Here is a 126,268-nt window from a genome sequence, read left to right as displayed (position 1 = left end):
GCTGTCGCGGAGATGACGTAGACGGCTCTGCGACCGCAGCTCCAGCCAAAGCGACACCGGGACCCTTCCCTGTTAACCGGCAGGACCCACTCTTTATTAGGCGTGCCATTAAACCCCGAAATCCCGGCCAATCAGTCCCCAAGATCAAAGAGTGGGTAAGGCGAGGATTAACCGCCGCCTTCACTATCGATTTCTCCCCTCTGAAATGTATGTGGAGCGACACCAACGGGTAGCTGTGAATATCCCCGTGCACACACACAACACCTTCACCCCTTGTGCTCCCCCCAATGCCTCGTCTTGCACCAGGCTTTGGCGGATCGAGGTCTGATTGCAACCTGAATCCACCAACGCCTGATATGTAGCCCCTTGTACACTTACCGGTATGCGATATGCTCCGGCCCGATCAAGGGCAGCCTCTGGCGCGTCGGGGATCCGCACCACCGCCCCCACCTCCATCGCTGCACACTGTTGCTGCAGGTGGCCCGGATCCCCGCAGCGCCAGCAAACCGGCCCGGGCCTTCCCTCTGCAGCTGTGTTCTGGGGCTCACTCACCTGAGGGGGGGGGAGAGACAGACACAGAAGGGAGAAACGGGAGGGCACCACGGGTGCGGCGGGCCGGCTGGGGTGGAGCCGGCCCCCGCCTCCGCGGTGGGGGAATGGGGCGAGGACGGGACACGGGAGGAGGGGGGGGAGAAAGAGAGAGAGAAGAGGAGAAAGAAGATGCTGTCGTCCGCTGTCCTGCTGCCGGAACAGCCGCCAGATGATCCTCCGCCAGTCCCACGGCCTGATCCAGCGACACCAGGCGGTGGCACTGGACCCACTCCGCGGTTCCAGCTGGTAAGCGGGCGATGAACTGTTCCAGCGCCACCTGGTCGATGATTCCTTCGGCGTCACGATCTTCGGCCCTCAGCCACCGCCAGCAGGCGTCCCGGAGCTGCTGGCCGAACGCGAACGGGCTGCCGACTTCCTCCATCCGCAGCGCGTGGAAGCGCTGGCGCTGCTGCTCCGGCGTGCGCCCCACGCGCTGGAGGACAGCCCGGCGAAGGTCGGCGTAGGCCAGCCTGCGATCGGCGGGGAGCTGTAGTGCGGCCAGCTGCGCCTCTCCCGTGAGGAGGGGGAGGAGGCGCGCCGCGCGCTGCTCCATCGGCCACCCCGAGGCTTCGGCGACCTGCTCGAACAATGTGATGAAAGCCTCGGGGTCGTCCTGCGGGCCCATCTTGGTCACGGTGAGGGGAGACGGGCCCGCGGCCGGGGTGCTGGTGGACCCCGCCGACGCGAGGAGACGCCGGAACACCTCTCGATCTTCCTGCTGGGCCAGCACCAGGGCTTCGAAGCGGCGCTCCTGCTCCTTTCGGAGCGTGACAAGTGCCTGGTGCTGGCTCTGCTGAGCCGTGGCGAGGGCGTGGACCAAGTCCGCGAACGGGGAGGATTCCATGGGGCTGCTGTGTTGGTGCTCCACCTTGTCCCGGGTTTCAGCACCACTGTAGCGTGTATAGAGTGTGGGTGGAGCACAGAGGACGGCAGGACAGCGTTTGGAGGCAGACAAGGTGATTTATTTTTATAACTTTTCAGTCTAATAATCCTATTCATATTCTCTCACACACACACACTCGTCTGGTCCCGGGTTGCGCTCCCTCTCCTCTCTCTCTGCCTCCTTAAATAGGGAGCGGTTACTGGGAAAAAACACACACAAACAGGTTAATTATCCTCAGGTGTCGCGATTCTGCCACTCACCTTCCCCGGCTCCACCCTCCTGTCACAGACCGGCACTTGACCACGCCCCCGCTGCCACAATATGTTATTGTATTCTAATTAAATTTAAGGTACTACTAGCGCTCTTTTTGCCATCCAAACTGGTCTTACTGCAAGAGGATAGTGATGCCCACAGCAGAGGTTTTTATATTTTCCTCATTTAAATAAGATTTGGTTCAGATGATCACCTAATCAGTACGGTACCTCATTAAGTAAAATGAGGCGTTTGTGTTGGAATTCCAGGATAGACACTGGAATGAAATGGCTGCCGTACATAGAGATGTTGGTTTAAGAAAAAAAAATGATGTGGTATCTTAATTTTTTTCCAGAGCTCTTTGTGTGTGTGTGTGTGTGTGTGTGAGAAGTCACTGAATACATGCCCTTTTTATTAATGGATGTTAAAATGTGTTTTTGAGGAGCGTTCTAAAATGGACTAGACACACATTTTTCTTTGATTGCTGTATTTCAGAAGACACATTTAACTTTTAACCTTTATCTTAAGTGGATCTTTTAATTGCACCAAAATATAAATATTCAACAGAATGTCAAACTGGATTATGGGCAAGCTTGCATCAAGACATGCAGTGAAACAACAAACTACAAAGTTTTGTTCTAACTAGAACATTATTTGTTTTCAAGGCAGCAATAATACTGTAATACTGCGAGTTATATTTGATTGAGCACAAAAAAAAATTGAGTCATTACATCCATGGCAATAAATAAGTGTGCTTCCATAAGAGTTGATGAAAGTGGGTTCCATTTGGAGTCACAGATATCTCTTCATATATAAATGAGTTAAAACCTGTTGAAACAGGTTACATTGCATATCTCTGTGTGCTGTACTTTTGTAATCAATAGAAATTTTATTAGGCGGCATGGTGGTGTAGTGGTTAGCGCTGTCGCCTCACAGCAAGAAGGTCCTGGGTTCGAGCCCCGGGGCCGGCGAGGGCCTTTCTGTGTGGAGTTTGCATGTTCTCCCCGTGTCCGCGTGGGTTTCCTCCGGGTGCTCCGGTTTCCCCCACAGTCCAAAGACATGCAGGTTAGGTTAACTGGTGACTCTAAATTGACCGTAGGTGTGAATGTGAATGGTTGTCTGTGTCTATGTGTCAGCCCTGTGATGACCTGGCGACTTGTCCAGGGTGTACCCTGCCTTTCGCCCGTAGTCAGCTGGGATAGGCTCCAGCTTGCCTGCGACCCTGTAGAAGGATAAAGCGGCTAGAGATGAGAAATTTTATTATGATTAAAATAAACTGTGATCTAATCCAGTGTCTCCTCTTGTAATTTTTTTACCTTGCGCAATACCTGAAAAATTCAGTTGAAATCAAGCCATTTGAGGCGAATTGGTCCGCCTCTGAAAAAAAATTTGCATTTGGATTTCCCAGGAAACATTGATTTTCGTGACATCACGTGCGGGACGCCTCCCTCTGAATCCTACATCAGCGCTGGTTTGTTTATGAGAAAATGACCTGGTGGTTTTCTGCAAATTTCTTCAACGTTATCGCGTAATTATTAAAATGGTTAACAGATGTATCGTAGGAGGGTGTAGCAACACCGATCTTGATGGGATTAGTACTCATCGTTTCCCAAAAGACCGGACAATGAGAGAGAAATGGGAGCGCTTGGTCTACACTGGCTGTGCACTGAAACCGTGCAAAGCTCGCGCAGCCTGCTGGTGCTTCCGCAGGTAACGTCATGAATCTGGCTCCAGACTCCATTGGGATTTTTCCAGACGCGTTTTGTTATTTAATGTTTTTCTGCTGTAGACAGATGGCCGGCGGCACGGTGGTGTAGTGGTTAGCGCTGTCGCCTCACAGCAAGAAGGTCCTGGGTTTGAGCCCCGGGGCCGGCGAGGGCCTTTCTGTGTGGAGTTTGCATGTTCTCCCCATGTCCGCGTGGGTTTCCTCCGGGTGCTCCGGTTTCCCCCACAGTCCAAAGACATGCAGGTTAGGTTAACTGGTGACTCTAAATTGACCGTAGGTGTGAATGTGAGTGTGAATGGTTGTCTGTGTCTATGTGTCAGCCCTGTGATGACCTGGCGACTTGTCCAGGGTGTACCCCGCCTTTCACCCGTAGTCAGCTGGGATAGGCTCCAGCTTGCCTGCGACCCTGTAGAAGGATAAAGCGGCTTGAGATAATGAGATGAGACAGATGGCCTTGTGCAAAATTACCCTTCTGGATGAGTGTGTAAAGGGACATTCTTTCATATAAAAAAAACCCACTAAATTGGTCCAGAATATGCACTTTAACACATTTGAAAGCCACTAAGATATAATGTGGACCCAAAATCCAATTTAATTCAAAACAAGAACTAATTTAAGATTCAATGTACTTTTATATTGAATAAAGGACACTGAATTGCAGATCTTTTTTGACCAGCTTCCCTCATTTTAGTCATTACTGATCTTTATTTCAAGTATTTGAAATAAATACTTGAAATAAAGTATACGCGATAACGTTGAAGAAATTTGCAGATACTTTATTACAGTAGCTCATGAGGATTTTTTCTTTATGAACCGTTAATTAAAACTGACTTCATATTTAAGAAGCTGATTTTTGAAACATGTTTGTTTAACAACTAACTACTGTATGTTTATTTAATAGTTATATCTATGTGCAGCAGATAGGTGGAGACACACAACCCATGCAACTGGCAACTTCACTCACCGTGGTGTGGTTGTGCACCTTGATCTCAGCTCAGTCTTTGACACAATCTCTCATAATTCTCCTCAAGAGTTTAGCATCCATTGGAATCATTGGCGGCACCCCTCTTACTTGGTTTAAACCATGTCTTTCTAGTCACCCTCCGTTTGTCCAACAAAAGAATTTCCGATCACAGTCCTGCCCAGTTATTAGCAGTGCTCCACAGGACTCTGTCTTCTGGTCCTATTTATTATTTACCTTCTGCCTTTTGGCCATATTTTCAGGATATTTGGTATTTCCATTCATCCACCCTCTTCACTCCCTGATTCAAAGTCCTTCCTGCACCATTCAATGGCTCGTTTGGCAGCACTGATCTCCGTTTCATAGCCCTTGGCCTCTCGCCTATACATAGCTAGGGTTACAGTGGGGGGCTAGTCCTCTGGTAACCGTGAGAGTTTGACTCCCCACTTACATCTGTAGTGTAGCGTGCCTTGCCAGATGGCAGTGGGCACCATTTTTATGATGGTCTTTGGGATGACCCAACCGTGAGTAGAACTCGCGATCTCCTGATCGAGAGGCGGACACGCTAACTACTAGGCCACTCCCTGATTGCGTACTGGAAATTAAATCTTGATTGTCCTGTAACCTTTTCAAACTTAATATTAATAAAAATGAGGTTCTCCTTATAGATACTAAAAGTACTCTGGCCAAATTGACTGTTTATCTCTGACTATTGACAATAACATAGCTCCTCCATCTCCCCAGGTTAAGAGTCTGGGTGTCATCCTTGACATATCGGTAATATTACTCTGTCTGCATATTTATATTTACAATGGTGCTTGAAAGTTTGTGAACCCTTTAGAATTTTCTATATTTCTGCATAAATATGACCTAAAACATCATCAGATTTTCACACAAATCCTAAAAGTAGATAAAGAGAACCCAGTTAAACAAATGAGACAAAAATATTATACTTGGTCATTTATTTATTGAGGAAAATGATCCAATATTACATATCTGTGAGTGGCAAAAGTATGTGAACATTTGCTTTCAGTATCTGGTGTGACCCCCTTGTGTAGCAATAATTGCAACTAAATGTTTCCGGTAACTGTTGATCAGTCCTGCACACCGGCTTGGAGGAATTTTAGCCCGTTCCTCCGTACAGAACAGCTTCAACTCTGGGATGTTGGTGGGTTTCCTCACATGAACTGCTCGCTTCAGGTCCTTCCACAACATTTCCATTGGATTAAGGTCAGGACTTTGACTTGGCCATTCCAAAACAAACTTTATTCTTCTTTAACCATTCTTTGGTAGAACGACTTGTGTGCTTCAGGTCGTTGTCTTGCTGCATGACCCACCTTCTCTTGAGATTCAGTTCACGGACAGATGGACATCAATGATGGCAAGCCGTTCAGGCCCAGATGCAGCAAAACAGGCCCAAACCACAATGCTACCAACACCATGCTTCACAGATGGGATAAGGTTCTTATGCTGGAATGTAGTGTTTTCCTTTCTCCAAACATAATGCTTCTCATTTAAACCAAAAAGTTCTATTTTGATCTCATCTGTCCACAAAACATTTTTCCAATAGCCTTCTGGCTTGTCCATGTGATCTTTGACAAACTGCAGATGAGCAGCAATGTTCCTTTTGAAGAGCAGTGGCTTTCTCCTTGCAACCCTGCCATGCACACCATTGTTATTCAGTGTTCTCCTGATGGTGGCCTCATGAACATTAATATTATCCAATGTGAGAGAGGCCTTCAGTTGCTTCGAAGTTACCCTGGGTTCTTTTGTGACCTCGCTGACATAAAAAGGGTTTGTTTACAGCCCTCATTGTAATCATCTGTGAGTGGTAAAAGTATGTGAACCTTTGCTTTCAGTATCTGGTGTGACATCCCCGTGCAGCAATAACTGCAACTAAATGTTTCCAGAAACTGTTGATCAGTACTGCACATCGGCTTGGAGGAATTGTAGCCCATTCCTCTGTACAGAACAGCTTCAACTCTGGTATGTTGGTGGGTTTCCTCACATGAACTGCTCACTTCAGGTCCTTTCACAACATTTCGATTGGATTAAGGTCAGGACTTTGACTTGGCCATTCCAAAACATGAACTTTTTATTCTTCTTTAACCATTCTTTGGTAGAATGACTTGTGTGCTTAGGGTCGTTATCTTGCTGCATGACCCACCTTCTCTTGAGATTCAGTTCATGGACAGATGTCCTGACATATTCCTTTAGAATTTGCTGGTATAATTCAGAATTCATTGTTCCATCAATGATGGCAAGCCGTCCTGGCCCAGATGCAGCAAAACAGGCCCAAACCATGATACTACCACTACATGTTTCACAGATGGGATAAGGTTCTTATGCTGGAATGCAGTGTTTTTCTTTCTCCAAACATAACACTTCTCATTTAAACCAAAACGTTCTATTTTGGTCTCATCCGTCCACAAAACATTTTTTTCCAATAGCCTTCTGGCTTGTCCACGTGATCTTTAGCAAACTGCAGACGAGCAGCAATGTTCTTTTTGGAGAGCAGTGGCTTTCTCCTTGCAACCCTGCCATGCACACCATTGCTGTTCAGTGTTCTCCTGATGGTGGCCTCATGAACATTAGCCAATGTGAGAGAGGCCTTCAGTTGCTTAGAAGTTACCCTGGGGTCCTTTGTGACCTTGCTGACTATTACATGCCATGCTCTTGGAGTGATCTTTGTTGGTCGGCCACTTCTAGGGAGGGTAGCAATGGTCTTGAATTTCCTCCATTTGTACACAATCTGTCTGACTGTGGATCGGTGGAGTCCAAACTCTTTAAAGATAGTTTTGTAACTTTTTTCAGCCTGATGAGCATCAACAATGCTTTTTCTGAGGTCCTCAGAAATCTCCTTTGTTCATGCCATGATACGCTTCCACAAACATATGTTGTGAAGATCAGACTTTGATAGATCCCTGTTCTTTAAATAAAACAGGGTGCCCACTCACACATGATTGTCATCCCATTGATTGAAAACACCTGATTCTAATTTCACCTTCAAATTAACTGCTAATCCTAGGGGTTCACATACTTTTGCCACTCACAGATATGTAATATTGGATCATTTTCCTCAATAAATAAATGACCAAGTATGATATTTTCGTCTCATTTATTTAACTGGGTTCTCTTTATCTACTTTTAGAACTTGTGTGAAAATCTGATGATGTTTTAGGTAATATTGATGCAGAAATATAGACAATTCTAAAGGGTTCACAAACTTTCAAGCACCACCGTACATCATGTGACATACAGGCCTTTGTAAGCACATTAAATGTTTATATTCATGACAGCACAAGTATGGCATTCATGGAAGGGTGATGAGGAAAAAGCCCTTTCTTTCCAAAAATAATATGGCAGCACGAGTTGCATTTTAACAAAGTGCAAAAGTTCTAGAACAATATCCTTCGGACTGATGAGACCAGTGCCAAGTTTGGCGAAAACCAAACTTAGCATATCACCACAAACACCTTGTAGCAACTGTCAAACAGGGTGGTAGAAGGGTGATGATTTGGGCTTCCAGCCACTGGATCAGGGAAACTTGCAGTCATTGAGAAAATGGCAAATTCCACTTTATACCAGAATATCCTTCAGACAAATGTGAGGCCATCTGTCCAGCCGCTGAAACTACAGCATCTTGATATGGTATGGTAACATCTCTGCAGCAGATTAGAAGACACTGCAAAGAGTAATAAAGACTGCACAAAAAAATCAACAAGCAGCCGCCTGCTCTTGAGGACATATACACATCCCGCTGCCTGCAGGAAACATACTGCATCCTAAGGGACTCATCCCACCCCGCCCATCAGCTGTTCCCTCAGGCAAATGTTACAGATCATGCACCACAAGATTCAAAAATAGTTTCTATCCCAAATCTATCACCACACTGAACTTTGCTCTGAAGTCTCACACACAATATAATCAATAACATGTCAGTCTACCCATCCATCCATCCATTATCTGTAGCCGCTTATCCTGTTCTACAGGGTCGCAGGCAAGCTGAAGCCCATCCCAGCTGACCATGGGCGAGAGGCAGGGCACACCCTGGACAAGTCGCCAGGTTATTGCAGGGCTGACGCAGAGACACACAACCATTCACATGCTCATTCACATCTATGGTCAATTTAGAGTCACCAATTAACCTAACCTGCATGTCTTTGGACTGTGGGGAAAACCGGAGCACCTGGAGGAAACCCACGCAGACACGGGGAGAACATGCAAACTCCACACAGAAAGGCCCTTGCCGGCCGCTGGGCTTGAACCCAGGACCTTCTTGCTGTGAGGCGACAGCGCTAACCAGCGCTAACCAAATGCAATATCCTTCACAAGTGCTCAGTTTCACTTTCCTCAAGCATATGTCGAGTTATGTGAATGCCTGTACATTTGTAAATGTTTCATGTTTATAGATTTTGTCTTTATGTCTGTAAATTTGGAAACTCTAATGTCTGTACATCTTTCATGTTTGTAAAGTTTGAATCTGTTTATGTAAATCTGTAATCTTTTATGTATATATCTGAGGACTTGATAGACTTCAAATCATGACAAACATCAATGAACTGAAGCAAGGTTGTCAAAACGAGTGGGTCAAAATTTCTCCAAAACAATATGAGAGACTGCTAAACTCTGACAGAAAACATTTACTTCAAGTTACTTGTGCGAAAGGTAGTTCTACAAGTTACTGAATTATCAGGTGTACTTATTTTTTTCCCACCCAGTTTGTGAATGTCAATTTACCTCCATTCATCCATCCACCCATTATCTATACCGTGTATCCATCAGGGTAACAGGGGAAGCTGGAGCCAATCCCAGCTGATTTCAGGCGAGAGGCGGGGTTCACCCCAGGCAGGTTGACAACCTATCACAGGGTTACAGAGACAAACAATCATTCACACTCGCATTCACACTCATGGGCAATTTTAGAGTAGCCAATTGACCAACTCCACATCTCTTTGGACCATGGGCGTAGCGGACGCGGGGGACATGTCCCCCACACTTCCCGTATTTGTGCCCTCTGTACCCCGCACTTTTTTACAGCCATTACAACCACTCAATTCATTTTTAACATGTGGAAACGTGTTTTTCCGAGCCACCTCTAAATGCATCATGAGCAGGCGGCAAACAAACCCCGCTGTTGTGTGTGATCAGAGATGCTTTATAAAATATTATACGAGTATAATATGGTGTGATTCAGATCTGGGCAGTGCTTCTGTATGTTCAGCAAACCAGCCAAGAGGCTAAAGACTTTAGACAGTTTTTTTTTTCCAAACAAAGCATGTAAGTTGAGTAATGCTGTTGAACGTAGTAGATAATGTTTAGCTAAAAGATGACAAATAGATGTCAAATTAGTTAGTTAAGCTAGCTAGCTAACTTAGAGGCGGTAGTAACTAGTTACACTTACTCCGTTACATTTATTTGAGTAACGGAGTAAATGTAACTAGTTACTACCATCTCTAAGTTAGCTAGCTAGCTTAACTAACTAAATTGAGAGTGAGACAGGGTGAGAGAGGAGACAGTGGACCAGAGGCCAACAGGGATGATTATGCAGGGTCACAGGTGAGAAGAGAATATAGCTAGCTATGTCACTACTACTATTCTTAATTCTATTTATACATTTTACTTTATAGATTTATAGATTTTGACTTTAGATTTTGATAGTATATCATTTTAAAGAACTAAAGTCGGTTACCTGGTGCTGTGCTGTTTGTGGTTATGTGGTTCTTTAGCTGCTAAGGAGAGGTGCAATTGAATGTGAGAGGATGATAAATCACTCAATAGACCTCTGAACAATTTGTCCCCCTCACTTCTAAATTGATGGCTACGCCCCTGCTTTGGACTGTGGGAGGAAACTGGAGCACCCAGAAGAAGCTCATGCAGACATGGGAAGAACATGCAAACTCCACACAGAAAGGCACCAATCGGCCAGCAGTTTCGAAGCCCGAACCTTCTTGCTGTGAGGCAACAGTGATAATCACTGCAACACCAAGCTCCACCTTGTTAATTTACTTTTTGGAACCCCCCCCCGAGGACCACACAATTGTTACCTGAGGACCACACAATTGTTATTGGGGCCATGACAAAGGAAACATAGAACTGAAGGAGGATGTGCTTTCTTTTTCACATGTATGTCTTTATCATGAGAAGTTCCTTTCTTTCTCCATACTCTTCTCTTCCCATCATTCTGGAACAAGCTGATCTTTGTCTGTATGATCTTTGGATGTTATTCCAGAACAGTCTTTTTTTTTTCTCACTTAGATTTTTATTTTTTGCAAACGAATCTAGTCTTCCTGCTTTTGAGGCTAACCAGTGGTTTACATCTTGTGGTGAAGCCCCTGTATTTGCTGTGTTGAAATCTCCTCGATTGTTGACTTTGACACTGATACGCATACCTCCTGTGTAAAACGGTATGGGAAGATTTGCAAATCATGGAAACCCTATATTTCATTGAAAATAGTACAAAGACAATATATCAAATGTTGAAACTGAGAAATTTTATTGTTTGCTGAAAAATATGTGCTCATTTTGAATTTGATGTCAGCAACACGTTTCAGAAAAGTTGGACAGAGGCAACAAAAGACTGAAAAAGTTGTATAATGCAAAAAAAAAAAAAAACCCTCCAAACTAATTTGGTTACTTGGCAACAGCTCAGTAACATGATTAGGTATAAAAAGAGCATCCCAGAGAGGCGGAGTCTCTCAGAAGTAAAGATGGCGAGGGGTTCACCGCTCTGTGAAAGACTGCGTGGGCAAACAGTGCAACAATTTAAGAATAACGTTCCTCAATGTAAAATTGCAAAGAATTTGGGGCTTGCATCATAGCCCATATCGGAGAACGTCAATATGAAAAGGTTGCCTGAGAATAAGAATGTCTGGTGTGAACATATGAAAACATGGGAACATTGCCAATAAGGAAATTGATTTTCCTTGGAAGACTTGTGGCATTTCATGAAAAAGGGTTTTTCCGGACGTATGCGGGAGTATGCTGTGATGATAAAGATTATATAGATTGTTTAGATTTTTTTTATAGCCTAGCCCACATTGGAAAACGTCAAGAATGAAAAGGATGTGTGGGAATAGGACTGTGTGGTGTGCAGGGGCAGTGGAGCAAAAAGGAGGTATGCAGCATAGCGAGGCATGGAGGTGCACTACCGGTACTTTTTAAGATCTTATCTCAGTCATCAGCCATCTACACATGTATATCCAATGTATTTTTGATTTGTTTTTCAGGTTGGTTGGTTATATTTTATTTTTGTTGACATATTTTTATTCATATAAAGAAAGCTCTTTCAAAAATACAGCATATTCTTTTAAAGAGCTACACTGCTGTCTACATTCTCAGGGCTTAGAAAGGTGTAGGGGAGTTTCAGGCTCTTGTTGCGCTCCTTGATGCGACTTGACAACTTCTCCAGGGCCTCCTTAAATTCTTTAATATGCTTGCATGGAACCTCTTCATCAAACAGATCTTCTGGGAAATTTCCAAGAGGATACTGCAGAGAGTGATAAGAAAATAAGATGCTGATATGATGAACATGTTTAGAATTAGGCAACATGACACCTGTGAGGGTGAAGATGGCAAACAATGCCACCACAGGTGTAAGTCGTCCATATGTCATCGTCTGTGATATTTAGGCTATAACTGGGATGCATGCACACACGTGTGTGCTTGCGTGTGTGTGTGTTCCATTGATTAAACCTCCATCACATGCCATCATGACTCAAAGCAGGAAGTTATGGCATCCAAAAAAATTGGGGAAAATATAGTATGTATGACTTTGAACTGAACAAATGTTACATCGTTCAACATTGCTTATCCCACCTTTAATGCTGTATTTTTCCCCAAATCTGTTAAATATAAAGGTGGTCTTTAAACATGACTGTCAATGGGCAGCGCATACTCACGTTATCTGTTGACTTTGTGCTTAGCAATTTCAGAACAGCCATTCCATTGACCGTTGTGCTGACATTGGGCAGTGTCTCCATGATGGTTTCCTTAGTGGTCTGGCCTTTCTCTTTGGGTGGGGGCTTTCGGAGTGCAGTGGGAAAGTTGGGCATCCAGCCACCGTAGTCAAACTGGGGAAATATGACAAAAGAGTATCTTTCTATCTATAAATGGAAGGAACGTCTATCTGTGTGTTTGTTCCAAGCAACTCTCGAACCATTTGCACATGTCTTGCTAATGGCACGAGTGAGTACAGTGCCAAGTTTGGTGTTCTTTGGACAACAAATACAGTTATCGTCACAGTTTTTTCTGACCGATTAGGCACAACGTTTGGCTATTTTTGCAAAACTCTACACACAAATCACAAAACCTTTCACCCAATTAGCAAAACATCATAAATTACTTGCAAAAGCACTTTTTGCACTCTTTTTGCTGTTCACACTCTTTTCAAAATGGTATTTTTGTACACAACAGTACACACAACCCATAACATTATTAAGCACACAAAGCACCAACTGCACACTGACAGTCAAAATGGAAAACACATTTGGATTTTGCTTACTCTGTGTGCAGTGCATGTCAGTTTTCAGTATCTTATAACTTTGTAATACATGTAGCTTAGTATTTTTTTTTTTTACAGTTTTCGTAGAGATTTTGATATTTGATCTCAACCTTTTCTACACTTTTTCACTTCATGGTCCTTGTCCCTTTCTACCTTATTTCTTCACCTCTTCCACTTCTCTAATTCTTATACCTCTTTCACTCTCCATCCAATATTGTCCAAAATTGTAATCCAGACAAATCCTTACCTGTCTTTTTTGCAGTACTAAAGGTCTGAATGTTGAATGAAGTAATTATCAAAAAGTGCTTTGGCATGTGTCAGTGTAGGAAGGTAATTCTCAGAATGGTCTGAGTAGAAGAGACAGAAGTGTATGTTTTTTGTAAGTGTGCTATAAAATTGCAAAATGAGTCTTATGCAGTGAGTTGTGTTTACAGTTTTGCAATAAGTGTGTTGTGTTTTACAGTTTAGCAAAAGTTGAGTTACAAAATTTCAAATTGAGTGTAAAGAGCTGATTGGGCTTTTAGTTTGGCAAACTTTGTTAATAGATTGGCTACAAGTGTTAATAGTTTCAGAAATCATACCAAAAGAATCACTGTTAGTGTTTAAGCATTCAGAAAAAAAAAAACTGTAAAAGAAGCACTTCTGCCGCTCTATCTGCTGCAGCCACTCCCCCTCTCACATACATTCTCCCAGTGCAGTGCATCAGTGTGCCAGCCATCGACGACTCCTGTGCTCAGTAGCTCATCATGTGTCAAACACACCTCTTACCGTTCAAAGGAATTACCATCTCACCTCAACATTGTAGCCTATAGTTTGAATTTCACAGATCTTGCAACAACATGCCAACACACGTGAGTAAAAAATACATTATGTTAAAAATAACTTGCAGCACAAACACGGCTGTTGCCTATGAGGTAACCTGGTACTGTAATAGACCAGCTCCTCGTAATACACTTTGTTTCGTACAGAGGGTCTGGACATTCAGGTATTGAGAAACGATTGCTTGCTGGCGGTGTTTATGTTTAAAAAGATTGGATCAGCCTTTGACTGATAGCCTGCCTTAACTGATAGCATTCCTGCTCTGCATTTACAACTCCTCCCTCTGTTCGCTGAATGGTCAAGTTAAAATGCCTCCTGAGACAACGAGCTCAAAGTTAAAATGCCTCCTGAGACAACGAGCTCAATGGGATCAAATCCAGATTAGCACTGTAGGGAGATGATAGTCAAGCGGAAGTGTGTAGGAAGGCATGGCCGGCTACCTATGAGGCATTAAATAATGCATGAAATAATTTTGCAATAGAACAACACAGGTATGCAGTGTGTCTTCAAACAGCACAGCACATTTGTTACCTGCAACCCAAACACGCGATTTCAACTCACACTAACTTCATTGAGACCGTCTTTGTAGCCGATCTTCAATAAACAAGTGGCGGTATGGTTTTCTTTTTTTAGCATTCTTTCAAAACATGGGGCAAATTGATTGACTCACAGATAGTTTTAAATATTACCTGTCCATTGTTGACAGCAGCATGTTGGGCAGATACCGTGAAGATCACCATGGTAATGAACTTGATGAGGGCACGCACTGTCTGAAAAGACTTAGGCATTCCTGAGAAATAAAGACATGCATATGAAACAAGTTCCTGTAAGATAAAGATGTGTTAATTCATGTAAAACATCAGGCCACAGTACTTACAGTGCTTTGTTTGTAAGCGGTCATTACATTTATTTTATTTAAGTTTAGCTTTGACTACAATTCATCATGAAGCTGTTTCTTCCCATGTTGCAATTGTCAGGATCCTCTGTTGACTGTTTTTGTATTTCGTGTTTTTCTCCTTGTCTTGTAGTTTAGTGCGTTTGTTTTGCCCTGTCTGTTTGTCTTATGTCACTTCCTGTTTTGATTGAGTCATTTCCTGTGTCTGCCATGTGCTCTTTGTTTATACCAGTCATGTGCTTATCCACTGTGTCCATGTCTCTGCCCCTCACCTGTGCCTTGTTTGATCATTACCTTGTTTCATCCTCACCTGTGTCTTGTTAACCTTGTTAGTCTTGTTAATTCGTATGTATTTAAACCCAGTCTTGTGTGCTGCTCCTTGCAGGATTATTTTGTCAGTTTTGTCTATGTGGCTTGTCTTGTTCGAGTCAGAGCCTTGTGCCTATGTTTTGTCTTTGCTGCTGTTCGGCTAATCATTGTTTCTAGTTGAATCTATTTCAAATGTAATTCCTGGATTGTCTGAGAAGTCTCCAGTGGTTCTGCATTAAAACTAAGTTTGCTCCTTGCTCTGAGTCTGCGCTTGGGTTCAACCCTGTCCTCGTGGCCACGGCCGAGACAGCAATTGCGTAAATCTTTTTATACCATTCTCTTAAAATCACAGTGCCACGTGATAGAAAATATATAAGACAGCCAACCGCTAATTTGCATGCTAACGTCGGTGTGTAAATAAATTTAAAATACAGTGGTGCTTGAAAGTTTGTGAACCCTTTAGAATTTTCTATATTTCTGCATAAATATGACCTAAAACATCATCAGATTTTCACACAAGTCCTTAAAGTAGATAAAGAGAACACAGTTTAAAAAATGAGACAAAAATATTATACTTGGTCATTTATTTATTGAGGAAAATTATCCAATATTACATATATGTGAGTTGCAAAAGTATGTGAACCTTTGCTTTCAGTATCTGGTGTGACCCCCTTGTGCAGCAATAACTGCAACTAAGCATTTCCGGTAACTGTTGATCAGTCCTGCACACTGGCTTGGAGGAATTTTAGCCCATTCCTCTGTACAGAACAGCTTCAACTCTGGGATGTTGGTGGGTTTCCTCACATGAACTGCTCGCTTCAGGTCCTTCCACAACATTTCGATTGGATCAAGGTCAGGACTTTGACTTGGCCATTCCAAAACATTAACTTTACTCTTCTTTAACCATTCTTTGGTAGAACGACTTGTGTGCTTAGGGTCACTGTCTTGCTGCATGACCCACCTTCTCTTGAGATTCAGTTCATGGACAGATGTCCTGACATTTTCCTTTAGAATTCGCTGGTATAATTCAGAATTCATTGTTCCATCAATGATGACAAGCCGTCCTGGCCCAGATGCAGCAAAACATGCCCAAACCATGATACTCCCACCACCATGTTTCACAGATGGGATAAGGTTCTTATGCTGGAATGCAGTGTTTTCCTTTCTCCAAACATAACACTTCTCATTTAAACCAAAAAGTTCTATTTTGGTTTCATCCATCCACAAAACATTTTTCCAATAGCCTTCTGGCTTGTCCACGTGATCTTTAGCAAACTGCAGATGAGCAGCAATGTTCTTTTTGGAGAGCAGTGGCTTTCTCCTTGCAACCCTGCCATGCACACCATTGTTGTTCAGTGTTCTCCTGATGGTGGACTCATGAACATTAACATCAGCCAATGTAAGAGAGGCCTTCAGGTGCTTAGAAGTTACCCTGGGGTCCTTTGCGACCTTGCCAACTATTATACGCTTTGCTCTTGGAGTGATCTTTGTTGGTCAACCACTCCTGGAGAGGGTAACAATGGTCTTGAATTTCCTCTATTTGTACACAGTCTGTCTGACTGTGGATTGGTGGAGTCCAAACTCTTTAGAGATGGTTTTGTAACCTTTTCCAGCCCGATGAGCATCAACAACACTTTTTCTGAGGTCCTCAGAAATCTCCTTTGTTCGTGCCATGATACACTTCCACAAACATGTGTTGTGAAGATCAGACTTTGATAGATCCCTGTTCTTTAAATAAAACAGGGTGCCCGCTCACACCTGCTTGTCATCCCATTGATTGAAAACACCTGACTCTAATTTCACCTTCAAATTAACTGCTAATCCTAGAGGTTCACATACTTTTGCCACTCGCAGATATGTAATATTGGATCATTTTCCTCAATAAATAAATGACCAAGTGTAATATTTTTGTCTCATTTTTTTTTAACTGTGTTCTCTTTATCTACTTTTAGGACTTGTGTGAAAATCTGATGTTTTAGGTCATATTTATGCAGAAATATAGACATTTCTCAAGGATTCACAAACTTTCAAGCACCACTGTAAATACATACATACAGACAGACTGACTGATTGGCAGAAAGAACCAGTGTTTTTGACATTACATGTATTACTGTTCTGTTGCCATTTTTAAGTAATTTCTTATAGGCCTTTAAAGGACACTATTTCTGTGTATACCTGTGTTGCTTCTTTCCAGGAAACCCTTGGTGAAAATCTCACTGATCCAGTTCTGCAGTTCTGTGTCCTTCTTCACGTCCTCATCAGATTTGTAGTAATGTTGCAAGACTCCTGCAACATACCTACAAATGTCCATGTCTTAATGCAGTGTATAAAATGTGAAATAAAGTGAATAAAATCTCTGTCTCTCTCTCTGTGTATTACAGTAAGCAGCAGTGTTCTGATTGGTAAACATACTTGTTGATGATGTTCCACAGTTGCATCCCATCGTCTCTGTAGTGGTAGTTGGGGACGTTCTTCAGGCCTCTCTCAGAGATGTTCTCAGGCAGACACAGGGAGCTGTAGGTCAGGGCTTTTGTTGCCCGCTTCAGTAAACTAACCAAGGCATCACCACCAATGCCTGAATACTAAGATTAAACAAATTACAAATTTTTGGACATAGTGCTAGTTGCCATTTCAAAAGTCACTGAATTACTTCTCCAGTCACTGTGTATAAACTTATTAGGGATTATAGGGGAGAGTAACTCTTGTTACTTCTGTCTGCTTGCTTTGTTCATCTGGTATGTTATTGTTAGCTTTACAGGTAATAAGGGAAATACTCCAAATACAAATTACAATATGAAGAATTTCAAAGAAATCAGTTTTTCATAGAGCTATCAAAATCTGATTCCTTTGAAATTCTTCACAAAAATGCACAATAGTAACAACAACAATCAAGTGGTTTCATTTTGTGCCTTTCAAGATATCCAAGGTTTGACTGAGTTGGAGGAAGGGGTTTAGAGACCAAAGGCCTTGGTGAAAAGGTGTGCTTTTAGGTGTGTTATGCACAGGCCCAAAAAGGGCGATAACAGATGGAGAGGGGTAGCTTGCTCCACAGAGGGCACCAACATGGAAGCTCTCTCCCAATTTGGTGTGAGGGATGGTCAAATGGTCCTAATTGGAGGACCACAGGGGACTGTAGGTGAGAGGAGATTAGAAAGTTATTGAGATGGTGTAAATGATTTGTAGAGGAGCAGGACTTTGTAAGAAAGGTATAATTATCTTTCATAGCCTCATTCTCAGACAGGAATACTTTGCAGTTCTTATGTAGGAATACAGTACTTTTGACATGGAAACGGCATTAGGTTACAACTGCATTATATTGCTGTGATGCCTGCTCAGTAGCAGACTCAGCTTGGCCTCTTAAGGAAGCACCCCCACTGTCCACTTCAGAAAGCAAATCAAGACTTATGCTGTTTCCATACACATAAGTATGCTTGGGTGTAAATAGCATTGTATGCTACAGACACCCGGGTGCTTGTCTCTGCTATTCTATGCTATGTACACCTGGGTGTAAATAGCCACATTTACTATGCCGACCGTGACCGAGTGCAAACAGCATTTTTGACTATATACACCTGGGTGCAAATAGCATAGTATTACTGTATGTGCATTACTCTCAAAAAAGAATAATTGCAGTTCAAGATAATGAATGATAGTATTTAGAAATATAAATCAATATCAAACATCATTGCCATTGTATGTATGAGTTATACCTCTGCTATCTCCCTGCATGGAAACACACTGTATGTCATTCCTATTCAATAATTTAAGAAAAATATAAATCCTACTGATTCTGTAATAATTGCAGAAACATTTTTATGTGGGTCTATACCACTGTAATGACTCCATCGTCGGAAATCAGCCGGTCTCGTGCCAAGATGTTGATCTGGAGTGTGTAGCGAGTGTGGGGAATGAGGAGCTAAAAAAACAGAAAAGCAAACAAATATGTATAAAAAACATAACACATTTTGATACTAATGCCACTAGCAGGCAACCAAAGTCTCAAAAGTAATCATAAGAGGTGAATATTTTAGGCTGCGAATCAAACATGTTTGTCTTAGACACAAATCTGTTTTGGCTTTGCTGAAATGTAGGCCTAGTTCTCATTTTTGGCATTTCAACATTTCTGTTTAGATGGGAAGACATTGCAAGAAAAAAAATGTGACCACATTTTTCATTTGACCAAAGACTAGCAAATCCAAATGCACGTTACTCAATTTGTATAAGCTGTAAGAAGACATACTATAGAGCTCAGGAAGTGGTCGGGTGTTCCGTTTGTTTGGACACCATACTGTGAGGCCGGCTTACACCCTTGCCATTGAGAGTACAGAGAAAACGGTGGTTTGTTATTGGCCTCATTTTCATAACACGGAGCAAATTAACATCGGAAAATGGGGAAGTGGTCACAAGCCCTTTCCCCTCTACACTGTTGATGGCAAGAAATGGTGTTTGTGGCTACTTTCAGTACTTCACATCGTGTGTCACATCACAGCGTCACATCACAAAATGGCGGCAATTTTAGGTGGAGTGAGGTCAAGCGCCGGAGCTCTATAAATTATAATAACTACAGTGATGCAGCTTGAATAAAGCAGAGGGCTGTTTTAGTGATTGCTGTAGGATAGAGACTAAAGGACAAAAGGTAGACTAATAGCCAGTTTGAAAGTGTTAAAGGTACGTCTACCCATTTGTATGTCCCACAGCTGGGGACATGGATTATATACTGTATATACTGGGAAATTTATTTATTTATTTATTTATTTAGTTAGTTAGTTGTTCTAACCAACTCAGGAACAACAATTTTAATGTGGAACCCATAACCAGAAATGTTAAAACACTATTTCTGTTCAGAATGAGCCAATTGGCAAATGTTGGAAAAATTGGCAAAAAATTCTGCCTTCAATTTTCTTTCTTTTAACATCCCTGGATGTCTGACAACTCAAATCATGCATGTTAGTCTAAATACCTTGAAGAGTGGGTGTACAGATGGGAGGTGTCGCAGGGTTGCCACGGTGAACACCTCGGCCAGCAGGTGAGTTCTGAGCAGGTGGAAGTCCACCTCGTGCACGCTAAAGTCTGCGGCCCGCACAAAGATCTTAGCCAGCAGCCAGTCATGCTTGGAGTCGGTGGGCAGGAAGATGGGGTTGTCCGGTCCAGGGGTCTGCATTAACTGTGGAAAATAATAAACACGTAAAAAGTGCAATGACACAGGGATCTGGGGTGCTTCTCTGATGAGGAGGCTAGCGGCTCACAATTATTGTGTGAAATTACCCACAAAACAGCCTAAAGTTCAAGTGGTTAAAATGATAGCTAATATTTTATGGAGTTGTTACCTGAATGGCGATGGGCAGCATCTTTCCATGATGATTGCAGTGCAGCAGCACCAGTGGAGCTGTGAGGTACTGCTGTTCATTGTCCACCACGTTTCCTATTAGTTTGTCCAGCATCTTGTAGTCGCACAGGAAGATGTTCCCTTTCTGGATGGTTGAAGGCAAACAAGTAATCAACTAATTAAGCAACACCTGCATGACAAATGTGATGTTTTGCCTTGATGTAATAAAGTGATGTACTGTTTTTCACTAGCCATCCAACACATGCACCAAAAACACATACCTTCATTTCGTGCTCCAAGGTGTTTCCATACAAGGAGTCTTTGACCATCTCCTTAGTAACAGGGAAGTTGTCTGGCAGCTTTGAGCATTGCTGGATCACCATGGGGTTGAGGCCATTCAGGAACTGGTAGGCAAAGAACTCATCCTCGTCCCAGTGATCTTTAACATATTCTGCAAAGCATAACTATGTCAGGACATATGCGAGGTATAGGCCTGTAGGTTTTGTTTGTTTGTTTCACTGCAGTAATTCATAACAGCTCTGTTTAAGAGAGAATACTCAAGGTTTCGCTTCTGAATCCACAAATGATTGGCTCCAGTTGGCTGATGCTTTCCCATGATTTTCTACAGTCAGCTAATCCTGTTATCTTAAGTTTAAGTAACCTAAACACACAGAATTGATACACAGTCCATTAATAATACAACTTAAATTAATTTATGTAGATCTCCACAATTAATTTAGCTTGAGGGATAGGATAAATCATGTAAAACAATGTTGTAAATATGGGTCATTCCATGTCAAATCTCTGAATGCTCCCGCTCAACAAATCTCAGATTTGCAGTAAGGGTTAGATGATTAATCGACATGTGACACGCGTCAATGACATGTCGATGGAGGTCACTGACATACGGAAGTGGCAAGTCAATGATCAGTGGCATTCGGAAGAAGATTAATCGACATGTGGCTTGTGCCAGTGGCATGTCGACAAAAAGTGGCATCTGCTGCGATCCACTAATCAGCGGACAGCATCCCTGTACCATACGGTGCTGTTTGAAAGGTAAGCCAATTGTAAATATAGCGAATTCTGGTTTATATATTGTGCTTTGCCGAAGTATGATAGTTTAGGCTAATGTTATTCAGATAGGATATTACATTTAACAAAATGATCTAACATTGCAGTACGTCTCCTTCAGTTTGGAATGAAATCCCCTCACGTAACGTTAACGTTAGACTAGGAGTAGGCTACTGACAGTCTTTAGTAGCTTTTTAAAATGGATCACTGCTTTCAACTGTACGTTTTGCTTGAGATAAGGGAGTCTGTGTTCGCTAGGTAAGTAGCCTAAGTAACATTCGTTTTGACGCTTAATAGTTGGATTAATGTTATGCAGTGCTCGTAAGAATGACCAATATCGTACGTATGACCCATGTTTTCAGCGCAGTAGCCTAAGGCTAGCCTAGGCTACTGTTAGCTTGTTTTTTCAATTAATCATCTAACCCCCTCTCCAGATTTGGCTGAAAAAATTCCAGAAGGTTCACACACTTCCCAATAGGAAAAGTCCCAAATTTTAGCTCCCAACTCCTAATAGTTTTGGCATAAAAAATATTTTTGCAACTAACCTTGGACCAGTTTTGATGAGAGTTTTCTGGGGAGCCACTTAGAGATAGCTTTATCTCGAAAAGTATTTAAACTAGGTCTTTAAAAATTTAAAGGGTTAAAATCTGCCACCAGTACTTGTAGAATATGGACTTTTACACTTGTGTATTTGGTTTACACAATTTTAATGATTCAGGCCTAATTGCAAAGAAGGTCACATGCACCTCGAAAACCAACGACGACAGTGCCACTGCTTGATTAGCTCATCCTATAATGTTTAAGTTACATTCGTTTATGGGAATAGAGGGCTTATTGAAGAGGTTTGCTTGATATGTGCCTTTATTGGTACCACTCGTATCAACGCCTTTATAAATGAATAGCTTATATTAAAAAAGTGAAAACTACATAAATGATCTGTTCCAAGAAGAGGGGGAACTCTGTACCCCACGTCAAATGCCCACTACACCCATGATCGATACCAACAGTAATGTCTTCACTTTCTATTTTTGAGACATAATTTCTCACAGCACTGCTGCAGTTCCCTAGCCTGATGCACGAAACGCTTTCACATTGTGTCACTTTGTGCAAAGCGTCTGGAACCTATCCATTGGGATACGTGCTTCCTAGTGGGCAGATACTTTTTGCTTTAACCAATCGCTACTGCTTGGTTGTGACGTATGTTATGCGCTGGAATGCACCGCTTGAGTTCAACGTCATCGCTTTCAGCCCTCCCTCTGTTCGCCAGAGTCGGTGAAAACCTAAGCCTTTGGATAGATCCCTGACGCAGAGGTGTGGCTAAATGTGAAATTGAGCGGAAGCACTAGGCGACGCTAGCCTGGCTAGCATTACATTTACATGTATGCATTTAGCAGATGCTTTTATCCAAAGCGACTTACAAAAGGAGGATTAACAATCAAGCTACAACACAACTAAACACAAGTAAATACCTTACTAGGAGTGCGATTTGCTAACAAGAAATTGACAGGAGTTGAAAGTCCAAGAGTGTGATCTTGTACTGTAAGTGCATAGTTAGTGCATTCCAGGTAGTTGGAGGTTCTAGGACAAGAGGTACTTTTGGAAGAGCTGGGTCTTCAAGAATTTCTTGAAGGTGGAGAGAGTGTCTGTTGTTCTAGTCGTACTTGGAAGGACATTCCACCAGTGTGGAACAATAGATGAGAATAGCCTGGATTGACCTGTGCGAGGTGTTGGGCGTGCTAAACAACGATCCTTGGAGGAGCGGAGTGACTGGAGGTTAGCATATGGCTTTATGAGGGTATTAAGGTAGATTGGAGCAGATCCATCAATCACCCTGTAGGCCAACATTAGTGATTTGAATTTGATGCGAGCAGTTGGGGGTAGCCAGTGGAGCTCCATGAACAGCGGTGAGACATGTGCTCTTTTTGGCTGGTTGAAAACCAGGCGCGCAGCAGCATTCTGGATCATCTGTAGCGGTTTCACAGCACAGGCTGGAAGACCTGTTAGGAGGGCATTGCAATAGTCAAGGCGAGAAATAACCAAGGTCTGAACCAGGAGCTGGGTTGCATGTTGGGTTAGGTACGGCCTGATTTTCCTTATGTTGAATACAGAAAAGCGGCACGACCTGGCAACAGCAGCAACGTGATCAGCGAAGGTCAGTTGGTCATCAATCATTACACCCAGGTTTCTTGCAACCTTGGTGGGAGCAACAGACAGGGAGTCTATCTTAATGCTGATGTTGTGATGTATGGCTTGCTTGGCTGGGAGGACCAGCAGTTCAGTTTTGGAGAGGTTCAGTTGGAGGTGGTGTTCTTTCATCCATGCAGATATGTCAGAAAGACAGTCAGAGATCCGTGTTGACACTGTGGAATTGCCAGGAGGAAAGGACAGATAGAGCTGGGTGTTGTCTGCATAGCAGTGATAGGAGAAGCCATGCGAGTGGATGACTGGACCCAACGACGTGGTATACATGGCAAAGAGGAGGGGCCCCAGCACCGAGCCTTGGGGCACCCCTGTGGTGAGGTGTTGTCATGCAGACGTTTGCCCTAGCCATGACACATTGAACGATCGTCCAGTGAGATAGGATTCAAACCAGGTCTATACTAGTAGCGCAAGATAATGATGATTTAGCTGGCGAAACATGGCAAGTGGTGAGAGGAAAGATGAAAATTCACCTAGAGCTACAACAGGCAAGCCTACTAGTTTTTACCTATGGAGCTCCCCCTAGAGTCGCCAATTAGCAACAACGGCGTAAATTCTCACGGAGTATTGAAATGGCCCTTTTGGCTAAATGGTGCCCTCTCTGGCAACCACAATTGAACTGAATGGCTTTGTGCTATTTGACATCACTTGTAGGCTTCGTTCTAATTCACCCATCTTTTAGTGGCTATTTTTAAGTTCAAGATTTCCTCATGAAGGAGGGCACAACCATGACTCATGTTCATGATAGCTCTTTGGCCATGCACAACTTCTCCTAGTTCATCAAAGCCAAGGCAAAAATGGTTTTCCATTCTACGTCTCCTTTAACCATCAAAGTTACTATGAAGCTGATAAGTTTAACAGCGCCAAATGTTGCCTGGTCCACCTTGGATTCCATCCCCTCGTTCAATGAAAATTTATTCACATTTTCAAAATTTATTTTAGGCCTACATTTACATACCATGGTCAATGATGATTTTGACTATAAATATAACAACAAATTGAACTGAATTGAATATAAGATCACAATACATTTAATTTATACATTAATTCTGTGGTTCCACAATTCCAACAGTTTTGTGAGACTTTGCAAACAATGCCATGGAAAAAAAATCACTTCAGACTTACTGCTTTCCAGCCGTTAAGCCAAATTCTGTCTCCTTCGTGTAAGAGAACCGAAGTTCAGCTGGCAGAGCACGGGCAGAGTCAAAACTGATAATGCGGGGGATGCCCTGTGCGTACACATGCCATCTGTGGGAAGAATATGCAGACAGATTAAAGGGTATTTTAAGATACCGGTATAGATAAAGGATGTCATTTTTGTTCAGGCAACTGGCAATATGTATAAAGTCCCAGCGGCGTTGACAACCCACACAAACCTAAATATCTCCTGTCGATTTTCTAGCTGTCTCCTTCTTTCTTGATGGGTTGCTGGGTTGCTATCCTGGAACTTGAGCAAAGCTGAGATGGAAATGTACAAAGGACAACATTCAATGAAAAGTTCGATAATCTTGTTTTTTGTTTTGGTAATGTGACCTAAATCTTTTTATTATCAACAAAGAAAAACATATTATTATTATTATTATTATTATTATTACAGTATAAAGCAAAACTGTGCATTGATTTGTTGGCCAGAAATTCATCTGCAGTATGCAAAAAAGTGTGTGTGTGTCTGTGTTTGTGTGTACAAAATAATACTGTACATTTGCAAGAAAATATTGCTGGTCAATTTTCAAGTACACTAGTAAATGTGATGTGCAGCCACTAAGTCTATGCTTTACCTTTAGCTGGTCTTAAAACGAGCTTCTCGTTACAGCCCAACCAACGGTAACATGGAAACAAAATCTCATCCCCTTCAGGCGTTGTAATCAAGATCTTATCACAAAACCACTCGTTCTCAACACCCAAAAATGGCTTGGAGTAGAGTTTCACAAGTATGAGCTCCCCCAGAGATGCTTCACACTTTATCTTCATTATCCGTTCCTGTAAAGATATAAATGGTTTTTTGGGGAGGAGATTCTGTGTGTACTTACAGTATTTTTAGTTTTAAAAGAGGTGTGATGTGATTGTGTGACATGATCTCCACTCTGCCTGTCTGGTACACACTGTAAACCCCGACACGTTTGATGGACATAATGTTTAAGTGGAAACTTATTGCCACTAACATTTCAGTTTTTCAATTTAAAAATTTATGTACATTTTCCCCAAAATAAATACCTTTCAGACCAATTCAAATGTTTTGATTGTTACCTTAAAAGTTTTGAGTGTTCCCTACTCCCATGATCTTTTGCAATACACTGAAGCCATAAAAATGCAACTTTTAGCAATTGTGCTACTTTTTCATGTTTTTTACAATACTCATTCCACTGATATATCAACTTAATAAGGACATGTGCCCCTCTGTTGAGTTAAAACCACAATTTATAAACTGGATTCTCACCATAAGTAAGTAACAACTAATTTTGAATCAACTCAAAACATTTAAGTTCAAATAACTTAAATTGTAGCACAATAGAAAGGAGCTGATATCATAACCCATAATCCTTTGCTAAATTATATAGTGGCTAAACATCATGTAAAACCCTGTCCGGCTGAGTCAGGAAAAGGCTAAATGCACTGTTGCAATGAATAATGTATATTATAGTATTGTTTACAGTGTTAGTTTTGCAATTTTCCCACGTGATATACAACCCCGGGCGGCATGGTGGTGTTAGTTGTTAGCGTTATCACCTCACAGCAAGAAGGTCCGGGTTCGAGCCCCGTGGCCGGCGAGGGCCTTTCTGTGTGGAGTTTACATGTTCTCCACGTGTCCGCGTGGGTTTCCTCCGGGTGCTCCGGTTTTCCCCACAGTCCAAAGACATGCAGGTTAGGTTAACTGGTGACTCTAAATTGACCGTAGGTGTGAATGTGAGTGTGAATGGTTGTCTGTGTCTATGTGTCAGCCCTGTGATGACCTGGCGACTTGTCCAGGGTGTACCCCGCCTTTCGCCCGTAGTCAGCTGGGATAGGCTCCAGCTTGCCTGCGACCCTGTAGAACAGGATAAAGCGGCTACAGATAATGAGATGAGATGAGATGAGATATACAACCCCAATTCCAAAAAAGTTGGGACAAAGTACAAATTGTAAATAAAAATGGAATGCAATAATTTACAAATCTCAAAAACTGATATTGTATTCACAGTAGAACATAGACAACATATCAAATGTCGAAAGTGAGACATTTTGAAATTTCATGCCAAATATTGGCTCATTTGAAATTTCATGACAGCAACACATCTCAAAAAAGTTGGGATGGGGCAATAAGAGGCTGGAAAAGTTAAAGGTACAAAAAAGGAACAGCTGGAGAACCAAATCGCAGGGAAGGTAAGTGGCAGAATCACTGCACCTGATGTGAATTAACCTGTGTTTGTGTGTCTCCCCCAGTGACCGTGCCCTTTAAAAGGAGGGAGAGAGAGAGCAGAGAAAGGGAGCGCTCCCCAACCTGGACACTTGTGTGCATGCCTGTCTGACTGGGAGAGTGTTAAAGGGAAAGCTAAAATAAAGTTTTTGTTTCTGGCCTGCCGTTCTTCAATACCTTCAACAATCGTTACAGTGGTGCTGAAACCTGGGAGGGAGTACAGAAGAGAACAGCCCCATGGAGTCCTCCCCCTTCAAGGACCTGGTCCATGCCCTCGCCACGGCCCAACAGAGCCAGCACCAGGCACTGGTCGCCCTCCGGAAGGAGCAGGAACAACGGTTCGAAGCCCTGGTGCTGGCGCAGCAGGAAAATCGCCAGACATTCCGGCACCTCCTCGTGTCGGGGGGGTCCACCACCACCGCCGCGGACCCTCCCCACCTCACCCTAATGAAGTTGGGTCTGCAGGATGACCCCAAAGCCTTCCTCACTCTTTTTGAGCAGGTAGCAGAGGCGTGGGGTTGGCCGGTGGAACAGTGCGCGGCGCGCCTCCTCCCCCTGCCAACGGGCGAGGTGCAGCTAGTCACGCTACAACTCCCCGCCGACAGCCGGCTGGTCTACACCGACTTCCACAGAGCCGTCCTCCAACGTATGGGGCGCACCCCGGAGCAGCAATGGCAGCGCTTCCGCGTGCTGTGCCTGTAGGAGGTCGGCTGGCCGTTCGTGTTTGACCAGCAACTCCGGGACGCCTGCCGGCGGTGGCTGAGGGCTGACAACCGCGACGCCGAGGGAATTGTCAACCTGGTGGCGCTGGAGCAATTCATTGCCCGACTTCTGGAAGGAACAACGGAGTGGGTCCAGTGCCATCGCCCGGCGTCGCTGGATTAGGCCATTGTGCTGGCAGAGAACCATATGGCAGCTGTTCCGACGGCAGGACAGCGTGTCTCCTCTTCTCCCCTCTTTTCTCTCTCTCTCTCTTATTGACCTGCACGCCAAACTCCACACACTCTCGCACCTGACCCAGGAGAATTTGCGGCAGGCCCAAGAACATCAAGTCCGTCTGTACGACAGGGGTACGTGCCTTAGGGAATTCACACCGGGAGATAAAGTACTCGTGGTGTTGCCCACGTCGAGCTCCAAATTGATCACCAGGTGGCAAGGAACCTTTGAGGTCACATGGCGAGTCGGGGACGTCGACTATGAGGTGAGGCGAATGGACAGGGGCGGGGCATTACAGATTTACCACCTCAATCTGTTAAAACTTTGGAATGAGGAGGACCCCGTGGCGTTGGTGTCGGTGGTTCCAGAGAAGGTGGAGCTGGGGCCGGAGGCTCAAAAGGGAAAACTGACATCGCCCACCGCTCCGGTCCCCTGTGGAGACCACCTCTCTCCGACCCAACTCACGGAGGTCGCCAAGTTGCAGACAGAATTTTCTGATGTGTTCTCACCCCTGCCCGGCCGCACCCATCTCATAGAACACCACACTGAGATGCCCCCGGGGGTAGTAGTGCGCAGCCGCCCTTACAGACTGCCTGAACACACAAAAAATGGTTCGGGAAGAACTCGAGGCCATGCTTGAAATGGGCATCATTGAGGAGTCCCACAGTGACTGGAGCAGCCCGGTGGTCTTGGTTCCCAAGGCCGATGGGTCAGTCCGGTTCCGTGTGGACTATAGAAAAGTCAACGCAGTGTCTAAATTCGATGCATACCCGATGCCTCGTATTGACGAGTTGCTCGATCGACTAGGCACGGCTCGTTTTTATTCAACACTGGATTTGACAAAAGGATATTGGCAGATCCCCTTGACTCCACTATCCCGAGAGAAAATGGCCTTTTCCACACCGTTTGGCTTACACCATTTCGTCACACTTCCTTTTGGGCTGTTTGGGGCACCCGCTACATTCTAGTGGCTTATGCATAGGGTCCTCTGCCCCCACACCACCTACGTGGCCGCATACTTGGACAATATAATTATTTATAGTAATGACTGGCCGCGGCACTTAGACCACCTAAGGGCCGTCCTTAGGTCGCTGAGGCGAGCGGGTCTCACAGCCAACCCAAAGAAGTGTGCAATTGGGCGGGTGGAAGTACGGTATCTGGGGTTCCACTTGGGCAATGGGCAGGTGCGTCCCCAAATCAATAATACAGCAGCGATTGCGGCCTGCCCGAGGCCCAAGACCAAAAAGGGGGTGAGACAGTTCCTGGGGCTGGTTGGCGACTATCATAGGTTTATACCTAATTATTTGGACGTCACCAGCCCGCTGACTGATCTCACTAAAAAGGGGCACCAGATCCAGTCCAGTGGACGGAGCAATGCCAGCGGGCTTTCTCTGAGGTAAAGGCTGCACTGTGTGGGGGGCCACTGTTACACTCCCCTGACTTTTCTCTCCCCTTTGTTTTGTAGACGGACACGTCGGACAGAGGGCTGTGGGCTGTTCTGTCCCAGGAGGTGGAGGGGGAGGACCGTCCAGTGCTGTACATCAGCTGGAAGCTGCCAGTGCGCGAGGGCAGGTATAGCACAATAGAAAAGGAATGCCTCGCCATCAAGTGGGTGTTCCTCACCCTCCGCTACTACCTGCTGGGGCACCCTTTCACCCTCTGTTCGGACCACGCGCCCCTGCAGTGGCTCCACCGCATGAAGGATGCCAACGCGTGGATCACCCGTTGATATCTGGCACTCAAGCCGTTTAAGTTTGAGGTGGTCCACAGGCCGGGGGCGCAGATGGTTGTGGCGGATTTTCTCTCCCGTCAAGGGGGGGGAGTCAGCTGCAGGCCGGACAGCTCTCCGGCCTGAGTCGGGCGGTGGGGGTATGTGGCAGTGGGGGTATGGTCAAGCATCGGTCTGTGAATGGAGGGCGGAGTCAGGGAAGGTAAGTGGCAGAATCACTGCACCTGACGTGAATTAACCTGTGTTTGTGTGTCTCCCCCAGTGACCGCGCCCTTTTAAAGGAGAGAGAGAGCAGAGAAAGGGAGCGCTCCCCAACCTGGACACTTGTGTGCGTGTGTGTCTGACTGGGAGAGTGTGAAAGAGAAAGCTGAAAAGCTAAAATAAAGTTTTTTGTAACACTCAGTTCTGGCCTGCCGTGCTTCTGTGCTCCACCCGCCTTCAACAATCGTTACAGACATCAATTAAAATATTTGAGTAGCTGACTAGCACTCAAATTTAAAAATCATTAGCTCAGATTTATTGAGTATAAAGTACTTAAAATTTTCCAAAAACTTGAAATATCTAAAGTTTAAAACTTCAGAAAAAAATGAAATGTTAGTGGTAATCAGTTTCCACTAATATTTTGAGTTCACTGAGCAGTTGGGGTTTACAGTGCAGATAAACACTGAATGAAACAAACTAACAAAACTATACCATGTTGTGTGGTACATGTTGTTCCCACATTAAATACAATGCAAAGTAACTGAAGAATGTTGGGTTGCATTCAGGTAACTTTGAATCAGTCAGAATCCCTCAGAGCTCCTATACAATGAAACTAACTTAGAATCAAAAGATTTATATGAATGCAATTTCTTTGTTCACAATACAACACACCTGTTGTCTTTATGTCTGTAGAGCTTTTTAAAAAAATACATTTCATCTAAGCACATTTAGTGCAATCCAGTGTTGAAAAAAAATATTACATCAACCATAGTGAACATCTGTAGGCTATACCAATTAGCCTCCTCAGCTCTTGCTGCCATATGTGTGCACTTACTGATCCTTGCGAAAAGCCAGAGAAGAGTCCTGTATCCAAATCCGTTTCATCACTCTCCTTCTGGGGACCGTGTAATTTGATGGAGATGGAGCTTGTTGTGCCAGCCAAGGCTCTCTTCCCTGTGTATACCGTCACTGTGTAGATCACCATCGTTATTCTGTACGGTGAGAGAAGGAGAGTTTGTGAGTGAATGAGTGAGTGAGCGTGTGAATACGTGAGTAGAGTGAGTGAGCGAGGGTGCGAATATGTGAGTAGAGTGATTCAATAAGCGTGTGAATTCATAAGTAAGTGTATGAGTGAGTGAATATACTAGTGCATCTCAAAAAATTAGAATATTGTGAAAAAGTTCAATATTTTCCATCATTTATTTAAGAAAGTGAAAATGTTATATATTATAGACTCATTACACATAAACAGGGGCGGACTTACCATTAGGCAAACCAAGGCGGTTGCCTAGGGCCCCCCCAAATTTGGGGGCCCCTACCGGTCAGCCCCGTCACGGTAAACACCAAACAATATATATGTAATCTTAATTTGTCTCTGATATTAAGTAGTCAACGATATAAATGGAAAAACACACCAAAATAGCATCAGAATATCGAATTCATGTGTATATAGTATTTGTCTCAGCACCCCCCGGTTGTTTTACATTGGACTACACTGTAAAAAAAAATCTTGTCAAATTTACAGTGAAAAACTGGCAGCTGTGGTTGCCATTTTTTCACCGTAAAAAATACAGTGACAGTGTATATGGCTTTACGGTAAGGTATATCAACACTTGTAAAAACAACAGTTTGAAAATGTTCAATTTTACAGGTATTCAATGTACAATAATCAGTACATAACTGTTAATTTTACGGATATTCATTGTACAATAAACAATGATGGTTACAAGCAATGATCTACTAGACAGATATATTTTTTTTAGAATTTTTTCACCTTTATTGGATAGGACAGTGTAGAGACAGGAAATGAGCTGGAAAGAGAGACAGGGAGGGATCGGGAAATGACCTCAGGTCGGAATTGAACCCAGGTCCCCAGATTCATTGTATGACGCCTTAGTTGACTGAGCCACAATGGTGGGCATGTTTTTGTTTTTTTAACAGGGCAATGATGTAATTTTAACCATCACATTCTGTTTTAGTCTTACAGTTTGTCTGTGTTTAAACTACAACAATTTGTAAATTATACAAAAAAATATGATCAATTCAACATATTCTTACTGTTAAATTAACAGTGGCATTTGGTTAGGAGTTTTACAGTATATTGATGTAAATTACACACTGCTTCATTGTTTTTGTATTTACAGTTTTTTTATGTCATGATTTTAAATAAATTCACTGTTAATTCTACGGACATTTTTTACAGTGTAGTCTATGATCTGATGACGTAGACAGGTGCGCGACTGAAATTCAAACCAAAGCAGCGGGAACCGTAAACAAGATGAAGCGCAGTTATGAGAGTCTTTGCGCTAAACGGAAAAAAGGGCACAAAGCAAAAAGAATGCAGCTGTACTTCTGAAACTAACTACCTTTTTCAAATCGCCTGAGTCTGCTACAGCCTCAACCTCCGCTGTTGAGGAATGTGTTCGTGTGGAGGAGGTAGACTTTCAAGTAGGACTTTCTTTCTCATATGATTATGATGAACAATGGACATTTGGAGATTAAGGACTTTTCAGTAATGTACTGGCTGCAACCTTTAAAAACTCATACCTCTCTCTCACACACACACAAACTCTCTCTCACACACACACTCACACCCACCCACCTACACCCCATTATGGAATAGAAGATAGATAGAATGCCTTTATTGTCACTATACACATGTACAATGAGATTAAAGCATCTCCAATAACAGTGCAAACAGCGTGTAGAGAGAGAGAGAGGGGAAGGGGGAAAAAAGAAAAAAAAATAATTAATTAAATAAATAAAAAATTAATACAATAAAAAGGGGGGGTAAGGTGCACAGTCCTGAGGTGTGTGTGCTGTGTGTAAGGTGCACAGTCCTGAGGTGTACAGTGGTGCTTGAAAGTTTGTGAACCCTTTAGAATTTTCTATATTTCTGCATAAATATGACCTAAAACAACATCAGATTTTCACACAAATCCTAAAAGTAGATAAAGAGAACCCAGTTAAACAAATGAGACAAAAAATATTATACTTGGTCATTTATTTATTGAGGAAAATGATCCAATATTACATATGTGAGTGGCAAAAGTATGTGAACCTTTGCTTTCAGTATCTGGTGTGACCCCCTTGTGCAGCAATAACTGCAACTAAACGTTTGTGGTAACTGTTGATCAGTCCTGCACACCGGCTTGGAGGAATTTTAGCTCATTCCTCCGTACAGAACAGCTTCAACTCTGGGATGTTGGTGGGTTTCCTCACATGAACTGCTCACTTCAGGTCCTTCCACAACATTTCGATTGGATTAAGGTCAGGACTTTGACTTGGCCATTCCAAAACATGAACTTTATTCTTCTTTAATTATTCTTTGGTAGAGTGACTTGTGTGCTTAGGGTCGTTGTCTTGCTGCATGACCCACCTTCTCTTGAGATTCAGTTCATGGACAGATGTCCTGACATTTTCCTTTAGAATTTGCTGGTATAATTCAGAATTCATTGTTCCATCAATGATGGTAAGCCGTCCTGGCCCAGATACAGCAAAACATGCCCAAACCATGATACTCCCACCACCATGTTTCACAGATGGGATAAGGTTCTTATGCTGGAATGCAGTGTTTTCCTTTCTCCAAACATAACGCTTCTCATTTAAACCAAAAACTTCTATTTTGGTCTCATCCGTCCACGAAACATTCTTCCAATAGCCTTCTGGCTTGTCCACATGATCTTTAGCAAACTGCAGACGAGCAGCAATGTTCTTTTTGGAGAGCAGTGGCTTTCTCCTTGCAACCCTGCCATGCACACCATTGTTGTTCAGTGTTCTCCTGATGGTGGACTCATGAACATTAACATTAGCCAATGTGAGAGAGGCCTTCAGTTGCTTAGAAGTTACCCTGGGGTCCTTTGTGACCTTGCTGACTATTACACGCCTTGCTCTTGGAGTGATCTTTGTTGGTCGACTACTCCTGGGGAGAGTAACAATGGTCTTGAATTTCCTCCATTTGTACACAATCTTTTTGACTGTGGATTGGTGGAGTCCAAACTCTTTAGAGATGGTTTTGTAACCTTTTCCAGTCTGATGAGCATCAACAACGCTTTTTCTGAGGTCCTCAGAAATCTCCTTTGTTCGTGCCATGATACACTTCCACAAACATGTGTTGTGAAGATCAGACTTTGATAGATCCCTGTTCTTTAAATAAAACAGGGTGCCCACTCACACCTGATTGTCATCCCATTGATTGAAAACACCTGACTAATTTCACCTTCAAATTAACTGCTAATCCTAGAGGTTCACATACTTTTGCCACTCACAGATATGTAATATTGGATCATTTTCCTCAATAAATAAATGACCAAGTATAATATTTTTGCCTCATTTATTTAACTGGGTTCTCTTTATCTACTTTTAGGACTTGTGTGAAAATCTGATGATGTTTTAGGTCATATTTATGCAGAAATATAGAAAATTCTAAAGGGTTCACAAACTTTCAAGCACCACTGTATGTGCTGTGTGTAAGGTGCACAGTCCTGAGGTGTATGTGCTGTGTGTAAGGTGCACAGTCCTGAGGTGTATGTGCTGTGTGTAAGGTGCACAGTCCTGAGGTGTATGTGCTGTGTGTAAGGTGCACAGTCCTGAGGTGCATGTGCTGTGTGTAAGGTGCACAGTCCTGAGGTGTATGTGCTGTGTGTAAGGTGCACAGTCCTGAGGTGCATGTGTTGCGTTTCACATTATGGAGTGAGGTATTGCACAGAGAGAGTCACCTTATAAAGTACTGCACATTATAAATTAGTAAATAGTAAAGTAAATAAACTATAATGTCAGAGCATATCTGAGTTCAGGGCGGTTATGGCTTTTGGAAAGAAGCTGTTTTTTAATCGATTTGTCTTTGTCCTGATGCACCTGTAGTGCCTCCCTGAGGGCAACAGGTCGAACAGATCAAAGCCAGAACAATGGAATTTTGAAGATTAAGGACATTTCAATAATGTACTGGCTGCATCCTTTACAAACTCACAATCCCTCTGTATCTCTCTCAACCACTGTATTGCCTGTCATTAAATGGCTCTCTCCCTCCCTTCCTCACTCACTCTCTGTCACACACACACAAACTCTCTCTCTCTCGTACATTTATCTTGGCATCAGTCTTATCCCATTGAAATGTAGAGGTTTCGATAGAGTAATATCCATTTGTGTTGTAGTTCTGATAACAGTAAGATCATTTTGTCTCTCTGGTAATGTGTATCTGGTAATATGGATCCATTTGTGTTCTACTTCTGATAAGAATAAGATCATTTTATATCTGGTAATATGTATCTGTGAAGTAAAAATAATAATTGGATTTCAGATATCCTTGTTTTATTAAAATATGGAGATTGACTCTCTTAAAATTGTCTCTCTCTCTGTCTACTGTCTCTTCTTCTGTTGTTTGCCTTGCCGCTCTCTCTCTTTCTGGTTAGATCTGAGCAATAAACACTGTCAGTCTCATCTCATTATCTCTAGCCGCTTTATCCTGTTCTACAGGGTCAGAATTTTGGCAAATGCTGGAGTAATCTCAAACCTGTTTCACTGTGGAGCTTATTTGGGGCACATTGTTATTGGCAGTTTGCTATCTTTTTTTTCTGAATTTACAGCAAGGAGATAAGGCATGTGCCAAGTAGGGATGACCATTATTCTGTATGTGTGTTTCAAGACTGACTTTTGAGGGCCCCATGTCTGTATTTCGCCTAGGGCCCCAAAATGGCTAGAACCGCCCCTGCACATAAACTAAAATGTTTCAAGCATTTTTCTATTTTAATTTTAATCAGTATGGCATACAGTACAAAAACATAAAAAAAACCCATCTCAAAATATTAGAATATTTCATTTCGAGTTTGAGTAAAACAGTATGAACACAGTGTATCTCTCGGTCTAGTTCAGTACACACAACCACAATCATGGGGAAGACTGCTGACTTGACTGTTGTCCAGAAGATGATCACTGATGCCCTCCACAAGGAGGGTAAGCCACGAAAGGTCATTGCTGAAAAGGGTGGCTGGAAAAGGTGCACAAGCAACAGGGATGGCCGCAGTCTTGAGAGGATTGTCAAGAAAAGTTGATTCAAGAACTTGGGAGAGCTTCACAAGGAGTGGACTGAGGCTGATGTCAGTCTATCAAGACCCATCACGAACAGACATCTTCAAGAAAGGGGATACAACTTTCGCATTCCTAATATCAAGCTACTCCTGAGCCAGAAACAATGTCAGAAGTGTCTTATCTGGGCTAAGGAGAGAAAGAAATGGACTGTTGCTCAGTGGTCCAAAGTCCTCTTTTCAGATGAAAGTACATTTTGCATTTAATTTGGAAATCATGGTTCTAGAGTCTGGAGGAAGAGTGGAGAGGCACAGAATCCAAGGTGTTTGAAGCCCAGTGTGAAGTTTCCACAGTCTGTGATGATTTGGGGTGCCATGTCATCTGCTGGTGTTGGTCCACTGTATTTTATCAAGTCCAAAGTCAACACAGCCATCTACCAGGAGATTTTAGAGCACTTTGTGCTTCCATCTGCTGATGAGCTTTTTGGAGATGCTGATTTTCTTTTCCAGCAGGACTTAGCACCTACCCACAGTGCCAAAACTACGACCAAATGGTTTGCTGACCATGATATTACTGTGTTTGATTGGCCAGCCAACTTGTCTGACTTGAACCCCATAGAGAATCTATGGGGTATTGTCAAGAGGAAGATGAGAAACACCCGAGCCAAAAATACAGATACGCTGAAGGCCACTATCAAAGTAACCTGGGCTTCAATAACACCTCAGCAGTGCCACAGACTGATCACCTCCATGCCACACCGCATTGATGCAGTAATTCATGGTAAAGGAGCCCCAACCAAGTACTGAGTGTATAAATGAATATACTTTTCAGAAGTTGGACATTTCTGTATTGTAAATCCTTTTTTTGATTGATCTTAGGGAATATTCTAATAATTTGAGATACTGTATTTCTGATTTTCATGAGCTATAAGCCATAATCATCAAAATTAAAACAAAAAAGGCTTTAAATATTTCACTTTACATGTAATGAATATAGAATATATGAAAGTTTACCTTTTTGAATTAAATTATGAAAAAAAGGAACTTTGTTCATGGTATTCTAATTTTTTGAGATGCACTAGTAAGTGACTATGATAGTGAGAGAGTGAATGTAAGAAAATCAGTGAGCGAATATGTGAGTGTCTGAATGAGTGAATAAGTGAGTGAATATACAAGTGAGTGAGTGACTATGTGAATGACTAAGAGAAAGAGAGAGAATGAGTGAGTGAGATGATTAGGGATTGAGAAAAGGAGGAAGACCATGAGACAAGTAGAGTTTTCATAGTGATTTGATTTCTGTTGAAATTCTTTGTAATGGTGGAAGGTCTGAGTAATGAATGATAAAACTTCATACTGTCAAGGCCAAATGAATAGTATTAGTATTTGCAGTAGTAGTAGTGTTATAGTAGTGTTAGTAGTAGTATTGTTAGTAGTAACAGTAGTAGTGGTCAGGGCCGTTGACAGCTTTGGCTGGGCCCGGGACAAAATAATCTGAGTGGCCCCCCCCCCAAATAATCTGAGTGCCCCCCCCCCACACACACACACATACGCGCGCACGCACATCGCCACACAGCAACCACCCACACCCAACCCCTCTTTTCACAGTCTCACTCCAACCCTTAAATAACAGGTATTCCAAGCCCATTATAACAGTCAACCATTTTATTTCAACATTTCAACATATTTACAGTTTGAACATTTCCTTAGTCTGCAACTATTCAGGTGCGAAATGCAATGCGCCGGACTTTTGCTGTGGCAAAGTCGTCAATAAGGTCATTGAAGTCCAGCTTCTTTGCAAGTTCGCGCTCTATAGAGAGCATAGCCAGCCCATTGAGCCTCTCCTGTGACATGTTTGAGCGCAGGTAGTTGATAAACCAAAATGATTGTTTACTGGATGGAACTGGGCCTCAATGAGAACGGAGTTATGGCTTTCCCAAAATCTGAACATAGAAGCATCACCACTAGTCACACACGGACTGGCCATTGGGAGTAACGGGAGTTTTCCCGGTGGGCTGGTGGTTCAGCGTGGGCCGGCGGAGAAAAAAAAAAAAAACAGTTGCGCGCTGGCCTTTAATATGATAAGCAATGTTAACAGTTTCTTTAAGAAACTATTAGCTTATCATATTAAAGGCCAGCGCGCAACTGTAATAAGCAATGTTAACAGTTTCTTAAAGAAACTGTTAACATTGCTTATCATATTAAAGGCCAGCGCGCAACTGTTTTTTTTTTTTTCTCCGCCGGCCCACGCTGAACCACCTGCCCACCGGGAAAACTCCCGCTACTCCCGATGGCCAGTCCGTGTGTGCCACTAGTGATGTGTACAGTGAGTTTTTCAGTGTATTTTTTTGTCTTGTTATTCATAAACGTCCTTTCCGTACTCGATTTAGAATGTTACAAAAAAAAATTGACACCCTCCCAACCACGTAACATTAGCCTATCTGACCTGGGGGCTGACACGTTTATTACGGATAAACCAAAAGGATTACAACGTTCCCTGGATATAGAACTGGACCGAGAAGATTTCAAAATCTTAACGTGTAAGCAACAACAATAAAACAGAGGTTGTTTTATTCATTTAGGGCTTATTAGGCTACTTTCATTAATTGCGCTTTTCATACAGGCCTATCATTTTTCACTTGAGCAAGGGAATTGTTTGAAGAGTATCCAGTCTAAGTGAAAGTTTAATGTTTTGCAACAGACTAACCTCAAAACACCCCATTTATAGCCCATTCGTTACATTAAACTCTATCTAGCTGGCAATTTCACATGCCGTCGTATCTACACGGGATGATTTCCAACAAAATAAGGTTTAATTAACAAGAGGCAGCGTTCCACGGGCTTTCAGCTAACCGGAGTCCAGCTCAGCGCAGCTCAGCAAGCATGCCTAAAACATTTGGATATGATTGCGGGCCAATGTGCTATTCTTTGCTTCATTGAGATATATGCAACACAGTGTTATTAAACCGATATGTTTATGAAATAATTCAATGCCCTGTGCATTTCAGTGTTCACTCAGTGTACCCTGCTATCCCCTACTTTATAATTATGAATGGCGCGTCGCGCGTGCTGGGGATATATTACGGGGCTGGAAAAAAGTTATCTGTGTCTTACCTGGCTCAGCTGCCCCACTGCCTTCACCACCTGCTGCATCATCAAATCAAATCAAGTTTATTTGTATAGCGCTTTTAACAATAAACATTGTCGCAAAGCAGCTTTACAGAATTTGAACGACTTAAAACATGAGCTAATTTTATCCCTAATCTATCCCCATCATCTGAATCTTTTCTAAAATATCTATGCAGTGAGCCCCTGAGGCTCTTGGCTTCTTCATCTCTTTTTCTCTTTTCTTTGCTCCTGACTTGTGCATGTTGGCAAACAAGCTCGCACTCTTATTGTCGAAGCGTTATGATGGAATAGTGCCATGTTATTTGGCGCCTTAATCAAAGACCAAACCATTTCTGCATTAGGGGTGGTAGGTGGGTTCTTGAATCTATTTTCGAAGACAATAAAGGCAAAAGAACCAGAAATCATTCACTGAATGCAAATATAGCACATTTTTCTCCCCCAAATCAACACATTTTGAAATGAAACAGAATGATTAATGGCATCTTCATGAGGGACCAGTTCTGGGCCCCCCCTCATGCCTGGGCCCGGGACAAAATACCCGGTTGTCCCCCCCTGTCGACGGCCCTGGTAGTGGTAGTAGCATTAGTTACTACTGAAAAAATATGAAAAAGATCAGCCACTAATGCTTACCAGAATATTTTCGATGTTTTCTGAAGTCTTACTGTTGATCAGACTAGTGTTCTCAATGGCTACGAGCAGGACTCAGAAGACAGACAAGGAGAGACTGAGTGGCCTTGCTTTTAAACTACAGGTACGCCTACACAGATGGCACACTTGGGAAGAAATACACGTGGAAAAACAGGTGGAAACTTCCTGCTAGGCCGATTCCCATGCTCAAGCCAGTTTTAACAATGTGTCAAAATTATTCATATTACATATCAATGACATATGTAGAATTTGACAAGTACTGAAATTTTTGTTTGCAGACGACACCAATATTTTTTGTTCCGGTGAGAATTTGCAGCAGACTTTGGAGACAATCACAACTGAAATAAATAAACTAAAACTATGGTTTGACAAAAATAAATTATCATTAAATCTAAGCAAAACAAAGATCATGTTTGGGAGACACAAAATAGATTGTAATGTAGAATTGATAATAGACAATACTAAGATAGAAATGGTACAGGAAATTAAATTTCTTGGTGTGATTTTGGATCATAAAGTTTGCTGGAAACCTCATGTAGGATACATACAAGCAAAACTGGCAAAGTGCTCGACAATTCTTTGGAAAACAAAACATATTCTTGATTGCAAATCTTTGCATACTTTATATTACGCGTTATTTTTGCCATATCTGACTTACTGTGTCGAAGTCTGGGGAAACGCCTACAAAACCACTCTGCAGCCGATATGTACAATACAGAAAAGAGCAATAAGGACAATAAACAAAACAGGATACAGAGATCATACAAACTCACTGTTCATAAAATCACACATGTTGAAATTTATGGATCTGGTCAAATTCAGAACAGCACAAATAATGTACAAAGCGAGAAATAATCTATTGCCAAAAAATATACAAGGAATGTTTAGTGAGAGAGAGGGGGGATATAATCTAAGGGGAGACCTAAATTAAAAAAAACCCAAAGGTTCGAACAAATATGAAAAACGTGCATATCGAGCTGTGGGATGACTTTATGGAACAGACTGGAGACAGAAATAAAACAAAGTGCAAATATAAATCTGTTTAAAAAAAGGTACAAAAATATTTTTAAACAAGTATATACAACCCCGATTCCAAAAAAGTTGGGACAAAGTACAAATTGTAAATAAAAACAGAATGCAATGATGTGGAAGTTTCAAAATTCCATATTTTATTCAGAATAGAACATAGATGACATATCAAATGTTTAAACTGAGGAAATGTATCATTTAAAGAGAAAAAATTAGGTGATTTTTAAATTTCATGACAACAACACATCTCAAAAAAGTTGGGACAAGGCCATGTTTACCACTGTGAGACATCCCCTTTTCTCTTTACAACAGTCTGTAAACGTCTGGGGACTGAGGAGACAAGTTGCTCAAGTTTAGGGATAGGAATGTTAACCCATTCTTGTCTAATGTAGGATTCTAGTTGCTCAACTGTCAGGTCTTTTTTGTCGTATCTTCCGTTTTATGATGCACCAAGTGTTTTCTATGGGTGAAAGATCTGGACTGCAGGCTGGCCAGTTCAGTACCCGGACCCTTCTTCTATGCAGCCATGATGCTGTAATTGATGCAGTATGTGGTTTGGCATTGTCATGTTGGAAAATGCAAGGTCTTCCCTGAAAGAGACGTCGTCTGGATGGGAGCATATGTTGCTCTAGAACCTGGATATACCTTTCAGCATTGATGGTGTCTTTCCAGATGTGTAAGCTGCCCGTGCCACACGCACTAATGTAACCCCATACCATCAGAGATGCAGGCTTCTGAACTGAGCGCTGATAACAACTCGGGTCGTCCTTCTCCTCTTTAGTCCGAATGACACGGCGTCCCTGATTTCCATAAAGAACTTCAAATTTTGATTCGTCTGACCACAGAACAGTTTTCCACTTTGCCACAGTCCATTTTAAATGAGCCTTGGCCCAGGGAAGACGTCTGCGCTTCTGGATCATGTTTAGATACGGCTTCTTCTTTGAACTATAGAGTTTTAGCTGGGAACGGCGGATGGCACGGTGAATTGTGTTCACAGATAATGTTCTCTGGAAATATTCCTGAGCCCATTTTGTGATTTCCAATACAGAAGCATGCCTGTATGTGATGCAGTGCTGTCTAAGAGCCAGAAGATCACGGGCACCCAGTATGGTTTTCCGGCCTTGACCCTTACGCACAGGGATTCTTCCAGATTCTCTGAATCTTTTGATGATATTATGCACTGTAGATGATGATATGTTCAAACTCTTTGCAATTTTACACTGTCGAACTCCTTTCTGATATTGCTCCACTATTTGTCGGTGCAGAATTAGGGGGATTGGTAACCCTCTTCCCATCTTTACTTCTGAGAGCCGCTGCCACTCCAAGATGCTCTTTTTATACCCAGTCATGTTAATGACCTATTGCTAATTGACCTAATGAGTTGCAATTTGGTCCTCCAGCTGTTCCTTTTTTGTACCTTTAACTTTTCCAGCCTCTTATTGCCCCTGTCCCAACTTTTTTGAGATGTGTTGCTGTCATGAAATTTCAAATGAGCCAATATTTGGCATGACATTTCAAAATGTCTCACTTTCGACATTTGATATGTTGTCTATGTTCTATTGTGAATACAATATCAGTTTTTGAGATTTGTAAATTATTGCATTCCGTTTTTATTTACAATTTGTACTTTGTCCCAACTTTTTTGGAATCGGGGTTGTAGAAGAGGAAGTATGTTAACGGAGGACGATGAGGGATAAATCTATAAATAGAATAGGGTTGATTGTTATATTAGAACTAACTTAGTATATGGTATATATGGTATATATTTATTTATGAGGATAGTTTATATATTCATATTTACAGGGATAGGTATGTAGTAGATATTTATTTTTGTAATTACATATTTATGTAGATATTTATGTAGATATTTATGAAGTGTATATATGGTATATAGTGTGTGTGTATGTATATATATATATATATATATATATATATATATATATATATATATATATATATATATATAGGTAATTATATATTAATATAGATATTTATGATGTGTGTGTGTATATATGGTATGTAGTATATATTTATTTTTGTAATTAAATATTTATATAGATATTTATGAAGTGTGTGTATATATGGTATGTAGTATATATTTATTTTTGTAATTATATAGATATTCATGAAGTGTATATAGGGTATATATTTTTATAGGTGTATTAATGTAGTTTGGATTTCGGGGTAGTTAAAAAGGGGTGGGAAATTAAAAAAGTATTGTACTTCTTCCCACTCCTTTTTCGAACAATGTGCGGTGTTTTGTAATGTCTTAGCTCTTTATTTTATTTATTTTTTGTTAATTTCTCGTTTTCTTTCTTTTGTATGTGCAAATAGTTACATTTTTTTTATATATGTTCAAAAATAAAAATAAATTCAAAATTCAATTAAAAAAATTCATTCCTTCATGTTGTAGATTGGTATCATGTCAATAAACCATGCCATTCTGCATTTCCGCACTGAACAAGTTAAGAGAACCCAATACTATTTATACTATAAGGTGGCAGGTAGAAGGAACAATTATGTTAATAATAGCAATTAAATATAGCTCTCGTCACTGTCGAAAAGCGGGGTATAAGAACAAATTTCTTTGTTTCTTTGTTTGCTTGGTGAGCTCAGTGTCTTACAGTCTTAACAATGTTTTTATCAAAACCTTTCATTCAGATTGACTGTTGCACATGTAATACATGCACAGCCTACATGTTATATATGCATGGGTGCCGCCGGGGGGGGAAAGGTTAGAACAATTCTAGGGGCCCAGCACTGCCATGGGGCCCTTTAAGGGGCTGATAATATGCTTTTAATGATTTTAATAAGACTTTTGAAATAACAACAATGCAATATTCCATCTGGTAAAATGAGCTAATTGAACAAGATTGTTTATTTCTTGAGTTCTTCAACATATTGTCATTTAACCCTCCCCCTTTTGTGAAATGGTACGGTCCAGTTCTGGTAGAAGCCCGATGTGTTAAATCTGTGTGCTGATCAGTGCAACGCTACTTGCTGCTGTGTCGCGGTGCAGCAGCCAGCCAGCCGGCAGTGGAGTGCGTACAGTCTATGATCACTAAATATGAAGAGTGGCTGTCAAAAACGTAAAGAAAGGCAGCTGAAAGCTGAGAGGGCAGGCAACTGGTCACTCAGTTTTTCCCAAAGAAAGGTAGCTATTGCTCACGTGTGTTCAAAATATTAGCAAATGGTAAATGAACAGTATGAATGTGGTTGGATTAGCCTATCAAGAGAACACTTTTACAGTTTGTACAGTGACATTTTTTCCATTTTAATAACTGAACTGACTTGTGTGATAATAAACAAGATGAAATATTATGTTATGCTGGTGCTAATAACTAGTGCTAATAACCAGTTTCATAACTAATGGGGTGCCCTAAATATGCACAGATTCAGCCTCAGGGGGACCTCCGCCCTACCAAACCACTGAACCCCCCTTTGGAGAAGGAGGTAAGCAGCAATACCGTACAACCCATAAATGCTTTAGGATTGAAGTTTTTAATGAGCGAGCGCCATATACAGTTTGCTAGATTAAAGTGTTGCTAATAACGGACACCAGTCAAGTGTTTGACATGGTTACGTGTTCTATGATTTATTAGCAGTCACATCACACATTTCACTACCAATTGTCCTAGCACAAAAAGGCATGTGGCAAAATCTTGAATTTTCATTTGTGATTGTAAATGCACCAGAATTAGTCACTGACCAGTTTTCATCTAGTCCCTGGTAGGTTAATACATAAAATGTAATAACAAAGTCACAAACTCAAGGTCCATGGGCTATCAAAAGTCAAATAATGACAATAGTGCAATTGTGACGAGGGTGGGCAAAGTTGGGGGGCCCAAAATTCTAATCTTTCATGGGGCCCAAAATTTCTGGTGGCACCCCTGTATATATGTATAAACGTGAACATAAAACATTTCCTAAATTATACGTTTATTTATACTTTATGATTTTGGTGATCTAGGGATCTTAGGAATAGGCTAGTAGCCTACTTGAGTTACTTTGAGTTACAAAAACAATTTGAGTTGTTATTACCATTACCATTGACACTGCTCCTTCAAAAGTGTTACACAAAGTTGGGCACTTTAAGCCCATTCTAATTGTGTGACTGCATTTTCCTTCAGATACTTTCTTCCTTATCAGATTTGTTTACGCTGAAGTTATGCCACACTTCCAAATGTAGTGTAACTTCAATGTGAATTAACTTTCGCCCGTAGTCAGCTGGGATAGGCTCCAGCTTGCCTGCGACCCTGAAGAACAGGATAAAGCGGTTAGAGATAATCAGATGAGATGAGATATGAGATATAATATATCTCATCTCAGTATCTCTAGCCACTTTATCCTGCTCTACAGGGTCGCAGGAGCCTATCCCAGCTGACTACGAGCGAAAGGCAGGGTACACAAGTCGCCAGGTCATCAAAAAATAAAAAAAAAAGAGGAAATAAGATTGAAAAAATACAATGAAATAAATAACTAAATAAATAAATGAGGGAATAAATAGATTTGGAAATGAATGTGGAAATAAGTAAGTATGACAATTATTTATTTCCAATTTTGTTTACTATTTATTTATGTATTTATATTCAATTGTATTTCCCCATTTTTTAATTTTTATTTCCTCTTTAATTCATTTAATTATTTTTTGTCAATTTTGTTTGGATCACTCCTCCATATTTCAAGACCTCAGACACAAATGGAGGCAACACCAGACTCAACGAGGAAATCACGTGATTGCTCATTCGGTTCATAGCTATAGTTGGGTTTTTTTATTCCTTCACTGTGGCCATTATAAGCGTAAAGTTATTACTTCTGCAGTGACCTATTTAGCATAAGGCATAGAACACTTTGCATTGTGCTCTAGTTCTCCCTTTAGCTCACGAAGCAGTGCAGTCTGTTCTGCTCTCCTATTGGTCCACTTAATTGTCGCGTGACAGCTGTTTTGATGAAGTTTGAACTAACGGCTCTGAGGCCGAATTCTGCTCAAACATCTCCGAAGTAAAGGACACTGTGTGCAGGCCTGATAGCTTTCAGGCGCCACACCGGAATTCCGGCGTACAGACGTGTCTGCAAAAAAAAAAATTCAGGTTCGCCCAGTGATCTGACACTTCTCTTGATCTGACAGGCGCAGCTTTCACTCTAACCCACACCAAGGCCTACGAGCCATTAAGCCAATCAGAAATAGGGTAGGGGCGGGTCTTGGGTTTTGGCTAAACAGATTGATAGAGATTCAGCAGTCAATCCACGTGTGAATGTGTTTCCCACACTGGCAACGCAAAATGTAGCCTAGGTCATGGAACGCAACTTTATGAAGCCAGGGGAAAACACCAAAAATATCGATAAAGGCATCAAGAATAAATGGCGCTGGGCTTGGGTAGAGGAGGTGGGTAGAGACGAAAAGCCCTTTGGAAGCTGGTGTCAAAAGCTCCCGCAACCAGGAACATGCTTCTGCACTTTGTGGGCAAGGAAAATATTATATGGAACGAGTGGGGAAAAAAAGTGCTGTCACGGCACGAATTAGACCCTAGTCATCAAGCAGCTATCCGAGCAATCCAACACACCTCATGTTTGCCGGGGGCAACAGCCATGGCAGATATCCGACCCTCAATGACGGATCGCGTGGCTGATTTAAAAATTCGCTTGTGCTCCTTCATTGCGGAGTTTGACCTGTCGTTTACTATTGCTCATCCACTCATCACTTTGTGTCAGAAATTAGCGGAGGATAAACCCACCCTCACGCATCTGTCCGTCTCAAGGCAGCATGCAAGCTATCTTATTACACATGGTATCTCGCCAGAGTTTAAGAAAAATCTGTCCGACAAGCTAAAGAATTCCCTGTTTTCACTCAATATCGATGAGGCCATGGACAAAAGGATGGATAAAATTCTTAATATTCAGGGCCTTTTTTGAGGACCAGAAAAAGAAATGGCCAGCCAAACCCTCCTCTGTGCCAGTCTCCATCTCATCTGCACAAGCCATCACCTCCTCTGGTCAACAGGCCAGAACACCAGCCAAACCCTCATCTTCTCCAGGCACCACCTCCACCAGCTCTGGACAAGCCAGATGCCCTCCATTTGCCACAGCCTCCTCTTCACCAGACAGACAACATCCTCTTTTTGCACCAGCTTCCCCAACCTCAGCACCAGCTACAACCTCCTCTGAATCAGCCACCACATCCTCAGCATCAGCTACCGCTTCCTCTGCGCCAACATGTTTTTTTCCCACTCTTTTATGGCCAATCCAAAGGATCATCTATACAGTCACCAAACATGTTAAAAAGGAAGGGTTCTGCTAACCCAAAATCCTGTTCAAAAAGGAAGAAATAAGGGGGGGGGGGAGTTTTCTGTAGGAAACTGTATTTGCTTATTCTTTATTTATTTCTCATTGTTTTTCAGTTCTTGAAGCACTTTAAATTATTGTCATTGTTAATGGAACTGAATGGTAATTTTTCTGAAGTCAGCTATATTTTTTAGTTTTCTATTAAATAGTTTTCTCTTAATAGCAAATTGTTTTGAATAAACAACTTTAGGGTTGTAGTATTATATATGGTTTTGTTGCACTGTAACTGTTTCAAAAAGTATTTAAAATAAATGGTGCATATTTTGCTATTATATTTTTTAAAGAAATGAATGTGTCCTTATTCATGTCATTTAGTCAATGGTTAGGCTACTAATCAATTCCTAGTTTACTTTGGAGTATTGTAATTGCCACCTGCTGAGCTTTCTTGGTATGGCTGTAGTATCTGTAGTCTCATATGCTATACAAGCAATAAGTAGGCAGGTATGTGACTAGTTAAAAGCACGGATGGATTACTGAACAGGCCTGCCAGTCCCAAGAGCTCTGGTGCTCTGCACAAAGATGCTACTGTAATATAGGCTTATATTGGGTTTGTTCATCTCATGTCTGAATGTTGTCCATTTATTTTGACAAAATTCACCACAATCTATCATTTAAGGGACTAATTAAAAAAAAATTTCTCCCAGGGGAACATACCCCTGAACCCCACTTGACAATAATGATGATCAGGGTTATACACAGACATGTATCTGGGCCCAGGGGCCAACAAGTTATGTGTTAAGTGTGTCGCATACATAGCACCCCCACCCTGCTCACCTCCCGGGCAGGGAAGAAAGTTCAGGCTCAGGAATTTTTTCCACTATCACCCCTGTGTGTGGACCACGGCAACTTCCAGCATCTGTAAGTTAACCTTTATTTTCTTCAAACGTAAAAAGCACTGTAGTTTGTGCTTCAGGGGGGATTTTATCTTGTTTTTAAGGTGTCATACGGCTTTAGTTAGCATCATTTTGCAACGCCAGTAACACACACACACATACACACACCTTGTAGTGGTTTAGCATTGTTTAAACATGATTGCATGTACGTTTTGCAGTAAAACACTAGAATCATTGAGGGGCTGTGTGTTGCATTGCAGAGTGCACAGAAACGAGCCTAGTTGTTTATTCAAATACCTCGGCACAGAATGCAAGCGGACATTTTGTACATATGCAGCGTTTAAAACTCTTTTTTACCGAGTTCATAATGTGACTTCACATCCTGAATCTGCCAAAGCCGTTGTTGCAAAATTGAAGTGCGCCATTTCGTTGTGTGGGCGCCAAAGTCAAACCGTGAAAGAACCCGTTGCTCATTTAGGAGGGGCGGCCCGTAGCATGTCCAGTAAAGGACTGCAAAAAAGTTTTTACCGTCAAATCATTGTTCACAGCTCATATGTCCCGTAAACATAGAGATTTTTCTGTGCATAACATTGATGTTTTGTACAAGGAAAGTACATGTCAGATCTCTAGTCAGTCAGAAAACGACGGGCCTTATGAGAGCCCAAATGATGCTCTGACAAATGAAAGTCACGAATTGTCTCCAAATTTCACTGAAGATTTCCTCAGAAATTTGTGTCTTTTCTACCTAAAACTTCAAGGACAGCTGCTTCTTCCAGCTTCCTCGATACAATTGGGCTTTACACTAACTTTTTTGCTCACCGGCCACTGTGGCTAGTGGTTTTCCCGAGTCACTAGCCATTCAGCCTTTTCACTAGCCACAATTTTGTTGCCAGGAAATCGCAGTTTTTTCTTCACCATGATACGTTAAAGTTCGGAAGATCTAGATTTAATTATGAATGGCAGCGTATAATGTATCTCTACAGTAGCACTCAAGTATTCAGTGCTGTTAAGGTAGTTCCCTATATGAAAACATGCAACCAATTCAGACAAAAATATAAACAGAGTATTCTGTTTATTGAACTCAAATTCAAGCCCCTTACAATATGAAATATCGTATAATATGAAAAATAACATTCAGTGCAACTGAACTGATTCTAATATTAAAAGTCCAATTCAAAACATTTATCATTGAAAAACATTTGATGTTTTGATATGCAAGTATTGTGTATTATCAAGTATTATTATGTATATTATGTATTATCTATTAATAGTGTGTGTGTGTGTGTGTGTGTGTGTGTGTGTGTGTGTGAGAACATGTGCAGAGAGAGACATTAAATGTCCTCATTACATTCATCATCAGATGAGTCTGAATGGTCCATGAAAAATGGTCTTCGTGACCTGAGGCTTCCAGCAGGCCATAAGTTGATAGCTGGGGCGGGATCAACTTATTTCCAATCGCGTGAACGTTTCTAAACAGCAGCTCCATCCTCTCCAGCTCAGCCAACTTCATGACAGCCAGGGACTGAAAGCAATGCTGTCCTGTAGTGAACCAGCCGTCTTCGCCTGTTTTGATGTTATAGTACCGATGTGTGCATTTGACTTTTCAGTGTGCCTTTATAGTTTCGAGTTTAAAATTACTGGTGCCTGTCTTTGCCAGACTTTCTACAGTCTTCGCAGTACATGGTATTTTCGGTTTTGCTATGAACTAGCCAATCTCGCCTGAACTTCCATTTGTCATTGAACTGTCTTATCTTCCTATTAGCGTCTTGTTCATCTCCATGGCCGTAGCCAGCTATGAGACCCCCGCGGTCTGGACCTCGGTCATTTTTAAGAGCTGAAAATACATTTGTATGCTAAATATTCAACTGGATAAAAAAATAAAGAACATTAAAACATCTCTGTAAAAAGCGCATTGTTAATTATGTTAAATGTTGATTCTGTGTCTGTTTCGTGCGCGCGGCTCTGAGACCAAGAACACAAAAGCGAATGAGCGCGCGACTCGGGGGAGGAACGCAGTGCAGGAGACACGGGGTTTCCATGGTAACCATCAGCGCACTTTCATCAAGCTGTTCAATTTACATTTTTGAAGCAGCGCAGTTATAGCCTGCCTTGTTTGTGATTTTAAAAATAAATCATTCGATAAGCCAAAGCAATAGAGTGGAAAGTTTCAACTTATGTTTGCCTTGGATAACTTTGCCTAAAACATGGTGGTGTATACTGATTGTGTGTAGGTGTAACGGATGCCAGATTGTTAATGTATCTTAGTTACGTAGGCCAGGGGTTCCCAAACTTTTCCATGCCAAGGCCCCCCAAACAGCATTAGCTTCTGGCCGGGGACCCCCTTTGCAAACCCACAGACAATGCTATAAAATATGTAAAGAAACATCAACTTTTAGAATGTTTTCTCTTACTTTTATTCAATATTCAATAATTGTTACATTTGTTTAGCATAAGAATATTATTAACTAGGGCGGCATGATGGTGTAGTGGTTAGCACTGTCGCCTCACAGCAAGAAGGTCCTGGGTTCGAGCCCCGGGGCCGGCGAGGGCCTTTCTGTGTGGAGTTTGCATGTTCTCCCCGTGTCCGTGTGGGTTTCCTCCGGGTGCTCCGGTTTCCCCCACAGTCCAAAGACATGCAGGTTAGGTTGACTGGTGACTCTAAATTGACCGTAGGTGTGAGTGTGAATGGTTGTCTGTGTCTATGTGTCAGCCCTGTGATGACCTGGCGACTTGTCCAGGGTGTACCCCGCCTTTCGCCCGTAGTCAGCTGGGATAGGCTCCAGCTTGCCTGCGACCCTGTAGAAGGATAAAGCGGCTAGAGATAATGAGATGAGATATTATTAACTAACAGGTTTTCAACACAAATATTTTTGCACTGAACAATAAACTTTTCAACAAACTGTTGATAAGAACTGCACAAAAGAAATCAAAACACTCTCAATTGTGTGCATGTGTCATTTATCTGTCCCATAGAGAAAGGGGGCTTGGGGTGCCACATGTTGAGTGGACTTGTACTGCAACAAGGCTGGCACACCTTCTTAGCATGTTAAAAAACGACGATGCTGTAGTCAGAGAGCTAGCAAGAGCTTCTCTCCTGCTGGACCTCAGGAAAAGAAAAGTTCCCCTAGCCACAGCCAATGAAGACAGCTTCCTGAGATTTAGGAAAAAAGCAATGGGAAACTAGACACACGGGCCACGGGCTTTGGGGTCCATTCTGACTGGCCAGAGCTGAATGACCTGTGCAACAGAATGGAGGTCAAGCTGAAATGGACAAGGGAAAATATACTGTCCCAAGCAGGGTCATTTGACACAGTAGTCATAGACCCGTCCATATCTGTGGAAGCCACCATCTGTTACAATGGATTACAACACGCATTACAGAATTTAACAGCAAGGAGAACCCTCCTCAACAGCAAGCAGCTATTAATAAAACGGCACTGGACAGGATTGAGAATGCAGGGAAAGTTGGCAGTCCTTGACTTTGCTGACCACACTGTCTCTCACTCCATTTACAGGAACGCTGCTGTGGGGGAGGACATTCTCTGTTTTATTATTAAGGCTAGACTGCAGGTATTGCCAACAAAATACAACCTGGCATTGTGGTATCCTGAACATCATCAGCCACACTGCCTGATGTATGCTGACCATGACGTGCAGTTGGAGTCAGTCGCACATGTTGTAAATGGTTGCAGCATGTATAAACCACTCTATACTGCACGTCATGATCGCATTGTGGACCTCATCGGCAGTGCTATTGAGCCACTCTTCCCAAGTATGCACAAACATTCACGCTTGATGGCGGAGTGGTTCGGCAGCACTGAGGATGTGTTTGGTAATATCCCCAACACCCCTGACATTGTACTTCAGGACATGGATAGAAAGCAGGCAGTAGTAGTTGAAGTAGGATGTGTTTTTGATACATATATGGACATGGCCTTTTATGATAAAATGGCCAAATATCAGTCCCTACTTGCAGCTATTACCAGCCTTGGCTATTCCTGTACACTCATCGTCCTGATATTTGGTAGTCTGGGGCACGTACATAAATTAACAGTGAGTGGGTTAAGACTGGCAGGGCTTTCCAGAGTAAAATCTAAACAATTGGCGAAGTTCTGCTCGATATCAGCTGTAATAGACAGCCTTGCAGTGTGGCATAGGCGATGCTTTTTATACCCTTGATGTAAACCTTGATAATATTTGAATCTTGCATATGTTAATTTTTAATAGTGGGTTCAAATAAAAGTATTCAAATGTGTGTGTGTGTGTGTGTGTGTGTGTGTGTCTGGGAGTGACAGATGGTTTGCACTAGTGGGAGGGATGGGCTTGCTGGCTCCTACATAGTTTGTCAACCCTGGGCTTAATCTCCGTCAGTGCCATACGCATGTCATTGTCCACATGTAGACGTGCTCTATGTTTGGTTTTGAGTACCTTTAAAGTTGAAAAGCCAGACTCACACAAGTAGGTTGTTGCAAAAGGGAGAAGGCATTTCAATGCCCTGTCAGCCAAGCTGGGATAGTCCTTTCTTACATGTAGCCAGTAGTTAGACAGGGGAAGAGCCTCAAAGTCCATTTTTAAATCCCCTGAGTTTTTCATCTCAATCAGCTCCTCCTGTGACTTTAAGTCCAGACTAGAACCGACACCGGGGGCAAAGGGGTTCCTAACCCAGTTTAAATGTGTGTTTTCGAGGTCAGGGAAATAGTCTTTGAAATATCCTTGGAGGTGCTCCAGGTGGGACTGGATCAATGGAGAGACGGAGCCCAAATCATCACATGACAGCAGCTCCTGGTGAAGTAGTGGGAACATTTCTGTAACTCCCTCCTGGAGCTTGTTTGACCACAGCATGATCTTTTTGGAAAAAGCACGCACTTTATCTTGCACCTGGAGTATGTACATGTCACGTCCTTGCATGCTTTGATTCAGTACATTTAGATGCTGGAAAATGTCTGACATGTATGCAAGTTTGCGGATCCAGGTTGCATCGGTGAACCGATCTGCCAGCTGATGCTTTTCAGATGAGAGGAACTCTGCAACCTCCCTCTGCAGCTCATAGACACGGCTCAAAACTGCGCCCTGTGACAGCCAGCGCACGTTCGAGTGAAGCAGCAGCCCCTCAAAACGAGCACCCATCTTATTACAGAGCAGGGTAAACAGTCTGTGTTTCATGGGACGGGCTTTAATAAAATTCACTACTTGTATAACCTCCTGTAGTACCTGATTCAACTCATTATCCATCCTTTTTGCGACCAGTGCCTCGCGATGGAGCATGCAGTGTGTGGCCACTACGGTACATGTGGGGCCATCTGCTTAATGAGCGAGGTCACTCCACTGATCTTCCCGGTCATTGCCGCGGCTCCGTCCGAACACACCCCCACACAACGGGTCCAGTCCAATCCGTTAGACTCGATGTAATTGTCCAAAACTTGAAAAATGTCTTTCCCAGTAGTTCTTCTTTCAAATGCTTTACAAAATAGTATTTCCTCCACAAATCTTTCCTGTGAAATAAATCTGATGTACACAAGCAGTTGGGCCTCATTGGATAAATCTGTGCTCTCATCCAGCTGAAGTGTGAAGTATTCGCTGGCTCTCACCTGCTCCAACAGCTGAGCAGATACGTCTTGAGCCATGTCGCCAATCCATCGGCTTACGGTGTTATCAGAGAGTGGGACAGCATCGATTTTTTTTATTTTATTTTATTTTTTTTTATTTTATTATTTTTATTTATTTATTTATTTATTTTGGCAGCATCCACACCAAGCAATTCTCGGACAGTGTCTTTGGTGGCTGGTAAAATCAAATCATCTCCAATTGAGTGAGTTTTTTTTAGCACGAGCAATGTGGTACGAGGCTAAAAATTATGCCTTCAGGGCCCACTAGGGGACAGTAGCTTTCTGGGTGAATGCAGCAGATTGCCTGACCAAATGATGATCTTTGCGTCTGAAGAAATCTACTGTTTTTTTCGGCATCTGTTGGATGTTTTTGTACCAAGTGACACTGAAGTTTCGAAGGTTTTAAGCACTCGTTTGACAGGGTCTCCAGACAGAGGATGCATTTCGGGCAATCATGGCCATTTTTCTGTATGGCTGTAAAGCCATACTTAATGTATGCTGCCTCATATTTTCGGATTTTAGTTGGCCAGGACTTTAGTTTTTTTCGCAGCAGTGTCCTCCACAGCAGGGCTGTTGGTTTGTTCCTTCGGTCTCTTCTTCAAAAACCTGTCCATTTTGCGCTAGCAATACGCTAGTTTGAGGAGCAAAGCAGCTTGATAAATGGCGCAAACCGCAACGTCACAGGCAATCGGAGAGATGAGCATGGCAAACAACGTTTCGATATGATGTATTATTATTAATTATATTTTATAATAATGATCAAAAAACTAATTACAATATATTTAATAATTATTTAAAAAATATTTTTTTCGCAATTTTTTTTTGTTATCCCTCCAACTTTCTGAGGCTCCCCTAGCACCCCCTGGCTGCCCCCACTTTGAAAACCACTGACATAGGCTACATGGTTAGGGTATCTTTTGTCCTCATTGCTTGGGCCAGATCAAACCATTAAACAAGCTTAAATTATTCTTACTCTTGCCACATACATGATTTTTTTTTTCAAAAGTAATGATATTCAGTTCAAACACCATTAAAAGTGATTTCAGGAATAGATCTCTTGTGTGGCATGTAATTCATCCCCTCATTTAAATATGTCGAACATTTTTCGACGTGCGCTTTGCGCATAATGGACCTCGGTGATTTTAAAATGCTGCTCCGGCCCTGCTCATCTCTGCCCCTTTTTTCCTGAGCAGCAGGGTTTGAAACTCCAGCTATATGCCACCACATAGTGCGCTTGTCAGTCATCAGCTATGTTGTTGCTTCATTCACTAACTGCAGGTTACCGTATCATTGATTTTATCTGAGACGTTAACGAACGTTCTAAACAATTCTAACATGGTGTCAGAATGTTTATGCAGGTGCTCATGGGAGTTGTAGGCATGTAATATTACATTGCAATGCGTTTATTATATCAGATGCCTTCAGAGAAAACTACAATTAAAATATGTCATACCACAGAATAAACCACCCGCCAAAGTGGCTAGTGGGACTAAAGTTATTAGCCGCCAAAGCTGAATTTTACCCGCATTTGGCGGGTGGGGGGGTGCTAATGTAAAGCCCTGATACAGACCATTGTTGAAGAGATGCAAAACATGCATGAGCTGGGAATGGATTACACCTTGAGTAAACTGAAGTCACTTTTAAAAGATGACGTGTCTAGCAGATGATGCTATTGCTAAAGCCTGTGATTTGTGTAAGAGATTCAGATTTATTTTCTGTTTGTCATCGGGGACCACTGAGAACAACATATTCAAGAACTCAGACTTTCAAAAAAAAAATGTTCAAATACACAGAACCAAAACAAATATCTTTAGGAAATGATGAAAACATGACTCAGAGATTTTCTTACTACATACCCATTAAACAGACACTAAGTTCACTTTTAGAATCAGAATTATGGAAGAATTCAGTGTTACAACAGTCCAATGAAACACACTTGGATGTTTTCTGTGATATAAGTGATGGACAAAACTTTAAGTACAACCAGTTCTTCATTGAAAATCCCGGGTGCCTGAAGCTTATTCTGTACCAAGATGCCTTTGAAATTGTTAACCCCCTTGGTTCAGCCAAGAAGAAACACAAAGTTGTTGCCGTTTATTTATCTGTGGCTAACTTACCTGCTCATGTGCGGTCAAGCACTGATCACATGTCTCTTGTTTCATTGTGTCCAGAGAATGATTTAAAACAGTTTGAAACTGCTAAGGTTTTCTCTGAACTTCTGATGCATTTAAGAGATTTAGAGGAACATGGCATTATTGCAGGTGAAGAAACTATCAAAGGGGCACTGTTCTGTATTGCTGGTGACAATTTAGGATCACACAGCATTGGTGGGTTCACTGAAAACTTTAGTACCTCTCAGTACTTTTGTAGGTACTGTGAAATCACTAGAAAAGACTTTCAAAGTGATCCAAATGCTTGTGGTCCACAGCGAACCCCTGAAGCTTACAACTCGGCTGTCCGTCATCTACAGACTGGAAGCAATCAAGATGTCAAAGGTGTCAAGGTAAACTCTGACTTCAACTCACTAAAGTCTTTTCATGTTTGCCAACCTGGCCTTCCACCTTGCTTAGGCCATGACTTATTTGAGGGTGTCTTATCCTATGATGTTGCACTGTACTTGAAATATTTTGTAAAAACAAAGAAATGGTTTACTTATTCCCTGTTGAACCGGCGAATCAAGCAATTCAAGTACAAAGGATCAGATGCTCTCACAAAGCCATGCTCTGTCAACTCTGAGGCAATCAGGCTTTCAGGTCAAGCTGTTCAAAACTGGAACTTGTTGAGATTGTTGCCTGTGATCATTGGTGACAAGATACAGAATCCACAAGATGATGTTTGGCAGACAACTCTCCAACTCAAAGACATTGTTGATTTGATTTGTGCACAAAAACATTTCTTTGCCACAGGTTGCCTATCTTGAAATAATAATCCAAGAATATTTGGAATCAAGAAAATCTTTATTTCCTGAAACTTCACTTAAACCAAAACATCATTTCTTGCGGCACTATCCAGCCCTAATTTTGAAATTTGGACCTTTGATTAGGTTGTGGACAATGTGTTTTGAAAGTAAACATGGCTACTTTAAAAGATGTGCAAGGCATTTAAAAAACTTCAAAAACATATGCCTAACACTATCAGAAAGACATCAGATGTTTCAGGCATACATCTCAGCTGGCCCGAGATGCAATCAGCTGCTGCTGGTCAAGGACAGTTGTATTTTTTTACTTCAGCCTCTACAGTGATGTAATAAAACATGCAGTAAAAGACCTGGGATTTTCAGAAAAAGACACAAGTGTTTCCACAGATACACAATATAAGGGAACATTGTATAAAAAGGGGCGTTTCCTGATATCAAAATATGAGGAGTATATGGAGTTTGGAGAACTGGTTTTAATTCTGATTCAAAATGAAACTGCTGTGTATTTTGTTATGGATCTACAAACAGCTGTCTATCATTCTGAATACAATCTGTATTCAGTGACAAAACAGACTTCAAGCACTTTGTGTCTTAACATAAATGACTTGGTCGACTTTTACCCTTTGACCTCTTATCAGGTAAATGGACAACAAGTTATTCCTCTGAAACACAGTGTGTTTTCAAAATAGAAAATGTCTTTGTATACCATGATGGAAATCCCACTTAAAACAAATATGTGTGATATGTGGATGTAAACAAACAAAAAAAAAACAGGGAGAGAAAAGTTTGATTAAAAACTTAAGGATGTACATAAATAAAAAGTGTGAATCAGGCATGATATTATCTTTGACACTAAATATAAGTCTCTTTAATCTGTACATAGTTGACTGTGTGTTAAATTAGTTATCTTCTTTTCACACAAAAAAACTTGTCTAACTGATTTTATTCCAGAAATGGCTGAGCAAACATTTCTACGCAGTGCCATCAATGAGATGTTGCCTGACCTTCCAGAGGCTTCAAAAGACATTCTTGAGGAGACATTACAGTCGATTGGAGTGGAAACATATGATGACTTCCAGTTCATTGTTGAGGAAGACTTGCTGTCAGCATTAAGACCAGAAAAGCACTTGCTGCTTGGAAATTCAGATGTAAGTGAAATGTATTACTAGAAACACTCAGTGTCAAAAGCAACATTGAAATGATCAGTTGCAAACATTATGATATTCAGTTCTGATAACTTGTATGTGTTTGTTTTTTGTGTGCTTTTGAAGGCCAGACTCCTGAAACCAGCAGGTCCTCAAGTAATACTTCGCCAGATACTCCTGCGTCACTGCAGTCTTTGTCCCCGCTAAGTGTGTCATCAAACTCCTCCAGCAGCAACCAGACATCTGAAGCAGACTGGGTGGATACCTTTGAGATACCATGGGAAAAGTTCTCAGAGGAACTGATGCAGTCATTAGAGAGAGGAAAACGGCCAAGTCCAAAGATTAGGAGGGAGATGGTCAGGATTGTGGTGTCTGAAATGATGCGAAAAAGTTCTTGCTTAGGTAAAAGGAGTTCTACAGAAGTTGCAAAGAAGATGGTGGCAAAATATCCAAAATCTCTACAAGATGTAATTGGCCCTGGCTATCACTCACTAATCAAACAACTGCAATATCGAATTGAGAATGTGAAGTGATCTACAATTCCAAAAATAAGAAAGCAAAAGTGCTGCTTTGAAAACTCTGACACAGATGAAATTCCTCCAGAACAGAGAGCTGCAATTCAGGACACCTATGGGTGTATCAGCTGGGATGCAAAATGCCTGCCACTAGGAGAAACTGCAGAAAGTCAGCAGCAGAAGGAGGACAAGCTCAAGATGATGTGTTGGCAGAAGGAGGCAAATCCTGAGAAGATGAAATGATTAACGAGGGCAACTTTCTACACACAGCACAAAGATGTTAACCAGGGGAAAAGCATTCGAGATGTCTTGGAAGAGTGGCCACTTTTATTTCAAGACATTGGGATGGCTGTACACTATAAGGAACTCACTGGACTTGGACTGAAGGAAACCTTCATGCGGAACATGGATATGAAGGGGAAAAGACTGCTGAACTACATGAACACTGTGTGAACAAAAACAAAAGGGTTTTCCAGGCTCAAGCAAAGTTGAAGATGGTAAGGGGAGAGCTGGACGGTTACTCTGAAGATGTTAAAGAGACGGTGCTACTTCAATGAAAAGGAGGAAGCAATGTTCTTCTGTGTGGAGGACACATGCCTAGCTGAAGAAGTACAGATGGATAATGTCTCCTTGACTCCCACCATCATCGTGTGTGGTGAGTTTAAAAAATTTTCAGTTTCTTTCTCCTGTTGTCTTGTCCCCTTTCTTTACCTTTTTTCCATCTTGCATGTTTTTTCTAGCGATTTCCTGGTTCTTATATTTTCCTCTGTACTTGTATTTGTGTTCTTTGATTTTCTCTATATTGTTTTTCTCTTTTTTTTATTGGCTTATCCTCTTACTATGTCATGTTTTTTCTTTGTACTTTTTCTTTAATTTGTTATCTTTCATATAAATGTCATTGTTTTGTTGTATCAGGAGTCTAAATGTATTCTTCTTTCTCTTTAGGGCAATTCTGCTTCCATGCTAGACGGTTCATGCTGAGTGTGGATCAACAGATTGGACACAACAAGATCTCCTGCTTCATTTCTGCCCTTTGCATGATGTTTGGGAGCTATTATTGCTTCAACATTCATTACCCATCGGGTCTTGCGTCCACACTGGAGTTTCTGCAGAGGTATGAGATTTACCAAAAAAACCCAAAACAATTATTGTAGAAGAAAAGGATGTATTTACTTTTACAGATGTAACCGGCAGAATGGAGTAGCTGTAAGTGGGAGACTTTTACTTTGACGCTCATAGAGAGCCTTTGAAATCTCACGTTGGGTCCCAAAGTATCGTTTGGTCTCATTAGCGGTTTGCAGTACATGAATTGTAGCATTCGCCAGGGCACCATCGTCAAGTTGGCTGGTGAGGTCTAGAAGTCTGCAGTTACACTACGAGTGAAACTTTTGAAGCTTTGAAATATCACTCCAACAGTGAGGCGAAATTACTAGCCTTCAACGTGCATGGTTGTTGGTGAGTAGGCTATGTAATTTGATTAAGGGTTTTGTAAGATCTGAGTTGGTGAATGCGGGACTGATGACCGTAATTGTTTAGGTATAGCTGGTATCCGAGAGAAGCCAATAAGACGTATGCGGTGTGCCCTCGGTGGTTTGTGTGGTCAGGTATGCACACGCACACCACACACACACACCTTCACGCACATTGATGCTGTGTCAGTACGACATTGTTTGTGTTAGGCAGTAAACCTTGCCAAAATTGAACTGCGTTGTAGATGCAAGCCGTACCAGCGGGGAAGTTGGGCCGGGAGCTGGAGTAAGCTAATTGGCACGACGCCACCATAGCGCAGGTAGGCCACGAGCCTTAAGAAAAAAACTTAACATTTAGCACATTCAGGACACATTCTTTTGTATTCATTGTATCAATGTGTGTTTTAGGACGGTGTACAGTGGTGGCAGAACGTTAATAGTCACTGTTTTGCTTTTATTTGTTTTATGTTTTTATTATTTTGTTGTTTTCTTGGATCGTGCCGGTTTCCTTGGTTAGGAATTTTACTGAGTGCCCATCTAGCCTTGGCATATGCAGCTGCTCTATACTACCCTTCTTTGTGATTTTCTTTATCCCTGTACTCTAAGCCAAGTTGCATGTGTTTTGTGTTGACCAACCAAATTATTGGTGTTGCTTTTATAATAAAAAGAGAATATTAAAGATTAAAATTTTATACTTTTAAACCTATTTTTTAATAAAGAAGTTGTACTTTCTCAGCACTGTTTGGGTTCCTGTGTGTCTTATTTCTAAACCGTTGTCTGCTAGTGAAGGGTCACACAGAGTTAAATGTGACTTGTCATTCTTTTACTTTTATAGCTTGAATCTAAAGTTTATTGCTTCGTGAAGCAAATGTTGATGTAGTTATCACCTTACAGATGATAGGAAGCTGCTCCCCAAATTCAGATTTGTCTTGGCAAAATACAGTAACGATCATTGAATAGTCTTATAGAATATGACATAAATAGACATTTTACCTGTTTTTTTTTTTGTTTCTTTCTTTAATCAAGATGTAGCAAAAATGTTTCTGTGACTTACCATCTTGACTTCTATCATCTGAATAAAGTAGGGGCATATAGGGCAGAGAATTTTTCCAATAGCTCGAACATAACATTGGTCTCCTTGGTTCAGCAAACGCCTTGTACAGCTATTGGGCACATGCATGCATATATGCATAAATACTGTAGGCACTGCACACTAATTATTAATTTAGTCTTAAGAAATTGACTGTCGTCGAAACCCACACCTTATTTAGAGGGTGACAGTAAAAATGTTAAATTCAGAGATTGATTGGAATATTATGACAGAAGAAAAAAAAAGATATTTTGTTTAATCACATCTGATAAATCAAGGCAGTGTTTAATAATACTGGAGCTGAATGTTTTTGTAAATGTACACCCAAAATAGAAGTTGATTGTAGTGTGATTTAAAAATTGCCAAAAAATGTCTAAATAGGTTTGAAAGTTGTTTCTCATCTTACTGTTTCTGATAAAGTCAAAATGGTTGAAAAAAAATTTACATCTGTTTAGCAGGTGTATTTGCTTCATGTTTTATGTTCAGAAATGACAAATGAACACCACATTGAAAAGTTTTTCAAAGGCATGCAAGTGTAAGTTTTTTTTTATTATTATAGATACTCTTTATATGTGGCTTCCTTGTGTTTTAAAGTTGCATTTAAGTGGTAAATGTTTGTGGAAATTTAATGTTTATAGATATTATTTGAAAATATAATTATTACTAAAAAGAAAAACATTTAAAGCAAATTAAAATTCAGTTTTACAGAAAATATTAATAAATTTATACTGGCATTTTAACAGTTTTAATCTGTTATTCAAAAGTATTTCTTCAGTAAGACTAAATGAAATTTCATGGACAACAAACAAACTATTTGTAAATCTTACTGGAAGAAAGTGTAAAATAACAGCAGTATTAGGATAATTCATCAGAAAAAGTTTGTTAAATTTACTTAGTAAAACTGTTTTATTACCAAAAAAACCCTTTTTAAATCACACTTAAAATTTGTACAAAATTATGGGACAATCTGTTTATTTTACAGTTTAACACTGTTGTAATTACTGTTTGGTCAGTAAAACTGTTTACATGTTCACTGTATTTTATACTGAATTATTCTGGCAACCACAGCTGCCAGGTTTTTTTTTGTAAAAACAACAGATTTTTTTTTACAGTGAAGTATATTGACCCTCTGTATATTAATATAGCACATCTGTATATTGCCCTTATGTATTAATGCCAATTATTTATTCCCACCTCTTTATAACTGCTCTTGACTGCACATACTGTTTATACTGTAGCCCAGGGCTTTTCAAAGTGTGGGGCGCACCTCCCCTAGGGGGCGCCAGAGTTCTTCAGGGGGGGCGCAACGTGAGGAAAAATAAACCAGAATAAGTTACTATTGCGGACATTTAGCGAACTTCAGCTAGCCTTTGCCAGATACAAAATGGATCGATTTTTAGTACCTAAAGCTACAGTGAGGTGAGGAGACAGAGTCTGGGCCAAGCAAAAAAAGAAGGAAGTATGACCACGATTATTTAAAGTTTGGATTTTCATGGACTGGATCTAAAGATGCTCCACTGCCACAGTGTGTTGTCTGCCAAGAGGTGCTAGTTAATGATGCTATGAGATGTTTAAAATGTGTAAAACAAGATGTTAAAAAAAAGCACAGATGTTTAAAATGTGTAAAAAAAGAGGTTTTAAAAAAGCACGTTTAAAATGTGTACAAAAAAGATGTTTTAAAAAGCACAGATGTTTAAAATGTGTAAAAAAGAGGTTTTAAAAAAGCACAGATGTTTAAAATGTGTACAAAAGAGGTTTTAGAAAGCACAGATGTCTAAAATGTGTAAAAAAAAGTTTTAAAAAAGCACAGATGTTTAAAATGTGTACAAAAGAGGTTTTAAAAAAGCACTGATGTTTAAAATGTGTAAAACAAGATGTTTTAAAAAAAGCACAGATGTTTAAAATGTGTACAAAAGAGGTTTTTAAAAAGCACAGATGTTTAAAATGTGTAAAAAAAGAGGTTTAAAAAGCACAGATGTTTAAAATGTGTACAAAAGAGGTTTTAAAAAGCACAGATGTTTAAAATGTGTAAAAAAGAGGTTTTAAAAAAAGCACAATGTTTAAAATGTGTACAAAAGAGGTTTTAGAAAGCACAGATGTCTAAAATGTGTACAAAAGAGGTTTTAAAAAGCACAGATGTTTAAAATGTGTAAAAAAAAGAGATTTTAAAAAGCACGGGTATTTAAAATGTGTAAAAAAAGAGGTTTTAAAAAGCACAGATGTTTAAAATGTGTACAAAAGAGGTTTTAAAAAAGCACAGATGTTTAAAATGTGTACAAAAGAGGTTAACCCCCTATGGAGAAAAATCCAGGACCGTGACGTCGCCCGGTAGGACGCAGCCGGGCCCCACCCTGCACTGTAAACCCTGATAAGTTGAGTTTACTCAAACAGTGTTTGGAAACTGGTTGCCTTGAAATTTATAGTACATTAAACTTCAGATGTCTTGTAAATGTAAATTGCTTTACCATGCAGCATGAACTAACCATTTTAAGTTTTTTGTACTTAAAAGCCTGATAAGTTGTATTTACTCAAACAGTGTTGGGAAACTGGTTGCCTTGAAATTTATAGTACATTAAACTGAAATATGTTTATTTGATTGAACTTAATATTTAAACTTTCCTAGAATTCATCTTTAGTGATTATACTTTACATTTTAACTTAACAAGAATTCGATTTACCTGTTAAAGCAATAAAACAAATGACAGTGTATAAAGTTTTTCCATTGCATTTGTATTTTATTAACAAGAAGTGCACAATAAACATTGAAACATGAAACATGTTTTTTCTTTAACCAGATATGTGCTAACATTAATACGTAGCCCCTTAACATTCCCCGTACTGCCAGCGGGACGCTGTATACTTACATTATCCGAAAAGTTTTCAAAAAAAAAGTGTCTCATTCCAAATCCAGAGAGCTCTCCACAGTGACAAAAGCAACTTAGCCAACAGATGAAAATGACGTGAAATTGGTAAAATACCACCTGTAACTATCAAACTGTAAAACACGCGATTTCCACTGCTCTTAAAGTTAAAACAAACATTCCCACCGACAGTCAGGATCCAAAATACTAAGTTCAGAGAAGAAACGTTGGCTGAAGCTCACTCTGAATTTTACCAAACCTCACGTAACCGCTGCTGATCTGTGAAAGTTAAAATGGCGGCTTCACAACTCTGCGCAGATTAAAAAAGAGGCGTGGTCATGACTAAAACTTAGAATTTTAAGGCCATTCAACTTAAACTTATTAACACTTTTGACTATGTGTACAAATTAGTAGAATATACTTAATATTTTTTAGTAATGCAATCAAACTTTAATTTTTACGTACATTGTAATTAGAACATTTAATTAAATACAAAGTCCGGGCTTACAGTGTGGAGCCAGGCCTGGGGTTGGGGCTCGTATGCGAGCGCTTGGTGGCCGGGCCTTTGCCCATGGGGCCCGGCCGGGCTCAGCCCGAAGAGGTGACGTGGGCCCGACCTCCTGTGGGTTCACCACCCATAGAGGTAGCAGTAGGGGTTTGGTGCAGTGTGGATTGGGTGGCAGTCGAAGGCAGGGGCCTCGACGACCTGATCCCCAGACACAGCGGCTGGCTGTTGGGACATGGAATGTCACTTCGCTGGGGGGGAAAGAGCCTGAGCTTGTGCGGGAGGTTGAGAGGTACCGGCTAGAGATAGTTGGGCTCACCTCCACGCACAGCTTGGGCTCTGGAACCCAGCTCCTCAAGAGGGGCTGGACTTTCCACTTCTCTGGAGTTGCCCGTGGTGAGCGGCGGCGGGCTGGTGTGGGCTTGCTTATAGCTCCCCAGCTCAGCCGCCATGTGTTGGAGTTTACCCCAGTGAACGAGAGGGTCGCCTCTCTGCGCCTTCGGATTGGGGAGAGGGCTCTTGCTGTTGTTTGTGCCTACGGGCCAAATAGCAGTATAGAGTATCCGGCCTTCTTGGAGTCCCTGGGAGAGGTACTGAGGGGTGCTCAGACTGGGGACTCCATTGTGCTACTGGGGGACTTCAATGCTCACGTGGGCGACGACAGTGACACCTGGAGGGGCGTGGTTGGGAGGAACGGCCTCCCCGATCTGAACCCGAGTGGTGTTTTGTTATTGGACTTCTGTGCTAGTCACGGTTTGTCCATAACGAACACCATGTTCGAGCATAGGGGTGTCCATAAGTGCACGTGGCACCAGGACACCTTAGGTCGGAGGTCGATGATCGACTTTGTAGTCGTTTCATCTGATCTCCGGCCCTATGTCTTGGACACTCGGGTGAAGAGAGGGGCTGAGCTGTCAACTGATCACCACGTGGTGGTGAGTTGGATCCGCTGGCGGAGGAGGAAGCTGGACAGACCTGGCAGGCCCAAACGTATGGTGAGGGTCTGCTGGGAACGTCTGGCCGAGCACTCTGTTGGGGAGGTCTTTAACTCCCACCTCCGGGAGAGCTTTTCCCAGCTTCCGAGGGAGGCGGGGGACATTGAGTCTGAGTGGACCATGTTCTCTAACTCCATTGTGGACGCAGCTGTTCGGAGCTGTGGCCGCAAGGTCTCCGGTGCCTGTCGTGGCGGCAATCCCCGAACCCGGTGGTGGACACCGGAAGTAAGGGATGCCGTCAAGCTGAAGAAGGAGTCCTATCGGGCCATGTTGACCTCCGGGACTCCTGAGGCAGCCGACAGGTATCGGCAGGCCAGGCGTGCTGCAGCTCGGGCAGTTGCGGAGGCAAAAACTCGGAACTGGGAGGAGTTCGGGGAGGCCATGGAGAAGGACTATCGGTCGGCCTTGAAGAAATTCTGGCAAACCGTCCGGCGCCTCAGGAGGGGGAAGCAGTACTGTGCCAACACTGTTTACAGTGCGGGTGGGGAGCTGTTGACCTCGACTGGGGACATTGTCGGGTGGTGGAAGGAATACTTTGAGGATCTCCTCAATCCCACCATCATGTCTTCCACTGAGGAGACTGAGGCTGATGACTCCGAGGTGGACTCGTCCATTACCCAAGCCGAAGTCACTGAGGTGGTTTGCAAGCTCCTCGGTGGCAAGGCACCGGGGGTGGATGAGATCCGCCCTGAGTATCTCAAGTCTCTGGATGTTGTGGGGCTGTCTTGGTTGACACGCCTCTGCAACATCGTGTGGCGGTCGGGGACAGTGCCTCTGGAGTGGCAGACTGGGGTGGTGGTCCCTCTTTTTAAAAAAGGGGACCGGAGAGTGTGCTCCAATTATAGGGGAATCACACTTCTCAGCCTCCCAGGGAAAGTTTACTCCAGGGTACTGGAGAGGAGAATTCGACCAATAGTTGAACCTCGGATCCAGGAGGAACAATGCGGTTTTCGTCCTGGTCGCGGAACACTGGACCAGCTCTATACCCTTCATAGGGTGCTCGAGGGTTCATGGGAGTTTGCCCAACCAGTCCACATGTGCTTTGTGGATCTGGAGAAGGCATTCGACCGTGTCCCCCGTGGTATTCTGTGGGGGGTGCTTCGGGAGTATGGGGTTCGGGGCTCTTTGCTAAGGGCTGTCCGGTCCCTGTACGAATGGAGCAGGAGTCTGGTTCGCATTGCCGGCAGTAAGTCAGACCTGTTCCCAGTGCATGTTGGACTCCGGCAGGGGTGCCCTTTGTCACCGGTTCTGTTCATAATTTTTATGGACAGAATTTCTAGGCGCAGCCAGGGGCCAGAAGGAATCCTGTTTGGGAACCACAGGATTTCATCTCTGCTTTTTGCGGATGATGTTGTCCTGTTGGCTTCTTCAAACCAGGACCTTCAGCATGCACTTGGGTGGTTTGCAGTCGAGTGTGAAGCGGCTGGGATGAGAATCAGCACCTCCAAGTCCGAGGCCATGGTTCTCGACTGGAAAAGGGTGGCTTGCCCTCTCCAGGTTGGTGGTGAAGTCCTGCCTCAAGTGGAGGAGTTTAAGTATCTCGGGATCTTGTTCACGAGTGAGGGAAGGATGGAGCGTGAGATCGACAGGCGGATCGGTGCAGCCTCTGCAGTGATGCGGTCGCTTTACCGGTCCGTCGTGGTGAAGAAGGAGCTGAGCCAAAAGGCGAAGCTCTCAATTTACCGGTCGATCTACGTTCCGACTCTCACCTATGGTCATGAGCTTTGGGTAATGACAGAAAGAACAAGATCGCGGATACAAGCGGCTGAAATGAGTTTCCTTCGCAGGGTGGCTGGGTGCTCCCTTAGAGATAGGGTGAGAAGCACAGTCACTCGGGAGGAGCTCGGAGTAGAGCCGCTGCTCCTCCACATCGAGAGGAACCAGCTGAGGTGGCTCGGGCATCTTTTTCGGATGCCTCCTGGAGGCCTCCCTGGGGAGGTGTTCCAGGCATGTCCCCCCGGGAGGAGGCCCCGGGGAAGACCTAGGACACGCTGGAGGGACTATGTCTCTCGGCTGGCCTGGGAACGCCTCGGTGTTCTTCCCGAGGAGCTGGCCGAGGTGTCTGGGGAAAGGGAAGTTTGGGCTTCCATGCTTAGACTGCTGCCTCCGCGACCCGGTCCCGGATAAGCGGAAGAAGACGAGACGAGACAAAAGAGGTTTTAAAAAGCACAGATGTTTAAAATGTGTACAAAAGAGGTTTTAAAAAGCACAGATGTTTAAAATGTGTAAAAAAAAGGTTTTAAAAAGCACAGTTGTTTAAAATGTGTAAAAAGAGGTTTTTAAAAAGCACAGATGTTTAAAATGTGTAGAAAAGATGTTTTAAAAAGCACAGATGTTTAAAATGTGTAAAAAAAGGTTTTAAAAAGCACAGATGTTTAAAATGTGTAAAAAGAGGTTTTTAAAAAGCACAGATGTTTAAAATGTGTACAAAAGAGGTTTTAAAAAGCACAGATGTTTAAAATGTGTAAAAAAAGATGTTTTAAAAAGCACAGTTGTTTAAAATGTGTAAAAAAGAGGTTTTAAAAAAGCACAGATGTTTAAAATGTGTAAAAAGAGGTTTTTAAAAAGCACAGATGTTTAAAATGTGTACAAAAGAGGTTTTAAAAAGCACAGATGTTTAAAATGTGTACAAAAGAGGTTTTAAAAAGCACAGATGTTTAAAATGTGTAAAAAAAAAGATGTTTTAAAAAGCACAGATGTTTAAAATGTGTACAAAAGCGGTTTTAAAAAGCACAGATGTTTAAAATGTGTACAAAAGCGGTTTTAAAAAGCACAGATGTTTAAAATGTGTACAAAAGCGGTTTTAAAAAGCACAGATGTTTAAAATGTGTAAAAAAAGATGTTTTAAAAAGCACAGTTGTTTAAAATGTGTAAAAAAAGATGTTTTAAAAAGCACACATGTTTAAAATGTGTAAAAAAAGATGTTTTAAAAAGCACAGTTGTTTAAAATGTGTAAAAAGAGGTTTTTAAAAAGCACAGATGTTTAAAATGTGTACAAAAGAGGTTTTAAAAAGCACAGATGTTTAAAATGTGTACAAAAGAGGTTTTAAAAAGCACAGCTGTTTAAAATGTGTAAAAAGAGGTTTTAAACAAGCACAGATGTTTAAAATGTGTAAAAAGAGGTTTTTAAAAAGCACAGATGTTTAAAATGTGTTCAAAAGCGGTTTTAAAAAGCACAGATGTTTAAAATGTGTAAAAAAGATGTTTTAAAAAGCACAGATGTTTAAAATGTGTACAAAAGCGGTTTTAAAAAGCACAGATGTTTAAAATGTGTACAAAGGCGGTTTTAAAAAGCACAGATGTTTAAAATGTGTACAAAAGATGTTTTAAAAAGCACAGTTGTTTAAAATGTGTAAAAAAGAGGTTTTAAAAAAGCACAGATGTTTAAAATGTGTAAAAAGAGGTTTTAAAAAAGCACAGATGTTTAAAATGTGTAAAAAGAGGTTTTTAAAAAGCACAGATGTTTAAAATGTGTACAAAAGAGGTTTTAAAAAGCACAGATGTTTAAAATGTGTAAAAAGAGGTTTTTAAAAAGCACAGATGTTTAAAATGTGTACAAAATAGGTTTTAAAAAGCACAGATGTTTAAAATGTGTAAAAAAGAGGTTTTAAAAAGCACAGATGTTTAAAATGTGTAAAAAGAGGTTTTTAAAAAGCACAGATGTTTAAAATGTGTACAAAAGAGGTTTTAAAAAGCACAGATGTTTAAAATGTGTAAAAAGAGGTTTTTAAAAAGCACAGATGTTTAAAATGTGTACAAAATAGGTTTTAAAAAGCACAGATGTTTAAAATGTGTAAAAAAGAGGTTTTAAAAAGCACAGATGTTTAAAATGTGTAAAAAAGAGGTTTTAAAAAGCACAGATGTTTAAAATGTGTACAAAAGCGGTTTTAAAAAGCACAGATGTTTAAAATGTGTAAAAAAAGATGTTTTAAAAAGCACAGTTGTTTAAAATGTGTAAAAAAGGTTTTCAAAAAGCACAGATGTTTAAAATGTGTAAAACAAGATGTTTTAAAAAAGCACAGATGTTTAAAATGTGTACAAAAGAGGTTTTAAAAAGCACAGATGTTTAAAATGTGTAAAACAAGATGTTTTAAAAAAAGCACAGATGTTTAAAATGTGTAAAAGAAAAAAAATGTGTACAACAACCATTTTTTTTAAAATACGAATGGAACATTAAGTATAGCAATAACAAAAATTGTAAGGGGGCACTATTGTTTATTTGCTCTCGGGGGGGGGGGCTGACTCTCGCACACTTTGAAAACCCCTGCTGTAGCCTATTTACCGCACTTGCTGCTCATTGCACTTCTGATTAGATGCTAAACTGTATTTTGTTACCTTGTATTTATACATGTGTAATGACAAAGTTGAAACTAATCCAATATTAATATGCACGTTGCATACATGGACATATACTGTATGTATTATTTTTACATACTCCCTTACATTTTTTTAAATATTGAGGGAACAAAAGATGTGTTCTAACAAGGAAATGCAACATGATATTTTTGGTTTGATTCTTCCTAGAGACCTAAAAGTTCCTGTGAATCTTATGCATCTTATAATCGTTTGAGTAGGGTGCGCACATCCAAAAACTCTTTGCAGGTGCCAGACAAAAGTATCAGACAATAAAAGAAAGTAGGTCTGCACACTGCTGGATACGCTCCAAAAAATAAACTTTATTTAATTAAAACAAGCAACGTTTCGATCACCCTGGATCTTCATCAGGCATATGGGTAACAGGAAGAGGCTGTGGCCTATATCACATGACCCTGCTCTACACCCGCCCAGGCAAGGCACCCAAAGGTGCCAATCAATTAGACAGACAGGTGTCTTAACCTGTACCAATCATACAAAAGGCAAAACCAAAAAACATTTGCAAGTTTGAAAGATTAAAAAGATATGAATATAGTTGGTGTACTATATTCATATCTTTTTAATCTTTCAAACTTGCAAATGTTTTTTGGTTTTGCCTTTTGTATGATTGGTACAGGTTAAGACACCTGTCTGTCTAATTGATTGGCACCTTTGGGTGCCTTGCCTGGGCGGGTGTAGAGCAGGGTCATGTGATATAGGCCACAGCCTCTTCCTGTTACCCATATGCCTGATGAAGATCCAGGGTGATCGAAACGTTGCTTGTTTTAATTAAATAAAGTTTATTTTTTGGAGCGTATCCAGCAGTGTGCAGACCTACTTTCTTTTATTGTCTGATTTATAATCTTATGCATCTTGTCAATAGAGAAACAGTCCACTGTGTTGTAAGGTATTGCATCATATATCAGATGACGGTTGGAATACAGGCGTGCATGCTACTCAAGCACGTATGCAACCAACTATGGAGTCCGTTCATATGAGTGAATATGTGAATGAATAAGTTAGTGAGAGAGAGAGGATAAGTGAGTGAGTGAATGATACGTAACATCTCTGTTGGTCAAGATGGAGAATGCAGATGATCAAAAGCACATAATGTTTTATTTACCAACATAGGCTTAATCTTGACATATCAAAATGAGTTGCAGAAAATAATAAATCCATATTTCATATCCTGATACACTCTTTATCAGCATTATGCAGGTCCATCGCAACAGGGGCCGGCAAACCAGGCCTGGCCAAACCAGGCCCCAAGCTGAAGGGGACCACCAGGGTATGCAAAGTACATTGAAACGGCCCTGATTATATGCATGACTAATGTAAGTTGGTTATGAAAATCAGTTGCAGACTGAATTTGGAACTTGGAATTAAGCACAGGCTCCAGCTTGCCTGCAACCCTGTAGAACAGGATAAAACGGTTAGAGATAATGAGATGAGATGAGATGAAAAAAGCTTTGGAAAAAATGATTTTTTAGCTTTATCTTGCTCCATTTGGCTGAAATGTGACATATCAAAAAGATTTTTTTTCAAAGCCCTCCCTTCTGAATGGTCAATTTATGGTAATAAATCTGATTTTGGCATAGATTTCTTGTGTTTTAGTGTAATATTCTACACTGAAATTCTACAAAACACTTTTATGGAAAAGGAGTATGACTCCGTGTCATGTCAGTAAAACATTTTACTGTAATAGCAAAACACACTTTTGATTATTATGCGACCAATGGCTTGAATTGAATTGGATATTTAGATGGCATATTTGATATAATGCATGCTTATAAATGGGTTTAAAATATATATGTGCTATGTTCACAGTAGCAGTATACATTTTAAAACAGTATGATGATTGATATCACTAATTCATAAACTTGGTGACATAGTATTGCCTATGGGGACCTGACTTTGACCATAAATTAATTGACTTATCAACCATTTGGTCATGCAAATTTTCAAAACATTATTTAACCATGAAGGTGTTATTTTATTTTGTAGGTAAATGAATTGGTATGTGTAACAGTTCACTAGGGGTGGGTGGAGCACAGAGGACGGCAGGACAGAGATCAGGTTCGCAAAAAGGCTTTATTGCCACACTTTTCAGTGAACAATTCGGTATTGCTTAGACACACACATGCAGCCAGCGTCTAGTCCGGAGCTGCCCCTCTGCTCTCGCTCTCCCTCCTTAAGTAGGGCGCGGTCACTGGGAAGACACACAAACACAGGTTAATTGCCGTCAGGTGTAGTGATTTTGCCACTTACCTTCCCTGACTCCGCCCTCCTGTCACAGACCGGTGCATGACCACGCCCCCGCTGCCACATGCCCCCACCGCCCGACTCAGGCCGGGCGGCTGTCCGGCCTGCAGCTGACTCCCCCCCTGATGGGAGAGGAAGTCCGCCACGACCATCTGCACCCCCGGCCTGTGGACCACCTTAAAATTGAAGGGTTGGAGTGCCAGATACCAACGGGTGATCCGCGCGTTGGCATCCTTCATGCGGTGGAGCCACTGGAGGGGCGCGTGGTCTGAACAGAGGGTGAAAGGGCGCCCCAGCAGGTAGTAGCGGAGGGCAAGGACCGCCCACTTGATCGCCAGACACTCTTTCTCGATAGTGCTGTAGCGCCCCTCACGCACTGACAGCTTCCTGCTAATGTACAGGACGGGGCGGTCCTCCCCCTCCACCTCCTGGGACAAAACAGCCCCCAGCCCTCTGTCCGATGCATCGGTCTGCAACATAAAAGGGAGAGAAAAGTCAGGGGAGTGTAATAGTGGCCCCCCACACAGTGCAGCCTTTACCTCAGAGAAAGCCCGCTGGCATTGCTCCGTCCACTGGACCGGATCTGGTGCCCCCTTTTTAGTGAGATCAGTCAGCGGGCTGGTGACGTCCGAATAATTAGGTATAAACCTACGATAGTAGCCAGCCAGCCCCAGGAACTGTCTCACCCCCTTTTTGGTCTTGGGCCTCGGGCAGGCCGCAATTGCTGCTGTCTTGTTAATTTGGGGACGCACCTGCCCGTTGCCCAAGTGGAAGCCCAGATACCGTACTTCCACCCGCCCAATCGCACACTTCTTTGGGTTGGCTGTGAGACCCGCTCGCCTCAGCGACTTAAGGACGGCCCTCAGGTGTTGTAAGTGCCGCTGCCAGTCATTTCTATAAATGATGATGTAGGTACAGTCCGCCATTTTGTGTCTAAGAACTACAACTCCCAGCCCTCTTCCGTGTGACCTACGTCACGCGTGGGCGGGATCATCTATGTCAGTCCGCCATGCGCGCATAAGTCCAAGCGGAAGCTCCCAACTCTCTCTCTCTCTCGCGTTTAGCTCCAAGCCAGCTAGATGCACAAAGAGGGGACCTCCACCAGAAACCCCGGGAACATCTCACTCTTGCAAAGATTTACCATCCAGCGCGGGTTCTGTGTTTACCTCTGGCCAAGGTAAAAATCCAGAATAGCGCGATCTTCAAACTCAACCCGAGTTACAGCCGGTATTCGTATTAAAGTGACGTCACGACTGCCGTTTAAATGCAGTTTTTAATCCAGTGATCAGATTCCTTCTAAACAGCACTGTGCAGATTAATTCTGATCAGAGACTTTTCCTCAGGAACGCTGAAGTTCGGACCAAGAATCCTCTTTTCATCACGTCGGACCCGAGTGCTCCGTCGGACCAGAAAGTTCTCTCCGCCTTCTACAGAAACTTCCCCACAGCGAATATCTCTCCACATCTTGCTAAAGAATGTTTGAGTAAGACTGGTATTTTTGGGCATAATCATAATAATCATAATTAAACTAGTCTAGGAATTAGTTTTATGAAGTAGTGTGAACTTTAACTCATGAACTGTTTGTCAGTAACACTGAAAACACTTAGCGTGTTGAATTGTTTTATTTTGTTTAATATCAATTAATAGGCTGTACATGTTTTTCCTCTTATTCCTTTCACTAATATCCTAAATCTCCTTAACACACATTTTGACCTTATCAGGGTTTCAGTTGATTCAGTACTGTATAAGTTGGTGAAATTAGCCTATGGTTAATTTCTTTTGGCTCATTAGCATCCAAAGCTAATTATTTTGTTCCATTAGCCTCTAGGGCTAATTGTGCTGTCTCCAGGGATCACAAGGCATTCACCACGTGTAGTTAACTACACAAGGCTAATTCAGGCCTACACCATGTGCTTAGCATAGCAACAAGCTAGAGCTAACACACTATTCTTTTGTTCTATGAACCTTTACATGTGGTAGCCCTTCCCCCACGTACACACATACCAATACATCAGATAAGAACATTCCAAATTTTATAGCCCCCTCATACACACACACCCTTGCTCTCTCTCTCTACGCACACCCATACACACACACACACACACACACTCTTATATACACATACACTACCTCACGGTTTTTCCAACTGATTATTATTTTTATCTTTATAATAAATTCATTTATTAAACAACCTGTGTGTATTCATTTGTTGTGCAAGAATATTTCTGAAGTCCCCAATCTCTCAAAGAATTCAAAAAGGTGCATATAAGTTATATAATTTAGCTGAATGATTCACTGCTTTGAATGATTCACTGATTCGATTCATTCGAACGATTCACTTCAAACGATTTAAATGAGACTGATTCTTTTAATTATTAACCTTCAAATTTAATGAGACTGATTTAATGAGATCACTTAATAATTAACCAAATGCACCTACAATGATATCGTTGAGGTATGCGGCCGCATAGGTGGCGTGGGGGCGGAGGACTCTGTCCATCAGCCGCTGAAACGTAGCCGGCGCCCCAAACAGCCCAAACGGAAGTGTGACAAATTGGTGCAAGCTGAACGGTGTGGAAAAGGCCGTTTTTTCCCGGGATAATGGAGTCAAGGGGATCTGCCAATAACCCTTTGTTAAATCCAGCGTCGAGTAAAAACGAGCCGTGCCTAGCCGATCGAGCAACTCATCAATACGAGGCATTGGGTACGCATCAAATTTAGACATCGCGTTGACTTTTCTATAGTTCACACAGAACCGGACTGACCCGTTGGCCTTGGGTACCAAGACCACCGGGCTGCTCCAGTCACTGTGGGACTCCTCGACGATGCCCATTTCGAGCATGGCCTCGAGTTCTTCCCGAACCAACTTTTTCTTGTGCTCGGGTAACCTGTAAGGGCGGCTACGCACTACCACCCCCGGGGGCGTCTCAATGTGGTGCTCTATGAGGTTGGTGCAGCTGGGCAGGGGCGAGAACACGTCCGAAAACTCGGTCTGCAACTGGGCAACCTCCGCGAGTTGGGTCGGGGAGAGGTGGTCTCCACAGGGGACCGGAGAGGTACGCGATGCCAATGTTCCCTTTTGCACCTCCGGCCCCAGCTCTGCCTTCTCTGGAACCACCGACACCAACGCCACGGGGACCTCCTCGTTCCAGAGTTTGAGTAGGTTGAGGTGGTAAATCTGTAGCACCCCGCCCCATCCGTTCACCTCACCTCATAGTCAACGTCCCTGACTCGCCGTGTGACCTCAAAGGGTCCTTGCCACTTGGCGACTAATTTGGAGCTCGATGTGGGCAACAGTATGAGTACTTTCTCTCCCAGTGCGAACTCCCTAAGACGTGTACCCTTGTCGTACAGGCAGGCTTGTCGTTCTTGGGCCTGCCGCAAATTCTCCTGAGTTAGGTGCATGAGCATGTGGAGTTTTGCGCGCAGGTCAATAACGTACTGGATTTCGTTTTTACTTGGTGAAGGTCCCTCCTCCCAATTTTCCCGCAGCATGTCTAGGATGCCGCGCGGCTTACGCTCGTATAACAATTCGAACGGGGAGAACCCCGTGGAGGCTTGGGGGACCTCTCGCACTGCAAAGAGCAAGGGTTCGAGCCATCTATCCCAATTACGTGCGTCCTCACTTACGAATTTTTTAATTATGTTCTTGAGGGTGCGGTTGAACCGTTCAACTAAACCGTCCGTTTGTGGGTGATACACGCTGGTGCGGATCGGCTTAATACCCAATAACCTATACAGTTCGTTCAGTGTACATGACATAAACGAGGTGCCTTGGTCAGTCAGAATCTCTTTCGGGATTCCAACTCGGGAGATAACGCGGAAGAGTGCCTCCGCAATACTGCGTGCTGAGATATTGCGAAGAGGCACTGCTTCCGGGTATCGCATTGCATAGTCCACTAGAACTAATATAAAGTGGTACCCTCGTGCTGACCGATCTAATGGCCCGACGAGATCCATCCCAATTCTTTCGAACGGGGTCTCGATTAACGGTAGAGGGCGCAAAGGCGCTTTTGGAATGGCCGCTGGATTTACTAACTGGCATTCGCGGCACGCCGTACACCACCTACGGACATTGCCGCGAATCCCCGGCCAAGAGAACCGGGCCATTATTCGGGCTAGTGTTTTATCCTGCCCTAAGTGTCCAGCAGTGGCGGCTGCTGGTTTTTAAAACAGGAAGCCCATTTTACGCATTCATCGTAAAACCTGTAGGCCGGATATCAAAGCATAGAAAGGTGTGCCCCATTAGCATAGTGAACTAGACAACCCTACCTAGTGGCAGAAAGTATTTTTGCTTGTACATTTCATGTTATAGTCTGGCTTGCCAGGCTAGTGCCTCATATCCTTAATCAAAAATATCAAACATCCAAAAATCACTGGCTATTCAACGAAGAGCCTTGAACATCATACCCTGATGTGCAACACAGAGTCTTTAACACAACACCCAGCTGTGCAACACATCCTTGAACATCTTCTGCAACACAGTCTGGAAATTCATAACCAGGTAGGCTATGCAACACACAGAACCTTGAATATTATACCCAGGTATAACCTATAACACAGAGCCCACCATTCTCTTACCATTACTGAACAATATACACACTTCAGATTCATGAACATGAACACTATTTATACACAAATTCTGCCCTCCGCTCCTTTTCCAGAAAATGGTCTGTAACCCTGTCATACCAGCTGGTTGTGCTTTCCAGAGACTTCACCAATTTCTGTTAGCAGCTAGCACTGCAGATCCCAATAAGGCTCAAGCTAGCCTACAACCAGATTGAACTACAAATGAAATAAACGAGTGAATTCACGAATGATCAGACTGATAGAATGGATGAAAGTTAACAGAGCACAACGAGTAATATTTACATTTATTTACAGAGTAAGGTACAGAGACATCAATGAGAAGAAACTTTATATGAAAAGAAATTCGGACTGCACTTTGGCACACGACTACACTTTCTCGACATCCGCTAGGGACTGACTGATCATGCGCTTACCGTGTTCCTCGCCGACGCCGAAGTACAGAGCCCGCCCTCCTCATGTCTTTCAAACACTACCTCCAATAATCCTTCATCAGCCCGGCTTCTTGCCCCTCCCACTGTCTCGTTTAGTCCTAGAGAAGCCCGGCTTCCCTGGAAGTGACGATTTTGTTGATTTTAACCAATAACAACTAGCCGAAATTGGCTGTTCAGAGCCCTCTCATAGACTGCAACGGATACCCGGCTGCCAGTCCATAGAGCCCATTGAAATAGGTTACAGCCAGTGTTGCCAGATTGGGCGGTTTTAAGTGCATTTTGGCGGGTTTTGAACATATTTTGGCTGGAAAACGTCAGCAGTATCTGGCAACGCTGGTTACAGCCTGGCAGCAAAGGTGATTCTCGTAGCGAACTGCAAGTTCGTCAGACATCACTCAAATAAGTTACAGGATAGTTATGAACATAAATACAATCTTGGGCATATATTATGTTATGTAAGTTATTGTTTTAATGAGAATTCAACGTCATAGATGTCGCAGTTTGGGGAGAGAATTTTAGGGGAAGCTCGGCTTCCCTTGTTGTCTCTGAGAAATCGCCCCTGGTGTCCAGCCATGGGATTAAAGTGAGCCGCCTGGAATACCAATTCCCGGCGGCTCTTCGGAATTAAAAGCTGCATGACTCGCTCTTTAGTCTGAGTGTCGTGCGTCACTCGGTATAACCTATCCTTCATAATCGCGAAGTAAGGGGAGGCCGGGGTGGCGTTCGGCGGGAGCATTTGACCATCGATTACTCTCACTTGGTCAAACGCATGCCGCAGAGTCTCGTCTCGCGATTGCTCTAATGGGAAATCCGCGAGGGATTCCCCAATAGAGAGAGGAGGAGCCGGCGGCTCCTCACTCTGACGCGGAGATGATGTAGACGGCTCTGTGACAGCTGCTCCTGCCAAAGCGACACCGGGACCTCCCCCTGTTAAATGGCAGGACCCACTCTTTACTAGATGTGTCATTAAATCCCGAAACCCCAGCCAATCAGTCCCCAAAATTAAAGAGTGGGTAAGGCGAGGATTAACCGCTGCCTTCACTATAGCTTTTCCCCTCTGAAAAAAATGTGGACCGACACCAAAGGGTAGCAGTGAACATCCCCGTGCACACACAACACCTTCACCCCCTGTGCTCCCCCCAATGCCTCGTTTTGAACCAGGCTTTGGCGAATTGAGGTCTAATTACAACCAGAATCCACCAATGCCTGATATGTATCCCCTTGGATACTCACTGGTATGCGATACGCTCTGGCCCGATCGAGGGCGGCCTTTGGCGCATCGGGGATCCGAACCACCGCGCCCACTTCCATTGCCGTGCACTGCTGTTGAAGATGGCCCGGCTCCCCGCAGCGCCAGCAAACCGGCCCGGGCTTTCCCTCTGCACCGGTGTTCTGGGGCTCACTCACCTGAGGTGGGGGAGAGACAGACACAGAAGGGAGAAACGGGAGGGCACCATGGGTGCGGCGGGCCGGCTGGGGTGGTGCCAGCCCCTGTCTCCGCGGTGGGGGAATGCGGCGAGGACGGGACACAGAAGGAGGGGGAGAGAGAAGAGGAGAGAAGAGAAGACGCCATCTGCTGTCCTGCCGCCGGAACAGCCACCAAATGATCCTCCGCCAGCTCGACTGCCTGATCCAGTGACGCCGGGCGGTGGCACTGGACCCACTCTGCGGTTCCTGCTGGTAGGCGAACGATGAATTGTTCCAGCAGCACCTGGTCGATGATCCCCTCGGCGTCGCGGTTGCCGGCCCTCAGCCACCGCCAGCAGGCGTGCCGGAGCTGCTGGCTAAACGCGAACGGCCGGCCGACTTCCTCCAAGGGCGAAGCGCGGAAGCGCTGGCGCTGTTGCTCTGGCGCTGGAGGACGGCCTGGCGGAGGTCCGCGTAAGCCAGCCGGAGAGCTGTAGCGCGGCCAGCTGCGCCTCTCCCGTTAGGAGGGGGAGAAGGCGCGCCGCGCGCTGCTCCATCGACCACCTGCGGACCCATCTTGGTAACAGTGAGGGGAGACAGGCCCGCGGCCGGAGCGCTGGTAGACCCCGCTGACGTGAGGAGGTGCCGGAACCAGGGCTTCGAAGCGTCGCTCCTGTTCCTTCCGGAGGGTGACGAATGCCTGGTGCTGGCTTTGCTGCGCCGTGGCGAGGGCGTGGACCAGGTTGGCGAACGGGGAGGACTCCATGGGGCTGATCTGCTGGTGCTCCACTCTGATCCTGGGTTTCGGCACCACTGTAACAGTTCACTAGGGGTGGGTGGAGCACAGAGGACGGCAGGACAGAGATCAGGTTTGCAAAAAGGCTTTATTGCCACACTTTTCAGTGAACAATTCGGTATTGCTTAGACACACACACGCAGCCAGTGTCTAGTCCGGAGCTGCCCCTCTGCTCTCGCTCTCCCTCCTTAAGTAGGGCGCGGTCACTGGGAAGACACACAAACACAGGTTAATTGCCGTCAAGTGTAGTGATTCTGCCACTTTCCTTCCCTGACTCCGCCCTCCTGTCACAGACCGGCGCATTTGACTTCATTTTAACATAGTTTTGAAGAAAAAAAAAGTATTACCTTTGAAAACTTGATAGATGTGATTTGGCAAAATATGGCCGAAATTGCTTCATTCTTCAGATCATGTTTACTTAAAAGGTGTGGCCTTTGACATCACAGGGGTATTGAGCAAACTATTTGTGTTTAACATGTGCCCAGGTGGTAGAAAGGTGTCTTATGATTGAATTTATGACAGATGGAAATTTGGTGAGATTTGATGTTTTAAAATGTGCTCTAACAAATGGTTGAGCGGTCAGTTAAAGGGTTAAAAATGGGCGAATTAGAACAAAGTCTGTCCGTAATATCTCATCTCATTATCTCTAGCCGCTTTATCCTGTTCTACAGGGTCACAGGCAAGCTGGAGCCTATCCCAGCTGACTACGGGCGAAAGGTGGGGTACACCCTGGACAAGTCGCCAGGTCATCACAGGGCTGACACATAGACACAGACAACCATTCACACCTACAGTCAATTTAGAGTCACCAGTTAACCTAACCTGCATGTCTTTGGACTGTGGAGGAAACCGGAGCACCCGGAGGAAACCCACGCGGACACGGGGAGAACATGCAAACTCCACACAGAAAGGCCCTCGCCGGCCACGGGGCTCGAACCCGGACCTTCTTGCTGTGAGGCGACAGCGCTAACCACTACACCACCGTGCCGCCCGTCCGTAATATCATTTTTGGAAAATCAACTGTAGTTAAATTGTGCTTGCCAAAGAGGGCGCAGCACGTGTGTGTGTGTGTATGTACACTATATTGCCAAAAGTATTTGCTCACCCATCCAAATTATCGGAATCAGGTGTTCCAATCACTTCCATGGCCACTGGTGTATAAAATCAAGCACCTAGGCATGCAGACTGTTTTCACAGTTTGGAGCTGGCCCCTTCCTCTTCCAACATGACTGTCCACCAGTGCACAAAGCAAGGTCCATAAAGACATGGATGACAGAGTCTGGTGTGGATGAACTTGACTGGCCTGCACAGAGTCCTGACCTCAACCCAATAGAACACCTTTGGGATGAATTAGAGCGGAGACTGAGAGCCAGGCCTTCTCGTCCAACATCAGTGTGTGACCTCACAAATGCGCTTCTGGAAGAATGGTCAAAAATTCCCATAAACACACTCCTAAACCTTGTGGACAGCCTTCCCAGAAGAGTTGAAGCTGTTCTAGCTGCAAAGGGTGGACCGACGTCATATTGAACCCTATGGATTAGGAATGGGATGTCACTTAAGCTCATATGTGAGTCAAGGCAGGTGAGCGAATACTTTTGGCAATATAGTGTATGTGGAGGGGGGTGTATGTGTGATGGGGTGGACGTCTTTTTATTAGAACGGATCCCCGGGGGGGGGCGGCTGGAGGGGTCAGAGGTGAGGCCCCCACACCCTCCTTTAGGGAAAGAAAGCAAGGAGAAAAAAAAAAGCAAAGTTCCCCTGCTGGGGCCAATCTGAAAAGAGCAGCATCAGCATGAAAGGACATGTGAGGAGAGGGGAGCAGAGGGATTTGTGCTGGGTATGTTCTGGACTGCCTGAAGAGCACAAGGATATGAAAAGGTTGCGTGAGAATAAGAATGTCCGGTGTGAACATATAAAAACACAGGAACATTGCCAATAAGGAAATTGATTTACTTGGAAGACAGGTAAGGACATGAAAAGGTTGCGTGAGAATAAGAATGCCTGGTGTGAACATATGAAAACGTGGGAACATTGCCAATAAGGAAATTGATTTCCTTGGAAGACAGGTAAGGACATGAAAAGGTTGCGTGAGAATAAGAATGTCAGGTGTGAACATATGAAACCGTAAGTTACGAAGGTAACTATGGATCTGTGAGACCAAGGGATGACCGTCACTATGGTCTAAAAAAGGAATGATCTCCTTCATTCTGCCTATCACCGAGACCATATGTCAACAAAGTCATGTCCATGACCTCCGGAAGCAGAACGACTCGCATTATAAATAGCAGAGATTGCTCCCAGTTCAGTCTCCTACCTTGAGCGCCTCAGGATGGTCCGAGTGACAAGGATAGTGACGGTCATCCCTCGGTGCTTTTGTTTTGCCCTGTCTGTTTGTCTTATCTGTCACTTCCTGTTTTGGTTGAGTCATTTCCTGTGTCTGCCATGTGCTCTTTGTTTATACCAATCATGTGCTTATCCACTGTGTCCATGTCTCTGCCCCTCACCTGTGCCTTGTTTGATCATTACCTTGTTTCATCCTCACCTGTGTCTTGTTAACCTTGTTAGTCTTGTTAATTCGTATGTATTTAAACCCAGTCTTGTGTGCTGCTCCTTGCAGGATTATTTTGTCAGTTAAGTCTATGCGGCTTGTCCTAGTCAGAGCCTTGTGGCTATGGTTTGGCTCTGCTGCTGTTTGGCTAGTCCTTGTTTCTAGTTTAATCTATCTCAAATGTAATTCCTGGATTGTCTGAGAAGTCTCCAGTAGTTCTGCATTAAAACTAAGTTTGCTCCTTACTCGGAGTCTGCGCTTGGGTTTAACCCTGTCCTCATGGCCGTGACAGCAATTGCGTAAATGTTTTTATACCATTCTTTTAAAATTACAGTGCCACGTGATAGCAAATACACAAGACAGCCAACCGCTAATTTACATGCTAATATCAGTGTGTAAATCAACTTAAAATAAATACAGACTGACTGACTGATTGGCAGACAGAACCAGTGTTTTTGACATTACATGTATTCCCTATATTAATACCTGTTGCCATTTCTTATAGGCCTTTAAAGGACACTATTTCTGTGTATACCTGTGTTGCTTCTTTCCAGGAAACCCTTGGTGAAAATCTCACTGATCCAGTTCTGTGTTCGTCTGCATGTCCTTATCAGATTTGTAGTAATGTTGCAAGACTCCTGCAACATACCTGCAAATGGCCACGTCTTAAAGGGCTGATGACACGAACATGACTCTATGCAATTTTTTAAATAAACTATACAACATGGCAAACATGTTAGATTTCTGTTATAATTACGTGAAAAGAAGCTGTTGTTACGCGAATATCCAACTTTTAATTGCACAGCGCAAGAAAACTGGGTCTGTGGCTCGCGGCCATGCTGTGACGTCAGCGGAAGAACACGCTGCGGTTCACTGGCTGTTCTACTCAATGGAAATGGTGCATGAAAACGCCGGTGAAGTCTCTAGCTCTTCCTCTTCTGGGAGTCTAGAATTGTGTTGTGAGTGGGATAGATCGGAAGAATCAAGTGATGACGAACACGGGTGCATCCAACCGTACAGGTTTGAACCTGTTACTGTGCAATCTGAGAGCGACTCCGACCCCAAGATGGACAGTGGACAGGCAGACAGCCCAGCATTGAACACCACAAGGTTGGATAACAAGGATTGGTAGGTCAACCCGCATTTGTTCAAAATGTTACGGAATCAATATTTTAATATTGTGTATTTTTGTCTTGCATGTGTAAACACTGCTTATATCATGTAAGCCGTATGCTACACTGAATACATAGTTCCTAATGGAGCATGCAAACGGCTAACATAATAAGCTTACGACTATGCCTGATCCGTGATACATTTAGGATAATATTGGCAGGCACGTCTTCTAGTTTATGGCTTCTTAGTTTTATCCTTGAATAAAGCAAAATATTTGATAACCTACATCAGCGTAAGCAAATGACAATCTGTAGCCTACTTGTCTGGCTAAGTTAGCTTTCCCTCAGTGTTTGCTTTGAGAAACAAGCTTTCACAAGCAAATACATGACTGATATCATGCCGACTTTATGATTACATTTATGATTATCATGAATGTGTACTCTATGATGTGTACTCTATGAGCGCTCTGGAGCGAGTCACTTCCAAGATGGCCGCGCAGACCGCATGGTTACTATTTTTAGCATCATGTCGGAGCACTCTATAGCTCTACGTACCTTTATCTTATGTCGTTTCACAACACATGTTCTGACAGGAGGACTGTCTTTGGAGGAGTCGCCTTGTCCCAGGCGACTGCTGGATCCAGCATAGCTACTAGTAGTCCCCCTCCGGAATACTGTAGGCACTGCTGATGGTAGCAGCACACGTTTGTGCTGAACTGAACACCCAAGAGATTCCTTTAAGCTGGGAAGGGTGTCAAAACAATCCAAATCAAATTGTTCAGAGCACAGGACGGATGTTGGTGAGGGCTCCCACTTGTCACGAGTGCACCTGACTTGCTTCACCCACTTCGCATGCAGCTCGGGATCTCTGGGAAACTTGAATAAACTTACCCCATCCTTGTGGGTTTTGGAGCAAAAGCCGGCAACACAACGCGAAGGCATAATAACTATATATATATATATATATATATATATATATATATATATATATACACAACCCCAATTCCAAAAAAGTTGGGACAAAGTACAAATTGTAAATAAAAACGGAATGCAATCATTTACAAATCTCAAAAACTAATATAGTGTTCACAATAGAACATAGACAACATATCAAATGTCGAAAGTGAGACATTTTGAAATTTCATGCCAAATATTGGCTCATTTGAAATTTCATGAAAGCAACACATCTCAAAAAAGTTGGGACAGGGGCAATAAGAGGCTGGAAAAGTTAAAGGTACAAAAAGGAACAGCTGGAGGACCAAATTGCAACTCATTAGGTCAGTTGGCAATAGGTCATTAACATGACTGGGTATAAAAAGAGCATCTTGGAGTGGCAGCGGCTCTCAGAAGTAAAGATGGGAAGAGGATCACCAATCCCCCTAATTCTGTGCCGACAAATAGTGGAGTAATATCAGAAAGGAGTTCGACAGTGTAAAATTGCAAAGAGTTTGAACATATCATCATCTACAGTGCATAATATCATCAAAAGATTCAGAGAATCTGGAAGAATCTCTCTGTGTAAGGGTCAAGGCCGGAAAACCGTACTGGGTGTCCGTGATCTTTGGGCCCTTAGACGGCACTGCATCGCATACAGGCATGCTTCTGTATTGGAAATCACAAAATGGGCTCAGGAATATTTCCAGAGAACATTATCTGTGAACACAATTCACCATGCCATCCGCCGTTGCCAGCTAAAACTCTATAGTTCAAAGAAGAAGCCGTATCTAAACATGATCCAGAAGTGCAGACGTCTTCTCTGGGCCAAGGGTCATTTAAAATGGACTGTGGCAAAGTGGAAAACCTGTTCTGTGGTCAGACGAATCAAAATTTGAAGTTCTTTATGGAAATCAGGGACGCCGTGTCATTCGGACTAAAGAGGAGAAGGACGACCCAAGTTGTTATTAGCGCTCAGTTCAGAAGCCTGCATCTCTGATGGTATGGGGTTGCATTAGTGTGTGTGGCATGGGCAGCTTACACATCTGGAAAGACACCATCAATGCTGAAAGGTATATCCAGGTTCTAGAGCAACATATGCTCCCATCCAGACGACGTCTCTTTCAGGGAAGACCTTGCATTTTCCAACATGACAATGCCAAACCACATACTGCATCAATTACAGCATCATGGCTGCGTAGAAGAAGGGTCCGGGTACTGAACTGGCCAGCCTGCAGTCCAGATCTTTCACCCATAGAAAGCATTTGGCGCATCATAAAACGGAAGATACGACAAAAAAGGTCTAAGACAGTTGAACAACTAGAATCCTACATTAGACAAGAATGGGTTAACATTCCTATCCCTAAACTTGAGCAACTTGTCTCCTCAGTCCCCAGACGTTTACAGACTGTTGTAAAGAGAAAAGGGGATGTCTCACAGTGGTAAACATGGCCTTGTCCCAACTTTTTTGAGATGTGTTGTTGTCATGAAATTTAAAATCACCTAATTTTTCTCTTTCAATGATACATTTTCTCAGTTTAAACATTTGATATGTCATCTATGTTCTATTCTGAATAAAATATGGAATTTTGAAACTTCCACATTGCATTCCATTTTTATTTACAATTTGTACTTTGTCCCAACTTTTTTAGAATCGGGGTTGTGTATATATATATATATATATATATATATATATATATATATATATATACACAGTGGTGCTCGAAAGTTTGTGAACCCTTTAGAATTTTCTATATTTCTGCATAAATATGACCTAAAACATCATCAGATTTTTACACAAGTCCTAAAGGTAGATAAAGAGAACCCAGTTAAACAAATGAGACAAAAATATTATATTTGGCCATTTATTTATTGAGGAAAATGATCCAATATTACATATCTGTGAGTGGCAAAAGTATGTGAACCTCTAGGATTAGCAGTTAATTTGAAGGTGAAATTAGAGTCCGGTATTTTCAATTAATGGGATGACAATCAGGTGTGAGTGGGCACCCTGTTTTATTTAAAGAACAAGGATCTATCAAAGTTTGATCTTCACAACACATGTTTGTGGAAATGTATCATGGCACAAACAAAGGAGATTTCTGAGGACCTCAGAAAAAGCATTGTTGATGCTCATCAGGCTGGAAAAGGTTACAAAACCATCTCTAAAGAGTTTGGACTCCACCAATCCACAGTCAGACAGATTGTGTACAAATGGAGGAAATTCAAAGTTATTGTTACCCTCCCCAGGAGTGGTCAACCAACAAAGATCACTCCAAAATTAAGACATGTAATAGTCAGCGAGGTCACAAAGGACCCCAGGGTAACTTCTAAGCAACTGAAGACCTCTCTCCCATTGGCTACTGTTAATGTTCATGAGTTCACCATCAGGAGAACACTGAACAACAATGGTGTGCATGGCAGGGTTGCAAGGAGAAAGCCACTGCTCTCCAAAAAGAGCATTGCTGTTCGTCTGCAGTTTGCTAAAGATCACATGGACAAGCCAGAAGACTATTGGAAAAATGCTTTGTGGATGGATGACACCAAAATAGAACTTTTTGGTTTAAATGAGAAGCGTTGTGTTTGGAGAAAGGAAAACACTGCATTCCAGCATAAGAACCTTATCCCATCTGTGAAACATGGTGGTGGTAGTATCATGGTTTGGGCCTGGTTTGATGCATCTGGGTCAGGACAGCTTGCCATCATTGATGGAACAATGAATTCTGAATTATACCAGCGAATTCTAAGGGAAAATGTCAAGACATCTGTCCATGAACTGAATCTCAAGAGAAGGTGGGTTATGCAGCAAGACAACGACCCTAAGCATACAAGTCATTCTACCAAAGAATGGTTAAAGAAGAATAAAGTTAATATTTTGGAATGGCCAAGTCAAAGTCCTGACCTTAATCCAATCAAAATGTTGTGGAAGGACCTGAAGCGAGCAGTTCATGTGAGGAAACCCACCAACATCCCAGAGTTGAAGCTGTTCTGTATGGAGGAATGGGCTAAAATTCCTCCAAGCCGGTGTGCAGGACTGATCAACAGTTACCGCAAACATTTAGTTGCAGTTATTGCTGCACAAGGGGGTCACACCAGATACTGAAAGCAAAGGTTCACATACTTTTGCCACTCACAGATATGTAATATTGGATCATTTTCCTCAATAAATAAATGACCAAATATAATATTTTTGTCTTATTTGTTTAACTGGGTTCTCTTTATCTACTTTTAGGACTTGTGTGAAAATCTGATGATGCTTTAGGTTATATTTATGCAGAAATATAGAAAATTCTAAAGGGTTCACAAACTTTCAAGCACCACTGTGTATATATATATATATATATATATATATATATATATATATATATATATTATATACTGTATAATAACGTATAATAAAAATACTAATAATGATAAACTGAACACCTGCCGCATCAATAACAAACTGGTAAGTTAGGAGGAAGGTTCTTTCGCTGACGTCATATAGCCCCTCCTCCTCTTTCGTCTCCTGGGTGCTGCAGCCCTGTCAAATTTGCCCAAATAGCCGCGTTTTTTATCATAACTTGTAAAATAGGCGCCTTCGTGAATTAATATATGCAGGGGTTAAATTGGGCCGGGGCTGTCTGGGGCTGAGCCCCGGCACATAAGCTCGGAGCGGATGGCATATGATCACGCACACATCAAAAGCAACAAACCCTTTTCACGATTTTCAGTTCTGAATAATTAAATATCGTTTTATTAATCAATAAACCCATGACTTTTATGAGATAGATCATAGTTTTCCTGATAAGACGACCTGTCAAAGCTATTTAGAACAGAACTTGCGATCAGAGATTCTGGTTTCTGGAACACTGCGTGGGTTGCCAATTCCGCTTTTTATAAGCGACTTTGGGGTTTCTTTTTTTGTGAGCTCGCTTTAAAAAAAAATCAGAAGTCGTGGTTTGCAGGTTTTTGGGCTTGTGTTTCAGCGTTGTGACTTGTTTATAATTTTCTCCATACACCGTCTCCCCTTTTACCTGCATACGATCCAATCATTATCATATTTTTTATTATTAAAAACAAAATATCAAATAATACTGAAGAGGGGAAAAAATAATACTGATCTAAATATGTTGTGTTTTTATTTTTAGACAGTATGTGTTTAGCAAAATGAATATATTTGATTGACAATTTGACTGACAGTGTTTTGGCATATTTAACATTTATCCTCCAAAATAAATCAACTGTTTTGGTTTAAGATTGTGCAAGCCTTCAAATTTTCTCACTGAACATTTCTCCTTCACATTTTTCACCTGTAGGCATGTGACAAGATTTAACATGATATTGCTCAACCTACCTCTGTAAAGTCAGCTAACAACTTATTAAAATGCACCAGAATTCAGCAAATAACATGTATGATAATAAAAAACTTCTGGGGGAGGACCCCCAGACCCCCCACTAATCATTTCCTTCAAACCAATGTATAACAACCTGTACAATCTGTTACATTGGCCAACCAATCTACATTCAAACTGCCATAATGTGTAGGGGGCACTACAAGACACACATAGGCCTACAACACACAGATAAGGTGTATATCTCTGTGGAATATGATATGGTTATCAAATTAGAGGGTTATTTTCCAATCAGTATATTGGGGCAGGGCGGCGGGGGCAGGGGCGGGTACGAGGCAGAGCCCCCCCACATAACCAATCCCAATTTAACCCCTGAGTATATGGATCATTGGGAATTACTTTTTATGTTATAAAACATCGCCAAAGATGTCAAAAACGTGTCATCAGCACTTTAATACAGTGTATAAAATGTGAATTAAAATCTGTGTATTACAGTAAGCAGCAGTGTTCTGATTGGTAAACATACTTGTTGATTATGTTCCACAGTTGCATCCCATCATCTCTGTAGTGGTAGTTGGGGATGTCCCTCCAGGCCCCTCTCAGAGATGTTCTCAGGCAGACAGAGGGAGCTGTAGGTCAGGGCTTTTGTTGTCCGCTTCAGCAAACTAACCAAGGCATCACCACCAATGCCCGAATTCTAAGATTAAACAAATTACCGTACAAATTTTTGGACATAGTGCTAGTTGCCATTTCAAAAGTCACTGAATTACTTCTCCAATCACTGTGTATAAACTTATTAGGGATTATAGGGGAGAGTAACTATTCAGTTAATTCTGTCTGCTTGCTTTGTATATCTGGTATAAGTTATTGTTAGCTTTAGAGGTAATAAGGGAAATACTCCAAATACAAATTACAATATGTATTATATAAATATGATATAAATGGTGATATTTCTAGATGTACTGAGGTAAAGTTTGGTGTTCCACACGGTTCTGTCTTGGGTCCACTGCTTTTTTCTCTATATATCTTACCTCTGGGTGATATTATTCGTAAACATTGTATTAGTTTCCACTGTTATGCTGATGACACACAGTTGTATGTTTCTGCAAAACCTGATGAGAGACACCAGCTTTATAGAACTGAGGAATGTGTTAAGGACATTAGACACTGGATGCTTATTAATTTCCTTCTGCTTAACTCTGACAAGACTGAAGTACTTGTACTAGGACCACATGCAGCTAGAAGTAAGTTTTCTGATTACACAGTGACTCTGGATGGCCTTTCTGTTTCTTCACGTGCAGCAGTAAAAGACCTCGGGGTGATTATTGACCCCAGTTTTTCATTCGAAACTCACATTGATAACATTACCCGGATAGCTTTCTTTCATCTCAGAAATATTGCTAAGATAAGAAATTTAATGTCACTACATGATGCGGAAAAACTAGTTCATGCTTTCGTTACCTCCAGGTTGGATTATTGTAACGCCTTACTGTCTGGATGTTCCAATAAGTGCATAAACAAGCTCCAGTTAGCTCAAAATGCAGCAGCAAGAGTCCTTACTAGAACTACCGTAGAAAATATGACCACATAACGCCTGTCTTATCCACACTGCATTGGCTCCCAATCAAATTTCGTATTGATTATAAAATACTACTATTGACCTTTAAAGCACTAAATGGTCTTGCACCACAGTACCTGAGTGAACTTCTGGTCCTCTATGACCCACCACACCTACTTAGATCAAAAGGTGCAGGTGATCTGCTGGTACCTCGTATAGTGAAGGCTACATCAGCGGGCAGAGCCTTTTCTTACAAAGCCCCACAGTTATGGAACAGCCTTCCTTGTAATGTTCGGGAATCAGACAGAGTCTCAGTGTTTAGTCAAGCCTTTTGTTAATGGTGTTTATGAGGTAAAGGTGTAGATCTGGAGGGTCCTCAGACATAGAGTGTTTTGGTAAACTGGGATGTACGGATGCTGTCAGTCCCCACTTGCTTGCTCATTCGAGTTTGTTGACGATGTAGTGGCTGGCTGCTTTATGTCCCGGGGCTCCCTCATGCCTGTGTTACCTTCTGACTCTCCCCTTTTAGTTATGCTGTCATAGTTAGTTGCCGGAGTCCCTGCTTGTACTCAGTCCAATATGTATACTGTTCCTACTTATTCAGGTGGCACTGGGCATACCTAACAACCTGTGTTTTCTTTCCCTCTCCCCCCCCCAATCTGTCCCTCTGAGTTACATGGAGTCAACAGGAAATCTTTTGGTGGAGAGGGTGGAGACCTCGACTGGCTATCGTAACCCGCAGGGAATCGGCCGTCAGACATTCTGAAGCATATCCCAGATCCGGTGAAATGTAACTGAATTGTCTTGGCCAGCCCTAAGTGTCCCATTTGCATCCCTTCATTGCTGAGGAGTGTGCTCCCATCACCCAATCAAGCATCCAGCCAGAGCAGGGTCATGATATTTTTTAGCCATATTAACATGCCATTGTTGTGTATTGTGCCTGATGTCAAGACTCTCGTCTCTGCAAGCCTACCACACAGACTTAATACTTGTGTCATTTTTAGGGCAGACCAAACAACCTGTGTTCCCCCCCCCCCCCCCCCCCAATCTGTCCCTCTGAGTTACAGTGGTGCTTGAAAGTTTGTGAACCCTTTAGAATTTTCTATATTTCTGCATAAATATGACCGAAAACATCATCAGATTTTCACACAAGTCCTAAAAGTAGATAAAGAGAACCCAGTTAAACAAATGAAACAAAAATATTATACTTGATCATTTATTTATTGAGGAAAATGATCCAATATGACACATCTGTGAGTGGCAAAAGTATGTGAACCTTTGCTTTCAGTATCTGGTGTGACCCCCTTGTGCAGCAATAACTGCAACTAAACGTTTACGGTAACTGTTGATCAGTCCTGCACACTGGCTTGGAGGAATTTTAGCCCATTCCTCCGTACAGAACAGCTTCAACTCTGGGATGTTGGTGGGTTTCCTCACATGAATTGCTCACTTCAGGTCCTTCCACAACATTTTGATTGGATTAAGGTCAGGACTTTGACTTGGCCATTCCAAAACATTCACTTTATTCTTCTTTAATCATTCTTTGATAGAACAACTTGTGTGCTTAGGGTCTTTGTCTTGCTGCATGACCCACCTTCTCTTGAGATTCAGTTCATGGACAGATGTCCTGACATTTTCCTTTAGAATTCGCTGGTATAATTCAGAATTCATTGTTCCATCAATGATGGCAAGCCGTCCTGGCCCAGATGCAGCAAAACAGGCCCAAACCATGATACTACCACCACCATGTTTCACAGATGGGATAAGGTTCTTATGCTGGAATGCAGTGTTTTCCTTTCTCCAAACATAACGCTTCTCATTTAAACCAAAAACCTCTATTTTGGTCTCATCCGTCCACAAAACATTTTTCTAGTAGCCTTCTGGCTTGTCCACATGATCTTTAGCAAACTGCAGGTAAGCAGCCATGTTCTTTTTGGAGAGCAGTAGCTTTCTCCTTGCAACCCTGCCATGCACACCATTGTTGCTCAGTGTTCTCCTGATGGTGGACTCATGAACATTAACATTAGCCAATGTGAGAGAGGCCTTCAGTTGCTTAGAAGTTACCCTGGGGTCCTTTGTGACCTCGCCGACTATTACATGCCTTGCTCTTGGAATGATATTTGTTGGTCGACCACTCCTGGGGAGGGTAACAATGGTCTTGAATTTCCTCCATTTGTACACAGTCTGTCTGACTGTAGATTGGTGGAGTCCAAATTCTTTAGAGATGGTTTTGTAAGCTTTTCTAGCCTGATGAGCATCAACAACGCTTTTTCTGAGGCCCTCAGAAATCTCCTTTGTTTGTGCCATGATACACTTCCACAAACATGTGTTGTGAAGATCAGACTTTGATAGATCCCTGTTCTTTAAATAAAACAGGGTGCCCACTCACACCTGATTGTCATCCCATTGATTGAAAACACCTGACTCTAATTTCACCTTCAAATTAACTGCTAATCCTAGAGGTTCACATACTTTTGCCACTCACAGATCTGTAATATTGGATCATTTTCGTCAATAAATAAATGACCAAGTATAATATTTTTGTCTCATTTCTTTAACTGGGTTCTCTTTATCTACTTTTAGGACTTGTGTGGAAATCTGATGATGTTTTAGGTCATATTTATGCAGAAATATAGAAAATTCTAAAGGGTTCACAAACTTTCAAGCATCACTGTACATGTCAGTCCTGGGATCGAGATGCTGACCTCTTCTGCCCCTCGGACCTGCTTGATCCATCCTGGTGCCCTGTGTCTGGTTGGAGTCTTATCACATCGCTCCTGTGGAGGATGGCCCCATGAGGACAGTTGAAAGTTACACCTGGAGGATGCACAGGACTCTTACAGTAATGCTTTTATGACTGAGGACTACAGTTGACTTGCTAACTTTAGGACTGCAGTTGTCATGAACAGTTTTGCACTCAATTTTCCATCAATGAAGAGTTACAACATTAATGAAACTGTCTTCATGTTAAAACTGTTAATCTTAGTCATGCTGTCTGTTGTTGTCCAAATGAGGATGGGTTCCCTTTTGAGTCTGGTTCCTCTCAAGGTTTCTTCCTCATGTCGTCTGAGGGAGTTTCTCCTTGCCACCATCCCCACAGGCTTGGTCATTGGGGATAGATTAGGGATAAAATTAGCTCATGTTTTAAGTCGTTCAAATTCTGTAAAGCTGCTTTGCGACAACGTTTATTGTTAAAAGCGCTATACAAATAAACTTGACTTGAATATGAAGAATTTCAAAGGAATCAGATTTTGATAGACCTATCAAAATCTGATTCCTTTGAAATTCTTCATAAAAATGCACAATAGTAACAACAAGAAGTGGTTTCATTTTGTGCCTTTCAAGATATCCAAGGTTTGACTGAGTTGGAGGGAAGGGTTTAGAGACCAAAGGCCTTGGTGAAAAGGTGTGCTTTTAGGTGTGTTATGCACAGGCCCAAAAAAGAGCGATAACAGATGGAGAGGGGTAGCTTGCTCCACAGAGGGCACCAACATGGAAGCTCTCTCCCAATCTGGTGTGAGGGATGGTCAAATGGTCCTAATTGGAGGACCACAGGGGACTGTAGGTGCGAGGAGATTAGAAAGTTATTGAGATTGTGTAAATGATTTGTAGAGGAGCAGGAATTTGTAAGAAAGGTATAATTATCTTTCAGAGCCTCATTCTCAGACAGGAATACTTTGCAGTTCTTATGTAGGAATACAGTACTTTTGACATGGAAATGGCATTTGGCTGCAACTGCATTATATTGCTGTGATGCCTGCTCAGTAGCAGACTCAGCTTGGCCTCTTAAGGAAGCACCCCCACTTTCCACTTCAGAAAGCAAATCAAGACTTATGCTGTTTCCATACACATAAGTATGCTTGGGTGTAAATAGCATTCTATGCTGCAGACACCCGGGTGCTTGTCTCTGCTATTCTATGCTATGTACACTTGGGTGTAAATAGCCACATTTACTATGCCGACCGCGACCGAGTGCAAACAGCATTTATGACTATATACACCTGGGTGCAAATAGCATAGTATTACTGTATGTGCATTACTCTCAAAAAAGAATAATTGCAGTTCAAGATAATGAATGATAGTATTTAGAAATATACATCAATATCAAACATCATTGCCATTGTAAGTACGAGTTATACCTCTGCTATCTCCCTGCATGGAAACACACTGTATGTCATTCCTATGCAATAATTTAAGGAAAATATAAATCCTACTGATTCTGTAATAACTGCAGAAACACTTTTATGTGGGTCTATACCGCTGTAACAGCTCTATCGTTGGAAAACAGCCGGTTTCGTCCCAAGATGTTGATCTGGAGTGTGTAGTGAGTGTGGGGAATGAGGAGCTAAAAAAAACAGAAAAACAAACAAATATGTATAAAAAACATAACACATTTTGATACTAATGCCACTAGCAGGCAACCAAAGTCTCAAAAGTAATCATAAGAGGTGAATATTTTAGGCTGCAAATCAAACATGTTTGTCTTAGACACAAATCTGTTTTGGCACTAGGCCGTGATGAACATTAGCTTGCATTGACATAAAAGGCCTTATTTTCTTTGCTGAAATGTAGGCCTAGTTCTCATTTTTGGCATTTCAACATTTCTGTTTAGATGCGAAGACATTGCAAGAAAAAAATGTAACCGCATTTTTCATTTGACCAAAGACTAGCAAATCCAAATGCTGTGGGTGGTAAAAGAGAGCAACTGGACTTGCTTGAAGATTCTTGAAGACGTTTCACCTCTCATCCGAAAGGCTTCTTCAGTTCTGTCTGACTAGTAGGGAGTATCAGGTATTTATTCTCTCATGGATGAAAAGCTCATCTAAGGTGTCGTTGAGTCATCCTGTTGGTGTGGGTCACTGGGGGCTGGATGTGAACGGCCTCGAGAGTCATTAGGGTGTTTCAATGGATTGCCTGTTAAGGTGATCAATGGAATGCTGATTCTCTCTGTCCTCCTGTGAGTCACTGAAAACAGCTGGGTTTTGGTGTGCATTCAGTTGTCTGGGAAGTGTGCCAAGGACTGCATTGTAGGTGGCTGATAAATGATGTCTTAGACCCAAACCTCTGTTCAGTGATGGCCGTTCCAGGTTGACAAAAATGGCTTCTTTAACTCCTTGCTCATACCAACGATCCTCTCTGGCTAAAATGCGTACATTGCAATCCTGAAATGAGTGTGATTTGTTGTTAAGATGAAGGTAGACAGCAGAGTCCTGGCCTGAGGAACTGGCTCTCCTGTGTTGAGCCATACGCCTGTGAAGCGGTTGTTTTGTTTCCCCAATATACGAGTCCGTACATTCCTCACTGCACTGAATTGCATACACTACATTGTCCTGTTTGTGCCTGGCTATTCTGTCCTTAGGGTGGACCAGTTTCTGCTTCAGGGTGTTACTGGGTCTGAAATGTTCATTTGGACCACTTTTTCAGGAGTTGCTCCCAGCCACTGGTTCAGATATGTGGATGACACCTGGGTTAAAATCAAAACCCATGAAGTGGAAGCCTTCTCTAAGCATATCAATGCAGTGGATATCAACATCAATTTCACTCGGGAGGACGTCAGTGGGAATAATCTAGCCTTCTTGGATTGTGATGTACACATTAGACAAGACAGAAGCCTTAGCATTGAGGTCTACCCGAAACCCACACAAACATGACCAGTACCTACTCTTCAACTCTCACCACCAGTGATGGGAATAACGGCGTTAGAAATAACGGCGTTACTAACGGCGTTACTTTTTTTAGTAACGAGTAATCTAACTAATTACTTTTTACATCGTTATAACGCCGTTCCCGTTACTTACAATAAAATACTATGCGTTACTTTATTAAAGCTGTTCTCATCTGGCACGCTGCTCGTTCAGCCTTTCTTTACTCTGCTTTCGTGTGGGGCGGGGAGACACGAGACAACGGCACAGTAAGCCAGTCAGAGTAGATTTGGACAACATACGTAGGTAGGCCACGCCTACTGCACTACTGCGTGGTCTTTCAATCGGAAGACACAGCGATGGTGAGTGGTCAGCCCAACACTGCGCTTTCACACTGGAAATACAGCCATTACTTTCATTACTTGAAATAAAAGGCAAGAGTGTTTACATGCAATGCACATTATGTCGAGGAACAAAGCGTTTGTCCTCGTCAGTGGCCAGTAATTAGTAACATAATTTTAATAACTGCAAAAATATATTACATTTGATAGATGTCTTATCTCACATTGTCCCACAAAAATATTAATATAGTGTAGATAACATTACTAATTGGTTCTGTTAAGTGTCCATTTCAGTCATTAAACACATTTAACATTCACTTTTATTATGATTACACTAATTGAATTTGATTTTTTTTGAGGGGGAACAAAATGTAACGGAATAATTACTTTCCCTGGTAATTAGTTATTTTCATGACAAAGTAACTCCGTTACTAACTCAGTTACTTTTTGGGAAAAGTAACTAGTAACTATAACTAATTACTTTTTGAAAGTAACGTGCCCAACACTGCTCACCACCCATTGGAACACAAATTGGGGGTCATTAGGACCTTGCAACACAGGGCTCAGAACATCCCTACAACGGTAGAGGGAAAAGAGAAGGAGCAGAATCACATCAAGAAAGCACTTCAGAACTGCGGGTATCCCAACTGGTCTTTCTTCAAGAGCAGAAAAAGGAACATAATGGACAAGGAGGATAACAGGAACAAATGCAAGAACATTGTCATTCCCTACATTTCTGGTCTATCTGAGAAACTCAGGAGGATCTTCTACAAACACAACATTCCGGTACATTTTAGACCCAGTAACACCCTGAAGCAGAAACTGGTCCACCCTAAGGACAGAATAGCCAGGCACAAACAGGACAATGTAGTGTATGCAATTCAGTGCAGTGAGGAATGTACGGACTCGTATATTGGGGAAACAAAACAACCGCTTCACAGGCATATGGCTCAACACAGGAGAGCCAGTTCCTCAGGCCAGGACTCTGCTGTCTACCTTCATCTTAACAACAAATCACACTCATTTCAGGATTGCAACATACGCATTTTAGCCACAGAGAATCGTTGGTATGAGCGAGGCGTTAAAGAAGCCATTTTTGTCAACCTGGAACAGCCATCACTGAACAGAGGTTTGGGTCTAAGACATCATTTATCAGCCACCTACAATGCAGTCCTTGGCACACTTCCCAGACAACTGAATGCACACCAAAACCCAGCTGTTTTCACTCAGTGCGTTTACATGCACATCCAAATCGAGCTACTGTCGGTAATCGAGCTAAGGGTCCCACAAGGGTCCTACATGCACACAAGGAAATCGAGCTATTGTGTGAGGTACATTGTGCACCCGAGCCACAGGTGGCGCTACACGCCCCATCGTGTTGGTACACTTCCGGTTGTCGTCATGAAGAAGAGCTATTCAAGAGTATAAACAAAGTTATCAGCAGTGTTGCCAGATACTGCTGACGTTTTCCAGCCCAAAACATGTTCAAATCCGCCAAAATGCACTTAAAACTGCCCAATCTGGCAACACTGGCAGTTCTGTGTTCACAAGTTCCGTGCTCAGGCTATTAGGCTTGCTCTAACAGATTGTATGGCTACAAACTGTCCTGCGCAGACCACTGTTTTGTAAGACAACTTATTTTGCACAATTGTATATTTTTCTAAAGTCCATTTTTTGTTTACAAAAAAAATTTTTTTTTTGCTTACAATTTAACTTATGTCTTAATAAACACACAAAAAGTTCAATTGTTTTGTTTTTATTGACATTCTTCAGGGGCGGCACGGTGGTGTAGTGGTTAGCGCTATCGCCTCACAGCAAGAAGGTCCTGGGTTCGAGCCCCATGGCCGGCGAGGGCCTTTCTGTGCGGAGTTTGCATGTTCTCCCCGTGTCTGCGTGGGTTTCCTCCGGGTGCTCCGGTTTCCCTCACAGTCCAAAGACATGCAGGTTAGGTTAACTGGTGACTCTAAATTGACCGTAGGTGTGAATGTGAGTGTGAATGGTTGTCTGTGTCTATGTGTCAGCCCTGTGATGACCTGGCGACTTGTCCAGGGTGTACCCTGCCTTTCGCCCGTAGTCAGCTGGGATAGGCTCCAGCTTGCCTGCGACCCTGTAGAAGGATAAAGCGGCTAGAGATAATGAGATGAATGAGATGAGACATTCTTCAGATGTTGGACATTATTTATATATATATATATATATATATATATATATATATATATATATACACACACAAATACAATGACTTGTTTATGTACACAATTCACAGCTATGCAACAGCTGTACAGATGTATTTGGTGATACAGTAAGTGAGCTAAATTTTAACAGTGCAAACAATGCCACAAAAAGAAAAGATTCATGCCGTTGTCATGATTCGTTGTCATGCCGACCGAGGCTGTTGTGTTTCCCGCTTGTGGTCTCGTCACTTGTCACTTCTGGAAGGGGCAGTGCTGAAGTAAGTAGCTCGAATACGTAGCTCGATAGGGTTTACATGCACTAAGTAGCTCGGCAGAAATCGCATAATCTAGGTCGTGTAGCTCGATTCCGAGAAATCAAGTTCGGTTCAATTTCAGCCGAATTAAGGTGTATACATGGCATTTTGAACTTCGATTTCAGTCGAGCAACGGCAGAAATTCGATTCTCTCTACGTGCATGTAAACGCACTGAGTGACTCACAGGAGGACAGAGAGAATCAGCATTCCATTGATCACCTTAACTGGCAATCCATTGATCACCCTAATGACTCTCGAGGCCGTTCACATCCAGCCCCCAGTGACCCACACCAACAGGATGACTCAACGACACCTTAGATGAGCTTTTCATCCATGAGAGGATAAATACCTGATACTCCCTACTAGTCAGACAGAACTGAAGAAGCCTTTCGGATGAGAGGTGAAACGTCTTCAAGAATCTTCAAGCAAGTCCAGTTGCTCTCTCTTACCACCCACAATTACTATGACCTGGATTACTGAGAATCTTCACAGACAAATCCAAATGCACGTTACTCAATTTGGATAAGCTGTAAGAAGACGTACTATAGAGCTCAGGAAGTGGTCGGGTGTTCCGTTTGTTTGGACACCATACTGTGAGGCCGGCTTACACCCTTGCCATTGAGAGTACAGAGAAAATGGTGGTTTGTTATTGGCCTCATTTTCATAACACGGAGCAAATTAACATCGGAAAATGGGGAAGTGGTCGCAAGCCCTTTCCCCTCTATGCTGTTGATGGCAAGAAATGGTGTTTGTGGCTACTTTCAGTACTTCACATCGTGTGTCACATCACAGCGTCACATCACAAAATGGCGGCGATTTTAAGTGGCGTGACGTCAAGCGCCGGAGCTCTATAAATTATAATAACTACAGGGTATCTGCACATTTTTCAAATACAAATTTAAAGACTTTTAAGACCTTTTCAAGACCTCTAAATGGAAAAATTAAGACTGTACCATGGCAAAGAAAATGATAAATACGACAACTTAAAACTGTTTTCTGCAATAGTTTTTTTTAACTAACTTTAAGAAGAATGCACACAATTGGTGAACAACAGGGTGCATCAGTGGCAACTGTTAGACATGCAAACAGCTGAAACAGCAAGGAGAAGACTGGTGTTTACTGGAGAAAACACCATGAATCTTTTCAAAAACGAAAACAATAAACGGCAAGTAGAACCAGCTGAACAACCTTAGCCGGCATTATTTCAGTCCCCAAAGATTATCTTTGATGATGTGTGATTTTGTGTCCGACAGCAAAATCAGTCTGAGTGTCATACAGTACACAGCTGGCTGAGGAAGTTCTCGAGTATCTTCTGCATTATAGCAGGTAACAGCATAAACCTGTTTATGCAGTCATACAATCAACAGAGCGTTACATTAAACACAGAAAAACAACTGTCACCTTTCATAACCATTATTATCAATATTAATCAATGTGTTGTAATTACTGTAAACTAATTATCATCAGTGCAATTGTTATATCAATGTTCATTATTCAAAAATAATCATTAATTATTATATATAATCCATGAATAATTGTATTACTACTACTACTTTTTTAATAATAATAAAAAAATTATTCAATTTTATAACATTTTAATAATCACTACTTATTAGCTATATTAATTAATAATTAATAGAGTAGCAATTATTATAATTCAGCATTATTAATTACTACTTAATTAATAAGCAGTGATTATCAAAATGTAATTTAATAATTAATAAGTAGTAATTATTATCAACTACTACTTAATTATACTAATAATTAATAAGTTGTGATTATTAAAATGCTATAAAATTGAGTTATAAGATTAGTTAAAATTGTTATTAAAAAGTAATTATTATTAGTAGTAGTGATACAAACAATTATTCATGGATTATAGATAATTTGTTTTTAATAGTGAACATTGATATAACAATTGTACTGATAATAATAACATTAACAAGTATTACTAGTAGTGATTATTATTATTATTATTATTATTAGTAGTAGTAGTAGTAGTACAGTTATTTTATATCAATGTTCACTATTTAATTTGTTTGTATTCTACCAATTACTACTTTTTAATAATTATTTGTAATAATTTTTAATAACTTAATTTTATAACATTTAATAATCCCTAGTACTTATTAATCACTAATTCATAAGTAGTAATGATTAATAATCAATAATGATTACTAATAATTATTATTAGTGGTTGTTAATATTATTCTTATTACTGTATATTAAAAACACTGTTGTAGACGATAGGTAATAAAACTAAAAAACTTTTTACAAATTATTTATATTGCACTATATTTAGAATTATTGTATTTTCTGTAGCTCTTTTTAATTGAGTTTTGAAATAAAGGTTGTTTATATATTTATATTAAACTTAGTACAATAAACAATGTTAATTATGTAAAAATGATGTTAATCATTATTATTATTAGTATTTCCTATAAGTCCCATTTTCCACCTGACTCTTGTGCGCATGCGCGAACCCCCCTGCGTTTCACTCCGGAGCGCTTGACCTCTAACACGCGCGCGCCTTGAGTCCGTGAAAAGCCAGTTTCCCAGTGGGCCGTGTCCCCAGTAGCCTGGGCCTGCCCATCCTAAGTGTGACGCAACACGGGGGCCTGTTGCGAACTTAGTCTGGCAAGGCAAGCTATCTCCAGCTCTTCCAAGCTCCCGAAAAATAGGGAGCCAATCAACTTTGAGCATCTCCAGTGGCCCTGGGTAGAGGCGTGTTCAAGGCAGTGACGTAGTAGAACTGCGACCGGAAGCCATAGATTGTTTACAGAATCTTTGCTGGAAGCGCTTCATTCACTAGAAACATTACGAACATGGAGCAGCGGCAAGCCTTTGACACAGCGGTAGATGCTGTATTGAAAGCATTCAACGGGAAGTTCTCATTGAAAACGGAGCAAAGAGCAGCCCTGGAGGTATTTATCTTCTTCCTGTTACTCAAGCAGTTTCCGTCGCGTCACATACGTCAGAGGAAAGAGTGATGTGATTGGTTTAAGCTTCGTCACAGACTTTTCTGGCTTCGACCAGTAGCAAACTGAGGCATTTCAGGGAGGCGGGTCAACCATGCGCTTTGGGAAACGGTTGGGCTTAATATCTATGCCAGACCAATGCTTGCAGAGCTTTGAAGTTGCGTTAGCCAGACTATGTCCCCAGTGCTGTGGTACCGGTATATTTGTGCGATCCAGCGCTTTTTATCGCAAACGATTCTTCTCCTTATTTTGGGGGTATTTGTCATCCCCCAACCACTTGTCGTTAAACAGACATCTTCCCATAATTATCAACGCTTTCTAGCGCCCGCGTAAGCTACCTGCGCATCTCTCATTCTTCACAAGCACCACACCACACTTCCTCCAGTAGCCTCCTAACGTTAGTTCTTGATCTACGGAACGGCGTACCTTCTACCTTTTGTCCTTTAGTCTCTATCCTACAGCAATCACTAAAACAGCCCTCTGCTTTATTCAAGCTGCATCACTGTAGTTACAGGGTTCCCGCGGCTCCTTAAAAAGTCTTAAATACAACTTTCGGTTTTCAAGGCCTTAAAATGTCTTAAATTGTTTGGAATGACTGGAATTTTTGAAAGGGAGGTATTAAATTTAATATTGGACCGAACGAGTGAAATGTCTCCATCCGGTTTGGGGTATTTTTTTAACTGTAATTTTAAAAGTGACCAGCGCACCTTTTGGGGGCAGCATTGCCTACAAGTGATGTCAAATAGCACAAAGCCATTCAGTTCAATTGTGGTTGCCAGAGAGGGCACCATTTAGCCAAAAGGGCCATTTCAATACTCCGCGAGAATTTACGCCATTGTTGTTAATTGGCGACTCTAGGGGGAGCTCCATAGGTAAAAACTTGTAGGCTTGCCTGGTGTACCTCTAGGTGAATTTTTATCTTTCCTCTCACCACTTGCCATGTTTCACCAGCTAAACCATCATTATCTCGTGCTACTAGTATAGACCTGGTTTGAATCCTATCTCACTGGACAATCGTTCTATGTGTCATGGCTAGGGCAAACATCTGAACGACAACACCTCACCACAGGGGTGCCCCAAGGCTTGGTGCTGGGGCCCCTCCTCTTTGCCATGTATACCACGTCGTTGGGTCCAGTCATTCACTCGCATTGCTTCTCCTATCACTGCTATGCAGACGACACCCAGCTCTATCTGTCCTTTCCTCCTGGCGATTCCACAGTGTCAACACAGATCTCTGACTGTCTTTCTGACATATCTGCATGGATGAAAGAACACCACCTCCAACTGAACCTCTCCAAAACTGAACTGCTGGTCCTCCCAGCCAAGCAAGCCATACATCACAACATCAGCATTAAGATAGACTCCCTATCTGTTGCTCCCACCAAGGTTGCAAGAAACCTGGGTGTAATGATTGATGACCAACTGACCTTCGCTGATCATGTTGCTGCTGTCGCCAGGTCGTGCCGCTTTTCTGTATTCAACATAAAGAAAATCAGGCCGTACCTAACCCAACATGCAACCCAGCTCCTGGTTCAGACCTTGGTTATTTCTCGCCTTGACTATTGCAATGCCCTCCTAACAGGTCTTCCAGCCTGTGCTGTGAAACCGCTACAGATGATCCAGAATGCTGCTGCGCGCCTGGTTTTCAACCAGCCAAAAAGAGCACATGTCTCACCGCTGTTCATGGAGCTCCACTGGCTACCCCTAGCTGCTCGCATCAAATTCAAATCACTAATGTTGGCCTACAGGGTGATTGATGGATCTGCTCCAATCTACCTTAATACCCTCATAAAGCCATATGCTAACCTCCAGTCACTCCGCTCCTCCAAGGATTGTTGTTTAGCACGGCCTACACCTCGCACAGGTCAATCCAGGCTATTCTCATCTATTGTTCCACACTGGTGGAATGTCCTTCCAAGTATGACTAGAACAGACACTCTCTCCACCTTCAAGAAATTCTTGAAGACCCAGCTCTTCCGAAAGTACCTCTTGTCCTAGAACCTCCAACTACCTGGAATGCACTAACTATGCACTTACAAGATCACACTCTTGGACTTTCAACTCCTGTCAATTTCTTGTTACCAAATCGCACTCCTAGTAAGGTATTTACTTGTGTTTAGTTGTGTTGTAGCTTGATTGTTAATCCTCCTTTTGTAAGTTGCTTTGGATAAAAGCGTCTGCTAAATGCATACATGTAAATGTAATGCTAGCCAGGCTAGCGTCGCCTAATGCTTCCGCTCAATTTCACATTTAGCCACACCTCTGCGTCAGGGATCTATCCAAAGGCTTAGGTTTTCACCGACTCTGGCGAACAGAGGGAGGGCTAAAAGCGATGACGTTGAACTCAAGCGGTGCATTCCAGCACATAACATACGTACATCACAACCAAGCAGTAGCGATTGGTTAAAGCAAAAAGTATCTGCCCACTAGGAAGCACGTATCCCAATGGATAGGTTCCAGACGCTTTGCACAAAGTGACACGATGTGAAAGCGTTTCATGCATCAGGCTAGGGAACTGCAGCAGTGCCGTGAGAAATTATTTCTCAACAATAGAAAGTGAAGACATTACTGTTGGTATCGATCATGGGTGTAGTGGGCATTTGACGCGGGGTACGGAGTCCCCCCACTTCTTGGAACAGATCATTTATGTAGTTTTCACTTTTTTAATATAAGCTATTCATTTATAAAGGCGTTGATACGAGTGGTACCAATAAAGGCACTGTAGCGGGTACAATGTGTGGGTGGAGCACAGAAGACGGCAGGACAGAGATCAGGATGCAAACAATCGGCTTTTATTGCCAAACTTTTCAGTTTAACATTCAATTCAGTCGCTCAGAGACTGACTCGCGCGCGCACACACAGACTGTCGTCTCCTCTGGATAATCACTCTCCTCCGCTCTCACTCTCCCTCCTTAAATAGGACGCGGTTTACTGGGGAGAACACACACAAAACATAGGTTAATTATACTCAGGTGTAGCGATTCTGCCACTTACCTTCCCCAACTCCGCCCTCCTGTCACAGACCGGCGCTTGACCACGCCGCCGCTGCCACAGGCACATATCAAGCAAACCTCTTCAATAAGCCCTCTATTGCCATAAACGAATGTAACTTAAACATTATAGGATGAGCTAATCATGCAGTGGCACTGTCGACGTTGGTTTTGGAGGTGCATGTGACCTTCTTTGCAATTAGGCCTGAATCATTAAAATTGTGTAAACCAAATACACAAGTGTAAAAGTCCATATTCTACAAGTACTGGTGGCAGATTTTAACCCTTAAACAGAGCGGTTATGAATTACTGCAGTGAAACAAACAAACAAAACCTACAGGCCTATACCTCTCATATGTCCTGACATAGTTATGCTTTGCAGAATATGTTAAAGATCACTGGGACGAGGATGAGTTCTTTGCCTACCAGTTCCTGAATGGCCTCAACCCCATGGTGATCCAGCAATGCTCAAAGCTGCCAGACAACTTCCCTGTTACTGAGGAGATGGTCAAAGACTCCTTGTATGGAAACACCTTGGAGCACGAAATGAAGGTATGTGTTTTTGGTGCGTGTTGGATGGCTAGTGAAAAACAGTACATCACTTTATTACATCAAGGTAAAACATCACATTTGTCATGCAGGTGTTGCTTAATTAGTTGATTACTTGTTTGCCTTCAACCATCCAGAAAGGGAACATCTTCCTGTGCGACTACAAGATGCTGGACAAACTAATAGGAAATGTGGTGGACGATGAACAGCAGTACCTCACAGCTCCACTGGTGCTGCTGCACTGCAATCATCATGGAAAGATGCTGCCCATCGCCATTCAGGTAACAACTCCATAAAATATTAGCTATCCTTTTAACCACTTGAACTTTAGGCTGTTTTGTGGGTAATTTCACACAATAATTGTGAGCCCCTAGCCTCCTCATCAGAGAAGCGCCGCAGGTCCCTGTATCATTGCACTTTTTACGTGTTTATTATTTTCCACAGTTAATGCAGACCCCTGGACCGGACAACCCCATCTTCCTGCCCACCGATTCCAAGCATGACTGGCTGCTGGCTAAGATCTTTGTGCGGGCCTCAGAGTTTAGCGTGCACGAGGTGGACTTCCACCTGCTCAGAACTCACCTGCTGGCCGAGGTGTTCACTGTGGCAACTCTGCGACACCTCCCATCTGTACACCCACTCTTCAAGGTATTTAGACTAACATGCATGATTTGAGTTGTCAGACATCCAGGGATGTTAAAAGAAAGAAAATTGAATGTTATAGGCAGAATTTTTTGCCAATTTTTCCAACATTTGCCAATTGGTTCATTCTGAACAGAAATAGTGTTTTAACATTTCTGGTTATGGGTTCCACATTAAAATTGTTGTTCCTGAGTTGGTTAGAACAACTAAAATAAATAAATTTCATTTCCCAGTACTGTATATACAGTATATATATATTCCATGTCCCCAGCTGTGGGACATACAAATGGGTAGGCGCAATGTTCCCTCTAATTTTTCATGTGCCTGAGCATATGTGCCAAGTCCCTGAGCACCTGCCTTGTAACATTGTGAGCAACTTCAGACATACACGCGGGCCAACTGTATAATAATCTTACCATACCGTATCTGTACAGTACCATACAGCAAACCCATTACCCATCACTTTTGTGTGTTGAGGCAAATATCACTCCTATAGCAATAATACCTTCCTATAAAGTGTCCCTGACTCCCTGCAGCACCAGTGGAAATAATTTGGGATGCTGTGAGTGTGAGCATTGCCTCAAATTGGACTATAGACATAACCAGTGACATTTTTGTCAGGGGGTGAAATTTTTCCCTGTTATGTCCATGAATGACAGATAAAGGACCATAAAAGTCCATAACTTAAGTACATTGGGCTTAGTATCCAGAACTTGTTTTTGCCTAGAAAAAAAATCAGAACAGTATGTCTTTTGTCCACTAGGGGGCAACATTCAACAAGTTAAAGGTGGCAAACTAGGGCACATTGAGAAGAAAGATTTTTTTCATCTAAAGTATTTAACATGCTTTTATACAAAGCCATCGTGATAATACAGAAACAATTTAAACTAGTAGTAAAGGATAATTCCGATGTTGATAAGAATTTTGACTTGGCATTCTTCAGTGACTGTTCATTCCTCCTCTCTCGATCTTTCGCGCTCTGACTGGCCTGCACAGAGTCCTGACCTCAACCTGATAGAACACCTTTGGGATGAATTAGAGCGGAGACTGAGAGCCAGGCCTTCTCGTCCAACATCAGTGTGTGACCTCACAAATGCGCTTCTGGAAGAATGGTCAAAAATTCCCATAAACACACGCCTAAACCTTGTGGACAGCCTTCCCAGAAGAGTTGAAGCTGTTCTAGCTGCAAAGGGTGGACTGACGTCATATTGAACCCTATGGATTAGGAATGGGATGTCACTTAAGCTCATATGTGAGTCAAGGCAGGTGAGCGAATACTTTTGGCAATATAGTGTATGTGGAGGGGGGTGTATGTGTGATGGGGTGGACGTCTTTTTATTAGAATGGATCCCGGGGGGGGGGCGGCTGGAGGGGTCAGAGGTGAGGCCCCCACACCCTCCTTTAGGGAAAGAAAGCAAGGAGAAAAAAAAAAAAGCAAAGTTCCCCTGCTGGGGCCAATCTGAAAAGAGCAGCATCAGCATGAAAGGACATGTGAGGAGAGGGGAGCAGAGGGATTTGTGCTGGGTATGTTCTGGGCTGCCTGAAGAGCACAAGGATATGAAAAGGTTGCGTGAGGATAAGAATGTCTGGTGTGAACATATGAAAACACAGGAACATTGCCAATAAGGAAATTGATTTACTTGGAAGACAGGTAAGGACATGAAAAGGTTGCGTGAGAATAAGAATGCCTGGTGTGAACATATGAAAACATGGGAACATTGCCAATAAGGAAATTGATTTCCTTGGAAGACAGGTAAGGACATGAAAAGGTTGCGTGAGAATAAGAATGCCTGGTGTGAACATATGAAAACATGGGAACATTGCCAATAAGGAAATTGATTTCCTTGGAAGACAGGTAAGGACATGAAAAGGTTGCGTGAGAATAAGAATGTCAGGTGTGAACATATGAAACTGTAAGTTACGAAGGTAACTATGGATCTGTGAGACCGAGGGATGACCGTCACTATGGTCTAAAAAAGGAATGATCACCTTCATTCTGCCTATCACCGAGACCATATGTCAACAAAGTCATGTCCATGACCTCTGGAAGCAGAACGACTCGCATTATAAATAGCAGAGACAAGACTCTCCTGCAGTAGTGCACCAATTCCCATTCCCATCCGTAGCCTCCGTACAATCCCAACAGCATTCAAATGACTTTTCTGCTGAATGTGGCTCTTGAGATAGTCCAACTTCCATTCAGTCCATACTTTTCCCTCCGAAAACTCGCTTGTTACTTTGGCTTCGCAGCACGTCTTGCAGAGCAGCCCTTTCTCACTCGAAAACGAAAAAATATCCCCAAGTTTTACATCCTGTCCGTCCGTGCGCACATACTCTGACAGCCATTCCAGTTTAAAAGCTTCACATTTCTTTTTTATTCTCACTTGATGCGTGGACGTACCCGGTCGTTTCGCCATTGCTGCATTTACCTCAGCTTCACACTCCGAACTCAAACGGCAAGCACTAGCAACAGAATCATAACATGATGGCACATAACAGTTCCGGTGGACGTGCCATACGTAAGCTACAACGTCACATAAACATTTTATTTTACTAATAGTAATAACACACAAAATAATGAAAAGTATTTTTATTGTGTATTATTGTCTATAATTGTGTCTGGCCATCAGTTTTTTTAATATTGACTCTAAAAAAAAATTAGGAGTGCCAGGAAAGCAGGTAAAGCTAACAAGCTAACCCATTCAGAATTCTCTGCGCTGGCATAGGGTTGCTCTGCGCAGAGAGCGTGGGAGCACTGCGCGATTGCGCAGGCGCGCAGCTTAGAGGGAACAGTGCTTGTAGGCTTTGTTCTAATTCACCCAGGCCATCCTTAAAAAAAAATCCGTTTCCTATCCACCGGGTGAGCAAAAAAATTTTCAGTAGGGAAGGAGGGAATTTTTTTTTTAATGGATGGGTAAGAAATCACAATGCTGTGTTTGCTTTTTCTTTCAGTACCTTTTTATTACAAAAGCAGACACATTTAATAAAATGAAAGTTTAATCAACTGAAACTTGTACAAAAACTTTGTTAGCATTTTAAATGCTGACTGCAACATTTGCAAAACTTTTACAAAAGGTACTTAAAATGCCCGACACACGGACTTTTTGTAGTTATAAATCGACCGTTAGGCTTAGTTCGGATGAAATTACACTATTAAAATGATCACTGAATGATTTGTTTTTCTAAATCTTTACTATTTTGTTGTTTGCTAGAATACCATTTTGCGATTTCACACTTAAGCAAATGTTTGAAAACTCCGGATCTCCTTCCTTCATGGTGGCTGCCATTTTTTTGTGCCGCACGGCGCATGCGCAGAGCTGATTCGACAGGGCTTTCCACAAGCGCCGGCTGCCGGCCATACAGCCGACTACACAATTAAGTCCAGCCGGCTACTTTAATGACTTATTTTTGTAGCCCACAGGCTCTAAATATTAATTTTCGATTTTAATAAAATTAAATGTTTATCTAACGGACTGACAATAATGTCAAACTGAACCGCACTCATTTAAGTTGTGATTCGCGCTGTTTGTACCAATAATAACCACAAATTCCCCGCCGACTTCGTTGATCAAGGGAGAGTAACTCATCCGCAGCCCCTACATGCGGTGTGTGTGCGCGCGCACTCGGCGGAGGCAGTAGTGTGTCGGGGCTGTCGGAGGCGACATCAGAGGGAACAGAAGCAGAGATAACGCTTATTTTGTCTCCGGTAAACCAGTCTTCTCTCATTCAATTATGTGCTGGCATCAAAAGACACCGTTGGTTGTAAATGAAACCAAACTGAGTCGTTGGAGTATATTTGCATACACAAATGGAGAAATGTTCGCTGAGTGTTTAATTGTGTAGCCACCACTGCAGACCGCTGTCGTTGTTAAGTCATAGCATGCTCAGTTGCGTGAATGTGTCATGCACTGAAAATAAGAGATTTACAAGCCAGGAACGCCTCATGATGCAATACGCAAGAAAAGAAAGATGATTTACTGCCATTTTACTTTGTATTTGAGTAAAGTGAATAAATAAATGGTCTGTAGAAAATACATTTAATCCTGGGAACTGCGTGCACAGGAGTTTATTATTAGTGATGCAGTGCTATGCATTGCAAACTATTGACTCCCATATAGGGAGTCAATAGTTTGCAGTGCAAAGCACAGCAAACTCTTGTTCTTCTGTTTTTCATCTTCCATACAAATTTCGAATAACCCAATAACCGTACATCGCACACAGACAAACAATACATCAAAACGTGCGGCTTGATCGGACTCGCTATGCTATTACTTTGTTCAGCATTCTACGATCACACAAAATCACACAAAATTTCCCATTCATTTTCTATGGAATTAATTGAAAAAATCGCACATTTTCAATGTTTTTCAAACATCTGCTGCTCTGGCATGCTTTCACCTAGAGACATGATTCAAACTTTAAAATGTAGACAAACTTCTCCTATGTAGATCTGGCATTCAACTTTTTTGCTAGGTTCTATACTTTTTGATCAGTCACAGATCAAACACCATGACCAAATTTGGAGAAATTCAGACTTTATAATGGGTGTCTATTGCGTTACACACCAGTGGGGCTCAGGAATTTAGAGTGTAGGCCGCTTGAAAAAAAAAAACTCTAACTTTCTCATTTAAACTGTGTTTTCAGCCACAATTTTCACTCTATACACATAATTTTCTCAAACGTTGTAGTCACACTTGTCTTGATTCACACAATGTGTCTACCTGAGCGATAGGACTTACAGTTTTTGAATGAGAAGCCTGAAAGTAAGGAGAGGACAGGCGCGCTGTCCCATAGACTCCCATTATAAACGTGGGAGCGCTTTGACTGCAAAATCAGAAAAGTCACTTGTTTTTAACTTGCTCTATTGTCCTCATTTTTTACACTAGGGACAAAAAAATTACATCAATGTGTTCATGGGAGCCTTGTAGCATTCAATGTGAAAGAATTTAGTGAATACCTCCTTTCGTTTCCGTGTAAATCCCCGTTGTTCGAGGAGAGGGAACTCTGAGAAAAAGCGCTCTTTGCTTGTCATATTGTGTCTCTTCCCTGCACCTGAGCACCGTTACCAAGGCGACGAGCTCCACTCAGGGAGCAGAGAGGGGAGGGGCTGCTCGCTCTCTCTCTCTCAACCCCCCCCCCGGCGGCTACTTATTTGTCATGGCTGGCTAGTATGAGCCTTAGGGTGTTTTCACACCTGGTCCCCTTTAAAGGAACCAGACTCAGTCCTCTTTAAGTGGACCAAAAAGTGGACCAACAGAAAAAGAACTCAGTTCTTTTTGTGTTCACACTGTGAATTTATTACAAAGAGGACTGGGTTCTCTTTCTGGTCCAGTTAAGCTTTGATGGGGCCTCAGTCCTCTTTCTGTTCACACCAGGTCCTCTAGAGCCCTCAGACCCCCAGTGCATGGAATTCTGGGTAATTTTCTCTTGAATCAAAATGTCTGCTGCCATGCTTGCCCTGCTGTATTCTTTCAAAAATAGTGCGGATTAAGGAAAATAAATTATATATATATATATATATATATATATATATATATATATATATATTATTGTGGCCGACTCATCAGTCAGTAAATTCAGAGAACTGTAAAGCGGCTGTGGTAAGTTCCAAAAGGAAGTTGAGTTTCCCTGCTACAGTCATGTGACCAACTATGACAAACGAAGAAGGTTAAACTACAGTGAAAAAGGCGAAGTGAACCCGGTGCGCTTTTTGTTCACAATGCGCAGATTAGGTGAACCGTACCGTTGATTTTTAGCGAACCGTACTGAGACCACCTCCTGAGGTGGTCTCAGTTCGGTTCGCTTTAAAGGGGTCTGGGTACGGTTGGAGTGTTCACATATGCGCAAAAAATGCTGAGTCATCGATCTGAGTTCGGTTAGATGGTTGAAAGGGACTAAGTGTGAAAACACCCTTAGTGGAAAGCCCTGGGAATGCGTAAATGTCAAGTTCAATTTTAGATTTATGAACCCGAAAAAAATGTCGGAAAACCGGCGTTAAAAAAAAAATTTCACCCGCACAAACAGCACTCACCCGGCCGGTGGACCGGAAACAGAACATTTTTTAATAATGGCCCCATCTTTTAGTGGCTATTTTTAAGTTCAAGATTTCCTCATGAAGGAGGGCACAACCATGCCTCATGTTCATGATAGCTCTTTGGCCATGCACAACCTCTCCTAATTCATCAAAGCCAAGGCAAAAATGGTTTTCCATTCTATGTCTCCTTTAAACATCAAAGTTACTATGAAGCTGATAAGTTAACCTAAAAACAGCGCCAAATGTTGCCTGGTCCACCTTGGATTCCATCCCCTCGTTCAATGAAAATTTATTCACATTTTCAAAATTTATTTTAGGCCTACATTTACATACCATGGTCAATGGTGATTTTGACTATAAATATAACAACAAATTGAACTGAATTGAATATAAGATCACAATACATTTAATTTATACATTAATTCTGTGGTTCCACAATTCCAACAGTTTTGTGAGACTTTGCAAACAATGCCATGGAAAAAGTCACTTCAGACTTACTGCTTTCCAGCCGTTAAGCCAAATTCTCTCTCCTTCGTGTAAGAGAACCGAAGTTCAGCTGGCAGAGCACGGGCAGAGTCAAAACTGATAATGCGGGGGATGCCCTGTGTGTACACACTCCATCTGTGGGAAGAATATGCAGACAGATTAAAGGGTATTTTAAGATATAGCTAAAGGATGTCATTTTTGTTCAGGCAACTGGCAATATGTATAAAGTCCCAGTGGCGTTGACAACCCACACAAACCTAAATATCTCCTGTCGATCTTCTAGCTGTCTCCTTCTTTCTTGATGGGCTGCTGGGTTGCTATCCTGGAACTCGAGCAAAGCTGAGATGGAAATGTATAAAGGGCAACATTCAATGAAAAGTTCGATAATCTTGTTTTTTGTTTTGGTAATGTGACCTAAATCTTTTTATTATCAACAAAGAAAAACATATTATTATTATTATTATTATTATTATTATTACAGTATAAAGCAAAACTGTACATTGATTTGCTGGCCAGAAATTCATCTGCAGTATGCAAAAAAGTGTGTGTCTGTGTGTGTGTGTGTGTGTGTGTGTGTGTTTGTTTGTTTGTTTGTTTGTTTGTTTGTTTGTACAAAATAATACTGTACATTTGCAAGAAAATATTGCTGGTGAATTTTCAAGTACACTAGTAAATGTGATGTGCAGCCAGTAAGTCTATGATTTACCTTTAGCTGGTCTTAAAACAAGCTTCTTGTTACAGCCCAACCAACGGTAACATGGAAACAAAATCTCATCCCCTTCAGGCATTGTAATCAAGATCTTATCACAAAACCACTCGTTGTCAACATCCAAAAATGTCTTGGAGTAGAGTTTCACAAGTATGAGCTCCCCCAGGGATGCTTTACACTTTACAGGAACGGACAATTAAGGTAAAGATATAGATGTTTTTTGGGGGGGGCAGATTCTGTGTGCCTGGTGACTTGTCCAGGGTGTACCCCGCCTTTCACCCGTAGTCAGCTGGGATAGGCTCCAGCTTGCCTGCAACCCTGTAGAACAGGATAAAGCAGCTAGAGATAATGAGATGAGATTCTGTGTGTACTTACAGTATTTTTAGTTTTAAAAGAGGTGTGATGTGATTGTGTGACATGATCTCCACTCTGCCTGTCTGGTACACACTGTAAACCCCGACATGTTTGATGAACATAATGTTTAAGTGGAAACTTATTGCCACTAACATTTCAGTTTTTCAATTTAAAAATTTATGTGCATTTTCCCAAAGGCGGCACGGTGGTGTAGTGGTTAGCGCTGTCGCCTCACAGCAAGAAGGTCCTGGGTTCGAGCCCCGGGGCCGGCGAGGGCCTTTCTGTGTGGAGTTTGCATGTTCTCCCCGTGTCCGCGTGGGTTTCCTCCGGGTGCTCCGGTTTCCCCCACAGTCCAAAGACATGCAGGTTAGGTTAACTGGTGACTCTAAATTGACCGTAGGTGTGAATGTGAGTGTGAATGGTTGTCTGTGTCTATGTGTCAGCCCTGTGATGACCTGGCGACTTGTCCAGGGTGTACCCCGCCTTTCGCCCGTAGTCAGCTGGGATAGACTCCAGCTTGCCTGCGACCCTGTAGAAGGATAAAGCGGCTAGAGATAATGAGATGAGATGAGATTTTCCCAAAAATAAATACCTTTCAGACCAATTCAAAAGTTTTGATTGTTACCTTAAAAAAGTTTTGAGTGTTCCCTCACTCCCATGATCTTTTGCAATACACTGAAGCCATAAAAATGCAACTTTTAGCAATTGTGCTACTTTTTCATGTTTTTTACAGTACTCATTCCACTGATAGATCAACTTAATAAGGACATGTGCCCCTCTGTTGAGTTAAAACCACAATTTGTAAACTGGATTCTCACCATAAGAAAGTAACAACTAATTTTGAATCAACTCAAAACATTTAAGTTCAAATAACTTAAATTGTAGCACAATAGAAAGGAGCTGATATCATAACCCATAATCCTTTGCTAAATTATATAGTGGCTAAACATCATGTAAAACCCTGTTCAGCTGAGTCAGGAAAAGGTTAAATGCACTGTTACAATGAATAATGTATATTATAGTATTGTTTAGAGTGTTATTTTTGCAATTTTCCCACGTGATATAAGGTAATCACACAAACCGTGCATGGTGAAGTTTTTTTTTTGAAAAATACAAATGTCTTCGGGCGGCACGGTGGTGTAGTGGTTAGCACTGTCGCCTCACAGCAAGAAGGTCCGGGTTCGAGCCCCGTGGCCGGCGAGGGCCTTTCTGTGCGGAGTTTGCATGATCTCCCCGTGTCCGCTTGGGTTTCCTCCGGGTGCTCCGGTTTCCCCCACAGTCCAAAGACATGCAGGTTAGGTTAACTGCTGACTCTAAATTGACCGTAGGTTTGAATGTGAGTGTGAATGGTTGTCTGTGTCTAGGTGTCAGCCCTGCGATGACCTGGCGACTTGTCCAGGGTGTACCCCGCCTTTCGCCCGTAGTCAGCTGGAATAGGCTCCAGCTTGCCTGCGGCCCTATAGAAGGATAAAGCGGCTAGAGATAATGAGATGAGATGAGACAAATGTCTTCAGGGGCGGCACGGTGGTGTAGTGGTTAGCGCTGTCGCCTCACAGCAAGAAGGTCTGGGTTCGAGCTCAGCGGCCGGCGAGGGCCTTTCTGTGCGGAGTTTGCATGTTCTCCCCGTGTCCGCGTGGGTTTCCTCCGGGTGCTCCGGTTTCCCCCACAGTCCAAAGACATGCAGATTAGGTTAACTGGTGACTAAATTGACCGTAGGTGTGAATGTGAGTGTGAATGGTTGTCTGTGTCTATGGTGGGGTTTACATTAGACCGTATCAGCGGATCATCAGATTAACGTTTTTAAAACGATTAGTGTGCACACAGCAACGCCAATACACGATTCGCGTGCACACAGCAACGCCAATACACGAATACGCTCGGCTCCGCAGGCATCCTGCGCTCCAAATCACTCCGCCCTGAACAGCGAGTGCCCTCTGGAGGGTGTGCAGTCCGGCCCTGCGCAGCTCACAGAGCGCACGATTGAAGTGCACGAGCAGTAATTCGGGACTGAGCCGCTGTGTGTGTGATCCCAGTGCATATCGGGCATGCGCGTCACTTACCACTTGCAAGTGGAAGGATGGCAAGCCTAAAGACAATCATAACTACACAATGGGCAGTATTTGCATCAGTATTTGCAGTATTTTCATACTTTTATACTCTTTAATGAAAGGTGATACAAGGCGGAAGTCCGCGCCGTTTTTCAGCAGTCGCATCACATGACCAACGCCAGCGAATCAGGAAGGTGGATGTCACAGTGACGTTGTCCAATGACGACGCCAGCTAGAGCTCAGCACAGCGTATCCGCGTATTCTCAATGTTTACACAGCACCGGACCAGACACAATCTGGATTGAATACGTGGACCCTGGCAGATTCCCGTTTCCTGGCGTTTCCAGGCGTTTTAATGTAAACGGACAGTGCATCCGCGAAGAAAACGAGACAGATACGGTCTAATGTAAACTTGGCCTATGTGTCAGCCCTGTGATGACCTGGCGACTTGTCCAGGGTGTACCCCGCCTCTTGCCCATAGTCAGCTGGGATAGGCTCCAGCTTGCCTGCGTCCCTGTAGAACAGGATAAAGTGGCTAGAGATAATGAGATGAGACAAATGTCTTCTTGACCCCTCCCTCTCTTTTTGCTGTGCTCTCAATGTAAACGAGATTTCATATTCTACTGTCATTGAGTGGCACTTTAATCACAGTTTGGATTTAACTGCCAAACTGTTGTGTATGGATTTTATGATAACGACAGTATAATCCAATCGCTCTAGAAAAGACTAGTTGTAATGGTTTTGACATAATTTTGTTAAGACATCAATTAAAATATTTGAGTAGCTGACTAGCACTCAAATTTAAAAATCTGATCTCATCATCTCTAGCCGCTTTATCCTGTTCTACAGGGTCGCAAGCAAGCTGGAGCCTATCCCAGCTGACTACGGGCGAAAGGCGGGGTACACCCTGGACAAGTCGCCAGGTCATCACAGGGCTGACACATAGACACAGACAACCATTCACACTCACATTCACACCTGCGGTTAATTAGAGTCACCAGTTAACCTAACTTGCATGCCTTTGGACTGTGGGGGAAACCGGAGCACCCGGAGGAAACCCACGCGGACACGGGGAGAACATGCAAACTCCACACAGAAAGGCCCTCGCCGGCCACGGGGCTCGAACCCGGACCTTCTTGTTGTGAGGCGACAGCGCTAACCACTACACCACCGTGCCGCCCCCAATTTAAAAATCATTAGCTCAGATTTATTTTGTATAAAGTACTTAAAATTTTCCAAAAACTTGAAATATCTAAAAAGTTTAAAACTTCAGAAAAAAATGAAATGTTAGTGGTAATCAGTTTCCACTAATATTTTGAGTTCACTGAGCAGTTGGGGTTTACAGTGCAGATAAACACTGAATGAAACAAACTAACAAAACTATACCATGTTGTGTGGTACATGTTGTTCCCACATTAAACACAAAGCAAAGTAAATGAAGAATGTTGAGTTGCATTCAGGTAACTTTGAATCAGTCAGAATCCCTCAGAGCTCCTATATAATGAAACTAACTTAGAATCAAAAGATTTATATGAATGCAATTCCTTTGTTCACAATACAACACACCTGTTGTCTTTATGTTTGTAGAGCTTTTTTTTAAAATACATTTCATGTAAGCACATTTAGTGCAATTCAGTTTTGAAAAAATATATATATTACATACAATTAACACACGCTGTCAACCATAGTGAACATCTGTAGGCTACCAATTAGCCTCCTCAGCTCTTGCTGCCATATGTGTGCACTTACTGATCCTTGCCAAAAGCCAGAGAAGAATCCTGTATCCAAATCCTTTTCATCACTCTCATTCTTGGGACCGTGGAATTTGATGGAGATGTAGCTTGTTGTGCCAGCCAAGGCTCTCTTCCCCGTGTATGCCGTCACTGTGTAGATCACCATCGTTATTCTGTACGGTGGGAGGAGGAGAGAGTTTGTGAGTGAGTGAATAAGCAAGTGAGTGAGTGAGCATGTGAATGTGAGTAGAATGATTCAATAAGTGTGTGAATTCATAAGTGTATGAATGAGTGAGTGAAACCGAGTGTGTGAATATAAGTGACTATGATAGTGAGAGTGAATATGTAAGTGAGTGAGCGAATATGTAAGTGAGTGAGTGTCTGAATGAGTGAATAAGTGAGTGAATATACAACTGAGTGAGTGACTATGTGAATGACTAAGAGAGAGAGAGAGAAAGAATGAGTGAGTGAGATGATTAGGGACTGAGAAAAGGAGGAAGACCATGAGACAAGTAGAGTTTTCATAGTGGTTTGATTTCTGTAGTAGTAGTAGTAACAGTAGTAGTGGTAGTAGCATTAGTTACTACTGAAAAAAATATGAAAAATATCAGCCACTAATGCTTACCAGAATATTTTCGATGTTTTCTGAAGTCTGAGTGTTGATCAGACTAGTGTTCTCAATGGCTATGAGCAGGACTCAGAAGACAGACAAGGAGAGAATGAGTGGCCTTGCTTTTAAACTGCAGGTACACCTACACAGATGGCACATTTAAGAAGAAATACACGTGGAAAAACAGGTGGAAACTTCCTGATAGGCCGATTACCATGCTCAAGCCAGTTTTAACAATGTGGCATTCCTTCATGTTGTAGATTGGTATCATGTCAATAAACCATGCCATTCTGCATTTCCGCACTGAACAAGTTAAGAGAACCCAATACTACAACCCTGATTCCAAAAAAGTTGGGACAAAGTACAAATTGTAAATAAAAACGGAATGCAATAATTTACAAATCTCAAAAACTGCTTTTGTATTCACAATAGAACATAGACAACATATCAAATGTCGAAAGTAAGACATTTTGAAATTTCATGCCAAATATTGGCTCATTGTCAACCCTGCGATGACCTGGCGACTTGTCCAGGGTGTACCCCGCCTTTCGCCCGTAGTCAGCTGGGATAGGCTCCAGCTTGCCTGCGACCCTGTAGAACAGGATAAAGCGGCTAGAGATAATGAGATGAGATATTGGCTCATTTGAAATTTCATGAAAGCAACACATCTCAAAAAAGTTGGGACAGGGGCAATAAGAGGCTGGAAAAGTTAAAGGTACAAAAAAGGAACAGCTGGAGGACCAAATTGCAACTCATTAGGTCAATTGGTAATAGGTCATTAACATGACTGGGTATAAAAAGAGCATCTTGGAGTGGCAGCAGCTCTCAGAAGTAAAGATGGGAAGAGGATCACCAATCCCCCTAATTCTGCGCCGACAAATAGTGGAGCAATATCAGAAAGGAGTTCGACAGTGTAAAATTGCAAAGAGTTTGAACATATCATCTACAGTGCATAATATCATCAAAAGATTCAGAGAATCTGGAAGAATCTCTGTGCGTAAGGGTCAAGGCCGGAAAACCATACTGGGTGCCCGTGATCTTCGGGCCCTTAGACGGTACTGCATCACATACAGGCATGCTTCTGTATTGGAAATCACAAAATGGGCTCAGAAATATTTCCAGAGAACATTATCTGTGAACACAATTCACCGTGCCATCCGCCGTTGCCGGCTAAAACTCTATAGTTCAAAGAAGAAGCCGTATCTAAACATGATCCAGAAGCGCAGACATCTTATCTGGGCCAAGGCTCATTTAAAATGGACTGTGGCAAAGTGGAAAACTGTGCTGTGGTCAGATGAATCAAAATTTGAAGTTGTTCATGGAAATCAGGGACGCCGTGTCATTCGGACTAAAGAAGAGAAGGACGACCCAAGTTGTTATCAGCGCTCAGTTCAGAAGCCTGCATCTCTGATGGTATGGGGTTGCATTAGTGCGTGTGGCATGGGCAGCTTACACATCTGGAAAGACACCATCAATACTGAAAGGTATATCCAGGTTCTAGAGCAACATATGCTCCCATCCAGACGACGTCTCTTTCAGGGAAGACCTTGCATTTTCCAACATGACAATGCCAAACCACATACTGCATCAATTACAGCATCATGGCTGCGTAGAAGAAGGGTCCGGGTACTGAACTGGCCAGCCTGCAGTCCAGATCTTTCACCCATAGAAAACATTTGGCGCATCATAAAACGGAAGATACGACAAAAAAGACCTAAGACAGTTGAGCAACTAGAATCCTACATTAGACAAGAATGGGTTAACATTCCTATCCCTAAACTTGAGCAACTTGTCTCCTCAGTCCCCAGACGTTTACAGACTGTTGTAAAGAGAAAAGGGGATGTCTCACAGTGGTAAACATGGCCTTGTCCCAACTTTTTTGAGATGTGTTGTTGTCATGAAATTTAAAATCACCTAATTTTTCTCTTTAAATTATTCATTTTCTCAGTTTAAACATTTGATATGTCATCTATGTTCTATTCTGAATAAAATATGGAATTTTGAAACTTCCACATCATCGCATTCCATTTTTATTTACAATTTGTACTTTGTCCCAACTTTTTTGGAATCGGGGTTGTACTGTAGAGCTCATTTATATTAAAAGGTGCATTGATTTTTTTTGAAATCATCAAATGTCTCCTCTCATTATCTCTGGCTGCTTTATCTTGTTCTACAGGGTCGCAGCCAAGCTGGAGCCTATCCCAGCTGACTACGGGTGAAAGGCGGGGTACACCCTGGACAAGTCGCCAGGTCATCACAGGGCTGACACATAGACACAGACAACCATTCACACTCTCATTCACACCTACGGTCAATTTAGAGTCACCAGTTAACCTAACCTGCATGCCTTTGGACTGTGGGGGAAACCGGAGCACCCGGAGGAAACCCACGCGGACATGGGGAGAACATGCAAACTCCACACAGAAAGGCCCTCGCCGGCCCCGGGGCTCGAACCCAGGACCTTCTTGCTGTGAGGTGACAGCGCTAACCACTACACCACCGTGCCGCCCTCCCGGGAAATCCAAATGCCAAGTTTTTTGAGAGGCGGACCAATTTGCCTCAAATGGCTTGATTTCAACTGAATTTTTCTGGTATTGCGCAAGGTAAAAAAATTGCACAAATTGCAAAATGTGACAGATATTTGACCAAAGTTTAATATAAAATAGGAGAATTACAGAGCGGCACGGTGGTGTAGTGGTTAGCGCTGTCGCCTCATAGCAAGAAGGTCCTGGGTTCGAGCCCCGTGGCTGGTGAGGGCCTTTCTGTGTGGAGTTTGCATGTTCTCCCCGTGTCCGCATGGGTTTCCTCCGGGTGCTCCGGTTTCCCCCACAGTCCAAAGACATGCAGGTTAGGTTAACTGCTGACTCTAAATTGACCGTAGGTATGAATGTGAGTGTGAATGGTTGTCTGTGTCTAGGTGTCAGCCCTGCGATGACTTGGCGACTTGTCCAGGGTGTAACCCGCCTTTCACCCGTAGTCAGCTGGGATAGTCTCCAGCTTGCCTGCGACCCTGTAGAACAGGATAAGCAGCTAGAGATAATGAGATGAGATGAGGAGAATTACATTGATCTTGCTCCTGGATTTACCCGTGATATGCACTTTAATCTTTAAGACTGCCACTGAGACTGGATGGCAGCAGAGAATGAAATGACAGAAAATGAAATGACGCCTGTGTGTTTTTTGTCTTAGTTGATGCAGGCTGCAGAGGGGAAGTTTAATCCAAAGGTTCATGTGAAGTACGACTGGAATCTTCGACTGGAGGACATGGATGAGAGTGACGATGATCTTGACGACAAGGTGTGATATTCCACACCCCACTTTGCTCTAGTAATTTTCCATCCTCTGGAAAAATAGACATTTTCTGTCTAAAGCCATACACAATTAAGCACACAATCGTGCTTTTGCCTCACCTCTTCTCTTCCTCAGCCAAGCCCAATTAAGAAAGACCGGAGACCACAGAGTTTCTCTCACTCATCCAGCCTGTCGCCTCATGATAAGCTCTCCCTCCCGGCTTTCTCTGGCCAGCGTGATAAACCGCGCCTCTCCTATGGCATGTTCACCAATCAGATGTACAGCGTTTCCACGGACTGTCCCTCCTCTCCTGTTAGTGATGCACCACCTCTACCACCCAGGAATGCAGGAAAAGGTAAAACAGACTTCAAGAATGCACCAGTCGCTGACATTATGGAAACAGCAAGCACAAAAGTTTGCGTCCTCTTCTGCTACAAGTGATCTTTAGGCTGCCTACAGATGATGTCTTTTCAACTATTGGAGCCTGTGTTGTTCAGCCCATGACCTAGAAATCAAAGTCTTTCATCGTAACAATGCATTAATTCCCTAAATGTGGTCTAGAACAGGGCTTTTCAAAGTGTGGGAGAGTCAGTCCCCCCTCAGAGAGCAAATAAACAGCAGCGCCCTCCTTACAATTTTTGTTGTTGCTATACTTAAATGTTCCATTCGTATTTAAAAAAATGGTTGTTATACACATTTTTATTTTTTTCTTTTACACATTTTAAACATCTGTGCTTTTTAAAACCACTTTTTTTTTACACATTTTAAACATCTGTGCTTTTTTTTAAAACGTGCTTTTTTTTTAAAAACATCTTGTTTTACACATTTTAAACATCCGTGCTTTTTAAAACCTATTTTTACACATTTTAAACATCTGTGCTTTTTAAAACCTCTTTTTTTTTTACACATTTTAAACATCTGTGCTTTTTAAAACCTATTTTTTTTACACATTTTATACATCTGTGCTTTTTTAAAACATCTTTTTTTACACATTTTATACATCTGTGCTTTTTTAAAACCTATTTTTTTACACATTTTAAACATCTGTGCTTTTTTAAAACCTATTTTTTTTTACACATTTTAAACATCTGTGCTTTTTTAAAACCTATTTTTTTTTACACATTTTAAACATCTGTGCTTTTTTAAAACCTATTTTTTACACCTTTTAAACATCTGTGCTTTTTTAAAACATCTTTTTTACACATTTTAAACATCTGTGATTTTTAAAACATCTTTTTTACACATTTTAAACATCTTTTTAAAACGTCTTTTTTACACATTTTAAACATCTGTGCTTTTTTAAAACCTATTTTTTTTTTTTACACATTTTAAACATCTGTGCTTTTTTAAAACCTATTTTTTACACCTTTTAAACATCTGTGCTTTTTAAAACATCTTTTTTTACACATTTTTAACATCTGTGCTTTTTTAAAACCTCTTTTTTACACATTTTAAACATCTGTGCTTTTTAAAACCTCTTTTTTACACATTTTACACATCTGTGCTTTTTTAAAACCTATTTTTTTACACATTTTAAACATCTGTGCTTTTTTAAAACATCTTTTTTACACATTTTAAACATCTGTGCTTTTTAAAATCTCTTTTTTACACATTTTAAACATCTGTGCTTTTTAAAAAAATCTTTTTTTACACATTTTAAACATCTGTGCTTTTTTAAAACATCTTTTTTACACATTTTAAACATCTGTGATTTTTAAAACATCTTTTTTACACATTTTAAACATCTTTTTAAAACGATGGTTACGTATGTAACCGCGGTTCTATGAATTTCGGATGACCACCAGAGGTGGTGCTTAAAGCACCTGGATGTTCATCACATGCGCATGCAGTTCGAGTGTATATACCAACAAAGTCGCTTGCGACAGGGGTGACGTATGCCGCTGCACCGGTACTTAAGGTGCGTTCACCCCGGAAGCGTTCTCTTGGCAGTCTTCTCGTCAGCCTTCCGAGTGACGGCCAAGCTCTGGCGGTCATCCGAAATTCATAGAACCGCGGTTACATACGTAACCATCGTTCTATTTCATTTCTCCTGACTGCCAGAGGCGGTGCTTAAAGCACCTGGATGACTAATACCAACAGGGTCACGAGGAAGACCTACTTACCCTACGAACGGCTGAAAAGGGTGGCTGTGGCCAGTGGATTGTGCATGGCCACATTAAGCCTATAAAACCTTGCAAACGTGCAAGTTGAGACCCATGAGGCAGCGGCGCAGATATCAGAGAGTGGAACTCCACATAGAGCCATCCATGATGCAGCCACACTCCGAGTGGAGTGGCCTCGGATGTGGGGAGGGACCAGGAGGCTGCTGCTAGTGTAGGCATGGCTAATGACCTCCATGATCCAGTTCGATATTCTCTGTTTGGACAACGCGTGGCCGTGCCTATGTCCAGTGTGACACACAAACAGTGCATCCGACTGTCGGAATGCAGCAGTCGCTTCAATGTATGTCCTCAGTGCTCGAACTGGGCAAAGAAGGATGTGATCTTGGCCCTGCTCATTCTCCTCAGGTGGTGGTCTGAAGGCTTCCAGGCTGAGGGGCTGATTGGTGTACGAAGAGGAGAAGTTCTTGGGCAGAAACGAAGGATTAGGCCACAATGTTACACCCGTGCCATCGGGGCTCCATTGTAAGCACTCCCGGCCGATAGACAGGGCATGTAGTTCACCCGCTCTCTTAGCCGACGCCATAGCTAAAAGGAATGCTGTCTTTAAAGATAGCCACTTGAGCTCTGTCCCCTGTAGGGGTTCAAATGGAGGTTTACACAGTGCACTTAAAACCAGAGGCAAGTCCCAAGCTGGTCTTGGACTGCATTGAGGGGGTCTTATGCGCTGAGCACCTTTAAGAAAGCGGCTCACCAGTGTGTGGGATCCCACAGTCAGCCCATCTACCTTCTTGTGCATTGCGGATATAGCCGCTACATACACCTTGATGGTGGAAGGTGCAAGGCCCTCGTCCAGACGAGACTGTAAAAAGCTGAGAATCACTGGTATCGGGCAACATGCCGGTTCCTGATGGTGTGCTTGGCACCAACTCACAAAGAGCTTCCACCTATTGGCATAGAGCGCATTGGTGGAAGGTGCGTGGGAACACTGGATGGTCCGCACAACGGTCGACTCACATTCTGCTAGCAGTGGGTCAGGCCCTACAGAGGCCACACCCACAGCTGCAACCGTGCTGGGTTCGGATGCCAAATTTGACCCCCCATCTGTGAGAGGAGGTCCATCCGTGCAGGGAGACACCAAGGCTCCTTGTGCAGCAACCCGTACAGGGTAGGGAACCAGACTCTCCCCGGCCAATTGGGGGCTATCAACAGCACCCTGTGACCCTCCTTGAGGATCCTCTCGAGAGTGGGCAGAATTAGCGGGAGTGGTGGGAAAGCATACAGGAGCTGCTGTGGCCACTTGTGTACCAGTGTGTCTTGGCCCAAGGGGCTTGACGTTTCTTTCAGTGCAAACCACAGGGGACAATGTGTCGTGGCCTGGGAGGTGAAAAGGTCCACCTCTGCCCTGCCGTATCACAGCCAAATGCTCTGCACCACTTCCGGGTGCAGCTTCCACTCCCCCGGGTCAGGGTTCTGTCGTGACAGAAGATCCGCAGCAGTGTTCCTCACTCCTGGTAAATGCATTGCCCTCAGGCTCACCAGACGAGGATAAGCCCATGTCAGCAGGTGCCGAGTGAGCTTCAGGGAAGGTAGTGACCTGGTGCCGCCCTGGTGGTTTATATGATAGACCACAGATGTATTGTCGGTCCTTATAAGGACATGCCGACCCGCTAAAACTGGAAGGAAATGTTTCAGGGCGAGGAAGACGGCCCGCAGCTCTAACACATTGATGTGTTGTCCCCGCTGTTGTGGGGCCCATACGCCCCGGGCAGTCCTGCACTGCCACACTGTGCCCCAGCCGATCAGTGATGCATCGGTGGTGACTACTTCTCTGCGAGAGGGTATGGACCCCATGGGGACCCCCCGCATTAGAAAAGAGCGCTCTCTCCATGGGCGTAGACATGAGGAGCAACTGGCCGTGATTCTGACTGACCTGTGCCTGTGATGTTGTGGATGTAAACCAAGGCTGTTCATCCAAATTTGTAGAGGCCTGAGTGTGAGGAGGCCCAATGGAACTACCGACGAGGCCGCGGTGAGCATACCTAGTAGTGTCTGGAAAGACCTGAAGGTCAGGGTTCGTCCCTTCCTGAAGCGATGTAACAGTTGGACAATATCGCTCACCCGTCGCTGAGACAGGGTTGCCCTCAACAGCTGAGAATCCAGCTGAAGGCCAAGAAATACAGTCTTCTGGCTGGGTGTGAGGGAGCTCTTGGCGTGGTTGACCCTGAGCCCAAGTTTGGTGATGTGAGAAACTAGCACGGCTGAGTCACTGAGCGCGTCTATCCTTGACTGAGAACAAATCAATCAGTCGTCCAGGTAGGGGAGGATACACATTCCCCTGCTCTGAAGTAGGGACAGTGCTGCCGCGACGAATCTCGTAAAGATTCTGGGTGCTAGGGAAATTCCGAATGGTAATACTCGGAACTGGTAAGCCCTCCCTTCGAAGGCAAAGCGGAGGAACTGCCTGTGATGAGGAGCGATGGGAACGTGGAAGTATGCATCCTTCAGATCGATGGTTGTGAACCAATCGTCCCGTCTGATGTTGTTTAACCTCCTAGGGCTTAGCGGTCACATGTGTGGACAGCACTTTATGGAAATTCGGAACAAGAATCCACATATGTGGACATACTTTTTCTCTAAAAGTACATCTTATCAAAAGATGATGCTTAGTTTTTATTCTAATCAGGTTCTAATAAGCCCAAATAGCAAAGAGAAATAAAAAATGCATGTAAAAAAAACAGCTTGGGCCTTAGGAGGTTAAGACGTCGGATGTGCGCAGCATACGGAATTTGAAGACCTTGAGGTGGTCGTTCAAATGTCTCAGATCCAGTATGGGGCGAAGCCCACCCCCTTTTTTTGGGATGATGAAATAGGTGGAATAAAACCTACTGTTTTGTGAAGGTGGATCGAATGGCTCGATGGCACCCTTTTCCAGGAGGGTCAAGACCTCCTGACGTAGTGCCAGAGCTTTGGCCTGGTCTTTTACTATGGTCATTTTGACCCCTTGAAATCTTGGCGGTCGGCATCTGAATTGTATGCTGTAACCCTGCGAGAGGGTGGATATAACCCAGGGGTCCGATGTTACCACTTCCCAGTAGGCGAGTTGTTGACTGGTGAAGTGTCTGGCCACCGGAGTGGAGTAGTCAATGTCTGCCTCCACGCCCCCTACGGCCCCTGGGGGGGGGGAGTGGGAATTGTACCCCGACGTGCCTGGCGAAAGGGGCGGTTAGCAGCTGGCTGGTGGAATGTATCCGACAAGGGTGCCCGTGTCTGTACAAGGGGTCGCGGAATTGGTGGAACAGCGGCAGGCGTTGAAGGTGGTCTTTGCGCCCGCGTGGACATACGCCTCAGGCTGGCAAACTGCTGCCTGGCTTGGGTCACCTGAAGGGTGCGCTCCAAAGCCTGTTGTGCGGCGGAACCAAAGAGCTGTCCCAGAATTACTGGGAGAGTGTGGAGGGCCCTCCTGCAGGGCTCTGAGAGTGGTGACTGAGCCAACCATACCTGACACCTGGCGAGAGTTAAAGATGACATTAGTCTGCCCAGCTCCCTGGACATGAAGGCAAATGCCTGCAGCGAGGCCTCGCTTAGGTCTTGCAGTGATGGGTCTGCTCCAGAAGACTGAAGGGCCTGAGACTGGGCCAGGATCAGGTGAGATAATGAATTGCCTATGCGTGCAGCCCATGCTGCAGCGTCATAGCTCTTCCCGATGAAGTCATCGGTCAAACGACACTGTGGCCGTGGACAGTGAGCATCGGGTCTCAACGCCTCGTCCGGTGAAAGGATCAGGGCAGCAAGGGCCAGTTCGATCGTTGGCATGCTGACCAGGCCATGACTGGACGCGTCCTGCATGCTAGCCAGCGCCCGGCAGTCGCTAGGAAGGTGGGAGAAGCGCCTGGGGTCCGCCCAGCATCTCTGCAGCTCCTCAATAAAGGGGGCTGAAGGTGGAACAGTGAAAACAGCAGGGGGGGGGGCTGTTTAAAAAAGGCACTCTGCATCTGTACTTCAGATGGCGCCGTGTCCAACCCCAGG

At 42.6% G+C, this 126,268-nt stretch overlaps 3 protein-coding genes and 1 long non-coding RNA gene across 12 annotated transcripts in view; 3 read left to right on the top strand and 1 right to left on the bottom strand.

The window, feature by feature from the left end:
• Window positions 1–10,885: 10,885 nt before the first annotated feature.
• On the bottom strand, window positions 10,886–39,684 carry LOC132867249 (polyunsaturated fatty acid lipoxygenase ALOX15B-like). The gene is made up of 15 exons (XM_060900050.1): window positions 39,575–39,684; window positions 30,631–30,787; window positions 25,314–25,515; window positions 24,912–24,993; window positions 24,661–24,783; window positions 20,823–20,926; window positions 20,547–20,716; window positions 20,267–20,410; window positions 19,900–20,103; window positions 18,769–18,855; window positions 17,352–17,521; window positions 17,115–17,236; window positions 14,425–14,525; window positions 12,315–12,485; window positions 10,886–11,902 (listed from the first exon to the last, which is right to left on the bottom strand). The coding sequence occupies exons 2-15, from the start codon at window positions 30,778–30,780 to the stop codon at window positions 11,723–11,725; spliced, it is 2,010 nt and encodes a 669-aa protein (XP_060756033.1). The 5' UTR covers window positions 30,781–30,787; window positions 39,575–39,684; the 3' UTR covers window positions 10,886–11,722.
• Window positions 32,093–60,183, top strand: LOC132867250 (uncharacterized). Of its 9 annotated transcripts, none has more exons than XR_009650710.1 (7): window positions 32,095–32,243; window positions 55,831–55,905; window positions 57,271–57,467; window positions 57,591–58,634; window positions 58,925–59,583; window positions 59,694–59,768; window positions 59,857–60,183. It is a non-coding gene; the product is annotated as an uncharacterized LOC132867250 (long non-coding RNA). The 9 variants fall into 9 exon arrangements; XR_009650707.1 differs by having other exon boundaries at window positions 32,097–32,243; window positions 58,925–59,434; window positions 59,516–59,583; window positions 59,694–60,183; XR_009650708.1 differs by having other exon boundaries at window positions 32,093–32,243; window positions 58,925–59,768.
• A 43,808-nt stretch (window positions 60,184–103,991) lies between these two features.
• On the top strand, window positions 103,992–105,405 carry LOC132868068 (polyunsaturated fatty acid 5-lipoxygenase-like). Its single transcript, XM_060901035.1, has 4 exons — window positions 103,992–104,215; window positions 104,350–104,493; window positions 104,657–104,860; window positions 105,391–105,405. The coding sequence occupies exons 1-4, from the start codon at window positions 104,114–104,116 to the stop codon at window positions 105,403–105,405; spliced, it is 465 nt and encodes a 154-aa protein (XP_060757018.1). The 5' UTR covers window positions 103,992–104,113.
• Window positions 105,406–119,964: 14,559 nt separating this feature from the next.
• The window catches only part of LOC132867610 (arf-GAP with SH3 domain, ANK repeat and PH domain-containing protein 1-like), a 38,214-nt gene continuing 31,910 nt past the window's right edge, over window positions 119,965–126,268 (top strand). Inside the window, exons 1-2 of the mRNA XM_060900591.1 lie at window positions 119,965–120,125; window positions 120,255–120,474. Coding sequence (XP_060756574.1) covers window positions 120,021–120,125; window positions 120,255–120,474 — 325 coding nt within the window. The 5' untranslated portion in view covers window positions 119,965–120,020. The remainder of the gene's footprint in view (window positions 120,126–120,254; window positions 120,475–126,268) is intronic.

This window comes from Neoarius graeffei, chromosome 19 (assembly GCF_027579695.1).
Source record: "Neoarius graeffei isolate fNeoGra1 chromosome 19, fNeoGra1.pri, whole genome shotgun sequence".
Classification (NCBI taxonomy): Eukaryota; Metazoa; Chordata; class Actinopteri; order Siluriformes; family Ariidae; genus Neoarius; species Neoarius graeffei.
The sequence above is the reverse complement of the archived record's forward strand: the minus strand, read 5'-3'. Positions and strand labels throughout refer to the sequence as shown.

Excerpts from the sequence above, each read along its gene's own strand:
- LOC132867249 (XM_060900050.1), bottom strand. The coding sequence starts at position 30,780 with ATGGTGATCTACACAGTGACGGTATACACAGGGAAGAGAGCCTTGGCT. Across the intron at positions 20,927-24,660 it reads GGCTTAACGGCTGGAAAGCA|GTTACTTAAACTTAAGATAA; the intron begins GTAAGTCTGAAG and ends CTGTGTGTTTAG. Across the intron at positions 14,526-17,114 it reads CCTGGAAAGAAGCAACACAG|GAATGCCTAAGTCTTTTCAG; the intron begins GTATACACAGAA and ends TTTATTTCTCAG.
- LOC132868068 (XM_060901035.1), top strand. The coding sequence starts at position 104,114 with ATGGTGATCCAGCAATGCTCAAAGCTGCCAGACAACTTCCCTGTTACT. Across the intron at positions 104,216-104,349 it reads CCTTGGAGCACGAAATGAAG|AAAGGGAACATCTTCCTGTG; the intron begins GTATGTGTTTTT and ends TCAACCATCCAG. Across the intron at positions 104,494-104,656 it reads TGCTGCCCATCGCCATTCAG|TTAATGCAGACCCCTGGACC; the intron begins GTAACAACTCCA and ends TATTTTCCACAG.